Source organism: Emys orbicularis, chromosome 8 (assembly GCF_028017835.1).
Source record: "Emys orbicularis isolate rEmyOrb1 chromosome 8, rEmyOrb1.hap1, whole genome shotgun sequence".
NCBI lineage: Eukaryota > Metazoa > Chordata > Testudines > Emydidae > Emys > Emys orbicularis.
In genome coordinates, this window is record NC_088690.1 from 32,833,284 (window position 1) to 32,977,462 (window position 144,179).

The 144,179-nt window shown below is 44.0% G+C and overlaps 2 protein-coding genes across 2 annotated transcripts; both read left to right on the plus strand.

Annotated features, from left to right (window-relative positions):
- The first annotated feature begins 1,379 nt into the window (after positions 1 to 1,379).
- On the plus strand, positions 1,380 to 76,050 carry LRRC8D (leucine rich repeat containing 8 VRAC subunit D). Its single transcript, XM_065409558.1, has 2 exons — positions 1,380 to 1,417; positions 73,187 to 76,050. Exon 2 carries the CDS (start codon positions 73,189 to 73,191, stop codon positions 75,760 to 75,762), a length of 2,574 nt encoding a protein of 857 aa, XP_065265630.1. The 5' UTR covers positions 1,380 to 1,417; positions 73,187 to 73,188; the 3' UTR covers positions 75,763 to 76,050.
- Positions 76,051 to 107,370: 31,320 nt separating this feature from the next.
- On the plus strand, positions 107,371 to 136,361 carry ZNF326 (zinc finger protein 326). Its single transcript, XM_065409200.1, has 10 exons — positions 107,371 to 107,766; positions 114,158 to 114,290; positions 116,429 to 116,834; positions 120,081 to 120,276; positions 125,660 to 125,774; positions 127,319 to 127,466; positions 128,794 to 128,893; positions 131,492 to 131,622; positions 133,093 to 133,188; positions 135,629 to 136,361. The coding sequence occupies exons 1-10, from the start codon at positions 107,751 to 107,753 to the stop codon at positions 135,800 to 135,802; spliced, it is 1,515 nt and encodes a 504-aa protein (XP_065265272.1). The 5' UTR covers positions 107,371 to 107,750; the 3' UTR covers positions 135,803 to 136,361.
- Positions 136,362 to 144,179: the final 7,818 nt, after the last annotated feature.

The window sequence follows — 144,179 nt, forward strand, 5'->3', positions numbered from 1 at the left end:
AACTGTAGACAAATCCTTGGGGTGGGGGGGAAATGCTGCTAATGAAAGCACAAAGGTGGATTTATGCAGACGGGGAAGAGAGGCATTAGGGTACACACGCACTGAGGTTGTCTTTTTCACCACAGCTGCCATCTCACCGAGGTGGCAGAACACAGGATACACCTTATCTACCTCTGAACTGAGACTGCTTCCTGCATTGAGCAGTTGATGCAGCATAATAGGATAGAAAGGTTAATTATCAGAAAAGATTAAGGGGCCTTGTCACAGCATTCCCAAAGGATCTGGGCAGGTCATAAACATACATCTTCTTGCATCCGCAGGGACTCTTAGTTATTGATTTTTTTCATTCTTCAGATTTCGCTGATTTCTGAAAGGAGTTAACCTCAGGGTCGGTCTAGCTTGGCTATCCCTCTGGACATGCTGGATTCTGGCGTATCTACATGTACACACGCCTTAATCCTGGCCATTCGCTAGTGAAGGCACCATTAGGAGCTGCGATATGCCCCACTCCACCTGATGTCTTGCAAACGCCGCTACCGCGCATGCTTCGGCTAGCCCTGTCATGTTTTTTTTTAAGAGCAGTGGCGGTGGGTCTGGGCTTGTTATGTGTGAGTGAACATGATTGATGGGACGGGGAATGCCAGTGAGCAGGAGCCGTTATCAGCCAGCATGCAGTAAATATGCATTGCTGTCTACTGCAGCCTTCGGGCAGCAGCGAAAGTTCGCATTTTATAGCCTACCTTTGTTTCAGTAAAGCCATTAACTGCAGCCCCCCCAGCCCCACCCCCTTCCACTATCAGCGCCTCGAGGCCGTGACACCAACAGCCAGAGGCCACCGGGAGCGGTACGCTTTGAGCTCCCCCCTGCGCGGGGATCAGCCTGTCTCTCCAGCAGACGTAAACAATTGCCTACCCTCCCGCTCCGTCTGGGCAGCTTTGCAGACGAGGCGGCTGCAAACTTTACGGACGGCGCGCGTGAGGCGCAGCCTGCGGAGCGGGGCTGGTTTCCCAGCGGGGGGTGCGCGGGATCCCGGCTGCTCGTGGGCCGAGCACGCGCGGCGCTGCCGGCTGCGCGCGGAGGTTTGCGGGTTCCGCGCGAGCTGGCGGAGAGGCGCGCGAGCTCCCGCGGGGCGCGGGCGGGCTGCCAGCGGCTGGGGCGGGTCTGCGGGCAGCGGCTGACAATGGCAGGGGCGCTCGTGCCGCCGGCGGAACCTCCTCGCCGCACGCTGCCAGCCGCGGGCTTTCGCTCGCTCTCTTGTCGCGCAGGAAGTGCCCGGTGGTCTGCAAGGCTGGCCGACATGAGGGCGTGACTCTCCGCTGCTGGATTCCCGGTCCCCCGCGCCCGGAGCCCGCTGAAGCCCGAGCTGGGTCCAGCTGAAGCAGGACAGGAGAAGGAAGGAGGAGCGCAGCCGGATCAGGTACAGAGACGGGGTGGTTGGGGGAAGGGAGAAGCAGCCGCTGCCGGCCCCCCGGCAACCCCCTTTGCTGCTATTCATGTATTGCTCGGCAGCGGGGGGGGGTCTATAACCTGGACCATAGCGTCTGCCTTGTACACCTCCTGCGGTGCACGGGGGGCTGCGTTGGAAATGGGCACCTTGTTTTCCTGGCTCAGGACTTCGCACTGAGCATGCTTCTTCCCTGTGGCCGGCTTATTCCAGCCTGTGATCGCCGGCTGCTGCTGCAGCTTCAAACCCTTTGTTCCTGCAGCCTCCTAAATGATCTTATCACGGCCGGGGAAGCGGGTAGGGAGCCTTCAAGACAATGGTGGTGTCGGCGAGTTACCGGAGCGTGAGAGAGCCGCTGTGCTCCGGAGGGAAGAGATACTTAAATGTTACTTTGTTCAGTTTTCAGATGAATAAGCACGGAGTGAGCACGGGGCTGTCATTTTTCTCAGGCAGCGATCTGAGATAGGGGCGAGCTAGCTCACCTCAGCTGCCTGTGTGGAAGCAGTAAATTACCTTTAGTCTTACCCAGGCAGACCTGAGTGTATTTGCTTTTATCGGCTGACAATCGGAATTACCTGGGAGTCAAAACTGCTGATTCAGACTTCTCTAGATTAAGCCATTGGGTGATTGATGCTCCTTGAGCATGCCCTATTGTGAGCTGTTCTTGTGATGGGCAAGATGCATAGCAAGCAGCACAGGCCTTTAGGCTTTGCTGTCATCTCCCTTCCACCTGCAGACTCCCAAACAGACCTCCGATTCCTTCAGCTGTAAGAGGTGGGGCCCTGCTTCCCCATCTACATCTTGCCAAAGGCAAAAGTGAGCACCTTATCTCTAGAAATAAATGGGAAACAATGGTATTTGACAAGCTTGTTCTGCAGACCTTTGCTTTCCATTTTGAGGTTTAAAATTCAGCATCAGAATAATGGTGATAATGAGTGTGAATAATTTTTTTTTTTTTTTTGGAAGGGAGTTATTCTGAGTGGTGGGAATACATCAGTAGAATTGTACTTAATCTCGCTATATAACAAGCACTGCTTAGAGTATAAACAAGACTGTTATTGCACAGAATAGCCAATAAAAGAGAATGTCAAATGTATGGAATCATTCTTTCTTCTTTATGGAAAGCGCTATTTGGCGTTTGATTGTTATACAGCAATGTAAATATACATGGCAACATGCCATGTGTTTGTTGGAGGCTGTTGCAGTAAAGATGCTTGATTTATAATGAAATACATTTAATACATTTATACATTTAATAGATCAAACAAATATAAGTACAAGGGAAGTCACATAACTGTGTGTATGTATTCTTTTTGCTGACCCATCACTCTTCCATAATACTGCTTGCTCTGTCTCCTAAATGATACTGAAGGAAATGTAACTAGCCAGGGGCATGGCCAGTGGCAGCGCTAGGAAGTAGCTTTGATGGACATAGGCTTGGTGTACACTACCAATTTATGCTGGTATAACTACATTGCTCGGGAGTGTGGAAAATCCACACCTCTGAGCGATGTAGTTATACCAACCTAACTCCTGGTATAGGCAGCGCTATGGCGATGGGAGGGCTTCTCCCATCTACAAAGTTTACTGCCTCTTGGGGAGGTGAAATATCTATGCCGTAGCATCTTCACTAAGCACTACAGCATCCCTGTAAGTGTAGACAAGCCTGTAGTACCTTATTATCTTTTGTCATACCTTTGTTTGATAGGAGTTGTAGCCTTTTCGCTAAACTGACTCCTGGGTGTCCACGCGCTAAATGTTCTATCAGGGCACCTCATGAACATGTCAGCCATGAAAGTGTTGTGCAGTGATTTAGATATGATCTAAATACTTGTGGGGCATGTAAGTGAAATGAGAATGTGATTTGCATGAAGATGCAATTTGTTGCTGGTGTAACCATGCTCTACAGCTGAGATACAAGTGGAATGCTCTAGTGCAGGAAAAGAGGGGCACTTTTGGGGTAGGTGTGGATGAGTGAGTTGGCATATAAAAGGAGACAGGTAGTATGTATTGAGTATGTAGGGGATGTGTCTTAAAGATTACATCGCAGGCTTTTGGTAGTGACGTAAGGGCAATTCAGTAATATTGTAGGATCTCAAATGTTTGAATATAGGAGGAGCCTGGAGTATTAAAGAGCATTATTAAAATAAATAGAGGTGTGCCCTCCCTTCCTTGCCCCCACCTTAATTCTGCCATAAAGTTGCTTTCTGGATAATATGCACTCTTTGCAGCATCTTAGACGCCCAGGTGTGCCTGAGTTTATGTTGGAATTCTTGTCTCAGTAGCTTTTAAAACGAAAGAACGTGATACCAGCCTGACTTTTAGAACTACTGAAAACCTTCAGTTCCTGTTGACTTTAGGTGGAGTTGTAAGTGCTCAGCACTCTTGAAAATGAGCTCCATAGTATCTGATTTTTTTTTTTTTTTTTTTTTTAAAGCAAGATGGCTACATGCTTGAGATACCTACAGCAGACACAACTATGACTCCCTGGGTGTGTTTGCTGTTCATGGTAGTGACTAGTGACATGGTCATGTATCCTTTAGTTGCAGAAAGTCCTTTTTCCTGCTGTCATTGGTGTGTGTTATGTCAATAGGGCCCTTCCCCCAACTCACAGCATATACAAGTTCTGCACCTAGACGTAAACATCCGGGAATGGGACTTATACTTGGCACCTTCATGCATGTCTAATTGACACATGGATGATGGTAGTGCAGTTCAGTGGCAGTTTGGATGCCAAAATCTGAATCAAGGCTCTGTTGTCAAATTGTAAGTACAAGTTATAACTCTTAGTACACTTTCACTTGAAAGCTATTTAAATATTGAAGAGTGATTTTATGTTTGGTCAGAATTATTTTATTCTTTATGCTAACGGGAAATTTACAGCACAACCTTCCAGGAACATAATGTTACTGGGGGGGGGGGAGGGGGCTAAGGAAAATTGAATGTATTAGCTGAGTGGTGCCTGGCGGTTACAGATTTTCTAGTTTTAATTAAAATGATTTAGAACAGGAAAGAATTTGCTGTGACTGTTTTTGTAAACTGAGAATTTGTATTTGCAAACAAAAGTTCCACACTGCCAGAAAACTTTGTTAGGTTTATCTACGTAGCTGTGCAATAATGACAAACTGGCAGGAGGATCCAACTTCTGAAGGGAAAAAAATTACAAAATAGCTGGATGTTCTCCATTATTTTTGACAATTGTTGTCTCTTTAATTTTAAAAAGCAGTTAGAATGGTGGCAGGCTACAGTGCTTGGTTTTGTAGGGACTAGTATGCTTAGGTCCCAATCCTGCAAAGGCTGAGCCATGTACTTAATTTTATGCCCATGAAGAGTCCCAGGAGTGTCAATGGGGCTACTAACATATTTAAAGTTAAATATGTGCATAAGTCTTGGCAGGATCAGGGCTTTAGCTTACAGCTAGGAATGGTACTTTCCTGCAGATTTTTAAGGCAAAATGTTTACTGTGTATATACTGTGGGGCCTGTTCTCAATCACATTTTCTGGCCAGATGTCCCACAGCACTTTATCTGTTTACCAGATTTGAATTTATTTCAAACTAATTTGGATCCTACTTTATTCCAAAATTGGAATGACTTAATAACATTTGTTACCAGGCTAGTCTACACTAGAAGCGCTATAACAGTGCAGCTGCACCACTGTGGCATGTCTGGTGAAGGCGCTCTAGGCTGATGGGAAAGAGCTCTGCCACCTCCGCAAGAGGTGGTTGCTATGTTGGTGGGAGAAGCTCTCCTGATGACATAGTGCTGTCCACACCGGCGCTTAGGTCGGTGTAACTTATGTTACTCAGGGGGTGGCTTATTCACACCCCAGAGCGACACAAGTTTAACCAACATAAGTGATAGTGTGTACAAGCCTGTAGCCTTAGCCTTAATTGTAAATTTCACTGAAAATGCAATGTCTACACTACCCCTTACGTCAGCAAAACTTACGTTGCTCAGGGGTGGGAATAAGCCACCTCCCTAATGGACATAACTTTTGCCGGCACAGTGCTATGTTGACGGGAGAGAGCCCTCTCACTAGCATAGAACAGCTACACAAGAGATCTTACAGCACCGTAGCTGCATAGGTACAGCTGTGCTGCTGAAAGCTTGCTAGTGTAGACGTGGCCTAAGTCTAGGTACATAACTCCAGTATGGTTAAGGAAAGGCAAGCTCCTGACTGGTGTGCACTGAGAAGGCTTGATAGTTGAAGGAAATGGAGAATACTCTGTTAGTGTAATTGGGGGAATATAAACCAGTATTCTTTTGATTCAGTGACTGGCTTCCTGCCCCACAGGGAAGAGGTGGTGGCTTATTCACTTGGAAACATCTCTCCAAATGAAGTGATAAACTAGAGTGTCTTTGTCACAGAGTTTGAAGGAAGCTAGAAGCTACAAGTAAAATAGCTGCATAATAGGATGAGGGGATTATTGAATCGTTACTAGAAACTATATGTCTATATGCAAGGCCTCACGTATTCCACATGCAAGCTGACCTAAATCTTGCAATTAGGCTCCCTAGTTTCTGCATCAGTTTGATGTTGCAGACTGGAAATTCTGAAGCAGATCTGGATAAATATTGGAGGTTTTTATTTAAATAAGAAAATAATGGAGCTAGTGTGTTATACCTTGAATGAGTTTGTATTTTAATATGAAAGTTAATGTTATTCTGCCCTTACACAATCTATATTGAAAATTGACAAGTCAATTCTGTGTTATAGAAGTCGTGACTGGGGAAGTGGGAGATTTTTGCTGCTGGGTAGAACACGTTTTGGTCATCTTGCACCAGATAAGGCTTGAGGGGTGGTTTGAGGGATAACTACATAAGCATCTTTTGTTTGCTAAAAATGATCAGCAGTGAAATAAACACTGATATTTAAATCATCACTGTTGGGTTTCAGGATTAACACCACATTGAGATACATGGAGCAGTCATACTTGTGAGGGTTTTTCAGGCTATCTGCAGGCCTGGGAAGACTACACATGGACGGTCTATACTGGGAATTTACATCAGCATAGCGACATCTTTCAGGGTTGTGAAAAATCCACCCTCCTGAGAGACGTATCTATGCCGACCTAACCCCCAGTGTAGACAGTGCTAGGTTGACGGAAGAATTCTTCCATCAACCTAGCTACCATCTCTCAGTGAAGTGGATTACCTATGCTGACAGGAGAACCCCTCCTGTTGGCGTAAGTGGTGTCTACACTGAAGCACAACAAAGGCACAATTTAGCGCTACGGCAGCGCCGCTGTAGCATTTTAAATGTAGACGACTTAAGTGTGACCATAGCCACAGTGCCGAATGTGATAGAAGAATCCAAATAGAAACCAAAAACCGGTGTCAGTTTATACTCTGCTCACTGCTGGGTCTGGTCTGTATACCAATTTTGTACCACTATTACTATATCAGTTAGGGGTGTGACTCTTGTGCAACCCTAGTGTAGATGCAGTTATACCAGTATACCATATTTCCCTTCCTGTATCAAAATAAGCTGTACCAATATAAGCACTTCTGTGCTGGTACAAATGCGTCCACAATAGGAGGTTGTACTGGTTATGATTATACTGGTATATTTAAAGCAGTAGAACTTTTTTTTTTATGTAGATGAGGCTTTGGACGGGTTTCTTTGCAACTATATTATAGCTAGAAATGTATATTTTAAAAATTATAAAAATAGAAAGCTTCTGTGACTGCAGAATTGTGGAATATGTAGGCATTGGCAATTATCTTCAAACATAAATAAAAAAAATTAGTTACCTCATTTCACTGATCAACTCTTTTTTTGTAATGTAATTTGTGGTTGGGAGGGGGGGAGAAATCAAATCCACCTAAGGTATTATTTATATCTATTTCCTACCTTCTTCACTGTTCCTATTACAACTTCATGGGTCAGCTCCAGGTTTTTCTTTGCTGTGTAGACATACCCTATCTGTACATGGTGCTGAAAACTTGGTGGAGGTGGGTTGAGGAAGGCAAAAAACAAACAAACAAAAGGCCTGTGGATAAAAAGTAACTTGTTTGAGGATTTTGTGCGTCTCTCCAGTCACCATGCCTGATGCAAGTTACCTTGTGTAGCTGGAACTTCACATTACAGAATATCAGTATTCCAGCGAGAGAGAAAAATAAATCTAATGAATTGGTTGGTCAATGCATCAGTGACTTCCACAGTTATGAAAACTTATCAATAACAAACTCAAAGTAACTGTGGTGTCCTGAGTCAGCCTATTGTAATTTGTTTATGTAACACCAATTTTAGTCTGTACTGATGGGCTATTTTATTTCATGTGTCTAAGCCATGTGAGTCTTTGGCTGCAGGGGAGAGTGAGAATGGAAGGAGACTGTAGTCTGCTAAAACAACAGCTATAGTCATTAGTGCTGTTAACACCAGCTGCCAGGGGAAGGAAAAGTGGTGGAAGTGGTAAAGCTGTATGTATTTAATAGGGCTGTCAAACAATTAAAAAAATAATTGTGATTAATCGCAAAATAAAGATAATTGTCTCAATTAATTGCAGTTTTAATCACACTGTTAAACAATAATAGAATACAATTTAATTATTTTTGGATGCTTTTTTCATTTTCAAATATATTGATTTCAATTACAACACAATACAAAGTGTACAGTGCTCACTTTATATTATTTTTTATTACAAATATTTGCACTGTAAAAAAGATAAATAAAAGACAATGTTTTTCAATTCACTTCATACAAGTACAGTAGTGCAATATCTTTATTGTGAAAGTGCAATTTACAAATGTAGAATTATTATTTTTTTACATAACTTCACACACAAACAAAACAATGTAAAACTTAGATTCTGTAGGTCCACTCAGACATACTTCTTGTTCAGCAAATCACTCAGACAAACAAGTTTGTTTACATTTACTGGAGATAATGCTGCCCGTTTCTTATTTACAATATCACATGGGGGCTGCATCTTGCCAGAACCCTCAGCCATCCCTCAGGTCTCTGGCCACTCCTGGCTCACCAGGGGCACCATATCAGATTTTGGTTTGTGTGTGTGTGTATGTATTGGGGAGGAAGTATGCGTGTGTGTGCATGCGTGCGCGCACATGTGCGCATGTTGGGGGAGCGTTGTCTCTTTTCAGCCAGTAGCAGGTGTTATCAGCAGCACTCACTCCTGAGCCACCACCACCAGCAGCAGCAGACAGGCTCCCCCTGTTCCCTAACCCCAGCTCAGTGGTGACCGTGTACACAGACGAGGGGAGGGGGACACCCTGACATCAGACGCTCTGGCAGGCTCCCAGTCCAGAGCAGCGTGGCCAGGGTCAGCTCCATGGTGAGGGTGGGAGGGCTGTGGAAGTAGCAGTGAAGCCTGGCGGTGGGAGAAGGGGCACCCCTGCCCTGTAGGCAGGCAGCAGCGCCCTCCTGTGCATGGCACCCTGCGTGGTGGCCTCCCTCGCTCACCCCTAAGGCTGTCCGTATCCAGTGGGGTGGTGATGGTGCAGGCGGCGGGGAGCTGGGCTCCTCCCTCCCCCGTGAAAAGTGTTTAACCGTCTCTCCCAAATCGCTTCAGCCAGTGCCTCCCTCTTCGCCCGGCTGCCTCCAAGTCCGGTCTTCAGAGGTGGGCGATTAACACTTGTTTTTTTAAAAAAAAAAGTGTTGTTTTTTTGAGTTAATCACATGCGTTAACTGCTATTAATTGACAGCCCTAGTAGAAAGTACATGTTGCTTTAAACAACATGTGGCTTTGTTTTAATTGCCAAAAAGGTGCATATTTATATTGAGATAGCTGCTTCCATGTAAAATCTTAGTGGAGACAAGGCAGGCAGATTTAACCTCATTGTAGCTAGTAAAGGTCAACCCTATACCCCTCACCTGGAGTTTACTTCATGAAGCCATGTCAAGGTAAAAACTACCTGTGCCTTGTCTTCTCTCGGATTTTACATCAAGGTAGCTATAAGTATAAAAACACTCCATTTTTGCAGTGCAATCATAGCCACCTTTTAGGTAATAGTAAGAGATTTCATTGATCTGTGCTGGTTTTGTGTAATGAAGATGGAAAATGGCCTTATTTGCCTACTGTTCATTGTTTTTGTTTTGATTGTTCTCTGCATAGCCCAGAGTTCATCGGTTGTTAATAACAAAGATAGCCACACTCCCTCCTAGAGGAGCTAGATTTAACTGCCACCACTTCCTCTGATGATTTACCCAGGCTCTCAGCAGAACCAGTTTTATCCGGGTTGGGCTTCAGCCAGCCAGTTAGCTCTTCAAGTCAAGTTTTGGGTCAGTCACTGGGAAGTGTTTGGTATAACATCTGGGTGAGATCGATGAGACTGGTGCAAAACTAAGTATCAATAGCAAACTGGTGATGTCATGTCAAAATGTGCCTTGCATCAAAATGTGGCAGTTCACCATCTTAATTACTAACAGTGTAATGTATGGCTGCATATTTTGATGTGCATGGGGAGCCCATCAGAATTGGGCTACACCTCCTCAGTTTTCACCCTCGGCCCCTGAGGGGACACATTTTTATGGGTGTGGGGTGACTGTCAAAGTAGGGTCTTCCACCAGTTTTCCCCTGGTCCTAAGGAGGGCACACTTTATCACCCATCAAAATGTGTACTGCCAGAAATGAAAACTGGAGGGTGGGGCATGTTTTGATGGGCTACCACAGCTGCTTGTGTGTCTTCCTTAGGGTCAGATTCAGTGTACTTGGGAAAGTAAAACCCTTGCCAAGGACAGGGTCCTCGCCAAGGCTTCAGTTCTCTTATTTATTTGTGTGCATCCCCTATATGTGCTCTCTAGGAATGTTAAGTTTTCACATGCTCCTACCAAAAAGGTTACATATTGACACTACAGTAATACTGCACCCCAAACAATGAAGGGGTAGAAAAGGAAATTTTGGCAGGTGGCAGGCTGGCAGAGTTCTTTTTGAAGGATCATTTTAATGCTGCTGGGGTATTGTTGCAGTATTAATTATCTGTTAAGTCACCTGAGCCCAGATTTTAAAGGTATTTAAGCATTACTGCACTCAGCATTGCAGCACCTAATTGATTTAGGAGCCTAAATCTCATTTTGCAAAAGGCGTTTAGGTTTTAAGTGCCTATATATGAAGATAAATAAATTGGCCCTTCAGGCAGAATATATATTAAATCAGTAGGCCACTGTGTGAAATATAGTAAAAGTAAATTGGCCGTTTAGGTAGCTAAGGAGAATGCCCAACGCCAATGGTTATCTCTATGATTGCACTTAAATATTATCAAATAGTCAACAAACAACAATGCATATATTTGAACACAGTGAGCTTAAAACTAGCTCAGATACATATATGCACAGGTCATCTAGTCAGACGCCTTTTCATCAGCGAACAAGACAAGAGGCTGGTATGTTTTTTCTCCATCACATGATCAGTAACTTTATTTAAAGGGCATGTGTGATTCCTGAGGGTATGTCTACACTGGAAGTGCTGCAGCTGCACTGCTGTAGTGTAGGCGCTTACTACAGTGACGGAAGGGTTTCTTCCTTTGCTGTAGTAACTCCACCACTCTGAGAGATGTTAGCTAGGGGCTTGTCTTCACTTACAACGCAACAGTGACACAGAAGAAGTGAGGTTTTTACTCACGAAAGCTTATGCCCAAATAAATCTGTTAGTCTTTAAGGTGCCACCAGACTCCTTGTTGTAGCTGTGCTGCTGTCATTCTTCAGTGTAGATATTAGGTATGCTGGCTAGGAGGCACTTCTCCTGTTGACAAAGATAATCCACCTCCCCAAGAGATTGTGGCTAGCTCAATGGAAGAATTCTGCTGTTGACCTAGCAGTGTCTACACTGGGCATTAGGTCGGCTTAACTACTTCTCACAGGGTGTGAAATTTTTCACACTTAAGCTGACCTAACTTTGTAGCGTAGACCAGCCTGAGCTGCAGTGAGGGATTAATTCTGTTTGTTTTACGTGAATTAGGCAACCTCTAAAAGGTGTTGGCGGAAATCCTGACCCCATTCAAGTTAATGGCAAAACTCTAATAGACCTCACTGGGAGTTTTGCAGTTGACTTCAGTGGGGCCAGGATTTCGCCTCCAGATTTTGTGCAGAATCTGAATTATGCAGAGAATAGGGCAGTGATGGAAAGAATAACTAGAGTCAGTGTCCTCTTCAGCAATTGGTGGTAAATGCTGAAATGGATTTCCAGTGCCCTTGCCTAATGATAATAATATGATACATTTTATTTTAAAACAGAAATACTAGTTAGTGGAGAAAACTCAGAACTTTTGTTGCCCTTCTTTCAGGGGCAGGATTGTAATATTTTGTTTCATATGTATATTGCAATGTAAATGACAGCTATAATGATAAGGAGGATCAGATCCTTGGCGCTTTGTGTATGTGTGTAGGAATAAAGAGGGAAGAGAAGATGAATGGGAAATATTTTTTTTATAAAAGCATATAAATATTATTTTAAAGTATTGCTTGCTGCACTGAAACTGAAGGCTAATACTCTTCAGCGATTTCTATACAACCTGTTTCCTACACCCCCATAGAGATCTGTGCGGCTCTGTATGGGCACTGGGATATGCCCACTTGGAGCTCATTGCAGAACTGGGGGCTCAGTACCTCTTTACTGACTCCTCCCCCTACCCCATGATGTTGAGAATTTTATAACAAAAGTTTGCTTTCTGAAACGCTTTGCTAATGTAAGGGTTTTTAGACTCCTAGAAATCATTTACCTGTTTAAAGGGGGAGAATCCACTCTAGCTTTAGAATGATTGATTGTGCGTCTCTCAACAATAATTGAAATGCTTAGATGAGCACTGTGTCTTTTGATGGGCATCCTTCATTATTTATGTAGCATTCTGTCCTTTGTGCAGTCATAGCCTTTCACACTATTTTTCTGTGTGCTTCCCGCCTACAGCTCTGATGAGTACTTTGTTTCAGTTGGTCTCCTGTAGCTTAAACTGAAGTGAACTTTGTTAAAACAGGCATAATACATAGAGGTGGAAAGGCAGGGAAAGGAGAGCTGTTATTATTAAACATTTCAAAGCTGTCTTCAGCTGTTATTTCTGCTGTTTTCTATCAAAGGCACACTGTCATCTTAAAAAAAATCATACTTCTACCTGAAATTTTTTATCTAATCTTGTTGCAAGTAACACCTAAATCTTATACAACTGAAAGAGATGGGAGAAAGAATACTCCTGTTTCCCTGATGCATTTGGCAACACTTTGTGTATGTTTGAATTGTCTCTGCATGGTTGTTCAGTTTCTCTTGTTGTGTAGCTCTTCCACTCAGCAGCATGGGTAGGAGGAGAAAGAACCCATTCAAATAGGGAAATATGATGAGGCATGGACTGTCATTTATGATGTGTTTATTCTGTGCCTGGCACAATGGAGCCCTGACCTAGTTGAAGCCTCTAGGTACTCCTGCAATATGAATGTTTAATAATAATAAACCACTATAACTGGCTGAGGGACTCAAGTGTGCAGCTTCAACAATTTCATTCACTTTTGAAATTGACTAGATTTCAAGGTGATAGGGTCCCTTTGGGTTTGAGACAAGAGGTTCCCTATTCAAAATGTGCTTGTCTGCAAAATACCATTTTATGGTAATATATGTGTTGCTAAAGACCCAACAGCTGCTATTAATTATTTAGAGGAAATAAAAGAGGCATATTAGGGTTGGTTTGTCTCATCTGACCTACTTTTTTCTCTATAGTAACAATATTGAAGTAATTGTTTTGTCTGTTTTTCATATATGATGTCAATGTTATATTACAAAAATCAGCCACACTGCTTTTAGCAAACTTACAGCAATGATTGAAAACAAAACCACAAACCCCCAGGCTGTGGTGTGGTCAAGGAGAGAGAGCTGCTAGTAACCAAGGACTTGTTATAAATGGTCTAAGGGAAGAAAGGTTATGAAAACTAACTTGACAGTAACTTTAATCTTTAGACTGATATTATAAATGTGGATGGTGCTGTGTAACAAAACATCTCCCGTCTTTCCTTTTAATAGTAATCTTACTTATTTTTACTCAAAGCTTTTGAATAGTTGAATTTAACATGATTCTTCACAGGAAGATGCCTTGGGGCTTATTCTTTGCTTTTTGAGTTTTCTAATACGTTGATGGAACTTAGGTGGGGTTTGGGGTCATGGCATTTTTAAAAAGGAACCTATTAGATATAATCTAGATGACCCTCTTCAGTTGGAGGTGTCCTTCAGATAAGCCATTTTTAGTGATCTGCTGCCAAGAGGACCAGTTATTAGATGGGAGGAATGTAGCTGGATTGATGTACCTAGGGTTAAAATATTGTGTGCGTGCATATATTCTGGTTGAAAATGTTGCTCAAAATTGGAATGACTTAATAACATTTGTTACCAGTGTTTGTGTCTCTTTTGATCTGTTTATCTACTATATCAGAACATACGCAGTGGGTCTTACTTCATTTTTTAGCATTGTGTAAGGCACATAAGAAGTGTACATCTTGTTTTCAGAGCAGTCAAACAGTCTGCAGTAGCTGACTCACTGCTGTTTTGTAAGACTTGCCTTCTCTTCTGTTTTTCCTTTCTTTGGCCACGTTAACTTACATTTTCTTTGTGTTGTATAGTGCTTTGGTGTCAAAACAGACTTGTTTCGGTAGTACCTAATCTTTTGTGTATATTTTATACTCATATTCATTTGATATATCCTCAAGCATGTTAATTTTTGGTTGCTTTGTTCCTTTCTAATTGTGCCACTGTTTATAACGTGAACCAGGGTGCAAGGTACATGGACACTTTTATACAGCTATTTATTCTGAAATATATCATGTTGGGGTTTTATTTTGTTGGTATTGATGGTTTTCATATTTATTTATTTTTTTGAAAGTTTGACTCTTCTGGGCTTGTTTTCAGCCTCTTCTGTGCTTTGTCTTGCACAAATTGCAAAATATTTGATAATCACTTGAGTCACCGGTTAATTGACCTAATCAAGTTGCATATGTATGTCTGAGCTGCAGTGATTTAGGGGAGGCTGCAGGGTGGTGTTGAAGCTTGGACTGTTGGGAGAGAGCTTCAGGAGGAGGGCTGGGAAAGAAAAATAAGAGCAGGGCTGCGACTTTGTATGGCTTTGATCCTTTTGTACCCCCCTTGTGCCTATGTGCCCATTCTTAATATAGCACACCTTAAATTATGTAACTAGTATTCCAATTCTGGGTTTTAAAATCACTTAAATGTACTTTCACAGTTTGATAACACCTGATCCCCTGAGTGAAATGTAGATACCAGTGATTGGCAGTAACCTTTTGATATCAAAACCTATAATTTTAGTCTTTAAACTTCAATACAAAGCTTGAAAACTCCATTTCCTGTCTCTTTTTCTTGGGCCAAGTGGGAAGTTTGTCTTGGCAAGTGAGGGAGGGGACCTACGCAGTCACTTTTGGCGGAAGTTAAGCTTTTATTTAAATAAAAATCCTTGCATGTTTGGTTGTGAACATAACTTTCCAAATTTCCACCAAAGTGAAAGATAATGCAGTGATGGCTCCCTGATGAGTCTTCAGACAGTTCCAGTATTTCTGCTGCTTTCCATAGCTTTGCCAGGCAACAACAGAAGAAGAAATAGTAAGACTGATTAGTTTCACTGATGTTATTGAGAACCTTGTGCTTAGTTGCGAAACTGACAAGAATAGGGTGAATTTCCCACTGTGGCTACTACCTAGAAAGCAGAGGCAGGCACTAGAGTTGTTCACAGGGAACCCATAAACCAGGCCCTGGCAGAGAAGTAGCGTAGCAGAGACCTTTTTTCATCTTTCCACACCCTGTTCACTGCAACCAGGGGTTGAGGGTGAGGCGTGTGACACTGGCAAACCAGGTGTCATCTCATCCGAAGGCCCGAGGCATCACTGAACACTGACAAATGCAAGCTGGAAGCCAGTCTGGCTTACCTGTGGGTTAGTATAGTTAAATATTAGTGGTATAAGAATGTGTTTAGACTTTATGGAATGTTTGTAGGACGCTGCATATATTAATCCTACTTATATCTGTATTCCATACTATAAGGCAGTGGTTGTCAACCTTTTTATCATTGCGGGCCACATATGCGGGCCACAATGTGTTACCTGGGCCACAGGTTGAGAACCACAGTCTCTCCCCCCCCCCCCCCCCCGAACACCCCTTCCAGGCCCCTTATGTGCAGCACCTCCCTCCCAGAGATCCCTCCACAGAGTGGGGCCAGGAGCGGAGCCCTGGGTGGGGGGCTGGATGGCAGGAACCCTGGACCCCGCTGTGTGGGGCTGGGTGGCAGCCCCAACCCTGGACCTGGCTGTGTGGGGCAGCTGGCGACCCCTCACCCTGCCGTCTGGGCGGCCGGGAACCGGACCTCGCTGCGCGGGCCCGGCAGCCTTTAGCGCATACCTGGTCCGCAACTGTTTGCTAGTTGGGCCGTGGGTTGAGAACCGCTGCTATTAGGTAATACTTAAGTGTTTGCTGTGTAACTGTAAAATGAATGTTCTGAAACTCTAACTCCCCAAACAGGAAAAAAAAAACTTCATCTAATGCAAAATGCTGGATTCCTGCAAAATGTGTTATCTCCTGCCCATCAAGATGGACTATTGAATCCAAATGAGCCATTGGAACAAAGATTTTGTCAATAGCTCCGCCGACTCACCCATGAAGAGATTATGTGTCAGAGTGCTTGTCCCATCAGTTTGAACTCTAGGAATAGGGTGATAAAAAAAACTCCGACCAAAGGAATTAGGTTCTCTTTATGCTGTCTGGACTCTGAGGGGAAAAGGTGTCTAACCATAAGCAAGAGATCCCCATGCTGCTTATTATAGGTGCTTATATTACCTTTTTACATTTAAGATTGTACCTCATTTGTGTGTGTATGTTTCCTGTTTTAACCTTGTAAATAATTCTCATTTCTTTTCTTAGTTAATAAATCTGTAGTTAGTTTATTACAGGATTGGCTACAGGCGTTGTCTTTGGTTTGAGATCTGCATATAAATGACTTGGGGTAAGTGACTGGTCCTTTGGGACTGGGAGTAACCTGAATATTATTGTGATTTTTGGTGTAAAATTACCATCTATCACATAGTCCATCTTGCCTAGGTGGCAAGATAGACTGGAATGCCGAAGGGGGCTGACTGTGACTCCTTGGTAAGACAGTTTTGGTGCTTTAGGAGCACAGTTGTTACTGGGTTGGAGAAATCTAATTCTACAATGTACAATTAGTTTGGGGTGCTTGCCCGGCTTTTTGACAGTTTGCCATGAGGTTGGTGCTCACGGCTGTGAGCCACTCCAAACAGCGTGACAGCAGGAGAAACGGAGAGAACAGTAGCGATCATCCTCTTTGTGGGAGAGGCTATACGTTGGGTGGAGTAACATTACCTCTTCTCTTCCCTGCCGCAGAGCAGCAGGAGGCTGGAGGAAGGGAGAGAAGTCAAGAGTTTCCCTTCTTGGAGCAGACACGAGGCTATAGAGAGGGGAGATAGCTCTTCATTTCCAGGGTGCAGTTTCATATTTATGACACTTAAAAGCTTGAGGCTAGGAAAAATGACTGTGTCCTGGTAGAAATTGCAGCTCCCTCCTAGCAGCTGTTGGCAGCGGTAGGTGGACTTCAATCTGGGTGTTTCCTATGGAGCTTGTTGGTGAAGCCCTCCATCCTCCTCTTTTGTGTCTACCTCTGGCTTGTAGGTGTCTCGTATGGTTTTCTGTCACTGTTGACAAAATAAGAAAAGAGCGTGGGTGGGAGATATGCAAATGTGTTCCATCATTCTGAAATAATTTTAGTGCAGGAAAGGAGCAAACTGCTTTTGTAGGAATCCAAAATTAGGCTCCAATTCTGTAGCTTAATTCATGCAAATAGTCCTGTAGACTCTGAAAGCCCAGGTCATGTAAGTATGGGCTGCAGGATTAGACTGTTGGTTTTTCAGGCTCTATAAACCAACACCTACAAGGAGTGCATGCTTAAAGTTAAATCCTTTGAAGTTAATAGGAATTGTCTGTGTGAGGATAACAGAATCAGGCCTTTTAATTGCATGTAAACTGAGGCTGTAATTAAGAAGATCTGGTGACATGAACAAAAAATATTCTTTGCTTGAGGCCCGTAGCATCATCAGAACCGAGACAGAGGTGCATTTTGGCCAACTTTAACCTTTAATTTACCTTAGATCACAATTTTAGATGTAGCTGCAGTGCAGCATGAATTCTTTAGCTGTGGTGCTGAGCTGCAGTTATGGATGGTGTTAACAGAAAGGGGGAGAACATGCCGGATCATTGTAAACCTAAAGCAACAGTCAAAATCAGGATGGCTGTGTAAAAGCCATAATATTGCTCCTTTAATAAAATATAAAATTAATGGTCCTTTTTAATTTTGTGCCCTTTTTTTTTTTTTTTTTTTTGGCACTTGTATGAGATGAAACTGAGGACAGCAAATGTCTTCCCCACTTTTTGAATGAGCAAATTTTAGCTGTAGGGAAACGGAAGGCTCCTAGTTGAACCCAGCACTTATGGATCACGCATTTTAGCTCCGCTCCGTCACAGCTCCATCAGGGAAACACATGCTGGGTGCTCAATAAGTAGAGTCTGCAGGAAAAGGAATGAAACCTCTCTCAAAGCCCCTGTTGGGAGATGGAGAAAGAAAGAAACTCATTTGGTAGAAGAGATGGCCAGCCTGCCACCCCAAGAAACCAAACTTTCCTTGGTGGAAGATCAGACCATAGGATATTCACCTGTGGAAGTCAACTTGGGAGAGGCAGGTTGATGACGGGCAGAGTGATTTCCCCTGGTGGAAAAAGGGAATTGGATCTGCAGTGGGAGACTGGTGAATCAGAGTACATCACATAAGCCAAAGCAGGGTGCTGGGGTGAATCAGGTTGATGTGTGATGTCGATTTCCCCCCACTCCACTTTATCTGTCTCGGTGTGGGCAGAAGAAAGGGGCTGCATTGCACTAGTGGCGCCAGAACAGGAGGGGGCCAGGGCCTTCCCACTTCTTGAAAGTGGATGGACTTGGCCACTTTTTGCCAGGGTGGACCCTGCCCCCTTCCCCTCCTCTTCCCCATGAGGTCCCACCCCCCGGCCAGGCCAGCGGGGAGCCCGGGCAGTTGTGGGAGCCATGCAGACCCTCCACCTTCCCGCTGTGCTGGGGAGTTGAGAGCAGCCCCTGGCCTGTGTCCCTGTCCCCTGGGCTCCCTGTCCGGCCCAGGGCAGGTGGAGGGTCCATGACTCTGTGGAAGCTCCCCACAGCTGCCGATGTGACTCTCCCCAACCTGGCTCCGGCCGGGGGGGAAGGGGGGGGCGGGGGAGGAGAGGAGGGTCCATGAGCAAGTGGAGGGTCCACCAGGTTCCTTATCATGGCCAGGCTGTGGCTCTGAGGCCCCATCCCCTGGCCGGAGCTGCATGGGCAGCTGTGGGGAGCCTGGGTCCCTCCACCTGCCCTGGGTGGTGAGCCCGGGGGCGGGGACACAGGCAGGGGGCTGCTTTTGGGCCCACCCCCACCCTGAGTTGGGGAACAGGGCTCCCCGGCCCTCCTCCGGCTTCCAGCATGGCCGGGGTGGGGCCTTGGGGGGAAGAGGAGGGGCCTCGGGGGTGGGGGCTTCTGGCCTCTGGTCTCCCACTTTTGGGAAGGCTCCAATGCGCTTGCATTGCACCCCAGTTGTGAAAATCTGTGTGGGTGTGCTGTGCAGGTGGAAATGCCACCAGGAAGCCCTGTGCCTTGCTAGCTCTTGGCTGCTCGTGCCTGAGTGTGCCTTGACTGTAGTCGCTATTTCAGGGTTTCCCTTTTGCCTCCTTGTGCCCCTGGAACTGCCCTAAAAAGGGGCTCCATCGTGCAGAGGGCTCTGAGTAAAAGTAAGTGCATCTCAAGACTGTATTTATCTTCTGCCCTATGGGATCATCGTGGGATTCCTGGTGGGTACAGAGAGAGATGATTTATGTCTTCTCCTGTCCCCTGCCTCCCCACCAGCCCTTTATTGTCCCTATGCATAGATTCCTGGTCCTGTGGAGAGCTCTTTCTGGATTCCACAATGCTGCTGTGGAGGTGGCTGGATTCCCCCTTCCATGATAAAATGAGTGGATCTGACTGTCGAATATCCCTTCTGTGAGCAGATCTCAGTGGGATAATTTACTTGGCCCCTGGTGTGGTTGGTAGGAAGTAAAGGGGAAGTGAGTGTGTTTATATATAGACTTTCTGAGGAGTCTGGGCCACCATTCACATCTCTGAATAGGTGACAACTGCTTAGGTCTCACTTCTTAAAAATGTAATTGGAACTGAAAACAGTTCACATGGGGTTCCTGAAGTTGGCATGAGCATGTTGCTACCATGGTGGTGCTCCATGAACCAAGAAGTGCTGAGATTCCATTGAGCCTGACCTAATTTTCAAATACTTATTTCCCTTCCACTCCTGTAAAAACTAACGCAGTTGCACAGTGTTTCCATTATCATGGTGGTAAAGCCAAATGGAAAATTAGTTCAGAATATTATTTTTATAGCTGTTTCCCTTCAGCATTTCTGAGTTCACTTTTTGTAAAACTGCTTGCTTCTCTGTTAATATCAATTGACTTGCAGTTGATTAGTTAATATCCCTCTCAGAGGAATTATTAAGATAACTGGTGTATTAGTTTCTATAGTTCCCTTTGTGATGCAGCTTTCACTGATTAGCCTGGACTTGATTTGTGCTTACACTGGAGTTGTTTACGTGTTCAGAATATGCTTGAGGCAAGGGGAAGTGAAAGAGCATCTTCAATTTGGGGCAGCTAGTTGCTGTAGTGAAGGAGGCCTCAAACTTCTTCATAATACAGACCACATTTTAATTGTCTCATGGAATTCTTCCCCCCACCCCCATTCTCTGTCAGTCTGTGTTCCTGTGGATGCTACGGCAGTTGCATACATGGAAAAGTAAGAGGAAAGTCATGCATTTCCCAACTGTCTTTAAAGTCAGAAGTCTGTGATTCTCTCTGGAAAAACATTAATCACAGTGTCTCTTGTTGCATGGCAGTGGTCTACGTAGCAGAGGCAGAGACACAGGCTGCTCCTTGGTTCCAGCTGCTTTTACAAGCCTCAGGGCTTTTCTTTGCAATGAAACAGCAAGGAGGAGCCCGCACGGTATAAGTAGCCTGCTCACTTCTGCCCTCAGGGACGTGTTCTGTGGATCACTACTTTAGATTTCAAGGAGACATTAAATATTTAATTAAGTCCCATTGCTTTGTGGAATCCAATATAAAATTCTTGTTTCCATCTCGTCTTTTGTATCATTCCTGGTGTTGCTAAAAAATCTCAACTGTTCAAATATACCTCTACCCCAATATAACGCGACCTGATATAACACAAATTCTGATATAACGCAGTAAAGCAGTGCTCCGGGGGGGGAGCGGGGCTGCGCACTCCGGCGGATCAAAGCAAGTTCGATATAACGCGGTTTCACCTATAACGCGGTAAGATTTTTTGTCTCCCGAGGACAGCGTTATATTGGGGTAGAGGTGTAGTTTTTTTTGCTGCCGCTGTAAACTGGGATCAGTACACAATGTGAACTTGTGGTCACATAAATTGCCATCTAATTGTACATTATTAAGTTGCCCAATTACCAGAATTTAGGCTATCGCTTAGGTTTTAAATTTCTAACCTTTTATGGTTGTGAAGAAAAACTTTTGGAATAGTCCGTGTTTATGAACCAATGTGCTGATATCTGCCTACAGCATCAGACTGCCTTGAAACGATAGCTCTGAGAACGGTGTGAACTGATCTGTTTGTCCCAGTGAGTTGACTCTGAACTATAAATGTAAAGTTAGGCAAGGAGCACTGTATAGCTTGGACTAGACGTAGGCAAACAGATTCATAATTCTGGATCCCTGCCTCATATTTTAGGTGTAATGCGCTGTATAAAACAGGGACATGACTGTAAATTCACTCTTAATCTATTAAAAAAAGAACTAGCCTGTCCTCCCTGTTCCCCATCCCCAACAAATGTTTTTAAAAGTGAGAATTGAATGGCTAAAATATTGTATATTGATTTTCTTTGTTCATTTCCCTTAATCATCTAAGACTGTACTCCCCCACACCCCTCCAAAAAAAGTTGCAGAGTTCCTGATGAACAGCAAGTGCCAGACTCTGTTGACTTGAGCCAACACATTTTTTTTAGTTCACTGAAGTTCAACAAAAGGGACTAACTTGTACAACATACCTCTGGCCCTGATCCTGCAACTGGGTACCTTCTGAGGTGCCATTGACTTAAGGCTGTGCATAGGTGGAAGTGGAAGGGTCCACCTGTGTAGATTCAGTAGCAGGGTGTGTGCGTGTGTGTGTGTGTGTGTGTGTACACGTTTGTATCTCTAACTGAGTTCATTTAGATCACAGTTAATGGCTATTGCATATTAATACCTACCTTGTTTGCTTACACTTGACATTAAATTACTGACAGGGCTCCCCCACTTTTGCGAGGCTGTTACATTTTTTCTTAACTGTTGTGTAGAATTATGTTTAGTGAGTTTATTGCTCCTTGAAAGAGATACTCATAAACACTGAAGGCTGCTAACTCCATTTTTATGTACAGAACAGTTACAGCACAGGTACAATACATCTCATCTGATCAATTTTAAAGACTGGGATGGTTTAGTGTAAACCAGGACAGCTAAGACTAGATATGATAGAGGCATGTGTGACAAACTAAAAATATCCTGAACAAACCTCATGGAATTAAGATAAACTTTATTGAACTAAGTTAAAACCTTATTGAATTAGGGTATTAAATTGCATTTTTAATACAATGAACCGCAAATAATATATTTGCGGTTCATTGTATTAAAAATTGAATTGTGTATGTGTTACTGTGGCACTGTATGTATCTTCTTTAATAGGGAGGGGGGATGCAAATGTATTTCTTCCATTACCAACCCTTTGAAGCCACCCCACTGGACAGATACACATATACTAGGAAAAGAAAGGGTTTTAGGTTTTAAACTGGCTCAGGGCCTTTTCTGATTCAGCAAACAGACCAAACCCCTGGTCCATGGAGGGCCCTAGTCCTTAGGGTAGGGATCAAAGGACTGTGAGTGCTTGTTCTGAGCTGAAGCTGTGATGAAGTGGTAACCACAAGAATCCCCTTGGGTGGGGGTTTAAAGGACTACTCCTGCCAGAATCCATGTTAGGGCTGGGATTAATTTAGGAAAGTTTTAGTGTGTGTGTAGGTTCTTTTATTGCTTTGAGTAAATTTTCTCTGTAATGCTTTTGTACCTTAAGAATAAAGCAGGCTTGCCTTGGAAGTGGTGTGTGGTACCTCATAATTGTAGCAATTACTCCTGTTAACTGTTTCTGAAGAGAAAGCAAGCAGGTGTCCTGGGGCAACCTGTCAACAGGGATGGCACAACCCATTAGGCAACCTAGGCGGTCGCCTGGGGCACTACAATTTGGGGGGAGGCGACCAAGGCGGTATTTCGGCGGCGGGACCTTCCGCCGCCTCTGTGGGGGGCAGCATTTCGGGGCGGGACCTTCCGCCGCCTAGGGCAGCAGAAAAGCTGGCGGTGCTCCTGCCTGTCAGTGCTGGGAAATACACAGTGAAGGCAGGGTGCTGTGCAGCCTGGAAATACCCTGGTCAGAAGGGAGAGAGATGCGGGTCTCCACCCGAGAGAGGTGACAGGTGGGGAGCTGGAAGCCCTGCTCTGAACTGTGGTAAAGAGACGGTAAATCGGGTGTTCCCATTTACCACTTTTTTAAAAAAACAGGAATAAAGAGATGTTGATGAAACTGAGCATATGTCTACACTGCATAGTAAACCCAGGTCCACGTGAACTGCACTTTCAGATCTGTTCTTTTGAAGCTCATGCTTTTGAGCATCCACACTGCATTGCTATTCGAGTCTCATACCCATGCCAGCACATCCACTCTATGCATATCTGAGTCAGACTTTGTTGTTTCTGGAGCATGTCCCAGGATTCTTAATATCCTTGGTACTGTGGCCACTCTAGGACTTGATTCATTGTGTATTGTAGGAAACTTGTCCGTCCATCCATCCCGCGGGACTAGATCAGAAGTGGTTTGAGCCCGCCAGCGCATCCAGCTGAGCCATTTTTGAGTCTGCATGTCCCCAGCACTGGAGCTATCAATATGGATCCCAACCCAGTGGAAGAACTTCTCCAGCTCACGGTTTTGCTCCTATTTTGGGAATCAGGCAGAGCATCTGTGGGAGCCTGGTGGACATTTCGGTGGGACAGACTGGTGGGACCACATCTTCATGTGGACCGTGGGATGACCAGCAGTAGCTCCAGGACTTTTGCAAGAAGAAACAGATTTTCCCAGACACTTGTGATCAGCTTGTTCTGATGCTCCAGTATCGGGACATATGCCTGAGGGCAGTTATGCTGGCCCAGAAACTGGTTGCGTATAACCAGCTGGAAGCTACCCCAGATTGCTTCAGGTCCACAGCTAACCAGTTTGGAATTGGCAAGTCTGGGGGCTGGATCCACATGTGCAATGGAAAACAGGGATGCTTTGTTTGCCCACAAAATAGGTTTGCACAGTCCCAGGCATGGAGGGAATGAAATAGTACTTTTAGTTGTGCTGTTTCCAGCTATGAGGCAGCTCTGGGAGATCATTTTTATGAATTTGTATTTTGAATTTTGTGAACAATGCTAATGTGCCTCCATGCTCACTATGCATGAATGGAACTTTTTATGCATTTTATAAAAACTGGCCATGTACTTCAACCCATAGCAAATGGATTATTATGATGAAATGTGTTGAAATTTTTTATTATTTTTATTGAGACTGGCCATGTACTTCAACCCAAAGTTTACGGATTGCTGTGATGAAGTTCCAACTTCATTAAATGTAATAAAATTTGCTAATGATTCCTCTTGTGCAAATTCAGCACTTTTATTTTAAACATTTATTTAAATACAAAGTGGCAATGTAAAAACCAGAAAGGCAGACCAGCTGCCATCCACATGTACAACACAATAATCAAAATTAGTGCAAAACCAGTGAACAGTGCATGTTAAAACATGAAACGGAGAACAGTGCAAATCACTCCAACTATGTATATTGCCACTGAAGCAGTTTATCTATTTCTGGGTGTCCAGTTTCCCTTTGTTTGTAATGGCCTGTCTGGTGCATTTTGCAGCTGGACTGGAGTGGAGAAATGCATAGGGTACATTTGACCATTCCATGTACTAGTGTTCATTGCCTGTGACATGATCCAGCTTACCCCTGAATTGTCCAAAGGCTGTGTAGTATGCAGTCCATGATAGGGTGGTGGGTGGGAGGCCTAGGGAATGGGGATGGAGCAGGAGCTGAAGGGGTCTGTGGAAGTGGTGCTAGAGCCTGCAGTCTGATGACCATAAGCAAAAGCAACCGCTCAAACAGTTGCTTCTGTAGTAGCCTGTCTTTCTCTCTCGACTTGTGGTCATGCTCTGCAAGAACTGGGCTGCCAATCTCTGGGCACTTTTTCTCTTTCCAGCGCTGGCTTTAGGCACCGCGGGGCCCAATTCGAAGGAGCTGTCGCCAAAGTCCCGCTGCTGTCTTCGGCGGCAGCTCCATCGCTGCCGCGGAGGAAGGACCCTCCGCCGAAATGTCACTGAAGACAGCGGCAACGATTGAGCGGCCGCTGCCGACAGGGCCGGGACTTCGGCGGCAGCTCAGCTGGCTGCCGGTGCCTTCGGCGGCACTTCGGCGGCGGGACCTTCCTCTGCGGCAGTGATTGAGCTGCTGCCGAAGACAGTGGCAGGACTTTGGCGGCAGCTCCTTCGGGACGTTGCGGGGCCCTCTTAGGGGCTCGGGGCCCGATTCCGGGGAATCGGCTGAATCGCCCTAAAGCCGGCCCTGTCTCTTTCCACCTTTCTTGCATCCTGATCACTCTGGTACTTCATCTGCTCATTGGTTTTCTCAGAAGTATCCCCCATGGACTTATCTCTGACTTTTTTTCTTCTTCTTTTCCCTTGCCTGTAGTTGGAGAGTCTCTTTCCCCCAGGCTCCTGGACCCTTGTGTGTGCCATGTAGAGGTGGAAGAGCCTGGAAAGGAACATGAAAGAGCACGTTATTATCTGGCCATGATAAAAAATTACATTTCTACTCTTTCAAAGGGCCTGCGTCAATTCAAGGTCAAAAGATGATGCTTCTAATCACTGGGTCTTATTATATTCATACAAAAACCACTGGCCAGTTCAGACATCCTTTGGTGTAGTACTGAGAGCCATCACACATCATGGGAAGATACATCTACAAATTCAATTAAAATTATTTATATATCCCCACCATTTTTCTCAGAGTGGAGAGGGAAGGGGGGTTCAGATGAGGGGGCCTGTTACTAGCTATGGTTTTACAGTCCTTTCAGGAAGGGCAAACTCTGAAGGACATTTTTTTTTTTTTTCTGGAGCTCCCTGAATGGAGCATGAACTTCTGTTCCAGGCCAGCGGAGTACACCCATCTGGGTATGCAGAGGAGATTTTTAGGTTCTAGGGACCGTCCAGCACATCTACAAATGGATGAGGCTCATGAGCTACAGAGGCTGTTCTGTCCCAGAACGTAAACAACTATCTGGAGTTCCTGCTCTGTGAGGTCACTTTCATCATCAGCCAGGAATGGGTTGAAAGTTGTGGCACAGTCAACAAGAGACTGAGTTACCATGGAGATGTACTACAGCCTCCTTACAAGCACCTTGTGTTTGTGCACAGGCCTGACTGCCAGCCATTGGGACCCTTGTCACACACAGATAGCCACCCTCTGCTGTAATTTGGGCTCATACTACTGTGCTATGGACCAAATACAGCAACACTGGGACAGAGCAGTGTGTCTGACTTATCAGGTACACTGTATTAGCAAGGTTGGGCATGTGCGGCTCATAATTTTAGTGCCCCAACCCACCTTTCTAACAATCAAGGATAGCCTTTTCAGGGACTGGCATTAGCACCAGAGTCACTTTATTATCTTCATCCAGCAATTGCTGGCTCTTCTCCAGTGGAGCCTGTGACTGTGGGGTTAACAGGGTACCATCTCTGCTCTGCAGATTGTCCTATGCCATGGTGGGCTCAGTGCTTGCTGAAGTCCTTAGCACCATTGAATTCCTTGCAAAAGAGACAGATGGATGGGGAGCTCTCAGAAGTGCTGTTAACATCTTTGACTTTGTTGTAGTCAGTCTTGAGCCGTTTGATTCACTCTTTGCATTGATCTCCAGTGTGGTTGATTCTTGATGCCACCAGCTGCTCGATATAGATTTGTAGACGTGATCATTTCTTGTGCTCTTGCTGAAGTCAAATGTCTTGCTTGGCACGCACCAGAGATTAACCAGAATCTGTTCCTCTAGCCAGCCAGTAGCACTTTTGATGTAGGATTTCTTATTACTGCTGGCCATAGCTAACACACATGAGTATTAACTGTGTTGATCAGTCTGTGGAAATGAAAGGTTAAATGCTGAGCAGCTGTGTTTGAAACAGGTTGCTGGGAATTGAGTGGGAAGCTGTGTGATGGATGGGCTGGGAAACACAGGCTCAAAGGATTGTTGGCTTGCAATAGTGGACTGTTCGGACATGAGTCTGGTGACCCAGGCTTGAGCTTCATCCATACTGCAAATGCCTGGGCTTGAACCTGCAGCATAGCAGGACTTGGGCTTGGACCCACACTCCTGGGTGGGTGTGTGGGTCCAAATCAGATTTGTGTGTTGATGTAGAGGTACTTTGGCTTAAACCTGAGTCTGAGCCTGGGTTTGCTATGCAGTATAGACATACCCTGAAAAGCAACCAATGTAAAATTGAAAAAAAAATATATTTTATATAATGCAAAATTAACCTTGGGAGTTCACTGCCACGAGATAACATTGAGGTCAAGAGCTTAGTAGGATTCAGAAAAGGATTAGACATTTGAATGGATGAGAAATTCTACAGTTCTGTTAGCATAAAAAAGGATATTAAACCTTTGTGCTTCAGGGCTTAAAATCACTTGTAGGGGTAGGAAGAAACTGACCCTGTTTGGAAGGTTTTTCCATAATTGTCTACTACAGAGCTTCTTGCATATTCCTCTGAAACATCTGGTACAGGCTAATGTTAAAGAGATGATATAGGAACAGATGGTTTACTGGTCTGAGCCAGTATAAAATAACTTTAGAAATCTAATACTAAGGAAGCTCTGTTCCTGGTATTTACTTGTCATAATAAAACCACTCAATTTTCTCTTTGTAATTTTTCTCCTAATTTGAACACATTCCCACTATGACAAAACAAACAAGATCTTCAATATAATGTATTTCATTCTTAGGGTATGTCTACACAGCCGATATTAACAGAGCTCTCCCAGCGCTGTAATAAAACCTCCTCCACAAGGGGAATAGCTACCAGCGCTGGGAGTGCAGCTACCAGCGCTGTAGCACTATCTAAACGGCCATTTTAAAGAGCTGAAACTTGCATTGCATTGCATTGCATTGTGTTTTTTCACACCCCTGACGGAAGAAAGTTTCAGCACTGTAAGTGGCAGTGTAGACAAGGCCTTATTCTCCAGCGAGCAGGGGTGAAAGTAACTTACAGGACTTACCGGTATGGCCGGAGTCCTGAGCGGGGGCGTGGCCTCAACTGGAAGAGGCGGGGCCTCTCATGATTTAAAGGCCCTGGGGCACCGGCTGTGGCTGGGAGCCCAGGGCCTTTAAATCACCCCGGGGCTCCCAGCTGCAGAGGTGGCTGGGAGCCCCCGGGGCTCAGGGGCAAATTAAAGGGCTTGGGGCTCCCTGCAGCCGCGGGAGCTCCGGGCCCTTTGAATCCCCGCCCAAGCCCGGCTGCTGGAGCTGCGGCGGGGATTTAAAGGGCTCGGGGCTCCCCGCAGCAGCCGGAGCACTGGGCTCTTTAAATCCCCGCTGTGGAAGTCGGTGCAGTCCGGCACGGCGTACCGGCTCTTGCCGATACGCCGTACCGGCCCGTACTGGCTTACTTTCACCTCTGCCAGTGAGATAAGGAATCAAGTTAAATAGATGTGGTTAACTAGACAAAAGAATTGTTAAGGATCATATCTTTTTGGTGGTAGTTTTGTTGAAGCAACAAACAAGTGGTTTGGAAAACAAAGTTTAGTTCTAGTTTTGTGGCAGTAACTGAAAAATAACTATATGTTTCTTTGCATATATCAGCCTTCTGCTGCAGGGAGAGTTTATACTTTTATATAGTGTAAATTAACTTTTAGTATCTCGTTAGTAATGTCACAGAGAATATCTACTACTTATTACTTTTTGTTTTTGCTTGTGCAAGTCATAGTAACCTTTTGCACCATTTTAACAATATGAAAATGAATAATAAGAACTTGGTGATAGTTTGTCCTCTCCCTCCATTTGCAAGATCGTTTACCCCAGATGACAATACGATGTGTTTGGTGTAGGACAACACTTTGAAAGGCCCTGAATAAAGTTTTACACCAAGAATAACTTGCTGTGGCACTCTGTACCTCAAAACAGCATCCTGGAACCCCCGTATTCACCCCATCATATAATTAGGATATATTTCATACAAAGCATGCCATGTAAGATATCATATGAAAGGTCATGATCTATTGAAACCCATTGTTCTGTCAAAATATGTATATCGTTGGTGTGCATCAAATTATGAGATTTTGCTGTATGGTTGTTACTGAAATATGTTGTAAGTTTGCGAGTAACAACAAAGGAAGTGATCCACACCCAGGAGGGTTTTAACTGACCATTAATCAGCAGGGGAATTGTAAATAGGGGATTTACAATGCTGTAAGAGAGCTGGGCAAGCATCACACATCTGGGATTGCTCAACTCTGTGACTCAGCAAAGCCCACCAGGATATGTCTGGGCTAGTGTCTTGTGGGGTGAGAAAAACTGCTTGATCCAAACACTGCTGAGTCTAATATGGTTTCAGATTTAGCCTGTGCGCTTACCTTTTATTTTCTTAGGCATAAAAGGTCAGAGAGAGATTTTGAGTGATTGGTAACTATCTTTTTTTAGTTAATAAATCTGCTTTATATTTTACCTAAAACAGTGCGTTTTGCTTGAAGTGCTTGGGAAATCTCAGTTCACTTTACAAAGGCTAGCGTGGATCCTCTCCACATTGAGGGGGGGGCGAACTGGATAATAAGCTTACACTGGTCAGGCTTCTGACCAGGGCAAGATGGTACAGTTCTGGGGTCAAGGCTGGGGGTTTGGGAGATTTGCTGGTGCCTTTCTCTATATGATTTGTGAGTGGCTCTGGGAGCATTTATGCAACCTAACTGGGTGTGGGGCTCCACATGCTGTTGTACTAAGTGATAACAGCACCTGGAGAGGTTTGCTGCTTGTCACTAATAAAGCATTGTGAGAGACAGCCCAGACTGGAGAGTTAAGGGGGCACAGTGGTACCCCCAGTTGCAGCTTGTACCCCAGGAACCGCATCACACTTACAGGTTTTTCCCTTTGCGGTTTTATTTGGTGGCTTCATGATATATAAAAAAGGCTCTTTTGGGTGGGGGGATGGCAGGAAGAGGGAGATATGAGGGGGGGAAAGGTTCTTCTTGTTTTGTCTAATGTAGACGTTCTTATCTTCCTTCTTGCTGTAGGAATCTTTGGAGGACTGGAGAACTAGTGAGCTTATCCCATTACTACTTGGTCAGTACTAGAGGTACTATTATACCAGTTAAAGCCCCCTGTACATTTATAGATCACTTTGCATTAGCACATGCACAAACACTTCAAAAAGCTTATGCAGTGTTTTAATAATCAGAACAGCTATCTTGTCAGCGAGTGTAATAACTGGTTAAACTTACTGGTTCAGTCTGAGTTGGCTTAGGACCAGTGTGGCTGCAAACAAACTGAAATGGTTCAACTAGTCCTCTCACACCCACCTATTTTACTTAACTTTTCAGAAACATTTGGGAGAAAAGGTCCCTTTGTTAAGATTAAACTGCACCCTCCCTTAAACTGAGGGCTGAGGAAATCTCACACTTGACCTCTCCATTCATCCAAGGACAACTTACTTGTCTTACGCCTCTATTCCATGTGGAACGTATGGTGTTCACCACTGCCTTCCGTCTTTGATGGTCTCTTGCTGCAGTTTCCAAGTTGTCCTTGGTCTACCCCATTGCCTCTTGCCCTGGAGATTCCAGTCCAACACCTGTCTTATGTTATTTTATTTGTTCCATAAAGTCCTGTCCTGTCAGTTTCTGTTTCATCCTCTTCCAGAGTTCTTCATCTCTGGATTTTTTTTCTGTCCATCTGACATTGAGGATTTGTCTAAGGCAGCTGTTTATAAAAACTTGGAGCTTAAATGGTAAGGTCTTGATAAGTCTCCACATTTCCGTGCCATATAATAAGGTAAACTTTACAAGGGCATTAAATATTTGAAGTTTAGTTCAGAGGGCAAGGTTTCTGTTTCTCCATATTGGTGTTAGGGTTGCAAAGGCTTGTCTGGTTTTTTTCATCCTGGCTTTAATGCCTTTATCTGTTCCAGCTGTTTTGCTTATGATGCTGCCAAGATGTGAAGTGTTGGACCTCTTCAATGTCAATCCCAGAAAGTGTTATTCGGGTTTCTTGTTGTGTGGGTTTCGTTTTCTTGGTGTTGACTTTCAGCCCTACTAACTGTGCATAGATCTGGAGATGATTTGTTTTAGCTTGTATATCTCTGTGGGTATAGGACAGCAGGTTGGTGCCATCTGCAAAGTTGAGGTCTTGTAGCTTCTGTGTAAATGTTATTCCTAAGGCTATGTTTTTGTCATGGGTATTTTTAGTGAAAGTCATGGACAGGTCATGGGTGCTGGGGGAGGTGGCTCGGAACCCCACTGGTGCTGGGGAGGGCAGGTGGGCCACGGTGTGTGGCCCGGGACCGCTGCTGAGGGGGGCGGGACTGGCAGGGGCTCCCTACCTGGCTCCGTGTGTCCCTGCAGCTCCTAGGCATAGGGGTCAGGGGCTCTGTGCACTGCTCCTGCCACAATCCCCGGCTGCACAGCTCCCATTGGCCAGGAACCGCAGCCAATGGGAGCTGCGGGGGTGGGGCCTGCGGGCAGTGTGCGGAGCCCCCTGGTCCCTCCTCTGCCTAGGACGTGCAGGGCCATGCCAGTGGGAGCTGGGGAGCCCCCCACTCCAAGGTAAATGCCCCCCCGCAATCCCCTGCCCCTAGCCCTGAGCCCCCTCCCATGAACCCAAACTGCTGTTGCTGGCCCAGGAACCCCGAGCCAGCACCAGCCACTGCAGAAGAAGTCACGGAATCCGTGACCTCCATGACAGACTTGCAGCCTTAGTTATACGCCTTCGTTGTTCTGTGGTCTTTCTAATTACTCAGCCCATAGGAAGGTCATGGGCAATATAAGACATCCTTGTCTGATGAAGGTAGTTATGTTGAATGGCTTGGTCAATTTGTTGCTATGTATTAGTTGACATGTCATATTTTCATAGAAGTTCCAGATAATATTCACAAATTTCTGCAGCATTTCATAATGGCATAGCAAATTCCATAAGGCTATTCTATCTGCTGTATCAAAGGCTTTTGGAAATCTATGAAATTCATGTATATCAGGGACTGCCATTGGACTGACGGTACTATGATGATACATAGGGTTTATAATTTGATCTGTGCATGATTTCTCCTGCCTGAACCCTGCCTGTTTTTGCCATAGCCTTGAATCTACTGCCTTCCTTAGTCTGCCTAAGATAATGCATGTGAATATATTACAATTGGATGCCCCTCCATTTTTTTGCACTGACTGAGTTCTCCTTTCTTTGGTAGCTTCACTATATAAGCTTTTCCCACTCATCTGGTATTTTTTCTTCTTCCCATATCTTTTGTGAGAGGCCTGTCAAAATGTCTACTTTGTTCTTCAAGTCTTCATTAAGGCTCTCCATTGGGATGTTGTCTGAACCTGGTGCCTTTCCATTTTTTAATCAATTAACTGCCCTCTCTACTTCTATGTCTACTTCTACTGATCAGTCCTAGTTCGGCATCTAGAGCTTGTTCGACCTCTATGTCAAGGGGGTTGACTAAAGTACTGCCTCCGTATATTTAATTTTTTTGGTATTTTCATTGTTCCATTACCTTCACTGTCTTGGATGCTTGGTGTTTGTTCTCCCTCACAGCTGTCTAGTGATGTTTTACAGAGTCTTGATATCATTTTGTGCTGTGGTGACCTGTGCATCTGTTGCCATTTTGTCTATAAAATTTGTTTCTATTTCCTGGCACTGTTTTTGATCTCTTTGTGGCATATTCCTCCTGGAGTCACTGTTTGTATTCTTGTTCTTGCTTGAATTAATTTCAGTTTAATTTTACATCTATCTTCTGCCATGTATCCTCAGACAACCATTCACTGTGGTGTTTCTTCATGAAGCATCACACTTCTTTGCAGGTTTTGGTGAAAGACTCCTTTACATGTTTCCGTTTGCCTTCCGCTGTTCTATTGTCTTCATTTCAAGTGCCTGGTATCTATTTGCTAGTGCAATTCTAAACTCTAGTGGGGTCTGTTCTAGCCTGGCAATGTTATAATGTGGGAATGTCTCTGTCCAGTTCTCTCTTTACTTTGTTCTTATTTTTATTCTCAATTTAGCTATCACTAATGCATGGTCCATTCCCACATCAACCCCATTCCCTGCTACGTACTGTTGTATTAATGTAGATAGAATATATGAGCCTAACGAGTCAAAGGTGTTAACATGACCCAGACACTATCTGTCCAACCGTTTTAAACAAGGTTCAGGGTTTGGTTTACAGGTTTCTCAGCCTGCTTAGTACCATGGCATACAAATCATTAAACATTTCACCTTTTAGTAAAGATACACAAAAGGAGCAAAAACACTTAGAGCATTTGAAATATTAAAATCTTAAGTAAGACTTTCATTTTGGCAACATCCCCTGTTCTCTTTAGCGGCAAAGTTTTTAGAAGGAAAACAACTCCCTTGTTTGACAGTCTTTTAGGCATATCAGAGATGGCAATAACTGTCCTTTTTGGGGAAAAGAGAAGACGTTAGTTGAGATGGGCTGGAATTGTTATTGTTGCAGTTGTGAATGTCTAATCCCATTTTCTAAGAAGACAAAAACACACAAAAGAGGAGAGAAAAGAATAGTAAAGATAGAAAATGCAGCTTCTATCTCTGCAACGTCACTGATAGAAAAGAACAAGTATGGTGCATGGTCTTATCAGTCACTCTTGAGACCTGTCAAACTTGTATTAGCAACCAGCTGTTTAGGTCATTGCTTTTAGTTTCCTCTCTGGTCAGAGGCTCACAGCATTGTTACAAAATGTGTAGTTTTGGATGGCTAAGCCAGACTCATATTAAACAGAAGGCTAAAGGAAAGAGTTAGGAAAGAAAAGAAATAGGGTGGGGAAGGGAAAGGACACACAGTGGGAGGATCAGTAGCATAGCTAGGGGGGGAGCACGGGGAGCGCCCAGAATTCCCGAGCCCAGAATTCCCCAAGTGGCGCCTTTTCCAGCGCCGCTCCGTCTTTCGGCGGCATTTCAGCGCATGTGCAGGGCCGCCGAAATGCCGCCAAAGGACGGAGAGGCGCATGCGCAGGGCCGCCAAAATAAGAATAATTTCGGCGGCCCTGCGCATGCGCCGCTCTGTCTTTCGGCGGCATTTCAGCGCATGCGCAGGGCCACCGAAATGCTGCCGAAGGACATGCACCTTTTTTCTCCGCCGCTCCTCCTCAGCAGCAACCCTGGCTACGCCACTGAGCACGATGAAGTCTCACATCCTAGGTAGTGTTTGGGATTTAGACAAATCCGCTGGAGGTGGTGATGTCACCTGGCTCCATCTCCCTGGCCTGATCTGGTCAGGATGTCTTTCAAGATTAGGATGAAGAAGGTCTGGGGTTCCAGGACGGGGGGAGGGGGAAGTGGCAGCCCTGAGGGTGAAGCTTGCTCCTTCTCCTTCTTTCAGTCAGTCAGTGTAGCATAGCCAGCTTTCTCCTCCAACATCTTTATTTTTTTTAAAGAGTGGTGGGTAGAATAGTGCACCCCTTCATCATTTTGTCCACCAATGAGGCCAAATTTTCATCACACCAATTTTGTTTTATTGGCTTCCAGTTCCACAATTCTCTTATTTACCAAGCATGATCTTAAGACATAGAGCCCTGCAAATCCACAGATATCCACAGACCATTTTTGCAGATCGGATATGGATACAAATTTTGTAGCCGCAGAGGGCTCTATTAACATAGTCCTTGAGTTGTATCAGTAGGCGTTTTTGTTTGGACTAATTCCGTTTTTGTCTCTTTTTGCACCTTTTCCTGTTAACATTTATTGTTATAGGTTATTGTGACATTTTACAAACTTACACTTACTTCTTACAGTCCAGCTCACAATTGTGGTAAATTTGTAGGCCCAATTATCACAAGAGTGCATCCTCTAAAGTTGTTCTCCATTTGTGCCAAATTGTAATATGATTCATTTGGTGACCTCCAAGTTGCCTTGTGAATAGTCTGGTGATGGAAAATAGTACCTCTAATGAGCGGGTCATTCATTCCACAAAAATCAGCAATGATTTCACCATTTCCTTTCATTTCACTGAGGCCTTCCCCATAATTACTTCCCTGTCAGTATTGTTGCTTCCCACTTTAGTGTTCATGTGTCCAATTGCTAGGGGGACATGCTTATTCAGGACCTTGTTTACTGTGTTCTGGAGTCGTTTGTAGAAGTTTTTCTTTTTCCTCTTGGCTAGCTTGATTTGTTAGAGCATAACTTTAAATAATAGACACCTTCTGGAACTTCGATATAAACTGTGCTGTTATAATCCTTTCTGAAACTGGTGCCCATTTTCTCAGGCTTTTGGCTGCCCTCCTTGATAGTATCAGAGACACACCATGTTACTGGCATTTGGTAGCCCAGAATCCAGTAGGATGTGTCCAGCTGGCAAAGTTATTTGTCTTGATGTTACCCATCTCACTGCACTTAGGCCTAGTATGTTTATTTTATATCTGTCTATTTCTTTTGTTACTTGGGCCATTTTATGAGACTCATATAGTGTCCACAATGTTCCATGTACCAATTTCAGTTGTTGATTTAGGAGAGAGCAGTAGATCAGTGGAGTACTTTCCTTGCTGGTTTGGCCACTTTGCATCATCATCTCTGGTCTGAGTTGAGTTGAATTTGTTGAGCAGAGCAGTAGCATAGGTTTCTGTAATAGCTTTGTTTTTTACAGGAGCGGCTCATTAATCCACTCCCAACCCCCTATCAGGAGGATTGGTGGACTGCCTTTGGTCTGGCTCCTGTCCTTCGACCTGTCTGGCTTGGATGGTCCTACCATTTTTACACCCCCTCCCCCGCATAGCTCTCAGGGTCATGGGAGCACACAAGCCTTCCTGCCACATCAAGGCGCAATTCATGGGAAGGATTCTTCCAAGGATAGAACAGTATTTTTAGCTTAACTGAAGGGCCTGGGTTTAGCGGTTTGTTTGGTTTTTAAATTCTTTGACGATGTCACATTTTATATTTTACGTTGTCAACACTTTTGACTGGATGAGCAGAGACTAGAACTCATGCTTTCTTGGCTCCCAGGCCACTGCTCTAAATTTTAGCCCAAAGAGTATTGGGGTAATAAGAGCCATTTTGGTTTTGTCTCCTATGGAGACCAAGCACTGTGTGGTAGCATGGACACCATGCTGGAGATTCAGCAAGTGCTGGGTGCATGGGCAATGTATTGGGGCAAGTGTCTGAACCTCGATAGAGTGATTCATTGCTGCACAGACTCTACAGAGCATGTGCAGATGGTGTGTTTCAGTGGCTTACAGCTGGCCAAAACACAGGGAAAGTTAAAAGCCCTTTTGTGACTTCAGGACAACCCACTCCACCGGGGTCAAATTTTTGCTTATTTTCAACTCTTGAGCTGTTCGTAAAAAGGCTACATAAAATGCGGAACACTAACAAGACTGGCTTTGTTTTCCTTTTCTGACTCAGTTCTCCAAAATCGCTAAACTATATTTGATCAAACTTTCAAAAAAATCAACCTGAGGCAAGACCAAGCATGGAAAATTTCAGACCCAAAAGTTACTGTTTGACAACATTAGAACCTACTAAAAACAGAAGGTTGCTATGGAAGTTGTTAGATAACCTTAATAATAGACATTGCTATGTGTGCTGCCTATCATTAGATAACCCAGGTTACACATGGGTTTTTGTGTGTGTGTCTTTTCTACTCCACAACAGACAGATGTGGAGTGGGAGATAGTATCTTAGGGTATGTCTACACTACGAGAGTAGTTCGATTTTACTTAAATCGAATATGTGGAATCGATATTACAAAGTCGAAAGTGTGTATCCACACTAAGGGCAGTAATTCGACTTTGTGAGTCCACACTAACGGGGCAAGCGTCGACATTGGAAGCGGTGCACTGTGGGCAGCTATCCCACAGTTCCCGCAGTCCCCGCTACCCATTGGAATTCTGGGTCGAGCCCCCAATGCCTGCTGGGGAAAAAAATGTGTCGAGGGTGGTTTTGGGTAACTGTCGTCATCCAACCGTCACTCCCGCCCTCCCTCCCTGAAAGCGACGGTGGGCAATCATTTCATTTCGCGCGCTTTTCTGGTGAGTGACAGCGCGGACGCCACAGCACTGCGAGCATGGAGCCCGCTGCGACCATCGCTGCAGTTATGGCCGTTGTCAACACCTCGCACCTTATCGTCCATCTTTTCCAGAGGCAGATGCTGAGAAATCGGGCGAGGAGGTTACGGCATCACGGTGAGGACATGAAGTCTGAGAGTGGCACAGACCTCTCGCAAAGCATGGGACCCCGCGCCGTGAACATCATGGTGGCAATGGGTCATGTTGATGCTGTGGAACGGCAATTCTGGGCTCGGGAAACAAGCACGGACTGGTGGGACCGCATAGTGCTGCAGGTCTGGGATGAATCACAGTGGCTGCGAAACTTTCGGATGCGGAAGGGAACTTTCCTGGAACTTTGTGAGCTGCTGTCCCCTGCCCTGAAGCGCAAGGACACCCTGATGCGAGCAGCCCTGACTGTCCAGAAGCGAGTGGCCATAGCCCTCTGGAAGCTTGCAACGCCAGACAGCTACCGGTCAGTCGCGAACCACTTTGGCGTGGGCAAATCTACCGTGGGGGTTGCTGTGATGCAAGTAGCCAACGCAGTCGTTGAGCTACTGCTGTCAAAGGTAGTGACCCTTGGAAACGTGCAGGTCATCATAGATGGCTTCGCTGCGATGGGATTCCCAAACTGCGGTGGGGCTATAGATGGAACTCACATCCCTATCCTGGGACCGGACCACCAGGCCAGCCAGTACATTAACCGAAAGGGCTACTTTTCAATGGTGCTGCAAGCACTGGTGGACCATAGGGGATGTTTTACAAACATCAACGTCGGATGGCCGGGCAAGGTTCATGACGCTCGTGTTTTCAGGAACTCTGGTCTGTTTAGACGGCTGCAGGAAGGTATTTACTTCCCGGACCACAAAATAACTGTTGGGGATGTGGAGATGCCTATAGTGATCCTCGGGGACCCAGCCTACCCGCTAATGCCCTGGCTCATGAAGCCCTATACAGGCGCCCTGGACAGTGAAAAAGAACTCTTCAACTACCAGCTGAGCAAGTGCAGAATGGTGGTGGAGTGTGCTTTTGGACGTCTCAAGGGGAGATGGAGAAGCTTACTGACTCGCTCTGATCTCAGCGAAACCAATATCCCCATTGTTATTGCAGCTTGCTGTGTGCTCCACAATCTCTGTGAGAGCAAGGGGGAGACCTTTATGGCGGGGTGGGAGGTTGAGGCAAATAGCCTGGCTGCTGATTACGCCCAGCCAGACAGCCGTGTGATTAGAAGAGCCCAGCGGGACGCGCTGTGCATCCGGGAGGCTTTGAAAGCTAGGTTCCTCAGTGAGCAGGGTAACCTGTGACTATTAACTTTGTTTAAAGAGAAGCTGAACCTGCCCCCGTTTCTTTACCCAGTTTATGTTGACTATCCTCTGCAGCTACATACCCCGTTCACCCCGTCCCCCCCCTTCCAACACACGTTTAAAAATAAAATACATGGAACTTTGTTAATGAACACCGTTGTCTTTATTACGGGTTTCGTGGTAAAGGGTTGAAACTGGGACGCAGACTGTGGTGGGGAGCGGGCGTAGTGATGGAAAGAACGCTTATAAACTCGAGGAATGACAGGCTCCTGCTCCTAGAGCGGTCCGCAGTGCTGGACTGGTTGTTTCAACGGAGCCTGCCACCCCTCCTTTTCGGGACTCTGTGTGTGGGAGCTATGTGACTTTGTGGCGGGGGAGGACGGTTACAGATCCCCTGCTGCGTGGCTCTGTGATCCAGGAGTAAGGACCGCTGCATAAGATCTCTAACCGCCCTCCCCCGCCACAAAGTCACATAGCCCACCCTCACACAGAACATGAAAACCACCTCCCAGACTGACCAGGGTGCCTAGTGACTGCAATGTGTGTGTGACTTGCTGTTGAACCTGCCCCCGTGTCTGTACCCTGGTAAAGGTGACTGTCCTCTCCAATTACCAACCCCCTTCCACCCTTCAAACACACTCTCCTGTAAAAGAACATGATGGAAACAGTAATTAACAGAAACGTATTTTTTATTAGCAACTACACAGTTAGGGGATGAAACTGGGACGGGGGCTTGGGTGAGGCGGGAAGGAAAGGACTTATCAAATTTTGGGGAATGAGAGCCTTCTGGTACTCAAGCAGTCTGCAGGGGTGGAGTGACAGTTTTCACGGCCCCTGCCGCCCCTCCTTCTTGGGACTTTGGGTGAGGGGGGTATGGGACTTTGTGGCGGGGGAGGGCGGTTAGAGAGAGACTGCAGCGGGGCTCTGTCCTCCTGCCTCCGGTCCTGCAGAACATCCACAAGGCGCCGGAGCGTGTCCGTTTGCTCCCTCATTAGTCCAAGCAGCGTTTGAGTTGCCTGCTGGTCTTCCTGACGCCACCTCTCCTCCCGTTCAATGTGTGATCGATGGATTTGGGACACGTTCTCCCTCCCCTGGGTCTGCTGGGCCGCATCGGCTCGGGAGCAGCCCATAAATTCTGAGAACATGTCGTCCCGTGTCCTTTTCTTTCTACGCCTAATCTGCGCCAGCCTCTGGGAGGGGGATGCCAGGGTAGGTCGGGAGACAGTCGTAGCTGTGGGATGGGAAAAAGGGAGTGAATTCCTCACAAAGATAATTTTTTGTGAACAATGAACATAGTCTTTCTCTGTGAAGAAGACCATGCACAGCACCTATCACATGCGCACTCAGGACAAGGTCGAATTTTCGGCCTTCGCATTCAGTTTCTGGGGTCTTGCACTGGAGATCAGACAAGCGGGGCAGGACAGCGGAATTCGGGTAGCAGGCTGACATGGTAAGCCGTAGACTTTTGGCTGCTTAAAACTTAAATTATAGCAGTGCCCTCCTTTCACGTTCAAAGCAATGCTCCTAGCGTTGGCCAGTTCCTGCTGCCGGCAATCCGGCAAGCATGAACTCTGCCCCTGTCCCACCCCCTCGCGGCTGTCCCCGGGAAAGATCCCTGTATGCTGCCCCTCTCCCGCCTCCACCGCGTGGCTGTAAACCGCCGGTTACAGTTCTGTAAAGGAACAGGCAAGCAGTCCCAACAGTAACATTCCCCTAATTCAAAGCAGGTCACCATGAGCGACATCACTCTGCTGAGGATTTCTGAGACCGAGAAAGACCCCATGCTGCGTGAAAGCCAGCAAAAACCAGGGCCGTATGCTGCCATGCTCTGCAAGGCAATGATCCTGGAGTACTTGATGATAGCCTGGCGTGGAAAAGTTTCCTACCACGGAGGACCCAATAAGGCCGCTCTCCTCAGGAACCTCATGCAAAGGCTTTCCAATTACCTCCAGGAGAGCTTCGTGGAGATGTCCCAAGAGGATTTTAGCTCTATCCCCGGACATATAGACCTTCTTTTCCAGTAGCTGCACTGGCAAGGACTAAAAAGTAGAGCGCCTAGGGCAAACTAATCATCATAAACTGGACATTGTTTGATTCTTTTGCAGTAGTTGCACTGCCAAGGACTAAAACGTTAAGCGCCTAGGGCAAACTAATCATGAAAAACCCATTGTTAATATTGTTAATTTTCCTGTTCTGTTCAAAATAAATGTTTACATGTTTTAAACACTTACCGACTGATCCTTCCCCTGATTCTGGCTCCGGGTTAACGCCTGGGGACGGTTGGTAGGGGATCTCTGTGAGGGTGATGAACAGATCCTGGCTGTCGGGGAAATCAGCATTGTAAGCGCTGTCGACTGCCTCGTCCTCCTCATCTCCCTCCTCATCTTCCCCGTCCGCTAACATCTCCGAGGAACCGGCCGTCGACAATATCCCATCCTCAGAGTCCACGGTCAGTGGTGGGGTAGTGGTGGCGGCCGCACCTAAAATGGAATGCAGTGCCTCGTAGAAACGGCATGTCTGGGGCTGGGATCCGGAGCGTCCGTTTGCCTCTTTGGTCTTCTGGTAGCCTTGTCTCAGCTCCTTGATTTTCACGCGGCACTGCGTTGCATCCTGGCTGTATCCCCTCTCTGTCATGGCTTTAGAGATCTTCTCATAGATCTTTGCGTTCCGTCTTTTTGAGCGCAGCTCGGAAAGCACGGACTCATCGCCCCACACAGCGATCAGATCCAAGACTTCCCGATCAGTCCATGCTGGGGCCCTCTTTCTATTCTGGGATTGCATGGTCACCTCTGCTGGAGAGCTCTGCATCATTGCCAGTGCTGCTGAGCTCGCCACGATGTCCAAACAGGAAATGAGATTCAAACTGCCCAGACAGGAAAAGGAATTCAAATTTTCCCGGGGCTTTTCCTGTGTGGCTGGTCAGAGCATCCGAGCTCGGACTGCTGTCCAGAGCGTCAACAGAGTGGTGCACTGTGGGATAGCTCCCGGAGCTATTAGCGTCGATTTCCATCCACACCTACCCTAATTCGACATGGCCATGTCGAATTTAGCGCTACTCCCCTCGTTGGGGAGGAGTACAGAAATCCAATTTAAGAGACCTCTATGTCGAACTAAATAGCTTTGTTGTGTGGACGGGTGCAGGGTTAATTCGATTTAACGCTGCTAAATTCGACATAACCTCCTAGTGTAGACCAGTCCTTAATGTACACCTGATAGGGACTTTATGGCTCTCTGAACTGGATTAGAGAACATGGTGGTAAAAGTCCCTGCACCATGTTTATGCTACAGTTTACAACATTGGTAACCCTGGTGCAGAAACCATAATTTTCCTTTGTGGATGCACCCTGAAAGGCCCTGTCTACCCTAGAGCATTTTGGCATTACTAGCCCCATAGCAACATTGCATAACATTTGCTTGCAGTGGTATAAAAGCAATCATGCTGCCATTGCAATAAGCAAAGCTAAGCCCTTTTGCATCCCACACTGGGTCTTCCTGCACATTTGCATTTCCTGTATGGACAAGAAATGCAAGCTCAGTGGTAGCGCTGGGACTCATTGCAACTCTACAGTCCTTCTGCTTGCCCTTCAGTGGTATTTCAAAGTTGCATCACCTGTCAAGCCTATCCTGTGCTGGCCTGAGAGCAGCTGCGATGGTTCTTGGTAGATATATATGCTGGTTGATAGATATATATGCTACTTCTCCAACTCTTCCTTGACACCCCAATCTCCAGTGTGGCAAAAAAAAAAAAAATGCAGATAGTATTGTTGCTGGCACAGAGGTGCCCGAGGCAAAGCAACAGGGGTTCGTTGCCCGGCGTGCTTCGCGCCAATAAACACACCGGGGTGGAGAAACAATCAAAGGTTTATTTGAGATCTCAAAGTGGTGCAAGGAGACAGGCAAATCTCAAATCGAGCACACCAGAACAAAACAGCTTCTCTCTTCTTATACTTTACAATCAAGCCCCCCCTTCTCTCCCTCCGCATCACCCCCCCACACTCCCCCTCCCTTCTCTACCGAAGACATGTTCATACATTTAAGCCGTTAAGTCATTCTAGGGCTATAAATCTAGCTTGTTAGTAACATTCCTCTAAACAATCATTGGGTCCTATTTACTCTAGTTTACCACTCCTCCTCCAGCTAGAAACATGCAAACCTCATCATTATTGCTTAGGACCTGGTTATAAGCAAGGTCGTAATAGGTAACTGACTATTTACACATTCCAATTCCTGTCCTTGGCTTTTAAGGCCACTTAGAGTTAAATATGGAAGAACAGAGTTTAAACATGGAAGAACTCTGGTTCATATATAGGCCTAATGACGTCATCAGTTCCCTCCTTTGAGAATACTCAACAAACTTTTGGCTGAGTTTTCTCATATTCTGTAGACAAGATATGATTGAGTGCCATGGAGCTGGGGTTCTCAATGAGAGGGTATGCTGGGATTTCTGGGGAACGGGGGGCACAAAGCTTACGGAGGAGCAATTTAAAACAAGCAATCAGGAGGAGGGTGACCAGGCACAGTACCACACCTGTGAGGAGGAGACGCACAAGGCTATTTCCCAGTCCTCCTAGGTTGGGTAACCAACTCCAAAGGGAATCGAAACCTGTGGGTTCCCTTTCCTGAGCCTTCCACTGCTCAAAAGCCTGTTCGGCTGACAGGACGTGCTTGTTAATGTCCTGTGAGTTTTCCCGGGACATAAGTACAACATTCACTCCCAATAAGGGCACACACTCCGCCCTGGGAGGCTAAAACATAATCTAAGGCCTGTCTGTTTTGCAGGGACAGCAACCGGAGCTGGTAAAGCTCTGAATTAAGGCTTTTCTCTATGGCCAAGGTCTCATTGGCATACTTGGTGAGAAACACAGAGAGCCTACGATAAAATTGAGCCAGTCGTCCCACCCCATAGGATGGGAGAAAGATCATACCCAATCTGTCTCCTTCTGAAATGGGCTCTGGGGTGGCATACAAAGAACTATGCTGCCTAGGGCGGCCAGGGGGCAGCTTAGGGAAAACACGAAGGGGAGGGGCAAGATATCCTAGGTAGCAGCTTCCATACCACCGATGCGGCAGCCACTTATAGGCAGAGGTACCGCAAATATAAAAGGAGTGGCCATTCCCTACCAAGCCATTATAACTGCTACTCCACTTATTTGCCTGTCTGGCATTCAACGATCCGAGCCAGGCGGTAGAGTTGGATTTGCCTTTAACATAGACAGGGATGGAAGTGTCACTGTCAGGGGATAAATAATACTGACAGGTGCTATTCCCAGCAAACCAGGTGTGATTGCTGGACTTAAACTGTCGATAGCACACCAAACCAGGGGCCACTGGCCGCAACCTAATAGGGGAAGGGATATACGTTGAGTTGGCCTGCGGCTTCCAGGGGTCGTCCCTTAACGCATACTGGGACTCAATGGTACAGTTCTGTGACAAGGGGGTACCTGAGACATTTTTCCCCCTACTGAACCATCCCCAACAGATATCTGACCAATTCTGGGGAACTACCCTCCAGGGTAACCCTGCAGCGTGGTGCGGGATTTGGGAGCATACCCAGCAGTTGGAGAGGTTAAACTCTTGGGCAAAGCAAACCTTCAGGGACTCATATGTATTTGTCTCTAAGTTAGTAGGGATTCCTTTCCATCCCGCATGTTCCTGGGGGGGAAACGGGAGTTAACAAGAGGAGTGTCTCTATGGCAAAGAGCACCACTGTGGCAGACCCTAGACCTGAACCCATATTGGGCAGGTGACCCTAGGGCCTAACAATCACAATTCCCCAAATACCCACAAAATAACAATTACCAATAGCAGGCAGATTAAAAACAACAGGGATCAGGCCACCAGGTTAGGCCGGCCCTGTGAAAATAAACACAACCAACGCTCAGAGGTCTCGCGGGGAGTGCGCTGTGACTGTCCAAAGAGAGCACAGGGCATTCCCAGCAGACACTATTGTCGCCTGAATAACAGCTTAAGTCCCAGATCGTCGCTTGCAGTCTTCTCTGCAGGCTGGACGGTCCACCGTTCAGGAGCAGGCACCGCTTTCAGGCGAGAGTGATGAATCCAGTTCTTGTGTCCCTCAACCTTTGCCGCTGTATGGGAGACCAGCAGGACGGTGTGAGGTCCCTTCCACTTCTCTTGGAGAGGCTCGTCCTTCCAGGTCCGAACGAGTATGGAATCACCTGGCTGCAAGGAGTGGATCGGGGCATCCAGCGGGAGAGGCTGCAAATCTTTGGTATACCTGTGGAGAGAACAAAGAACAGCAGACAGAGAGCACATGTACTGAGATAAGAAGCCACACCCCATTTCCCACTCCCCTGCCAGAACCGGTGTACCATTCATAGGCCATGCCCTTCCAAACATAATCTCGAAGGGACTGAGCCCTAACCTGCCCTTAGGGAGAGCACGAATGCGGAGCAAAACAAGGGGCAAAGCATCAGGCCACTTAAGGGAAGCCTCTTGGCAAACCTTTGAGAGGTGCCGCTTAAGAGTCTGATTTGTACGCTCCACTACCCCACTGGCCTGTGGTTGCCATGGCGTGTGAAGCTTCCAGGGGATCTGTAGGGCATCCGATATCTTCTGAACGACTTGGGATGTGAAGTGTGTTCCGTTGCCAGATTCCATCCACTGGGAGAGCAATCTGAGCCTTACTCTGTGCTACTCGATATCCTCGGAGTCCAACAAAGTTCAGGAGACTCACAGTGGCTTTAAGGCAAGAGGTTAGACTCACAGCAGCAATTAACAAGTCATCCACATATTGCAGGAGGAGGACTTTGTCCTCGTTGTCCCACTCCTCCAAGTCTCTAGCCAGGGCCTGGCTGAAAAGGGTGTGGGAATTTTTAAATCCCTGGGCCAGCACTGTCCAGCAAAACTGCTTTCTAACCCTCCTTCTGTCCTCCCACTCAAAGGAGAAAATCTCCTGTGACTGGGGGTCAACCGGAATCGTGAAGAAAGCATCCTTTAAATCCAGGACTGAAAAATGGGTGTACTGCCCCCCTATAGAGGCCAACAATGTATACGGATTGGGAACAAGGGGGTGTAGAGTCTTAACCCGCTCATTAACTGCCCTCAGGTCCTGGACCAGCTGGTATGTACCATTGGGCTTTTGTACAGGCAAGATAGGAGTGTTCCAAGCTGACTGGCATTCTCGAAGTACCCCGCACTTTAGGAACTGGTCTATAGTTTCCTGCAGTCCCTCTCTGGCTTCCTTTTTGATTGGATACTGCTTGATTCGCACTGGACCTTTTCCTGGCAAGAGCTGAACAGTAATAGGAGTATGATGGGCTGCCTTTCCTGGGATCCCTGATGCCCATACCAGAGGAAAAACCCGCTTCTCCCACTGACTCCACTCTGGGGCTTGCATAGCTGAGGGCTCAATTGCAAGTGTCATTATCCAGGCATTCTCTGGGGGTAAGGTAAGGCTTATTTCATCTTGAGTGAAATGCAGGGTAGCACCTAAGCGACATAGCAGGTCCCGTCCCAATAGAGGCGTTGGACAATCGGGGAGGTAAACCAGTCTGTGAGATAGAGTTCTGTTCCCCAAAGCACATTCCGCTGGGGCATATACTGGGCACTTAGTTCCTTTCCCTGTGGCTCCCACCACAGTGAGGGAATCTGCCACAGGCAGCTGAAGGGGTTGGTTTACAGCAGTTCGTGCAGCTCCAGAGTCTATTAAAAAGTCTATGTCTGAATCTCCCACCCGCATTTTTACTCGGGGTTCCGGGGGCAGGATAGTCCGTCTCCCCTGACACCCCTATTCTTGATCCTCTGCTGCCATCATAGGGGTACCTTCCCTTTCAGGGCACTCATTTTTCCAATGTCCCTCCTTTCGGCATATGGCACACTGATTGCGACCCAGACGCCTTTCTTGTAAGCCAGGGCGCCCACGCCCACGTCCTCATTCCCCGGCCTCTTCCACCTTCCTGAAATCTTCCCCTGCCACCAGCCTGTACTACTGCAACCATCATTTTCACTTGCCTCTTTTCCTTTTCTCCTTCCCTAAGGCTGTAAGCCCTGTTTGCAGTTTCCAGAATCTGTGCCATTGTCATGCCCATCAAATCCTCCTTTTTCTGCAGTTTCCTTTTAATATCAGGGGCAGCACGGCTGGTAAAGATACCCTTTATAATTGCCTCAGTAATCAATGGATAGAATCCCACCGAGGGGGCAATCTCTGGGACCTGAGGCACCCTGTCTTTATATGGTGGGGGTGTTGGAGCCGAAGGGGACACCGACTCTGCCATCACAACCGGGGGAGGGTTCTGGGGACTAACAGTAGTTACTACCGAACCTGTCGGAGTCAAATTACACCTTTGCAAAAGATCTGACCTATTTCTTAACAACATAAACAACTGTACATACATATGTTCATTCCATTTACCCGTTCGCTGACAAAACAAAAGCAATTGAAGGATCGTATTATAATTAAGTGATCCCTCCGGTGGCCACCTTTCCTGGTCCTCTAGCTGATATTGAGGCCAGTCTACTGTACAGAATCTTTTCAGTTTACTTTTAATCAACGGATCTGATCCAAACACTTTCCAGTTCACCAGAATGCATTCTAAGGGTGTACACCTTGCCCTGCCTGCAGTACTCTGCCCCTGCCCCATATTAGGGAGACTCTGGGCGTCCCCAAGTCAAAACAGGTAGACACTGGGCGTCCCCAGGTCAAGACAGATAAAGTCCCCACTGGACTGTTCCTACCTTATCCACAGGACCGGTTCCCCACCGTCGCCCGCAGCTGCTTCTCCACTACTCAAGCGCGTTGCACCGTTGTACCCTCCGGGGTCGACCAAACCACGTCTCCGCCGAGGCCCCCGATGAAGTCACCGGTGCGCGCTGGGCGTCGGTCGTCGCCGTAGTCCGTCGGCCTCCGAGAGGGGTCCGGGCAAGGCTAAATTTCAGCCTCGAGCCCACCCAGGGACGCCAAGACTGTTGCTGGCACAGAGGTGCCCGAGGCAAAGCAACAGGGGTTCGTTGCCCGGCGTGCTTCGCGCCAATAAACACACCGGGGTGGAGAAACAATCAAAGGTTTATTTGAGATCTCAAAGTGGTGCAAGGAGACAGGCAAATCTCAAATCGAGCACACCAGAACAAAACAGCTTCTCTCTTCTTATACTTTACAATCAAGCCCCCCCTTCTCTCCCTCCGCATCACCCCCCCACACTCCCCCTCCCTTCTCTACCGAAGACATGTTCATACATTTAAGCCGTTAAGTCATTCTAGGGCTATAAATCTAGCTTGTTAGTAACATTCCTCTAAACAATCATTGGGTCCTATTTACTCTAGTTTACCACTCCTCCTCCAGCTAGAAACATGCAAACCTCATCATTATTGCTTAGGACCTGGTTATAAGCAAGGTCGTAATAGGTAACTGACTATTTACACATTCCAATTCCTGTCCTTGGCTTTTAAGGCCGCTTAGAGTTAAATATGGAAGAACAGAGTTTAAACATGGAAGAACTCTGGTTCATATATAGGCCTAATGACGTCATCAGTATGAAAAATGCCATGTTGTTGTTACTATTGACACATACGTGACATTTTTGTTTGCCCAGCAGGGATTCACCTGCAAAACACAAAGGACAAAAATTGGAGGTCAGTTAGCAGGCAGGCATGTGCATGCACATATACACTTCCCTCCCTTTCCCCAGATAGACTTCCTTCACTGAGGATTGGCCACTCCACTGTGTTGCCTCAGCAGCAACTCTCATGTTCCTGAGATGTATAAAACAGCAAAGAAAAGGGTCCTTAGTTAAAGGTTGCAGAGCGAGAGTACCTGCCTGCCTCTCCTCGTATGTCCAAGTAAATCCACTTAGCTCATCTGTGCTGCTGAAGCTCTCTCTTGTTACTTCCCCCTTTCCTCACCACAGATATATATCCAGGGCTCCTAGAGCATTAAGTTGAAGAGGATTGAAGGGAACCTCATTGGATCATGTTAGTCCAGATACAGAACAGAGAAAAATTTTACCCAAACAAGAACATAAAATAATGCAACAAAACTAAATTCATAAATATTGAATTAATGAACACTCAGCATAAATTCAAGCTCCTTAGTTTCTCAGGGCCACCACCCATAGGTGTCAGGGTTATCAGAGTCTGTGACTCCAGGCCCACAATTGATCCGGCGGAGGTTGAGGAGAGACTGGTGGCTCTCTGCCCTGACATCTGCAAGTCTGAGAGTGTAGCTGTAGCAGGGCATAGTATCTACCCTTCGTGACTCAGGTACCGATCTACATGCCTCAGAGAACCAGCCAAAGAATCCAATATGACATGCCAAAAACTCTGAACAGGTGCAAATGTTTCACTAAAACCATAGACCCTATGCATCTGCTCCAAGGAGCTGTGCTATGGATTGTGGGAGAGGTGCAACAACACACTGGCCAGAATTAGTGTGTGTGGAGGCAGGGCACCTGGAATAGGCTAGCTAGTGTGTGTATGGTGGATCTTTGTAACTTGCAGAGTGTTCAGTCACATGGTGCAAGTCACAGTTCTGAAAATGGAGGAGTAGACCAGGCTGCAAAGGGAGGTGTGTTGATTTTGAGACATGAAGAATATATGAGGCAAAAAGGCTCCTACAACACTTGGTACAAGAGAAATGTTATTTGTTAAATGAGTTTCTCAGTTCATCGATACATCCTAATATATAGCTGCTTGCATGATGGTTTGCAATGCATCTGACCTGTACTGTGAGGGTGCATGTGTACTTAATTAATTAGTTCACTTGTTAAACTGTGGTGATATGTTTTGTTTAGTAGAGGCTTTTAAAAAAATAATTAAAGAGTAAGTCACAAGTTAAGGGCATTTAGTTAATTGACCAATCCCAAATATAAACTGCATTCATAGTTCTTGGCATTCTTGTCTACCCACAGGAGTCCCAAGAACTGAAAGAGATCATAGAACAATACAGGAAAAAGTGTTGCTGCTTTCATTCTTCATTTGGGGAAAATACAATGAACTAAGTAATGACATGCATGCATTAGAAGACAGCATGACTGCTGAGATGTAGAAGTGGTCTGTGTGCTTCTACCAAGGAACACATTGGTGGGATTTGGATTTTGTGCTTTAAAGCAATCCATGCAATTAAAAACTAACCAAAAAAGAGAAACACAACATAGACCCATTGCAGTTTTTTGGTATACAAATTATTAAAGTCAGTTTGTTACCTTAAATTGGTATTATAGGGTTGCAATAATTTCACAATTTTCTATCCTATAATTTGTTCTATATAATCTTAATGTACTAAACTCCTATGTTCATTTCACTTGTAGCATATTGTGAGCTATAGTTACAGATTATGGAAATGTTAGCCCCCAGTTAGTTCTTGCTTGAGCTTTGTGTCTCAGTTAAGTTGAATGTTTCAATGATATTTTTTTAACAATGTTGATAGTCACTGCTCTATTGTGTCAGTATTTAGAAATGCTGAGTTCCTTGTTCCAAAGGGTTATTACCTGTCCTAATTCCTGTGGAATGGCAAAGCAGAGTGTATGTAAAGCCCTGTTTTACTGCTCTTGGAAAAGGAATTTGAACTGTGGGACCAATATCAATAGTGTCTGGGCAGTAGTGATGTTAATATGTCATTGGGGCCCTACAGACTGTTGTAATAATCTTTGTACAAAATATATCTTCTTGGTTGGCATTTGAAAACTAATAGCTCACTGATCATTAATATTCTTACGTGATGTATGTATGTGGTGGGTATTAATAGAGCCCTGCGTGGATACATTTGTATCCTCTTCTGATCTGTGATCCGCAAACATGGTCCACAGATATAAAGGGGATATCCGCAGATTTGCAGGGCTCTAGATATAAAATTTGGATCCGCATCCATCTGTAGACCTCAAACATGGTCCACGGATATCCGCATCTGCGGATATAAAGTGGGGATATCCTCAGATTTGCAAGAGACTAGGTATTAAGAGTTATGGATATATGCCAGAATTATGACTAAAGTATGTTTAAACCAGGCATGTCAGGGGAAGTTAGTAAACACAACTGCCTTAGACAAAGGAATGTGGGTTTGATTCTCTGACCAGCCTGATCTTCAGGCAAAGTCAATGAAGGTCCATACAGGGGTGTTGGAACAATTTGTATAGTGGAGGTGCTGAGATCTATTGAACCAAACTGTATATGATGGAAACCACTTCAAGCCAGGAGGTGCGGCAGCACCCCCAGTACCGTTAGTTCTGGCACCTATGGGTCCATATTTACATATAAGCAGCAAACAGCAGGACCATCAAGACAGCAGTGGGAGGAGAGGGCAGGAAACAACAATTTGTACGTAAGCTAACGTGAGGGAAGAAAGAGCATGGAGCTTCCTTCACCACCAGACTTTATGGCCTTCCTCACAGCTTGAATAAACTTTACTTTGAGGGGCAACCCTCAGAAGAACCCATATCAAGGGTTTACTGGTCTGTAAAGACAAGGGACTGAACATCAAGTGATACGCAACTGAATCAACTGATTGAATACAATAGTACTATATTATAAAAGTGTATATAGAGTGAGTGACTTGCATGCTTGTACCCTGGTTGTGAGCATCCCAGGTTGGGAAGTACAGCAGCAAAACATTGTGAGGGACCCAGAGCGACTGGGCAGATGGTGATTCAACCCCTCACTCATGTGGATTGCACTCCAACCTCCATCACAGTGGTCTATGCCAGAATAAAAGGGTGTTCAGGTTCTTATGACTGAACTTTTTCTGAAAGGGGATCAGATGCTGAGACCCTACAGATTTTTGCTTTGTTTTTTCCTGGTGATTCATCCTGGAAGCCAGTCCAGCTTGAACCTAGGAGTATAAACGTGTTTAAATGTCTGGAGTTGGACGGGACTCCCACCAGCTCACAGACACAAACTACATACTAGTTGTAGAGTCCAAAAGTTACCCTTCTTGTGGACTGATTTTATTAACAAAGAGGTAATTCTAAAGGTAATATTAGATAACTGCAACCTAAAGCCTTTTCCCCAGGCTTAGCTGCTTCTAGGGTTCCTACTCTGAGGACCAGCTTGTCCCAAAATCTAGTTCCCTTTCTGAAGGGTATTCCCACCTCTTTTCTATGCAGGGTGGAGTTTAAGGAGCCATGCCTGCCCCAGGGAATAAGCAGTAATTAATCTGCAGCATTCCAACACTTGCTAGCAGGGATGGGGCAGTAAGAGAATCCTGTCTCCTGTGAAGAAGAGGAAATAGGGTCAGGAACAGAGGGGCACTGTAGGAACAACCTTAAGCACTGCCAAGTTTGAGAGAAGGTTTAGGCTTGGGTTTATGTCCTGTTGTTGTGTAGGTTAACAGTAAACTCAAACCAAAGAACAGGAGTAAGTTTGGAAGGTATCCAGAGTGTTTGGAGCAGGGTGGGAACTCAACATAGCTGTTGCTGAACTGGATCAGACCAGTGATCCACTGTGGCCATTGTCCTATTTCAGAGGAAGGTTAAAGAAACACTGCAGTGTACATTTACTGAATAACCTGGCCAGAAAGGGACATTCCTAATTCACTGCTGTCAATTAGCGGTTGGCTTATGTCCTGAAGCATGTGGGAAGGAGAGGTTATATCCCTTGCTAGAATTAAAAAAAAAAAAAAAAAAAAAAAAGCAAACAGACATTTTTTTCTTAATCTGATTGTTACAGTTGAAGCTTCTTCCATTATCCATATGAGTTTGTTTACACTGTCCCCCTAATACACTACATTGCTTTAATTTTGATTTCTAATAAATTATAGTGAAAAAATATTTATCCTGGTTTTCTTTTCAAATCACAACCATGGTTGTAAACAGCTAATCATTAGGAAGGTGTAGTTTTATGTGACTGGAAACTGGCTTTCATCATGAGAGCCCGCTCATCAAGTGAGTTAGTTTATTCACTGGAGGCAGTAAAGAGTTTTTAATAGTTAAACCACAATTGCATTATTTGCTTTTATTTGTATGAATGTGATTCCACTGTCTAATCCTCCTGGACTTTACCTTCATTAAAGTGTTGCGATTTTTTTAAAGCCACTTGATTACTCATATTTGCTCTTTGTATGTAAACATTCCCATCTTCTCACTTTAGTGATCAAAATGAGTCTTTACTGTTGCTTCTGCAGAGCCAACACAATTAAGAGACAATGAGCTGGATTCTGTAGTTTTCTTGCATTGTCAGCAAATCTGTTTATTAAGTTCCAATCAGTTACACCTGTGCAAATCCCCAGCAAGATGTGATTTCACAGATGTTAGTTGAGGGTCTGATTTAGCCAATGAACCTTTATTACTTGCGAAGATGTATAAGGAAAGCACCCAGCTTGACTTTCAGATCCCAGGGAGAGTTTAAAGGATTAGCAGTTAGTAAACTGTGCATATATATGGAAATAATGAAACACAATAAAATGGGAAATTCCACTGTGTTACTTTTAACAAGTTATGTTGTGAGTAGAACTGCGCAGTAAGAAACACCATTTAAATCATAACCCAGATAAAGACTTGGATAAATAATCTCACTAGATCTTGAGCATACAAAACAGTTTGGTGACTTCATCTTAGATTAAATAAGATAGCGATGATGCAACTAGCCATTGGGTAGTGTAGAATTAGATCGGTGTTGCTGTCTTACTCTCCTGAGTCTAGAGATTATACCAGTTATTGCTTTCTGGGGTTTGATAAATCTGCTCCTATGAAAATTTATTTGAGTCATAATTTGGTGTGCAAGTTCTCAGCCACAGAGAGAGGAGCTGTTGCAAAATTATAGTTAATCAGACTATTTTGTCATTGTTTTGGTTTGTCTTGCTAGAGCAAGACAAACTTTTAAAATGAATGTCTATAGGAATTTAATCATGTATAAAAGTTTTGTGTACCCACATTTGCAAGCACTAGTTCATATTGTGCATCTGTGATAACAGTAACATAGGAAAGTAATTGATGCTTTGGCTAGCTGTCTTAATATGAATTCTAGATTAGATCCATACTAAAATTGTGACAGTCTATAATTTATAAGTAAATCTATGTATCCTAGTTTGAAATAGGATGTTATATTGTCACATAGGTTGATACTTTGTATCCACCCCTCCCCCCCTTTTTTTTGGCGGAGGGGGAGGTGTAAAAAGCTTGGCATAACTTTCAAATTAATTTTGCAATAGCCTCCAGGGTTGCCACTCTTTGAATCACAGTGTACCTTTGATATTCCGTCTTGTTCAAAGGGGGGGTGAGGGTGGGAAGGGAGGAAGAGTATCCTGTGTCAGGACTATACTTGGTATAGCTACACTAGCTGGTGCATTGGGGGGTTGGAGTAAGGCTCTTCCCAGTTGTAGAGGGGGAAACATAGCAGCCCAGGAGAGGTTTCTCTCCTCCCTACACTGTTACCTAGGATGTAGGTAGCTTGTGCAAGTGAGTTAAGGGGTTAGAGAAGAGCCACAAGAATGATTTAAGATTTGGGAAAACATGTCTTATAGCAGGGGTAGGGCAGTGCCCAGGTCCTGGCCACCGGTCCGGGGGGCTCTGCATTTTAATTTAATTTTAAATGAAACTTCTTCAACATTTTAAAAACCTTATTTACTTTACATACAACAATAGTTTAGTTATATATTATAGACTTATAGAAAGAGACCTTCTAAAAATGTTAAAATGTATTACTGGCATGTGAAACCTTAAATTAGAGTGAATAAATGAAGACTCGGTACACCACTTCTGAAAGGTTGCCGACCCCTGCCTTATAGTGATAATCTCCAGGAGCAAAATCTGTTTAGTTTAACAAAGAAAAAGTGAAGGGATGACTTGATCACAGTCTGTAATGATACCTACATGGGGAACAAGAGTTTGATAATAGAGGACTCTTCAGTCTTACACACAAAGGTATAAAAAGATCCAATGGCAGGAAATTGAAGCTAGACTAATTCTGACAAGAAATAAGGTGCAAGTCTTTAACAGTGAGGGTAATTAATAATTGGAACAATTTACCAAGGGTTGTAGTGAATTCTCCATCACTAGAAATTTTAAAATAAAGATGGGATGTTTTTCTAAAAGAGATGCTGTTGTTCAAACCGTAACTAATTCAATGAAGTCCTATGGTATGTGTTATGCAGTAGGTCAGCCTAGATGATCTGACCTTATAATCTATTAACTTTATGCCCCTTATTCACCTGCATTCATGTCTGAGACAGGCAACAATTTGGCCCAAAATAAACAGAGATACAGAAACATAATTAAAATAACATTAAAGAAAAAATGGAAAATTCAGGTGAAGGCTAAATCTCAGATCTTAACATTGTCCTGTTGTGTTAGCCCACAAATACATTTGAGCATAAGATCTCACCTCTTTCTGAAGCCCTTCTCAATACCTATAGTTGAGGGCAGAATAAGAGCTGTGGCAGTGAAATTTGTGGCATTTTATTGATGTACTTTTAAGTCAAGACTTCTACATTTATGTATCTTATTTCCCTTTAAAAATTTGAGCATGTTGGCAAAATGATGCTCCATGGGAGACAAAGCTAGAAAATAGGTTCTAAAGAAACTGATCTTTCTTGTCGCAGTCATTCAGATATGAGTTCAAATTCAAATGGAAAACGTATTACTGGAAGAGTGGGGCCTGGGGAAAAAGTAAATGTTCTGTCTCTGAGCTGATTCTTTGCCTGGCTAACTAAATAGATTCCATATTGGTTGTAAAAGCCAGACAATGAAATGGAGCAATAGTGGGAAATGTTTTTTTTAGTGCATCAAGTTAGGGCTCTGATAATCATGACTCTAGTTATAAGAATCTGGAACAAGTCTAGCAGTGCCCATGGGGAAATTCTATAGGCATGTGTTTCCTGCTTTTCAGTCACAGCTGAGTAGAGCATTAAACTCGGTTTAATGCTAGGGGGAATGAGAGTCTGTCTGGAAGTGAGATTAAATAAGATTTCTTCTTCCTGCATCCATATGTCTTATTTCTTCATGATCTGAACTAAAACAAATATTTAGAATGCTTCATTAACTGTTAAAACAAACCTGACTAGAAAAGGTAGTTTTAAAGAATGTAGAGTTTTGGTTTCTGTGTGACTTATTTTGGAGATAGGATCCTCCTAAAAGCAGTGGACAGAGTGTGGCTAAGCATATAGGAATGTTGTACTGTAAAGGGATTTACAAAGACACTTTGCTAACCCTCTTCAAAGATGACTGCCTAGAAGAAAGTTGAATTAGAGTGATTAAGCATATAATATGTTATCCTACAGCTTTTTTCTGTTGTAGTCTGTGATAAATCCTGTCTTTCTGTCTTGTACAGCAGCAAGCAGCAGCAATGCCTAACAAATGATCATTTTTAGATTGTAAACTCTCTAGAGCAGGGATTGTCTGGTTTGTGCCGCACCCATCATAATAAAGCCATAATCCCAATTAGGGCCTTTGGGCAAAACCATAATATAAAGATTTACTGCTGCCACTACTGACTTCAACTTTCCGATTCAGTGGGATCCCAAGTTAAACATAAGAATGGCCATACTGGGTCAGGCCAAAGGTCCATCCAGCCCAGTATCCTGTCTGCCGACAGTGGCCAATGCCAGGTGCCCCAGAGGGAGTGGACCAACAGGCAATGATCAAGTGATCTCTCTCCTGCCATCCATCTCCATCCTCTGACAGACACAGGCTAGGGACACCATTCCTTACTCATCCTGGCTAATAGCCATTAATGGACTTAACCTCCATGTATTTATCTAGTTCCCTTTTAAACCGTTTTAGTCCTAGCCTTCACAAACTCCTCAGGCAAGGAGTTCCACAGATTGTGCGCTGTGTGAAGAACTTCCTTTTATTAGTTTTAAACCTGCTGCCCATTAATTTCATTTGGTGGCCCCTAGTTCTTATATTATGGGAACAAGTAAATAACTTTTCCTTATTCACTTTCTCCACACCACTCATGATTTTATATACCTCTATCATATCCCCCCTTAGTCTCCTCTTTGCCAAGCTGAAAAGTTCTAGCCTCTTTAATCTCTCCTCATATGGGACCCATTCCAAACCCCTAATCATTTTAGTTGCCCTTCTCTGAACCTTTTCTAATACCAGTATATCTTTTTTGAGATGAGGAGACCACATCTGTACGCAGTATTCAAGATGTGGGCATACCATGGATTTATATAAGGTCAATAAGATATTCTCCGTCTTATTCTCTATCCCTTTTTAAATGATTCCTAACATCCTGTTTGCTTTTTTGAGTGCCGCTGCACACTGCGTGGATGTCTTCAGAGAACTATTCACGATGACTACAAGATCTCTTTCCTGATTAGTTATAGCTAAATTAGCCCCCATCATATTGTATGTATAGTTGGGGTTATTTTTTCCAATGTGCATTACTTTACATTTAGCCACATTAAATTTTATTTGCCATTTTGTTGCCCACGCACTTAGTTTCGTGAGATCTTTTTGAAGTTCTTCACAGTCTGCTTTGATCTTAACTATCTTGAGCAGTTTAGTATTGTCTGCAAACTTTGCCACTTCACTGTTTACCCCTTTGTCCAGATCATTTATAAATAAGTTGAATATGATTGGTCCTAGGACTGACCCTTGGGGAACACTACTAGTTACCCCTCTCTGTTCTGAAAATTTACCATTTATTCCTACCCTTTGTTCCCTGTCTTTTAACCAGTTCTCAGTCCATGAAAGGATTTTCCCTCTTATCCCATGATAACTTAATTTACGTAAAAGTCTTTGGTGAGGGACCTTGTCAAAGGCTTTCTGGAAATCGAAGTACACTATGTCCACTGGATCCCCCTTGTCCACGTGTTTGACCCCTTCAAAGAACTCTAATAGATTAGTAAGACACGATTTCCCTTTACAGAAACCATGTTGACTTTTGCCCAACAATTTATATTCTATGTGTCTGACAATTTTATTCTTTACTATTGTTTCAACTAATTTGCCCGGTACTGACGTTAGACTTACCGGTCTGTAATTGCCGGGATCACCTCTAGAGCCCTTTTTAAATATTGGCGTTACATTAGCTATCTTCCAGTCATTGGGTTCAGAAGCTAATTTAAAGGACAGGTTACAAACCATAGTTAATAGTTCCACAATTTCACATTTGAGTTCTTTCAGAACTCTTGGGTGAATGCCATTTGGTCCCGGTGACTTGTTACTGTGAAGTTTATCAGTTAATTCCAAAACCTCCTCTAATGACACTTCAATCTGTGACAATTCCTCAGATTTGTCACCTACAAAGGACGGCTCAGGTTTGGGAATCTCCCTAACATTCTCAGCCGTAAAGACTGAAGCAAAGAATTCATTTAGTTTCTCCGCAATGACTTTATCGTCTTTAAGTGCTCCTTTTATATCTCTATCGGCCTGGGGTTCCCCTGGTTGGTTAGCAGGCTTCCTGCTTCTGATGTACTTAAAAAACATTTTGTTATTACCTTTTGAGTTTTTGGCTAGCCGTTCTTCAAACTCCTTTTTGGCTTTTCTTATTACATTTTTACACTTAATTTGGCAATGGTTATGCTCCTTTCTATTTACCTCACTTGACTTCCACTTTTTAAAAGATGCCTTTTTATCTCTCACTGCTTCCTTTACATGGTTGTTAAGCCACCGTGGCTCTTTTTTTAGTTCTTTTACTGTGTTTTTTAATTTGGGGCATACATTTAAGTTGGGCCTCTATTATGGTGTCTTTGAAAAGTGTCCATGCAGCTTGCAGGGATTTCCCTCTAGTTACTGTACCTTTTAATTTCTGTTTAACTAACCTCCTCATTTTTGCATAGTTCCCCTTTCTGAAATTAAATGCCACAGTGTCGGGCTGTTGAGGTGTTCTTCCCACCACAGGAATGTTAAATGTTATATTATGGTCACTATTTCCAAGTGGTGCTGTTATAGTTACCTCTTGGACCAGATTCTGCACTCCACTCAGGACTAAATCGAGAATTGCCTCTCCCCTTGTGGGTTCCTGTACCAGCTGCTCCAAGAAGCAGTCATTTAAAGTATTGAGAAATTTTGCCTCTGCATTTCGTCCTGAGGTGACGTATCCAGTCAATATGGGGATAATTGAAATCCCCTACTATTATTGAATTCTTTATTTTGATAGCCTCTCAAATCTCCCTTAGCATTTCATAGTCACTATCACTGTCCTGGTCAGGTGGTTGATAATAGATCCCTACTGTTATATTCTTATTAGAGCATGGAATTACTATCCATAGAGATTCTATGGAACATGTGGATTCATTTAAGATTTTTACTTCATTTGATTCTACATTTTCTTTCACATATAGTGCCATTCCTCCCTCCCCCCCCCCGACCTGTTTTGTCTTTCCGATATATTTTGTACCCCCGAATGATTGTGTCCCATTGATTGTCCTCACTCCACCAGGTTTCTGTGATATCAATTATATCAATATCCTCCTTTAACAGAAGGCACTCTAGTTCACCCATCTTATTATTTAGACTTCTAGCATTTGTGTACAAGCTCTTTAAAAACTTGTCACTGTTTATTTGTCTGCCCTTTTCTGATGTGTCAGATTCTTTTTTATGTGAATGTTTCTCGTCTGATCTGGCCCATACTTTATCCTCTTCCACCCTCTCCTCCTGACTAAAACCTAGAGAATCTCTATCAATAGACTCTCCTCTAAGAGAAGACTCTGTCCGATCCACACGTTCCTCTGCAGCAATCGTCTTTCCCCCATCTCTTAGTTTAAAAACTGCTCTGCAACCTTTTTAATGTTAAGTGCCAGCAGTCTGGATCCACTCTGGTTTAGGTGGAGCCCATCCTTCCTGTATAGGCTCCCCCTATCCCAAAAGTTTCCCCAGTTCCTAATAAATCTAAACCTCTCCTCCCCACACCATCGTCTCATCCACGCATTGAGACTCTTAAGCTCTGTCTGCCTACCTGGCCCTGCATGTGGAACTGGAAGCATTTATGAGAATGCCACCAAAGAGGTCCTGGATGTCAGGCTCTTTCCTAGCAGCCTAAATTTGGCTTCCAGGACATCTCTCCTACCGTTCCCCACGACCACCGGCTCCTCCCCAGCACTACACATAAGTCTATCTAGTTGCCTCCAGAGATCCTCAACCTTCGCACCAGGCAGGCAAGTTACCATACAGTTCTCCCGGTCATCGCAAACCCAGCTATATATGTTTCTAATGATCAAATCTCCCATTACTAACACCTGCCTTTTCCTAATTACTGGAGTTCCCTACCCCGGAGAGGTAACCTCAGTGGGAGAGGATACCCCAACATCATCTGGAAGGAGGGTCCCAACTATGGGAAGGTTTCCCTCTGCTTCCATTGACTGCTCTCCTTCCCTGAGCCTTTCATCCTCCTTAACAGTGCAGGAGCTGTCTGACTGGAGGTGGGATAAATCTACAGTGTCCCGGAAAGCCACATCAACATACCTCTCTGCCTCCCTTAGCTCCTCCAGTTCCGCCACTCTGGCCTCCAAAGCCCACATGCGGTCTCTGAGGGCCAGGAGGTCCTTGCACCGAATGCACACATATGATTACCTGCCCTGTGGGCGGGTGGCATACATGCTACACTTAGCGCAATAAACAGGGTAGCCCCCACTCTGCTGCTGAGCTTCTGCCTGCATTCTCTCCTACAGCTGCCTAGGTTAATGAGAGGGGTTTTGTTTAAATCAAGAAGTTTTGATTATAGTTTAGTTTAAAGGTTTTAAAGAATGGCAAGTGTACCTTGCCCCCCTTCCCACTCCCTCTCAAAACTCCCTGTTAGCGGCCCCTGGTCGCAAAGCTCCCTGGTCGCTGACTCACTGCTTTATAAAGCCCTGGCCTTCCTGATAGCCCTGCCCCCTGACTACGGCTCAGCCAATGAACAGAGGCTTCTAGATTTCAAACCTTGTTTAGAAGCTCACAGCTTCCAACTGCTGGCCACAGCACATGGTCCTTCAAATAAACAAACGAACAGACAGACAAACACAAGCTCAGCACACAGCAAGTAACCCCCAAACACACAGAGTTTGAAAATCACTGAGGAAAATACTCAGAATGCTAATGTTACTTCTGTAGTATAAGATCACCATTACCTGTGTTCTGAATGGCTTATTTGCCAGCACCAATTGTGGTGTGATGGGCCCTTGTGAAACATATTGGCAGGGATAAGGGTTTTTTTTAAAGCAGGGTTTAGTGAGCAAGGAGACTGCAGACCTAGAAGAGAGCAAGTCTGTCAGAGCAGTTTTCTTCTTGTTGTTTTACTTCATCATTTTGTGCAGGTTTTTGAGGAAGTAGATCATAAAACACAGTTAGTGGTCTGTGCATGTCAGCAGAATCCCAAGATAAAAATACAGTCTCTAGGCATATGTATAGTGTAGGGTTACCATATTTTGAGTGTCCAAAAGGAGGACACTCCACGGGGCCCCGCCCCCACCCCCAGCCCCGCCCCCGCCCCAACTCCGCCCCCTCCCCCAAAGTCCCCGCCCCAACTCCGCCCCCTCCCCTGCTTCCCGCTAACATTTGATTCGCGGGAAGCAGGCAGCAGGCAGCAGGTAAGGGGGGGAGGAGGCGCGGCCCAGTCTGGCCCCCTCCGGCGGCCGGCCCCGGCGTCTCCAGCCTGGCTCGGCTCGGGCCCTGGGGTGCCGGCCCCAGGCCGAGCGCCCGCGGCCCCGGCCCCAGTCCGCGGCCCCGGCCTGGCCCCGGCCCCCGGCCCAGCGCACCCCCCGGCCGCCCAGCACCGCCGGCCCGGCGCACCCCCCGGCTCCCGGTGCACACCCCCCCCCCTGGCCACCCAGCACCGGCGGCCCGGCGCACCCCCCCTCCCGCCGCCCAGCACCGCCGGCGGCCCAGCGCACCGCCCAGCACCGCCAGCGGCCCGGCGCACCCCCACCCCCCCCCCGCCGCCGCCCAGCGGCGCCGGATTTTCCCGGACATGTTCGGCTTCTTGGGATTTCCCCCCGGACGGGGATTTGAATCCCAAAAAGCCGGACATGTCCGGGAAAATCCGGACGTATGGTAACCCTAGTATAGTGTGGGTGTATTTTATTTATTCATGAGTATTGAGAATAAAGCACACCTAGTGCACCCAACAGTTATTGTGCTTGGTCAATGTAGGTACAACACATTCTCTGCTAGAGAGAACATGTTGTTATATTTGTAAGAGAAAATATCTAGTAAGTTTAAAAACAAAAACACTTCCCTTCCGTTCCCCTCTCCCACTCCCCACCCCCCCAACAAAATAGTCCGGATTCAGAGGGTCCTCTGGCAATAAAACCAATGGTATTCAGCAGTGTGGGGGGGAAGGGGCAACAGGGATCTGCACCCTCTATTTGACATAGGCCATGCTCTGGATGGCTTCCTTGTATGATAAGGGCAGGCAGGGATGAGGTCAGAGGACTGGATCCTCCAGTCTCTGCATGTGTACACACACACACGTTTTGAATAGAGTAGAGAGGTCAAAAAGACTTTTCCTGCTATTGGGCTGTCATGACCACATGGGCTGGAAATAAAAGTAAATTCAGCAAACACATCAGGGATTAGGGCCCTAAAGATCCTTGGGGCTTCAGTGTTTTTTACATGTCTAAAGTGATTACAATAAATATAACTTTACTCTCACCTTCTACCCTCCCCCCCCTTATCCTACTGTTTCTTTAAATGAACCTCTGTTTTAATGGTGGAGAAGCAAACGAAGGAAAATGGTGCTTATGCAGAACCACATGTACTTCACTAGAAACCAAAGAGACATCGGTTCATGGTGAGGCAGCAGGCTGCATGTATGATGTTTAAAATCTGTCGCTCTGCTCACCAAAGTGGGGACAGACGGACGGGGACACACACCCTGCACAAATTTCACTGTGAAAAAGAGAGAGAGAAATAGCACATTTTGGAACCTGACTCTCAACCCACATACAGTATATGGATTATAGACTCTCATAACCTTATGTGATCATATAATATGCCCAATCAGTCCAAGTTAAATGAAGAGCAATCATATTTAGTGGTGCCTTTACTGCGGCAATTAAACAACAAGTTGTTTTGCCAAATTCTCTTGTGTACACAAATCCATTCTGTATCTTTATCAGTATTACTGGTTGTGTGCATCTTAAAAATTCTCTGGAATGGGATGTGAACTTTGGGTATATCTGTACTGCACACTCCTTATGGTGGCCTGTCGCATACATACCCTAGCACAGGTATAAATAGTAACGTAGATGGTCTTACCAGAGGTGAAGATACACCTGACTCTTTATGGACTCTTCATGGCTCTCTACACACCCAAGCAGGTCCTATTCTGTCTACACTGCTATTTTTAGCAATGTGGTGTCACGCTGACTCCCCCACTAGAGCTTTTCAGTGCCGCATGTAGCTACACACCGTAGTGTGGACGCAGCCTGCTTTTCACTGTGGGTATGCATACCCTACATGCCATTGTCAGTGCTGTGCAGTGTAGACGTACTCTGTCGATCCACAATCTCAATATAGTCTAATTATAGATAGTGTCAAGCAACTAATGACTGCGTAAGTAACACACTTCACTTGTGAATCTGTCATTTAACCTGAAATAAATGCTACTTCTATTGTCTCTACTCAGATCCTTTTCTCTTGTAAAATGTGAGTTAATCTGGTACTCATTTTAGCACTAGTCTGAAGCTGTTTGTGCATAGCTCTGGTGCACTGTCAGTCTTGACCTGCAGCACCAAGTATTGTTCTTGTCTAGGTTGGGCGCTGGTCTCTGAGATCTCCCTGATACAGTTTAGGAAGGTAGCAAGCTGGTCCCTGGTATCAAAAAGGTTGAGAAACACTAGTCTAGGATACTTATTTGGTAGACACTAAAAACTGTGCCAGTTTGAGCATTGTAAATGTACATGTTGTACATAAGCAGGAATTAGAATCAACCCATCAAATTTGTTTCCTGGTGACTGAAGCTAGCATTTGATTCCAGATATGCGGAGGTGAAAGGTCAGTACACAAGCTCATTGTGTGGCTTAGTTCCATTGCTTCTCGGCTCTATGAGCTAAGATCAAGTGTAGTTGAAAACCTTGCCTTTGTTTCTGGGACCTTGAAGTGAAAAAATTCTCTTAGTTTTGTGTGTCCTCCTTTCCTAGGTGGTGTGGCTCATATTGATTTAAAGCATGTATAGCTTTTAAAACACTGACTCTAAGCTCCTATTTAGATTGTAAGCTTTTTGGGGCAAGGACCAGCTTTTGTTCTGTGCTTGTACAGCACAATAGGGGCCTGTGACTGGAGCTCCTAGGTGCTATCATAATTAATAGCATTTAGCAAAGCTATGGGAATCTGCAGTAAAGACAGTGTTAATGCTGTGGGTATATACCTCATGAGTTATAACAACTGCAACAGGAAATGCTTTCTGCTCCCTCCCCTCTCTACTCTTTATTACCCTCTCTTGATTAGCTGTTGTGTTTGTGCATGAATGGGAATAGTGAACACTGACTAGTATGAAACTACTATTGAGAGTCATGTTAATGAACCTGAATCTCTACCTTTTTCTTTGTTCTTCATGACCTCTTTATTGGCTTCCTGCAGCTCTACCGTTGTGACCTCTGCTTAGGCTTTCAGCTCACTTATACTCCTGTTATTCAAAGCTTCTGCTTTCTTCCTACTCTGAGATTCCTATTCTCCACCCCCTACTGCCTTGGCACCTTTTATGACCCAACTGGGGATGGGAGAGGGCCAAAGATACAGAGGCATGCGTGCACAGGGCAATTGCAATTGGAATACTATTTGAAACCCTGCCTCATGTACCTCTGGTTGTACAGCTCTCCCCATGTGAAGGGGTCACTCTTTCAGATGTATGCTGCCCATCTGGCCTAACATTCCCTTGATTTGCTGCTGTGACTGGGGAGAAGGCAGAGATAGTGACAGTTAGACCAGCATAAAGGGACCTTAGTGTAACTGAGAATCAGGCTCATAGGCTCTCTGAATTGTTGTTCATAAATCAAAAGAACACTGTCAAATAGTTTAACCCTAATGGACCAAAACCTGGGAGGTGCTGAGCACCTGCAGCTCCCGTTGAAGCCTGTTTTGGACTAGGATGAACAGAAATGTTAGGAAACGTTTTTTGAAGGGGGAAGGGGGCCTGTAACATTCCCCTCTGGTGTGAGAAATAATTTTGCTGCTCTAAGCATAAGCAACACTGATTAGACCACACATCTGTGTATGGTTGATCTATATATCAATACTTTCAAGCAATTATTAATTAAATGGGTGGTATGCAGGGTGGATAAAAATCAATGATTTTTTTAAAAAAATCAAAAAACGGATTTTTTTATTTAAATCGGATTTTTTTTATAAAATAGGTTTTTTCCTTAAAAAGCATCTAAAGGTAGTTTTAATTAAGATCATTATAGCTCAAAGATACCTCATCATGGAATAGGGATTATAAATTCTAATTTTATAGTATAAGACAATATATTCATGTAATGTTTAAGAAGTTTTGTAAATGAGTTCCAACAGTTCATGGATTAGGGACCCAATCTTGTGGGGTTCCACAGGCTTCTGTATAGATTATTTAGGTTAATCTTTCTATCTACCCACTGGGACTCAGCACTCAGTCTAGAACAGTGCTTCTCGAAGCCGGTCCGCCGCTTGTTCAGGGAAAGCCTCTGGTGGTCCAGGCTGGTTTGTTTACCTGCCGCGTCCGCAGATTTGGCCGATCGCGGCTCCTACTGGCCGCGGTTCGCCGTTCCAGGCCAGTGGGGCCTGTGGGAAGGGCAGCCAGCACATCCCTTGGCCCGCACCGCTTCCTGCAGCCCCCATTGGCCTGGAGCGGCGAACTGCGGCCAGTGGGAGCCGCGATCGGCCAAATCTGCGGACACGGCAGGTAAACAAACCGGCCCGGATTGCCAGGGGCTTTCCCTGAACAAGCGGCGGACCGGCTTTGAGAAGCACTGGTCTAGAAGATACCATCAGAGATGCTTAGTTTGAAAACTGCAAAACTGTGGATTTGTGTCTCCAAATGTTTTAAATAAATAAATAATAGAGGTGAGAAATAACAGACAACTCTATTGTCCCTCTGCAAATTTGTGTACACAAAATCAATCCCTTACCTCTCTCTAAAAGTGCAGAGTTTAAAAAAGTTCAATGAATAGAAGATTGTTGGGGGTGGAATAGATCTGGACAAGGAGAAGAAGTCTGGAGATAAATGTGAGAAGCGAGGGACATATGCTTATTTTGTTAAAATATTATATGTTTGCTGTTGAAGAAAAAATCCAGAATACTTAACGTTGTTGTTTTAGTTAACTAAAACAATTTAAATGTCTGTCTGGTGATGTTCTCCTCCTAATACAGCATGGCAAGAAAATCCTCCGAATAATGATTAACCTGTTGAGTTGGAGATAGTTCACCTCCCTATGACTTCATAAATATCTGCTTTAATTACCTTTGGTAAATGAAATAACCAAACAATAATTCATTTTCTGATATAGCTGTAAAACTAATCTGAAAAGTTTTCAAAATAAATCACTGTTTAAAAATGTATTGTGTGTACCTTCTAAAAATGAAACCTACATCTATCTCTGAGTTGTGAAGAATATGTATTAAGGTTATAACAACCAACAAGAATGCACTTTTATGTAGAAAACCATGACTAAATCGAGTCTTCCTGACTAGTGATTAAATCATTATTTAAATCAATTAGATTTAAATCAAATCCACCCTGGTGGTATGCAGGGAATATAGAAGGTAAACAGTAAAATAGCAGGATTGAAAGTTAAGTTACAAGGTGTTTCATAACCAGAAAAAGTCTAGCTTTGAAGGACAGAAAACTTTTGAGGAGTAGAAGAGAGGGGTTTTATAGAATTTTTTAACAAAAATATTGAGCAGTAGTCTGACATTGTTTATAAAACAGGAATCCCATTTATGACACAAAGCTAATGAAGCACAAAGTTTACATACCCAGCATATATAAGGAATAGTAGAAGAGGGTGGGTTAGTTGATGATAGACATTTATTGCACCCTGTCAGCATGCTCGGTGCTGTATGGAAAGAGGAAGATAATGGCTTTGAGGCATGTATGAACAATCTAATCTAGACAGAGGATACTTTTCAGACCCAGTGATATGCTGGTTAGAAGATCCAGCCCTTTAGCTGTTATCTTTTGATTCACTTAATGTACTGATTAATTAGCATGATTCTTTTTCTCTTTTTTAATCTTCAGGTACAAGCTACAAATTATGGTATAGGGCAATGGTGTAACTTCTTACTTTTTTAACGCTAGAGTTAAACTGTTATTCCTAATTTTTTAATTGCTCTTTGTTTGGAATTCCTCCTTCAACTTTCCTGAACCAATATTTTCCTTGTCCATTTGGCCCCAATTGTTTTTCTAAATTAATATCTCATGCTTTATAGTATAGCAGGTCTCACAGAAGTGCCTACCTGCTGTACAGTAATTTTAGTACTGTAGAAAAAATTACTTTAAAATATACTGAAATCAAATGAATAAGAAAATTCCATCCTTCCTAAGATTGCCTAGCCTAAAATATCTAATAAATGAAAATAACATATGCTAAGTTAAAAGACTGACTAAATTAAAAAAACAATCAAATTGTGAAATGTAAGTTCTAATGGTTCTTAAGGATGATGGCTTCAAAGGCAGGAAGTGTGAGTTACATCACAAGTAGCAGAAATCTCATTGCAGCTCTCTTACTCACGGCTTTGGTGTGAGATGATGTTGTATTCTGTGATACCTTCAGTCACACAAGAAGTATCAAAAAGCAGAACTGAGAAACATTTAAAATAGTTATTGAAAATCTATATATATATTTCTGTGCTGAATTCTCTCCAAGACCTGATGAATAGGAGCACTCAGCATAGAAATCTGCACTTTGCTGAATTCTCAGTTTTGATTTGTACGTCACTTACAAAGATAATCGTCACCAGCACTTTGAATTGTACCTGGAATGGAATAGGTAGCAAAACACAATTGTCATGTGCTTATAACTATTATTCCATCCTATTTCTCTTGAAATGGGAGACGATATTGGTAGGTTGCCATCATTTCTGTGAGTAACTAGAAGCAGCGAGTGATCCAATGGGACAGGAGACTTTAAACCATGCTAGGAAAGGGTGATGCTACACACCCAAGTAAAGTTTGAGGCACAGTCTCCTCTGAAATTAATCTGTCTTCTGGCATTGATTATGCCTTGTCTAGGTTAAACTTCAGGAAGTTTGCTCCCATCCAGATTTGAACTTCCACTAGGTTCAGTAACCCTATAATCCAGGTTTGGTGAAAATGAGGCATAGAGGTCAATGTCATCTGTATGATGGTGCCACTGGGTCCCATAATGCCTGATAATCTCTCCCAGGTTCTCTGTATACACATTATCCAGGAGGGACGAAAAGCTCAAATCCTCTGGCCCCTTGCATTAGGTTCCTTGGGAAGAAGAGAAGGTGTTCTCAATACCATTCTCTGAGATCTCTCTGAGGAAGTGTGGAACAACTGTAATCCCTCATACACCAGCAAGACACTGCAAGTATCAATCTCATCATCCACTATATTAAGTTCACTTCTAGTCACCCCATCTTCTATAGGGTATAGCACAAACAGAAAAGCCCTAGAGAACAGCAGTGTCAATGATCAGAGAGGCATGGAAAGACTTCTATATGAGCTAAGAATAAATATATTGGGACTATTTTACCTTTCTGAAGGTGATGATTAATAGCTAGGGCTGGTCCAAAAAAAAGAGGAGGGGGAGGGGGGAATAATGTGTGAATGAGAGTGAGAGAGAGTGTGTGAGTGAGCTGAGTGAACTTCCTGTGGGGGGCGAAATTCATCTAGTTCAAACAGGCATTTTTTTTGTTGGAAAAGTTTTGGCAGAAATATTTGATCAACTCCAGTGAATGATGTTGATGAAATCATCTTTCCATTTTCAGAGGGGTACAAAGACAGGTGCCCCCCCCACCCCCCGCTCTCTGTGAAATTAATGAAAACATGAAATGGTTTATCAAATAGGGCCTGTAACTCAAAGATACTCCTGTTTTTACAGGAGCAGGCAGATTAATTTTGATCAGTGAGTACAGGAAGCAATGGGATGTAAATAAACATAAAGAATGCAAACCAAGATGCTGCTTCCTATTCCAATGATTCCTTTAGATTTTACACTGATCTTATTTACAAATAGAATAGTTTAATTTGTGACCCAGTAAGAAATATCCCAACATGTCCACTCACTGTTTGTTTGAGTAGTTGCTTTCTGAGGTCTGCCAATGAAACTCCTGAGCTGTTAATCACATCTCTCAGGGGCTGTGCTAATACTTACTTTTCAAAAACTAATTAAAGGGAATTTAATTGGGCAGGCAACACAATTTATGTAATAATGGTTACAGTTGTTGATTTATCTGAAGCCTGTAATTTAGATCAGTAGTAGTATTATCTTTCTGTCTGTGCATACGTAATTGCCAACGGTTCTCATTCTGCTCTGATTGTTTTAACTGCAAGTAATTTCTTTGGTTTTTTACAATCACATCTAAGAGAAAGTGAGACTTTATGGAGAATATTTTCTTTTTCAATAAAAGTACAGGTACATTATACTCAGATTAGGTTGGAGCTTTTAGGAATCATTAAACTGCCCTGATATCTACCTATATAATAGAATAAATTAAAATACTTTTAATTCTAGACCTCCCAAGTCACCTTCACAATGAAAGGGGAGTTGGTGCACTCATGCTGCCAGGACTTTGAAGGTCCTTTCTAAGATTTTAGGAGGAGATGAGAGCAAAACTGAGGTTCCTAACCTAGCTAACCATAATTTATCTGAAGAAGAGAGAATTCTCACAGAAAATTGCTTTCTGAATTGGGACTTGGCATTGCTGATAAATAATGATCCAAAGAGAGACTAAGATAAAATTCTATCATCTTGACTACTTCGATTGGCTAAATCAATGATTATTTTGTTGGAAGGTTTAGGTAAGGAGAGGAGGTTATTCATCAAAATACAAGGATTTCCTGTAGATAGCTTTCTTGTGTATTCCAGTTATTTATGTAGCGTTAAGCTGTCATGTTGTAATAGCGATAATTGAAATGACTAGTTTTACATCAAAACTGAACTTAACCACACTGTCTTAAAGTAAGTGTCTGCCCTCTAAACTCTGTGCTAGGGAATGGAAATCACTGAAAAACATCTTCAGGAACCAGGACTTTCTAGTTTCAGTCCTGGACTATGGTGTCAAAAAAGCAGTGCTTCGACTGGGAGACTGGAGGCCTATTTACCATTTAGTGCCTGATGAACCACAAGGGCTAGAAGTAGATGGGTTTTTTACCACAGGAAATCTGGTTCTTGGCTTTCCAATGAAATGGTATGTGTTCTCCAGTGTTCTAAGATGTCAACCTACAGAATAGGCTGCCCTGGATCTTTGCACAGAACTCCCATTGACTTCAACAGGAAGCCTGCTATAGTCAAAGTGTTGTTTATGGCCCTGGTTTTCTAATTCCAGGCCACAGATCCAAATTTAAACTATAGTTTGTCCCCCAATGCCGAATGAGTCTGATATTCCTACATTAGACTTACAGGAGTAATTCAGTTTCTGCCTTCCCTTCAAACCTGATCCCTATCCCCAAAATGAAGATGAAAAATGGTTGTGAAAGAAATTGTTTTCCAGCTTATGAAAGGGTATTGCACAGTTTGAACATGGTTTTTGTTCTATAGTTTGTAAGTACTTAGAGCTGGCCTTTTTAGTAAAATAATCATAAAAACAGTGGCAAACTTGTTGTCCTGAGTTCAATTTAAGTCTCAAGTCCTCCAAATCTGCAGTAGATGGAATGTGAAAAATTAGCATTGAAGTATGAATTCAACTTTTATGGTTATTAGTTCAGTGAAATTGAGGAGATTGAAGACTTGTTGTGGAGTATATCGAACTCACTTGCAGCTTCTCAGAATGTGACTTATGAACTGTGTGGGCTTTTGAGGTTTTTTGTTTTTGTTTTTAACTCAGAGTGCCTAAATATTTTACAGGTGGGGAAAGGAGAGCTGGTTTTCAGTTCATAAACCCAACGATACTAGCTAGAAACTGTCTACCTCTCTTTTTATGCCATGCTGAATTTTAGATTTTAATACATCATCATTTTCCATGTTTTATAACTGCTAATCTCTGTTGAAACAGCAGTTCTTCTGTGGGCTTCAGTAACTTGAAAGAAAAGACCTGTTCAGAGAGCTGAATGCTATTCTTGTGTAAAGCTCTTGTTACATCAAACTGGCTGCAGCCTACAGTAAGAGGATTACAGCAACTATCAAGTTTACTGAAACTTTTGAAATAATTTTGTGCATAGGACAAAGTCTGCAATAGATTATTAAAAAAAAAAAAAATCAACAACCACTTGAACTCTTGAGCTCTGTCTCTATTTCGCGCATTTCTCCCCCAGCCCGCTGGATGACTCTTAACTTGCTGATGGTGGCCAGTTTTCAGTGTTATATAAATGTTCTCATGGCATCCTTTCTACACTGTGAAATTAAGCCCTTGGTGGCAGTGGTTTTAGGAATAGGTTCCCCTGAACTGAAAATGGCTTCTGCTAGCGTAGACTGAATGAAACCATTTTCTGCATAGTTAGCCTGTGTCTACATAAGGAAGTTTTTGAGAAAAATGCTGCTATTGTACTACCACCAGTAGCAGTAGTACAATGGTGGGAATGGTAGAATAGACTGGCAGCTAGTTCTCTGGCTGCTGCATCGACTGACCATGCTCAGCGTAGGTCTAGCTGACAATGGGCAAAGAACCAGTAGCTGTTGGTGGGCTGTCTTTGCTAGCTGTCTCACCACTGTTACCGTTCATTGGTGGAGAAATTTTATTAAAATTCTAGTGTAGACCAGACCTTGCAGAAAGTATCTGAGACCATCAGAAGCCTTATTTCAAAGCCCCTTTGAAAGATCTGTACAGGAAAAAACATTATTATTATTATTATTATTTTCCTTTCCTACGCTGGGTGGGATAGCCATTTTGCCACCTATGACCCCAGCCCTGAGGGGTGGAGAGGATCATTATATGTTTATCTATCTACATAAATTACAAATGACTAACATACGGTGTCTGGTTCTGGTGCCATTGAAGTCAATAGGAGTTTTGTCATTGACTTCAGCTGAAGCAGTAGTGGGCCTTTCCATCCTGGGGATGAATTCTCTTTACTGTGGAGGCTGTTCGCTTTGGGATTCCCCCAGAGTAATCATGGGCGCAGGAATCCCTGGTAAAATGGCTCCAGTGGAGCCACATTGAGTGGATGGCGTCAGTGAAGGCCAGCATCAGTCTGGAGGTACTGGGTCTCTAAGCAAATGACCAGATCCACCAGGTTTGTGGGTGACCCCCACACCTTGTTTTGACAGAGGGAGGGAGGGAGGGAGAAAGGAACATGCTGTCCTCATCCCCTCCTACAGATCCTCATGGAAGACTGCCTCCCTCAAAGCTGTTTCCTGTGAGTTTCCCCACAGGAGGTGATGATGTGGGCCATGGCTTTTGTGTTGTAGCTACAGTGCAGGTAGTTGTAGCAGCATGATGGCACTGACTCTTCCATTCTGGGCCCCTATTTTCAGGTGCCTATAACTTTCTGTCTAAAATTTGGCTTTGGCTGAAATGTCTCCTGCTCATTCTCAGCCTAAAGGTGAACTCTATTTATATAAGAAGTTGGCCAAATGGAATGTGGCCAGTTTTTGAGTTCTGCACACAGATGTGAGCAAGAGGCAACTATTAATTGCACTATTTGGCCTGTAAATATTCAGTGTCTTAAAATACAGTCCTGCTATAGACTCTGTCCAAGCTTACTTGACAAGTATGAAGAAATATGGATTAGAAATAACCAAGTGATCACATTCTGTGCATGTACACTTGTGACTGTACCCTCTAAGTAACGAACAGCAAACTGAGGTGTACTTCTACATAGATCTGAACTGCCACACAGTTAAAATAATTAACCCAGCTGGTCCATCTTAGGCCTGTCTGCTTTGGATTCTCCTAGTATCCTGATTGGCCATTCTCACCATTAGCTACTCCTACTATGTTAAACTGACTGTATGTGATACAGATTTCCCTTCCCCTCCTCCTCCCTGCCGCTTGTGTGGGTATAGGTGATGCACGTGACACATGCACTACATAATTACAGTTGAAATTACAAATTTTAGTCATGAATATAACAGTTAAACTGGTGTTTTTACCACATCCTGGTTGCAAGGGAAGTTTATTCTTTGAACAGATGGGTTCAACCCTCCAGACTGCATAATAATAAAAGGAAACATCTATTTGATGGGCAGTAAACTATGCTGCAACAAGGATTGGGTGGGAATCCAAATCAGATTTACAGTTCAAGGTAGCAATGGATAAAATTTAATTGGAAAACTAGTTTGCTATATAAATTGATTTCCAGATAATTGTCTTTTTTTTTATTTTCATTAACTGAGAAATGAGAGATTCTATCCATTTTCCAGACTATTTTAAATAGTTTGAATATCTTACTATAAAATAAATAAAAATATTGAAAGCAGCTCTTTTAGTATAGAATTTTTATATAATAGCTGAAACATTAACATTGCTAAGATGTGAATTGGTGGTACCTAAGGAAAAGGATCTGATAACAAAGGAGTGAAATGTATTGGGGTTTTTTTTGTTGTTTTGTTTTTTTAGCTTATTTGAATGAATCGGAAATGAGAGGATTTGTCATATTGTTATAAGAGAGTGCAGAATGTTTTGCAAAATGTTTTATATTTTTTCTGTTTTAAAATATACTTTTAATTAACACTAATATAGTGCTTCACATATTCAAAGTGCACAGTGCAATCACTTTTACAGAAACTGATTTTCGCAAGGTATATTCTATTTGCTATTCATGTTTTTAAAATATATCAACTACAGCTCTTAACAGTCCAGATATTTATATCATACAGTGCAAACCTTTAGCTCTTGTAATGTTAAGTGATGGCTCTCTAAATATAATTTGACAGTAAAGAGAGAGATTTTGTTGTTTTTGTTATTCTAGAGACACCGTACACCCTTGAAAGGATCCTGTCTGGCTTGCTTCCATTTTATGGGGTGGTGGACAATAGCATACAATTCAACAAAATACAAAGAGCAGTGGAAAACTTTTTCAGATTCTATATGTCTTGTGATGTTACATTGTTCAATAGAAAATAAAATTATAGCCAGTCTGTCAGCAACAAATTATAGTAACTTATGTTTTGTTTTGTTTCAGGAATGTTTACCCTGGCAGAAGTTGCATCACTTAATGACATTCAGCCAACTTATCGCATCCTGAAACCATGGTGGGATGTATTTATGGATTATCTTGCTGTTGTTATGCTAATGGTTGCCATCTTTGCTGGAACCATGCAGCTGACCAAAGATCAGGTGGTCTGCTTGCCAGTATTGCAGTCTGCTGTAAATTCAAAAGCACAACCCAGCATATCAGGGAATGCTGATGTTACACCAGGATTTGAAGCAACCACTGATCAGGATAAAGAAATGGCAATGAGAACAGTTTCCTTTGAAAGTGCGCCTACCATAACACCAGACATACCACTGAGCAGAACTACCTATTCTCAGTTGCAATCTACTGTATCAAATCAGGAGCCGAAGAATGAGAAACAGGATTCTTCAGGCCGAAAAACCAATTTGGATTATCAGCAATATGTATTTATTAACCAGATGTGCTATCATTTGGCTCTTCCTTGGTATTCAAAGTATTTTCCCTATCTTGCTCTCATACATACTCTTATTTTAATGGTCAGTAGCAATTTTTGGTTTAAATATCCCAAAACATGCTCAAAAATTGAACATTTTGTGTCTATATTAGGAAAGTGTTTTGAATCCCCGTGGACTACAAAAGCATTATCTGAAACAGCATGTGAGGACTCTGAGGAGAACAAACAGAGACTAACGGGTGCCCAGTCCCTGCCAAAGCACGTTTCCACTAGCAGTGATGAAGGAAGCCCAAGTGCTAGTACTCCCATGATAACCAAGACTGGCTTCAAGTTTTCAGCTGAAAAGCCAGTTATTGAGGTTCCCAGCATGACTATTTTAGATAAAAAAGACGGAGAACAAGCCAAAGCCCTGTTTGAAAAAGTTCGAAAATTCCGGGCCCATGTGGAGGACAGTGACTTGATTTATAAACTCTATGTTGTCCAGACAGTCATCAAGACAGTCAAGTTCATATTTATTCTTTGCTATACAGCTAACTTTGTAAATGAGATTAGTTTTGAGCACAACTGCAAGCCAAAAGTGGAGCATTTGACTGGCTATAAGGAATTTGAGTGCACACACAATATGGCTTATATGTTGAAAAAGCTGCTTATCAGCTACATTTCTCTCATTTGTGTGTATGGTTTTGTCTGTCTGTACACACTCTTCTGGTTGTTTAGAATACCCTTAAAAGAATATTCCTTTGAGAAGGTCAGAGAAGAGAGCAGCTTCAGTGATATTCCTGATGTTAAAAACGATTTTGCATTTCTTTTGCACATGGTAGATCAATACGACCAGTTGTACTCCAAGAGATTTGGTGTCTTCTTGTCAGAGGTAAGTGAAAACAAGCTACGTGAAATTAGTTTAAACCACGAGTGGACATTTGAAAAACTTCGGCAGCATGTCTCCCGCAATGCACAGGACAAGCAAGAGCTGCATCTCTTCATGCTATCAGGGGTCCCTGATGCAGTGTTTGATCTGACAGACCTGGATGTGCTGAAACTTGAGCTGATTCCTGAAGCAAAAATCCCAGCTAAAATCTCCCAGATGACTAACCTTCAAGAGCTTCATCTCTATCACTGCCCTGCAAAGGTTGAGCAGACTGCTTTCAGCTTCCTCCGTGACAACTTGAGATGCCTTCACGTGAAATTCACAGATGTTGCAGAAATTCCTGCTTGGGTGTATTTGCTCAAAAATCTCCGTGAGTTATACTTGATAGGCAACTTGAATTCTGAAAACAATAAGATGATAGGGCTTGAATCTCTCAGAGAGTTAAGACACCTTAAAATTCTCCATGTGAAGAGTAATTTGACCAAAGTCCCCACCAATATCACAGATGTGGCACCGCATCTAACAAAACTAATAATTCACAATGATGGCACCAAGCTTGTGGTACTGAATAGCCTTAAGAAAATGATGAATGTAGCTGAGTTAGAACTACAGAACTGTGAACTGGAGAGAATTCCACATGCCATTTTCAGTCTGTCTAATTTACAGGATCTGGATTTAAAATCAAATAGCATACGCACAATTGAAGAAGTCATCAGCTTCCAGCACTTAAAAAGACTTACTTGCTTAAAGTTGTGGCACAATAAAATAGTCAACATTCCTTCCTCCATTACCCATGTAAAGAACTTGGAGTCACTTTATCTCTCCAATAACAAACTCGAATCCTTGCCAGGCGCAGTGTTCAGTTTACAGAAACTCAGATGCTTAGATGTAAGCTATAACTCAATTGCAGCAATTCCACTGGAAATCGGATTGCTTCAAAATCTGCAGCATTTGCATATCACAGGAAACAAAGTGGATATTTTGCCAAAACAGTTGTTTAAATGTGTGAAATTAAGGACTTTGAGTCTGGGGCAAAACTGTATTACCTCGATCCCAGATAAAATTGGTCAGCTCGTGCAGCTAACTCACCTGGAACTGAAGGGAAACTGCTTAGATCGGCTACCAGCTATGCTAGGACAATGTCGGCTTCTCAGGAAAAGCGGGCTTGTTGTGGAAGATCACCTCTTTGACACTTTGCCTTCAGAAGTTAAAGAAGTATTGAATCAAGACACAAGCATTACCTTTGCTAATGGGATTTAAATACAGGTGTAACTCCCAAGCAACTGACTTCCAAGCAGCAAATGCTAATGTACAAGTTATTACAAGATCATGAATTTTAGAAATACTGGAATCTTTATAAGAAAGAACTATTAGCAGGATGATGGGGGATGTAACTGAGTGTTCAGTGTTTGTAGCATTTTAAATGATCCTTTCCAATTTTTTTGAAAGAAAAAAACCCTTAATCTCAATTCTTTTTCTTCTAAATTGTTTGTAACTTGGATGCTGCCGCTTTTGAATGTTTACAAATTGCTTGCCTGCTTAAAGTAAATGATTGATTAAACTGATGACCTTTTTCTTACTATATAAGTTATTCTTTAATGTCTGGACTTTAATTCCCCCTCCCCCCCCAAATGCGCAAAAGTAAGTGGTTTCTACTACAGTATTATCCTAAAAGCACTTGAAATGCACATTGGTGTGTAATGTAGTATTAATCCTCATACATTGCTGCCTCACTTACTGAGGATGTATGTCTGCCTTTGATATTGTGAATTGCTGCAAAACTTCCAATTGTTTTACAAAGGGGTATGTGATTTGTTTGTGGGAGCAGGGCTCTCCACATCCCTCACCAACAAGGCCTGATTTTTTGGATGGGATTCCCATCATAATCCACCAGTACTAGAGCACTAGTCCTTTGTACACAGTGCTATTTCTGCTAAGCAGTAAAGGCCTTTCCCCATTTCAGAACAGATTTGTGTTGCCCCACTGTGCTCCCAGATACTGCTAACTGGAGTGGTGATAGATGGTCAAATGTAGATCTCTACCACTAAGCTGTTGGACTGGCCCTAGGACAAGTACTGAACTTTGTCATTTTGAATTGTTTGCAAAGTGATGTTGGAAGGTCTTTAGATAAAGATACAGAGGTTTTACTACTGCTGCTTTACTCCTCTACAGAGCCTTCCATCCAGAAATCTCACGGTGCTCTATAAGTACTGATGAATGTTTTGTCTTACAACACCTGCGTGAAGGAGGCGGGAATCAGCCCTATTTCGCAGATGTGGAATGTGAGGCTATCACCTGCCCAGTTTCACACAGGAGGCCTGACAGTCTGTGCTTTTAACCACAAGATAATCCTTCCTCCAAACAAATCCAATTTTTGGGTCATTTAAGCACTGAAAATGTTAGCACAGGAATCTATAAACACTTGCCAGATGAGGCAAGAAATAAATTGAGAAAAAGCAGCCAGCATAGTGTATTATTTTTCAATTGACTTAGTATTGCCTGAATCACTACAGAAGTATAAACTGTTAATCTGCAAAATCACCTGCTGGGAGATCTGATTACAAGTTAGACTCCTGTAATAGTTAAAACAGTTCTCTACTGGAGAGTGGTTGGGTACTGAACTGTGCTACAGCCCTGCTAAAATCCAAGGGCCTGATTCTCCTCATGCACCAGTGCTACCGTGGTGGAACTCCACTGACTTCAGTAGAGCTACTCCCGATTCATGTCACTGTAAGTAAGGGTATGTCTGCATTTGCAACTTGCTGCCAGTTTTGCGTATCTGTGTTAAGTGATCTGCAACAAGTGTTGCATGAGCGGTTCAGACGCATGACAACATTACCTTGTGATTAAGGTAGGTTTTGCCTTATATCATTGCTGGCACACAGCAGAGCAATATTTTGAAACAAGCATTCTGCATGCTGGTCAGGCATCCCATAGTGCATTGCTCTGCTCCTGTGCTCAGTGCTTTCTGGGAGTCTTTCCATTGTGGGATTGTGACATTTTGAGGATCTCCCAAGAGTAAGGTGCTCTGTCAGCGCCTGTCTTGGAACTTTGGGTGCTGTAATGCTGTGCTGCTATGACACCAGTAGCCAGCCCCCAGGCATAAAGGTCTCAGCCTGGCTTGTACCAGCCTAGTTGTTACTTGCGGGGTGACCCTGCCGGCCCTTCCAGTCCTAAGAGTTCCCAAATCCGTCTACCCCGAGTTCTTGTCTGCCAGACACTCAGACTTTCCCCCTCTGGTTCATCACGCCAAAGGTATGAAACCTGCCCCCAACACCAGCTTATTTTGGTGCACACACTCCACACAGTTTGCACACCAGAGACTGCCTTGGGGTAAAAATAAACAAGTTTATTTAATAGAAAAATCACCGATTCAGAAATGAAATAATAAGGAAAAGCAAACACCAGTTACAGAGAAAATAAACATAGAGACACAACTTCAAGCTTTGCACTTCTATATTATATACATTTCCTTTTCTAACACAAGTGCCTTTGAACAGTTTCCCAGTGTGCCCCACTCCATAGAGGGGATCCGGCATTGACAGGTAGCCACTCCCTCCTCCCCACCTTCAAGACTGTTCCTCCAGTTCTGGATCAAGAGCTCGGTTTCAAGCCTCCTTTTCAAAAAGGCTATTTTCCTTTTTTTCCCTCCTGCCATGGTTACCATGGTTACGTGGGTGGGGAAATTCTAGCTGGGGTGTCTGTGTTTTCCCATTAACTTTACTGGCCCATCATTTGTCTTTTTCTGGGTTGTACAATGCTAAGTGTTTGGGGCTAATCTCATTAGGTTGGGGAGGCATCCCCTTCTTGCCTGGCCAACCACTGCCCTGCTGTGAGATGGAGGTAAAGCTTTAAACACCCAGTTCTCTATATACATAAATTCATAACCACCATCTCTATACATATCTTGTGATGACCATCGAGCTCAGAACATTACAAGCTTCCATAAAAGACCTTACTCAACATATTTTTACACAACATTATATACAACCAGTTGATTCAATTGTTTATTCTTTGGGGTCATATCCCTTGGGGTTTCTGGACACTGATCGTCATGGGGATACCTACTGAAAGGCACTAGAATTCTGAGGCTTCGTTCAAACTGTGTAATTGCCATGATTCCCCTCCTTTCACGTCATCGTACATTGGGCATTGCAAGCCAATGCCTTTTCTTTAAAGCTCTGTCAGGCAGCATGAAGCACTGGTGAGCTCTGCAATCCTCATGGTGATGACTATAAACAGGCCACCACAGACCTGTGTACAGTTGTGCAGTGACCTCACAACCAGGCAGTAGTCTGCAGCCCTAGTAAGGCACCTAGGGATGAGGCTGACATTGAGCAGACACTTCTCCTAGACCTTTACATGGAATGCTTCATTCAGTGGACTGCTGCTTTTTTGGACTTGGCCAACATGCACGGACCGATGGGACAGGATAGTGCTACAGACTTGGGATGACCAGTAGTGGCAGCAGAACTTCAGGAGGACAAATGTCACTTTCCTAAAAACCTGAGCAGAGCTCACCCTGGAGCAGCAGACCCCCTACATGAGAGCTTCCCTCAGCATAGCAAAGCACGTGGCCATCAATCACCTTCTGGAAGTTCACCACTGCCAGTTGCAAGCAGTCCACATTCCCACTGCTCCAGCTCACAGTTAAAAACCCACATAACTTGGTTCTATAGAACTAGACCATTGTCTTGACCTGAGGGCTAATTCTTTCAGCCAACTGAGCCTTGGCACTCAGCTTCTTCTGAAACACTCAGATTTTTTCTTTAGGAGGGAGGTGATTTAAATCCTGACCTTTACTTAGCATAGCAGCAGTTCTTAATTTAAGAAGAACCTTTTCAGAGGGGGAGGAAAAAACAGCCTTCCTCATCATACACGAAGTGGTTAGTTTTCCACATTATTTTCCCATTTCTAATCCGACTTTGTCCTGCTTAAAGCCTTGACGTTCAGCTCTCTTCCAAAGTAAGACTTCAAAAGGCACATACTTTTTTTTTTAGAAGAAGAAAATATTACAAAACCTCTCCCGGTCTGTTCTATTATGCATGAAGATGTGTGTTCATGCAGTCAAATTCCGTTTCAGGTATTTCAAACCTAGAGAATGTTTTGGTGTTTCTAAATATAAACAGGTGTGGAGAGTTCTTTACTAAGGTAGACCTGAATATGGCCTCTTGCTATACAACAGTAACTGAGGCTGTGTATTCCTCAAAGGATTTGGTGGGGGGGAGGGGAGAAATAGTATATAGAGGAATACTTTTTGATGGTAACTTTCCCATTGCCATGTACAAATTTAAGTGACTGGGAGCCCTTTCATTTGTCTAGAGAAATTATTTTCTTCCTCAAATCCTGTGCATTCCAAAGGGAGATTATCTAGAACAAGTTTGCCTTTTATAGAGTTTGGCAGTCAATTCACCAGGTCTTCTAAAATGAGCATCTTAATGCTATAAAATTAAGACTGATTGCTCATCACCTAAAGGACTTACAAAATGATTTAAAGATCTATAAATGTAACTTCTCTGGAATTTTTACTCTGTTTCCAAGTTCATTGCTGGACATGCAAACGTCCCATTGCAAATGATCAGGTTGCATAGAGAGAGGCCGGTTCAAGCAGAGGTCATGCTTTTTACAAACTAATTGATTGTCTCCCTTGCAGTAAAGCCAGAGGTTCAAAATGTATACTTCCAAACCACTACTCCACCTAACTTTCCCCCTGCCCAAATTACTCTGCCACTCCATTGGAGGGGTGGGCTCTTCAGGGGGAGAAGGGACAATATGCAGAGCTAGTGTAGGTCTTTGCAAGGGGTTTCGGGAGCAGGCCAGATAGACATTTGTTGTTGGGGAAGGAAGGAAATAAGAGGAAGTGGGGAACTGTAATGTACCCTGGCCAGTGCCATGAAAAAGCAGGAAACATCTTGATGATCAAATTATCATCACAGGGTAATCGGCACAAAGCAGGTCATATTCTACATAATGTGGCACCACATATTTCACTGAAGTTTCAACTGCCCTTGGGTACGGTGCCTCCTGGTGATCCAGTACCCCCCATGTCTGCAAGTTCTGGCCCTGGTCTAGAAAGGATATCGAGTATTTTGTTAAAGGTATATGACTGTGTCAGACGAGATCAGATCATATTCTACTTCTTGAATTATCTTCATCATCAGTCATGTGTATCTTTGTTTGAAGGGGAAAATATTAACCACTGTGTTCACTATGTCACTATAATATGTTCATGTTGAAACAATTTTATTTTTCAAGTGGAATACCCTGCCAGAAATACATCACAAGATTTAATCTAATTAACCTTTTCCTCTTTTCATTTAGTAATCATGTCAAAAATTGAGCATTTCAAAATTTAAAATAGTATCCCAGTAATCATGAAAATGGTGTTTGGCTGGTGTATTAATCACAACCAGCTGGTTTTCCAGTCTCATGCGATCTGCTCCTGTGTTGAGGGGGAGGCTCTGATCCATGCAACAATGTCGAGTGTTGTTTTTTTTTGTTCAGTTGGTCACAAAAACCTCAGGGAACCCTAGAGCCCTAGACTGGGCTACACCTAGCAATGGTCAGTCACTGTCTAGATAGGTTTTCGTAGGGCCTCCATCACTGGTAGCTGAGCACCTTCCAAAATTATGTACCGTACATATACATAGAGCAACTGGGCTTTGTTTACTTGGTGTTGGGGGTTTTGTTAGTTTTCTCATTTTCAGATTTTTATTTTTAATGTGGTATTACTGTCAGAATACTGGGTCAAAGCAATGGCATTTGTATTTACTTCTGAAAACTCTGGGGTTAGTAGTCATCCGAATCTCTTGTAGGAGTGAGTTCCAGATTTCAATCTTCAATCACCAGGAAAACAGCACTCATGTGCCAGAGTTTAATAGTTGAGGATAGCTATTCTATGGGTCTGGTGGAATGTAGGTGGTGCGGGAAGCCAGGATCGTGCGGAATGCAACAGTCCCTCAGGTCACTTGGGACAATCCCATGGAGGGTTTTGAAGATGAGGCATGAAATCTTGAATTTGACGTGGTAATCCAGTGCAAAATGTAGAGCACTGGGGTGACGTAGCACCCCATGGCCACCCCTGTGTTGCTGAACTTTGGGCTGCTGTTCTGAACCAACTGTATCTTTATAAGGTTGCCTAGGTACAAAGAAATACAATAATTAAGCTGGGGCGGACGGTCATGCATGTGTGGATCATTATGGTGAAGTCTAGAACCAGGTAAGAAGGATGGCCTAGTGGATAGAGCACTGGATTTGGCACTTAGGAGACCTGGGTTCATTTCCTAGTTTAGCCACAGACTTTGTCTGACCTTGAGAAAATCATGTATGTTTTCCTCTGCCTGAGTTCCCCATCTATAAAATGGAGATGGTACTTCCCTAACACACCAGTCTGCCATAAAGATAAAATCTGTTAATGAATGTGACAGGTTCAGATACTATGGCAGTGAGTATTTATACTGTATAAATAGAAATCCAAGAGTTTTCTTGCTAGCTGCAGATAGACAATAGAGTCCATTGACATGGTTGTATTTGCAGTGTAGGCGAGGCCAAGTCCTATTCTTGTGCATAAGTAAAGAAACTATTTGATTTAGATAATAAAGTAGCATAGTCACAGATCATAATAGATTGCTGTCTTCCTAACATTTGGCTTGGGCCATCCCATTCCAAGCAATTAGAGTCTTGGTGCAATAGAAGGACAGAAGATTTCCCAGTTGATAGTGCATGAAAGCAGTTACACAGTTCTGTTCTGAGTACTTCAATCCAAGGGAACAGAATGTTTACAGATCTTGCTCAAACGGTGCACAAATTAATACAGCCTACAGGCAGGTTTAGACTGCAGAACTGGCACTTGCCCAACAAAAAGTCAGTCTAGGTCCTTTTAGTTAAATAGATGCTGTCTAATTAAAAATGTTGTACAAACTTTTGTTACGAGTAATCCTTAAGATTACCAGAATTGAAAGATTAGGGGGCGGGGGGCGCACACTCAATTTTTTCCTACTTTGTTTTTTTTAGTCCACAATGGTAGCCAATGTAAACTGCACATTTAACATTCAGCTTAGGAAATTCTTTGTAACCCATTAGGTATTTTAATGCTACAGAAGAATGACCAGTTGATACCGGATAAATGTGGTTATACAAATCTCTCTTGAGTTCTTAAACCAAGGGAACAAAACATTTCTGAATTCTGCTGAAACTGAGTGTGTACATTAATGTGACATATGAGCAGGCTGGAATTGCAAACTGGCATTTGCATAGCTACTCAGCCTCCCTTTAACCATACTGAGGGATGCCTATGGTTTAACGACATTCCCTCTAATGGCTGTATTTGTAGCATAGGTGGGGCTTTAGAACTAAACTCACAAATAGATTTGCAAAAAGACAATTTACAGCCACGTTTATATTCCAGGATAAAAGGTGAGTATACAACACATCTAAAGGAATACCCCTTGCCTTCTTGCTAATGAAATGCAACCAACTCTGGGATGTAATTTTGGCAATTGACTATGTACAGTACACCATCACTACACAATTCTTTAGGACAGGAGTTGAAAAGCCAATACCTGTTTAAAACCATGGGTGGCATTTTAGGCAGTGAGAATATTATTAAGAAACCTGGAATTCAGCCAGGCTCCATCCACCCCCCCTTAGGGCTGAAGATCTTTAATAACTACAAGGGGTCAGGACCCCGGTTTTCTGACTTAATCTAAAGTGGACATCTACAACATCACATTGCCCCTTGATGCCTCGGGTAATGCTGGGTGATTGGTTTAGTAATGACTGATTGGGAAGAATGCCAGCTGCTAAATCACCTCCACAGTGTCCTGCGGCAGGTCTGTTCTGGTTCTGCTTAACTTGAAATTGATGAGACAAGTTGCGCGCGCGCACACACACACACACACACACACACACACACTTTAGTTGAGATTTTTTCTACCTGAATCACCATTTGTGTTGCAAATAAATGTGCATAGGTGAGTCATCTGTCAACAACCAATTCTGTGTGTTTGTGTGTTATCTGCTCGTGCTAAACTATCTGTTCCATCTTATATTTAGCTGTGACACTCTGTTTCCCAGACTTGAAGAAGAGCTCTATGCAAGCTCGAAAGCTTGTCTCTCTCACCAACAGAAGTTGGTCCAATAAAAGATATTACCTAACCTATCTTGTCTCTGCTCTTACGGTCAATTAAAAATTGTACACTTTTCTACAAGCATCTCTCCCCCCACCTTAATGCAATGTCTGTTCAGTGAACATCTCTATGGTGCAACTTGAAATGATAAGAACACCCAGGATCACCCTCAGGGTAGTTTCCCCAGCAGATCTTAGAATGGGAGAAGAGTTTTGCTGTGCTTTAGCTCTTATTTCAATCACACTCTGCTGATCGCCCCTCTAGTAGTGGTTGACAGATTTGTCTAATGCCCTGAGTGTACTGTATCTGAGAAGCTGCACCCATACATATAATTTCATTTATACTTGTTGCCACTCTAGTACATTTGCAAAGTAGAAATCCCCATAATGCACACAAAATATACAATAGAAAAGGGATTAGACAGTTGCTACTTTACTGTTTCCTACCTAAAAGGATGTTCATGCTGTTGGCAAGTTTTGAAGTTTCATGAAGAACATAAAGTTGCATGTAAATTATAAAACCCCATTTCTAGAGGCCTGAGCCTGACCTCAGTCCCAGGCACACTGGATTCTATGGAAACAACTTACTACTCCAGTCTCATCTTTCTCTCAGTTGGAGATCTGAAAGTATCTATCTACCTAGGCATTTATATAGCTCCCTACCAGAATCCCATCTGAGCACCATATTCAGTAAAGATGTTTGTGCTTTTAAATGGTCACCCCAATAGGTGCAGTTAAAACTATTGACACCATGAGACTATACAAATAAGCACATGTATCGTTACCACCCCTGCCATGTGCTTAGGCAACTTAAGTCAAGGGGAAACTTCCCACATTGGAGCCAAAAAGTCCAAAGCTTGGGAGGCTCCATTTTGTAACGATTGTCATCCTTTGATTGGCAGGCTACACACAAAGTGATGCACAACATTTTAATACCAGGATAAGTACATTCCTCTTAAAACCCAGCTTCCTGTGTCAAAACCATTGTGGAAGATGGCTGAGAGTCCTTGGCACTTGAGCCATGTGTCCCTGCAGAACCCTATGTCTTTGTCCACCTCATCCCCCGGTTAGCAGAATCCAAAATTTCTTTTATGATTATAGAGTGAATGAAAAGGGAATGGCAAAAGGATGTTACCTACTATCGGGGCTTTATTTTAAGTAGGATGTTTACTCAGAAAAAAGTGACTATGCTACTAATGTATCCTTTGCCTTCCTGACTCACTCCTTGCCAACTCTTCGCTCCAGCTGCCTGGAGCCTTCCGCCTCCTGATCTGTGAATCTCCAGGGCAGCAGATTCATCACACTACTCTGCTAGTCAATTAATGTTCAGCTGATTCATCACAAACACATTCTTGACTTGTGTTGCAGCTCCACACAAGCCCAAAGGCCGAACTCAAAGTCCTCCCCTGTTTCTGCTCAGCCCTCACTCTGGCAAACTTGCTTAAAGGTCGATTGGAGTTTTCCAGGGTAAGGCATGAGGAAAAGCCAGGGAGTCTGATTCCACACTGCCTTTCACCTTGTGTAGTAACTTACACCTGTAAATATTGACCTGGTGACCAGATAGCAAGTGTGAAAAATCAGGACACTTTTTTTTTTCAGGGAGGGCGGGGTATAGTTGTGTATATAAGACAAAGCCCCTAATATTGAGATATCTGGTCACCCTATGTAAGGGGGTGCTACTGGGTGTAAAATACAAGCACCAGCGTGAAGGGGACTTCTGGTTTGGTGCTTATGTCCACTTTGGACTAGTGTAGATGACTACCCCAGGTGCAAGTCAGAAAGGAGCCAGGCTGAATATGGGGACCTCAGGATTTAACCATAGCAGGATTGGAAGCATGTCTTCAATAATGTCCAGGCAGGAGCAAACTGTGTTGTAAATGAGTCCTTGAAACCAGAGACATTTATGATGTAGATGAGACCTATGAAAATATAAACGTTAATCGAGTACATAAAAACATTGGTATTTCCTTAGGCTTTGTCTATACTAGAAAAATGCACCAGTTTAACTATATTAGTTAAAAAATTAAACTGGTGCAAATCATTAATGTAGCTACACTCAAAGCAGTTCGATACCAGCTTATGTCAGTTTAGCTTAAATGAGGGTATGTCTACACTTTAAATTCTACAGTAGCACAGCTGCAGCACCCCAGTGTAGACACCATCTATGTCGATGAGAGGGTTTCTCTTGTTGATGTAGGTAATACACCTCCCCCGAGAGTTGGTAGCTAGGTTGATGGAAGAATTCTTCCATTGATCTAGCACTGTTTACACCAGGGGTTAGGTGGGTATAGCTGCATCTCTTAGGAGTATGGATTTTTCATACCGGAGAGACATAGCTGTACCAAAGTAAATTCCTAGTGTAGACCAGGCCGGAGTAATTTACACCTTGCCTATGTGACACAGTTTTATCAAACCAAGCTGTTTAGTTAAATTGGTGCAATCTTTTTGTGTGGATACTCTTGATTCAGTTTCAAGGCTTGTCTACACTTAAAATGTTACAGCAACAGCTGCACCACTGCAGTTGTGCTGCTGCAGCTCTTCAGTGTAGATCCTGCTGATGGGAGGGTTTTTCCTGTAATTCACCTTCCTGAGAGACCGTAGCCAGGTTAATGGAAGAATTCTTCAGTTGACCTAGCACTGTCTAGGGCTTGTCTACGCCACGCAGCTTTTAGCGCCAAGGCTGTGTTGAGACAGCCTTGGCGCTAAAAGTCAGCGTATGTAAATGCTCTTTTTCGGTAATTTGTCGGCACTTTTGCCAACAAAATACTTCCAGCCCCGTGAGCGGCATTAACTTTGTCGGCATGAGAGCGCTCCTGCCGATGAAGCCGTGTTCACACTGCCACTTACGTCGGCAAAACTTTTGTCTTTTGCAGGCGGGCTTTTTTTAAGTACCCATGAAAGACAAAAGTTTTGTCAACAACTTCACAGTGTAGACAAGCCCTATGTGGAGACTTAGGTTGGCTTAACAATGCTGCTCCGGAGTATGGATTTTTCACAGCCCGAGTGATAATTAAACCGACCCAATTTTCTAGTGTGGACCAGACATAAGTGCCCATGAAAGGGGATTGCAGATATAATTAGATCAGTTTCTGAGGCCTGGACTACACAAGGAATTTACACCAGTATAGCTAGTCTGTCAGAGGTGTGAAATATCCACACCTCTCAAAGGTGTAGCTGTACTGACCTAACCCCCGGTGTAGACAGCGCTAAGTCGAAGGAAAATTCTTCCATCAACCTATCAGAGGGGTAGCCGTGTTAGTCTGGATCTGTAAAAGCAGCAAAGAGTCCTGTGGCACCTTATAGACTAACAGATGTATTGGAGCATGAGCTTTCGTGGGTGAATACATCTGACGAAGTGTGTATTCACCCACGAAAGCTCATGCTCCAATACGTCTGTTAGTCTATAAGGTGCCACAGGACTCTCTGCTGCTTCCATCAACCTAGCTGCCTACCACTCTCAGGGAGGTGGATTTACTATAACAATGGGAGAAGCCCTCCTGTAGGCATAGGTAGTATCTATCCTGAAGTGCTATAGCGGTGCCGCTGCAGTGTTTAAAGTGTAGACCTACCTTAAACCGATTTAGTTAAATTGGTACCATTTTCTCATGTAGCCAGGACCATACCAATGCAATGCACTCTTCTAACATATATAAGCAAGGCCTCAGTGTTGTGGTGGCTTTGTTTATCTTCCTATTCATGATGGCTTGCTTTAGCCGTTTGTTTACCTCCGAATAATTTGTTTAATTGAATGTTTTTAACATCCACTGTCATTCCAAAGGGCTACTAATTGCTGATTCATTCAGTGGGATACAATAGCAGGAGGTGTAAAGCACGGAACAATTGTGAATGTATTGGACAGTCCATGCTGGAGAATCCATATGATTGAAAGCTAGTGTAAGGATAAACCTGCTATTTTATTTTTTGCAAAATTCAGCATTAAGAGATTCAGAAATTGCAGTTTTCTCAGCTTGCAGAGTAGTTATTCTAAGACCCTAAGATGCTGCTATCACGTTGACAGTGTGATTAGCACTGTATGAGACTCAAGTCCCTGTTGCAACTTAAAGTCTGAATACATAGAGAAGGATCAGCTCAGATGCACTGGAGAACCTGGAGCAGGTCTAGATGGCCCTGCGGGTGGTGCTAACTTGTGGCCTAATTCTCCAACCTTTACTTGCATTGAGTAGCACTTACTCATGTAAGCAGTTAATGGAATTCCTTGTGAGAGTTCGTGGTACTCAGTGCAAGGGCTGGAGAATTAGACCCATAAGATGCCAACACTGTCATTGCTGTGGAAATTTCCTATCATAGCATGATGCTGGAAGCACTAGTGTAGTCAGGTCTTAGACTTTTTTTTGGCCATCATGCTGTCTAGAACTGCTCTGAGCAGGTGTATAGGGGAGAGGGATAGCTCAGTGGTTTGAGTATTGGCCTGCTAAACCCAGGGTTTTGAGTTCAATCCTTAAGGGGGCCATTTAGGGATTTGGGGAAAGAAAAAAAAATAGGGGATTGGTCCTGCTTTGAGCAGGGGGTTGGACTAGATGACCTCCTGAGGTCCCTTCCAACCTTGATATTCTATGTGACATGCTAGTAAAAATGCCTTGAACCCTAAATACAATGGTGCTCTCTGCATCACTGCCACCCAGGGAAGCTGGCTTGATTACTGAGGAGGGCAGTGAAGTACATGCACCCTATTGTCTCGGAAGCTATTCTTGTGTTATCTGGCTACACAAAGTGTACACACAAAATATGGTGGATAAATACGCATCATAAGAAGTTACTGTTTCTAATAAAAATGTTTACTTTTTAAGGCTGTTTACATGGATGCCAACCTTTCAATGAACTTGAAACCAGTCCTAACACATCATGAAAAACAAAGGAATGTAAATGTCCTGCAATAAATGAGCATTCAAAGTGCTAACTGTTCTCTCTGACACAGTGTGTTGCAACTCTAGCCTATGAGGCATATAGTTAAATGAGCACCATTGTCTGAGTCTTCCAAGAAACCTGGGCTGTTTCTTAGAACTTGATCAGTAGCTGAGATACAGCCATGAAGTATTACAGCCCTTCGCCTTTTGATCTTTTTTTTTTTTTTTTTTTTTTCCCCTGTTTCCAAGGCTAGCTCCTGTGGCTTTACAGTCCCTAAGAAATGGTTCCAGTCTTTTTCCAGATACCTCTTTAGAAATTTGCACACTTGAACCATTGTGCAGAGCAGCTCCTATTTCAACCTGCTAAAAGTTTGACAGCACTTGAAAAACTCCCTTTGATGTCTCTTTATTTTTCCCCTCTGTGATTTTGTTTTTTCTTGCAAAAGTTTTTGTCACATCAGGTTAACTCCAGCTTCTGAGACCTTTGTTAGACGAAAGAAGAGAAAGCATTTGGAGTGGCCCTTTATATACTTCTGAATTCCAGTGATCTCCCCTGTGAGAAACAACATGCTATCTTGGGGTTGCACAAATAAATCACTTGGGAAAACACTTTTCCTCCTTTGCTGCTGGTTTGGAGCTGTACAAGGAGGAAATATTTGGTCTGATCCTGCTCCCACTACAATTTCCATTGACTTCAATGGGATCATTCCAATTCTCTCTGTCAATATTGATTCTAGGAAAAATGTCAGTTTTCTTCCTAAATTAGTTTGCCACACATCTAAGATGACTACATCAGAAGCTTCAGGAATCTCATAGCTTTAGAATTTGAGGTAAAGTGGCAAAATTCCCATGATTTAATTTGCTAGGGAATAGGAAGCCACCACATTTGCTTCAATGGAATTATTTGCCCAAGTAGGTGTTCACCATTGTGAGTAAGAGTTGCACAATCTACCACATAGCTTCTGTAAAAACAAATTTTACAAAGCTTAAAATCAATAGAAATGTTTCCATCATCTTTTTATTTCAATGGAGACTGTTGTTTGTGAAACAAATAAACATTTGCCTGTAGTTTTTTCCTGGTCAAGCACTGCATCTTTCTAAATGAAACTGACTTAACTAATTCTTATTGTCCAAGAAACTCAAAAAGCAAATAAAAAAGCCCAGTGTTGATTGTAATTTGGATTTTAAATTATTCTGTTCTAAAAAGCCAAAGGTGCAATTAGTAACATAGGCTAAGAAATGAGTTTACAACGTATGAATTTAACATTGTCACGTTTATTCACAAATCAAGTGCAGCTGGTGGGACCCTATTTATGCTGTGCCATCATCTCTGAACTGGAGAGAGACCATACATAGAACACCTCGTTCCTTCTACCCATGGACTCCTCTTTGCTGCAGCTGCCAAGAAGGGTGCCAGCTAGTGCCATCTGTGACAAAGGTTTGTGAGGTGGACCCCAGCCTGTTGGGAACTGCTCTGAGACCGTCAATTTATTTCACATCCAGCAGGCCATTGCACAGCTTCTAGAGCAGGGGTGGGCAAACTTTTTGGCCGAGTGCCAAATCGGGTTTTGAAAATTGTATGGAGGAACAGTTAGGCGAGGCTGTGCCTCCCCAAACAGCCAAGCATGGCCCGGCCCCTGCCCCCTATCTTTCCCCCCCCCTTGCTTCTCGCTCCCTGACGGCCGCCCCCCGGGACTCCTGCCCCATCCAACCCCCCCCCCCCATTCCCTGATGGCCCACCCAGGCCCCCTACCCCATCTACCCTCCCTGTCCCCTGACCGCCCCTGGAACCGCCACCCCTGACTGCCCCCTGCCGCCCCATCCAACCTCTCCTCTCATTCCTGACTGCCCCCCCACCCCAGGACCCCTGCCCCATCCAGCCACCCCTTCTTCCTGACTGCCCCTGGAACCCCTGCCCCTGATTGCCCCCCACTGCCCCATCCAACCCCCCCCTCCTTCCTAATTGCCCCCCGGGACCCCTGCACCCATTCAACCCCCCTGTTCCCCGCCCTCTGACCACCCTGACCCCTATCCACATGCCCACATTCCCCTGCCCGCTATCCAACCCCACCTGCTCCCTGCCCCCTTACCGCGCTGCCTGAAGCGCCGGTGACTGATGGCGCTACAGCCGTGCCGCCCGGCTGGAGCCAGCCACGCCACCGCGCAGCACAGAGCACCCGGTCAGGCTGCGGCTCTGCAGCTGCACTGCCTGGCTGCCCAGAGCATTTGCACCGGCGGTGTGGCATGCTGGGGCTGCGGGGGAAGGGGAACAGCAGGGGAGGGGCCGGGGGGTAGCCTCCCGGGCCAGGAGCTCAGGGGCCAGGCAGGAGAGTCCCACGGGCCGGATGTGGCCCGTGGGCCGTAATTTGCCCACCTCTGTTCTAGATGGTAAGAGTATGTGGTAGCTGGTGGTATGATCTGCATTACTGACTTAGATGTGAAAGGCCATTTTTTACTACCCTTAAGACACAGCATCTTAGAAAACTGCCTTAAATGGGTAGCTAGTGGTGATTCCACTTATGTAGGGAAATTTCAAGTTGATGTAGAGATGTTTATTCTGTGTTTGTACAGCACCTGGTACAATGGAGTTCTGGTCCCTGACTGTGACTCCTAGGTGTCCGAGGTGCTACAGTAATACCACTAATTAATAATAATAAATATGCTGCCTCTATGCCACTCCTGTCCAGCCCTCTGATGTACAAGTGTGCCAAGGATGACCCTGGGCATGTGGAATGGTTCTGGAGGCACTGTTACAGCAAGTTTAGGATAGAACAGCCTTGAAGTTTCTCTAATAAGTGCTGGAAGCCAAACCAGTCTCCAGCCTCCCCAGGATCAGGGGATCTCAAAGATGGCTTTGTCACTTTTTCCCTATCCCCCCTCAAATTCTGTGTCAAATATAGTTTGACCAAACCTGAAGATCTGGTCCAAAAACTCCAAGTCCTACTTACTACTAACCCTTTGAGCCAGCCATGACCACATTTCAGAGCATTTAGTTTTCTATTGTTTATAATGATTGGCTATAGAGACACCAGGGCCGGCTCTGGCTTTTTTGCCGCCCCAGGCAAAAAAGCCGCCGCCCCCCCCCCCCACGGGGGGGGGGGGGGGGCGGGCGGGGCCCGGGGGGGGGGGCGGCGAGCCCCGGCGGGGGCTCCGCTCTCCCCCCGGCAGCCAGAGCGCCGGGGGCAGGGCGGCGAGAGGGCGGCGAGCCCCGGCTGGGGCTCGGCTCTCCCCCCGGCAGCCAGAGCGCCGCGCCGCCCCTCTCCAGGTGCCGCCCCAAGCACCAGCTTGGTTGCCTGGTGCCTGGAGCCGGCCCTGAGAGACACACTGGGATTTCAGCTCTTGACAGTTGGATACCCCAGACTTTTGCAAAGGTGAATTTTGCAAATCTTCTGTGCAACTTGGATGACAATCTTATTTTGCTCTTCCATGGGTACGTTTTTCTTTGTGTATCTTGGAGAGTTCATACATTTTAACAGACTTTTGCAAAGGGCGGAGGAGGGAAGGCATTGCCCAGAAAAGAGAAGGGAATGAAGCACAAAGAGGTGGGAATCTCCAAAACTAACAACTGAGACCAATTTCCCTGAAGATCCAGCTCCAGGTATGTAAATTACAGCAGCGTCTAGTTATGTCCTGAAATGGCAACACAATCATATTGAGCACATCACTGGGAAATCCTAAGCTTCACTGTGGCCTCACCGTGGCTTTCTTCAGAGAGTTTTCTACAAGCTTGCATTCCAAAAGGAAGGCAATATTAGAGAGATATTCCAGGGGACAGGCTATGGAATGTCATCTTAGGAACTACAGATTTTTGATAAAATTATTGAGCAACCTTTGGTTCAGAAGTCTGAATTTTGATTTTAGGAGTACTGCACAAGAAAAGTTCCTTCTTCTGTTTTATAGGTATGTCAATTAGTTTTCTGTTTATTATAGTATGTAGTAATTCATTTGTGTAATAACTACCCAAGGATCTCTGTGATAGTTACACAGGAATTGTGTATGCATGGGGCATGACTTTATACAATCAAAGGTCTCTGTTCTAATCTTAGATGATATGCATCACAACATACCCCTTTCAGATAAACCACTGTTGTCCTGTTTGCACACATGCAGTAGAAGACTGTCCAAATTGCATAGTGGTCCCATATACCTGAAATGTAGAATCTGGTCCTTAATATTTGTGCCTAACACTTTACCAGATGTTGGTTGTTTGCCATAGGAATGACGTGCATACCAGTACTGCACAAGTACTTTCAAAGTATGGGTCAACCCATTCTATTGCTCACTCACATTTGTGTCATTTCTGAAGGCACCCCTAGATACCCATAGTTTGGAAGAGAAGGACTGGGGCAGGCATGCTGATATATCCCAATTCCAAGGGCTGTAATTATGCATGTATATTAATGACAGTGGGCTCAATCTAATTCCCATTGAAATCAATGGAAAGACCCCAGACAGATTTCAATGAAATGGGCTCAATATGTATATTTTCAAAAATTGTTTCATTTCAGCTTGGTTAGGATAATGATCATCTGACCAGGAAAGAAGCCAAGAACAACACCCGTTCCTATATAAGGAATAGTTTTATTTGAGACAGAAGGGTTTGCAAAGGAATAAGAACAGCATATGGCAACGAAGAAGTGTGTATATGCTAATATAATAATAAGTCATACATAGTCTCATAGAATATTAGGGTTGGAAGAGACCTCAGGAGGTCATCTAGTCCAATCCCCTGCTCAAAGCAGGACCAACACCAACTAAATCATCCCAGCCAGGTCTTTGTCAAGCCGGGCCTTAAAAACCTCTAAGGATGGAGATTCCACCACCTCCCTAGGTAACCCATTCCAGTGCTTTGCCTCTCTCATAGAGAAATAGTGTTTCCTAATATCCAACCTAGACCTCCCCCACTGCAACTTGAGACCATTGCTTCTTGTTCCATCATCTGCCACCAATGAGAACAGCCGAGCTCCACCCTCTTTGGAACCCCCCTTCAGGTAGTACCCCCCCCCTTCTCTTCTGCAGACTAAATAACCCCAGTTCCCTCAGCCTCATTCTCATGTGCCCCAGCTCTATTTTCCACTAAACTATTCTCTACTAAACTTCTTGAGGGAAATGGGAGAAAAGAGCAACAGTTAAGTCTGGGCTGGTAAAATGCCTCTTGCCATGCACTTGCTTATCTCTTAGACAGAGGCACCAAGATATGGTAGGTCCCTCATCTTCACTGTCTAATTATGCCCTGCTTCTAAGCAGGTCGGGTGGTCAAATCAGAAGGATAGAATTCAATTTTTTACAGCTAGTTCACATTTAGACCTTGTCCATGCATTGCAGAGGAACTAGGTGAGCTACACAAGCTTTTAAATATGGCTGTTGCTAGTAGGCCTCTGGCACAGCTTTCCCACAGCAGTGTGGGCAGGGATCTTCTTTTCGTATGAGAACCATATTGTTGTGAAGCTAATCTAACGGCTTACTTAGTGGTCTAGTCGATAGTGTGGTGTAGCTAGCATCTGGGACACAAATACCCTCTCAGGGAAACTGTGCTAGAACCATACCAGCTGCAACTGGATAGCTGTACCTGGCGTGGCAGTGCTGTGGACAAGGAGGGCACTATTGCCAAAGGGAAACTGGTGATTATGGTGTTCATTTCAAGGTAGTTCTCCATTCACTTATTGTGTTTAGTTTCCTTCTTACATATGGGGTTTGGTTCAAATTTTAATTTGCCATTAGTCTTTTTGGCTTTTTTGAGAAAGCCAGATGTGTTTGGTTTGTTGGCTTGTCTTTTTTCTTTTGGTGGGGGAAAGGAAATATTATTGTCTGGAATGATTTGTCCCTACCACCACCATGCTGTTTTCTTCTGGGCTTTTGAGTTGGGTGGTGCTCTTTTAAATCTTTGTTATGTTGGTGTCTGTGCATACTGAGGTTGCTTTTTAGCACAAATTTCCACAAGTGTTGCACCACACAGTGGCTGTTTTTATAATTCTGAGATTTCCCTATCGTTCCCAGAGCCCTTGGTACAACACACGGAAGTTCACATCACCTCCCTACTCCCACTTTTTTGCACGCACGCATGCTAGTCTCTGACTTGAGAGGTGACAGACTGGAAAAGTGGGAGTGCAGCACTTAAGGACAGACCTGCTGTGGCAGGACTGTGAGGTTAAGCTTGCAGAGTCCATGCTTGAACTAGTCTGATTCATGCAAATACACTTCTCTCTTTCTTCCTTTCAACAGCATTAAATTTACACAAACACACCCCAACTGGAAAAAACAATTCAGAAACAGGTATTGTATATGCAGGTTTTACTCCTCTTGAATAGTAAATTGTCTGCTGCAACGTGTGTCTTCCTCATTGCAAAAGAAAAATTGTATGTGTGTGTGTGTGGTGTGAGAAAATGTAGCCATTTTCTTATATGGTAAGTTACAAAGAATTCTGCCTACATTTGTAGTAATACGTCTGTAAAATGTAGATGATTTGCCAATAAATTGCAACCTAAAATCTTAAACATGTGCACTGTGTAACTACAGTACATAACAAACCTGGTAAAGTCAGCCGGCAGTTTCTCCAAGATCCATGAAAAGTCCCTCCTGCAGCCCCTCTCCCTCAGCAGTATCTAGCAGGGGTGTAATATAATGTTGTTCCTCTGAATGTTCCAGTTGGGAGTAGAAATTGGTGATAGTCAGGTATTTCTTAGATGCAATTTTGTTTATTTACAAAGAATGTACAAAACCCTGTGTCTCTGAACACAGAAGAAATCAGTTTATTTTGCTCACAACACCCAGAGCACTCTTTTCAGCCTGCAGTCCTGACACAGAAACCTCTTCTGTTTTTGTTTTTTTTTGAGGGTCAGCCACTGTACTTCCAGCTGCTCCTTTTGGCTCTTTCTCTCTTTCCCAGACTTCTTTCCTGTCTCTTCTGAGTTTCTTTGTGTTATGCCTTCCTGCACACATGCCCCTATCCATAACAATACTCAGCAAAAGCTCTTGGGTGGGTTCACACACATCTTTTTTCTTAGGTGGGGCACATGCTCACAGTTATGATAGTCAAAGGGTGAGTTCACACCTATCCACCTCAATCACTAACAAGGTTTCACCCATCTCATAACACTAAATTAAATGAAGGAGAAACTGTGCATTCTCTTGGCTGGAGGCAAGGTACCAGACTGAAATTACTCCAGCGAAGGGAGAATTGGAAATAAAAAGCAAAAATATTGAAGATATTGGCACCTTCCTATGTTGCCAACTCTTATAATTTTATCATGAGTCTTGCAGTAGTTAGTGCTTTTCTTAAAGCCCCAGCTGGTAGAATCAAGAAGCTCAGGCTTTGTCTACACTACCAACTTTTGTTGACTACACTTATTGACACCCAAAAGTCGACTTAATAAAAATCTGAAAAGCTTGTTCACACTAGCCCCCTCTGGTGTAAGATCATGTCCACATTGGGGGCACTGTCATCGACAGTATGAGCAATGCACTGTGGGTATGTATCCCACAGTGTAGGGTGACACCTTCTGTCGCTAGGAGTTGTGGGAAGGCGGAGCCGATCGCAATGCATCTTGGGACTGTGCTAAATGTCCCATCGTGCATTGCTTTATGTCCCAGTCCTCCACTGGCTTCCAGTTTTCTTTCACGCCATTTTTTCAATGGCCATTCTTTGCTGTGCACTCCAGCATCTGTAGTGAGAAGGGATGGATCCCGCACTTCTGTCCTATATTCTGTTAAGTGTCATGAGGACATCGCACTTGGCAGTGCAGTTAATTGTGAAATTATTGACAGAGGAAGAGTCACAGGCACCCGAGATTCTGCGTGATATGAATAGCAGCAACTTGATATTGCTTTTGGCATTCACAGAGCAGCTGCGTAGGGTAGACCATCACTTTTGGGCTAGGGAAACCAGCACTGAATGGTGGGATTGCATCGTCATGCAGGTGTGGGATGAAGAGCAGTGGCTACAGAACTTTTGGATGTGTAAAGCCACCTTCCTGGAACTGTGTGCTGAGCTGGCCCCAGACCTGCGGCACAAGGACACCAGAATGAGAGCTGCCCTCTCGGTAGAGAAGTGTGTGGCAATTGCTGCCTGGAAGCTGGCGACTGTAGACTGCAGACTGCTCCAGGTCGCAAATCAGTTTGGAGTGGGGAAGTCTACCATTGGGGCTGCATTAATGCAAGTGTGCAGGGCAATAAATTGCATCCTGCTACGAAGGACCATGACTCTGGGAAATGTGCGTGAAATAGTAGACGGCTTTGCAGAGATGGGTTTCCCTAACTGTGGAGGGGCGCTAGATGGCACACAGATTCCAATTTTAGCACCAGACCACCTTGCAACAGAATACATCAATGGGAAGGCGAACTTCTCCATGGTGTTGCAGGTGCTTATGGATCACTATGGGCATTTCACAGACATCAAGGTGGGGGTGGTCTGGAAAGGTGCATGACGCATGCATTTTCAGGAACACCGGCCTGTACAGAAAGCTGCAAGTGGGGACTTTCTTTTCAGACCACAAGATTACAGTGGGGGATGTGGAAATGCCTATAGTGATCCTAGGAGACCCGGCTTACCCCTTACAGCCCTGGCTCATGAAACCTTACATGGGACACCTGGACAGCAGTAAGGAGCGTTTCAACAACAGGCTGAGTATGTGCCGGATGACAGTTGAATGTGCCTTTGGCAGATTAAAGGTGCGCTGGCGTTGCCTTTATGGCAGGTTAGACCTTAATGAGGAGAATATTCCCATGGTCATAGCCGCATGCTGCACTTTGCATAATCTCTGTGAATCTTAGGGTAAAATGTTTGCTTAGGGGTGGAGTGCTGAGGCAGAGCGTTTGGCTGCTGAGTTTGAGCAACCAGATACCAGGGCTGTCAGAGGAGCCCAGAGGGTGGCAATTGAAATCAGGGAGGCTTTGAGGAAGCACTTTGACAATGAACAGCAGCAACGTATATCTTTAGAGTAGCTTCCATGGTGCATTCTATGTTTTTTTTCTAAGAGGCTATGTTGACATTTGGAGCCGCATATCCCAGTAAGAAAATGATTAAAATGCCTGTACATGTACTCGTCGTGATTGCAATGTGAATTTGTAGAAAACAAAATAAAGATGATTTACCATTATAAAATGTTGCCTTTATTGATCAAGAAAAAACACAGTGACACTCACCAAAACATACATGCTTGCTGAGAAAGGAGGAACTGGGAAAGGGCAGACCCTCACAACTGTGTGTAGCTCCAGCTGTCATCGTGAAAGTATGGTAAAGAGGCTGATAAAGAATTGTGCATGTGCTGCAGCGGAGGTCGAGCCCGGACCTGCTCACTCTGCAGCATTATTAAAGACTTGAACATTTCTATTTGCTCCTCCATTACTTTTATCATCTGCTCAGTTGCATCCCTAGTAAATGCTTGATTCTCTTTTCTGTCCTGCCTTTCGGCTTCCCGGCACTCCTTTCGTTCCCTTTTCTCTGTACTGGAGCACTGCAGTACCTCCCGGAACACGTCGTCTTTGCTGCGTCTTGGCCTCTTTCTTATCTGGCGGAGATGGTTGGCAGGGGTGTGTGGGGTGTTCCTGATGGTCACATCTGGTGAAGTATGGGACAGTGCACAGAAGCAGGATTGTTAAATTCAAGCACGGCATTGAAACATTTCACTTATATGCACCTTTTGCAACATACCAATCACTTTCTCACTGACCCTTGCCAGGCACACATCTCTGCAAGCAACCAAAACATGGTGAGTTTTGGGCTGGGGCGGGAGGGGGGTGCTGCACCTGGACAGAAGAACATACAGTCTTTGCAGGGGTTGCGATGCAGCTTTACAAGGAAATAATTCTAAAATTATCTCACACTTTTCCACAGGCAGAGATCATTCTAGCAGACCAGGGTACAGGGTACATCTACTGCATGCTCACGGCTTCCGCCCTGCTATATATGCAGCTCACCTATGTGCTGCTTTGGTTCCTGCACAAGTGATTGCCGAATGGTGTGGGACAGTGTCCTACAATGGGGGAAGGAACAAAGCTGCACTGCCATGCAACCTACGGCAGAGTATTACTGAGTAGTACTCCAGGAAACTTTTCTGAAGATCTCTCTAAAGGATTCCTGTGAGATCTCGGCGTGCATCAACACCCTGTTCTGCCGTACCAATTAGCTACACGGGGACATGTCCAGCTCACAGAAACACAGCCAGCCTCCCACATTTCTATGCCCTGAACCCACCTCCACACTACACAAGCCACAGCCACTTACCAGCAGGGGTGGCAGGTTTGTGTAATTTTTGGTGGTGCCCAGAACAGGTCCAAGTCCCGCCCCCGCCCCCACACCTGCCTAAGGCTCTGGAAGGGAGTTTGGGTGCAGGAGGGGTGCAGGCTCTGGGAGGGAGTTTGGGTGCTGGGTGCAGGCTCTGGGCTGGGGCAGGGGTTGGGGTGCAGGAGAGGGTGCGGGCTCTGGGAGGGAGTTTGGGTGCGGGGTGCAGGCTCTGGGCTGGGGCAGGGGGTTGGGGTGTGGGAGGGAGTGAGGGGTGTGGCGCTTATCTTGGGTGGCTCCCGAAAGTGACCCGCACATCCCTCTGGCAGTGGCTTCTAGGCGGAGGGGCCGGGGGTCTCCGCACACCACTGCTTGCAGGCACCATCCTCACAGCTTTGAGGGCAGGCAGGAAGCCACTTAGCCCTGCTGCGCTGCCGGTGGTGGCGGTGCGGGCTCCCGGATCCTTTTAAATCGCCCAGGGGCAGCAGGCATGGCCGGGAGATGCTCCGGGGGAGGCGCATGGGGGCAGCAGGTGGGGCTGGGGAAGAGACCTGGCCCCAAACATTGGTGGAGCCGGGCCCCCATTCTCTTGAATATTCCTGGAGCAGGGGCACCAGGGGTCCATACAGCTCACCACCCCTGCTTACCAGGCATCTCATCTCCTGCTACTTGCTCACCGGAGAGCAACTGCTGAGACTGGCTGGGTACCTCAGGAGTACTGGCTGGGTACCCTGGCTGCCTGCCCCACCGGGAGTTTCACATCCTTGTCTAGCTCACTTCTTCATCAATAACTTCATCCTCCGGGTTAGGTCTTCTTTCCGCTGCCTCCATTCCCTCTGAAGTATCCCCGGGGCTCTTGGCGGTGGAGGTGGGGTCACCACCGAGGATACTGTCCAGCTCCTTCTAGAAATGGCAGGTCTTAGGTGCAGCACTGGAGTGACGGTTTGCCTCCCTCACCTTATGGTACACCTACCTCAGCTCCTTTATCTTCGATCTGCAGTGCAGCGTGTCCCAATCATAGCCCTTTTCACCCAAGCCTTGAGAAATGTGCCCATAGGTATCCCAATTCCTACAAGTCAAGCGCAGCTGGCACTGCACAGACTCCTCTCCCCATGTACTGATCAGATCCAACAGTTCTGCTGTGGTCCAGGCGGGACAGTGTTTGGTGCAATAGCCAGCCATGGTCACCTGGGAAGACGTGATGAGACCCTCCCTGAGCCAACAAGCAGAAACTGGAATTTAAAATTCCCGGAGCTTGCAAGTGGGAGGGGCGGATTGTTGTTTACCTGGCTGCAGGGCAGCGGAGTTCAAACTGCTGCCCAGAGCGGTCAGGATGGGCATTGTGGGACACTTCCAGGAGCCCAAATAAAGCGATTAAAGCATGCATGGTGTCTACACTGGCTCTTTGTCGATAATAAAGGGAAGGGAAAAGAAAAAAGTCTCTTGTAGGGGTGGAAGTATTTTGTCGCCAAAACCGGGCATTTTTCCTGACAAAAGTCGCATCGCAGTGTGTACGCACTCACTGTTTTGTTGCCAAAAGGCAGTTTTTGACGACAAAACTTGGTAGTGCAGACAAAGCCTGAATGAGAATTTCAGCTTAAAAAAGTTTATAGCCCTCATGGCTGCAGAGAAAAGCTTGAAAATTTCACTCAAGTGCATCCTAACAGCTTAGAAATTAGAATGCAAATAAAAATAACATATTTTTAAAAATCTCATGGCTTTTAAGCCAATTTCATAATTGTCAGGACCCTGACTCATAACTCTTGAATGCTTTGTGTTGGCAATACTGCATCCCAATTAATTTTGAACCTAGGTCAATATGGAGAAAAGTCTGAAATGGAGAAGTGATTAACAGAGAGCAGAGTAAGGAAGCATGCCTCTGCTCCCCTCCTCCCCCCAAAACACAGATTGAGAGGGCAACAGGGACACTGCCATACACTGTTGAATAGGTGGAGAACCAAGGCAGAACAATAGATTGAGCAAAGCTGCCTGTGATAGATTGCTTCTGCTCCACCCAGCCCAACTGGTATGGAAAGAGACTTTTGTTTTTGGAGTAGCACGTCCCCTGAGAGACAGCCCCATTTCCTCATGAAGGCTGCATTCTTCCCTTTCTGTCCTCCTGTAACAAACACAAGGTTTTTTATATACACAGACACCATGTTCAGCGGCAGGGTGGAAGCCCAGGCTCTTCAGCACCAAAAGCAGAAGCCTCTACTACTTGAGCTAAACAAATAACTTCATTAGTAAGGCTATGATATAATCACGGGTATTTTTAGCAAAAGTCATGGACAGGTCACAGGCAAGAAACAAAAAATCACGGCCCATGACCTGTCCATGACTCAGGGCTGGCTCCAGGCACCAGCAAAAGAAGCAGGTGCTTGGGGCGGCCAATGGAAAGGGGCGGCACATCCGGGTCTTCGGCGGCAATTCGGCGGCGGGTCCCTCTGTCCCTCTCTTCCTCTTTGAACAGCCGCCGAACTGCCGCCGAAGAGGAAGAGAAGGAGCGAAGGACCCGCCGCCGAAGAATGAAGCGGCGCGATTGAGCTGCCGCCAAAGTGCCGCCGATCGGCTTTATCTTTTTTTTTTCTCCCCCTTTTGCTTCGCTGCTTGGGGCGGCAAAAAAGCTGGAGCCCGCCCTGCCATGACTTATACCATAAACAACCCTGATTTAATCTTCGGGCAGGGAAGCCCGTGGCACCAGCTGGCGGGGTGGGGAGGAAGCCCCAGAGGACCCGCTGCCACTCCGGCCACCACTGGGCAGGGGGAAGCCCCGGGGGGCCAGCCACTGCTCCGGCTGCCCCAGTACTGCTGCCGGGAGCCACTGAGCTGCGGTTGCTCCCACCGCCCCTGGGACCATTGCTTAGGCAGTCTCTGGGGCCAGCCACATGGCCGCTGCTTGGGCAGTTCCTGGTGCCAGCTGCCCAGAACCACCAGAGCAGCGGCCAGTATGGCTGGCCCCGGGCTGCAGCAGGTGGGGCTGGCTGCGGGGTCGCCTGAGCGACTGGCTGCAGAACGCCTCCAGCAGCGGCCGGTGTGGCTGTCCCCAGGGCCGCCTGAGCTTGGGCGGCTCTGGGGTCAGCCACACTGGCCACTGCAGAAGTCATAGAGGTTGCAGGAAGTCACGGAATCCATGGCTTGCACGACCTCCAGGACAAACACGGAGTCCTAGTTATGAGTATGTAGGAGACTTGTATCCTTGGTGCTAGCCACTAAAGGGAGACATGTTCCCTCAGGTCTTATTCTGGCCTGTGTATTGGTCTCTACTGTCACCACTCCCAGTTGTATCCCAGCCAGTACCACTGTTTTAAAGAGTTTTTTTTTAAAAGGGACAAGTCTATTAAACAAACCACAAAAAATCCCATGTGAAAATATATATATATAAATGCATTTTATTTATTAGTTCACCACTTGCATTTTTCTTAGGAAGGAAGTGAGGCTCCCCCTGCATATGACTCAGCAGAAATTGTAACATCAAGCTGAAAGAAGAAATGATACAAGGCACTGGTGGGTGGCTGGTAGGAAGAGAATAAGGAGCAATGGCAGGATTCCAAATCCTATATTTGCTTAGGACAGCAATGCAGCTATGATCCCTTTCTCTCTCCCTTGCCCACCATGGAGGGAAGAGGGGTAGCCAAGGCATACAATCCAGCCAGAATCCTGTACATCTGAAATGGCACTTTGATGTACAGATCAGATAACTGCAGTTGACATCCAAATTGTGGAAAATGAAGGCCAGTTGTAAATCTAAAAAGCAGTAAGCATAATTGTTAATGAGTAGGGATCCATGTCTGTCACGGATATTGTGGCAGTCATGGATTCTGCTACTTTCTGTGACCTCCATGACTTCTGTAGGGGACCAGTGTGGCTGATCCCAAGGCCACCCAAGTAGGCTCCGGGGCCAGCCACATCAGCCACTGCTGGAGTGGCTCCAGGGATAGCCACACCAGCAGCGGTCCTCGAGCAGCCAAGGTCCACGGCCCCGGGCAGCAGTCCTCAGGTGGCCAGCCAGAGCAACTGCAGTATGTGGCCCATGGCATCGGTCCCTGGGCAACTGGCCGGAGCAGCTGTGGTCCGCAGCCCCCAGGAGCTGGTGCCACTGGCCCTGGGCGTCCCTCGCTCCAGTCTCTCCTCAGCAGTAGCCCCCTGGATGCTGCCCTCCAGCACCCTCTCCCAAGATTTAATCACAGGTATTTTTAGTGAAAGTCATGGATAGGTCACAGTCCGTGAATTTTTGTTTATTGCCCGTGACCTGTCCATGACCTTTACTAAAAATACCTGTGACTAAATTGTAGCCTTATTAATGAGGTATTTGCATGTAAGAAAAGTAGAGTACTTCATTGGTAATTTGCTGGTTACTAATATGCTGCTGTGCAGAGATCTTCATGCTCTAGCGAGGTGAGATTATTAAGTCTTCATTCTGTATATATATATATTCCCAACCACATACTGCAAAACATATCAAAACTGAACTGGTGAATAAAATGACTCTTACTGCCACCCTAGTATATTTCACTATTGTCAAATGAAGTGTTCTTTCAAATTCTTCTTCTGATTTCTGAAAGCTATTTATTTATTTCTGAGGAACTATGTTGTCAGGGAAGAAGCAGAGCAAAAGTTTCAGGAACTGTGGTGCTGTGTGCAATAGTTCCCAGAAGATCCCTGGGTTCTGTGGGTCTTATGCTCCCAACCCTCTTCCTCAAGAGGGGAGCATGTGAAGGAAAAGCTCATGGAATTTACTGAGCTCTCTGTCTACCTCCTGTGGGTTTGACTGTGGGAATGTACCATGTGGCCATCCCATCACAGAAGAGTTTGACCCTTCCCTCCCACTCTAGTGTCTGATTTAGTCTTTTGAATGCAGTGCAAAGGCAGTAATGTAGCAGTCTAGGAAATGCCAGACTATGGTTCTGATCAATCTTGAAATTAGGTCCACATGTGCATCTGGGCCCACTGAAGTCAGTGGGCTCTGGATGGTTGTATTGGTCTGCCTGCTTGAAGTATCAGGGTCTGCTTATATCTAATTGAAATGGAGGAATTAGATTTCAAATTCTAGAAATAAGAATGATTCAAGTTCCCCCCCCCCCCCCATGGAATATTGTATTGAAATGTGAGAGAAGAAATCAAAGTGGTTAGTCTCCTAAAAGTGTCAAATGAAAGAGCCCTGTGTTAATGTTGCTCAAATCCACTGGTGTTAGCAGCACTGGGCCCTTGGAATAGAGAGAGGCTCCTGGAAATCTTTTTGTCAATTAAACCTGCTCTAAATAGGGTTAGAAGACTGACACAGGGCCAGTGGTGAACTGGAGCCGGTTCGCAGGAACTGGTTGTTAAATTTAGAAGGCGGTTTAGAACCGGCTGTTAGGGTTAGGATACGTCCGTATTTTCCCGGACATGTCCGGCTTTTTGGTTCTCAAATCCCTGTCCGGGAGGAATTTCCAAAAAGCCGAACATGTGACAGGGCCTTGAACCAAAGTCCATGAAAGACTTTCGTTGTCTTCATTGGGCTTTGGATCAAGCCCACAATGCTTAAAACACTGATGACTTGTCCAGAGGAGGGCTCCCAACATTGCTAATACCAGTGGAGCTGACCCATTGTTAGCAACAGTGGAAACTTTTTGCAAATTTTTCTCAGTTTTTAGACAATATTCTGAATGTACAAAAAGTAACAGAAAACATGGCATCCAAAACATGGACTGCTCAAAATAATTGACAAAAACACCAGTAAAATAAAGGATGCAATAGAACATGAATTCAAGAGCAGGATGAGAATTCTGAGGGGGATTCTGTGTTTAGCCAAAACATTCACATTTTGGATCATAAAGCACAGTACTATTCTCACTCCCCTTTTGCTCTCCATTTGTTTTTCTTTGCTTTGTTTTTCACTTTTGGGAATCCTGCAGGGAGTTAAAAAAGGAGCCTTTGTTTTAAAAAGGGTCAAACCAACAGCAGCCAATTGATCATAATTAAGGCTAAAATAATACACTTTTATTGGCCTGTTTATCTTGAATCGAAAGACTTATGTGCTACGCCTGCTGCACCTTCAATCTGCTTGCAGGTCCAGTTTCTTAGCACTCTCTATCATTTTCTAAGTCCCAAGCTTATTGGGGGCAATGCTTAGTGCCCAAAGCACCTCTGTTGTTATTGTTCTGTGTTCACTTTTTTGGGGTCATACATCCCTTTTATACCAGTGTGTTACTAATGAGACATATCACTGTCCCCAAGACAGTCTCTTCATCTGTCAGTAATCGCTTTATAATGTAAAATGACCCCAATGTATATAGCAGTAATTCTAGTCAGAACTTTGTGTTTTATATTTAAATTATGCTGGACTTTTAATCTTTTTTTGAATGGGCCTCATTCAAAGCTCACTGAAGTCAATGGGAATCTTTCTACTGACTTCAGTGGCCTTTGGATCAGGCTCTATAGGCATATTTTGTATGATGTTGATTGTCTCTGTGGGTTACTTCTATCCTTTTGGAATTAAATTTTCATATGCTGGATAGAGATCTCATGAATCTCAATAGCAAACAGCAGAGAACTATGTGCTCTTGTCAATGGAGACTAGACTTGAGTGAAGAGGTGCTAGAAGATAGCAGGGAAATTGACAGAATAGAACTAGGTGGACATTACAAATTTATTTCTATGAATGTTAAGTAGAATTTGCATTTACTGTTTGTGTCCATTTTGTGCTCATTTTCTAGTGTATTCTAGTGCATAAGTTTGTCGATGGAATGTTCAGAGACAGTGCCTTTTAAGACAACAATGGAGAATATTTGCAGAAAGTCTATTCTGTCTTGTACCAAGGCCACTTTACTTCAGGATTGATGAGCCACAGAGGTGCCTTAGTCCCATTCCTGTTCCCTCCAGACTTGTGCAGAACACAACTCAGCCAGTCCAGAGGACCTGGGCCATTGTCTGGTGTTAAATGGAATACTCCAACCTATAGGATTAAGTGGTAAAGGAATGATTGTAATAGGCTGTTGTGTAGTCTGCTTCCACTTCATCAGGTGTCTATGGAGTCCATTTTATGTCCTTCCATGTGGAAGCTACAAACTTTATTTTAGTTGAATTAGTCCTCAAATACTTTATTCATAGGAAAATGATTTCTGCACCTATTGGTTGACAGGAGCTATGCAACCTTTCTGGATTAAGCAACCATAAAGCTACCTATACTGAGCAGTTACTTTCCCCTCTTGCTGTCTTTTTTGACATTACATAAGCATCTCCGATTGCCCAGTCAGGCTCATTGGAAAAGTGGTGGGGATTCACTGTGTGTGCTCAGTGAATTCTTTAGCATCCTGAAGTGTATGTTGAGTTTCAGGTAGTGATGTTTTAGGGACAAATTTTCAGTGGGGTCTTCACATGTGTGTATGATTCTACACATGAAAATCACTGTGCGCACAAAAAAAATATAATGGGTGTGCACAATGTATTTGTGCTTAATTTATCAAAAAGGTTTAATCCTACATATTATTTCTATCCTTTACATACATAATAGTAATAGTAATAATACAAACAGGGCTTTGGAGTGGAGCCCGCAGCTGGAGCACGGACCAGTAGGTTTTATGCCTGGAGCTGGAGTGGAGCAATTGAAAAATTTGATTGCTCCAAATCCCCGAATCCAAAAAAACATTTTGCTTGCATAGGGCTGCATGTGCAGAGATGTGTGCACAGACTGCATGCTGAATACTTGTCTCTCCCCGAGCATAATGTATCTTTGGCTGAGAACTCTGTGATAGAGCCAAGGTGAAGGCTCCATTTGGAAGAAAATTTTCATCCTCTCTGCCCACACCTCTGCAGGGGTGAGAAAGGAGGTTAGCTTTTTAGAACAGGATTGCTCTACAAGAAAAGCTATAGTGCATGACCCCCTCAGTCCACCATTTCCAAAGATCAAGAGCAGGAGTATTCTCAATTGCCTCCATGTAGAGATCGAGGGTAGAATACATACTTACGGTTGCTTTAAAACTTAGTTTTTGGTTTAGTACAAAAAAAGGAGCCTGGTTCTGGGTTAGTCTCATCTTCCTCTCTCCTGTAATAGGGCTATAGTAACTTGCCTTGGGTTCATAGAGAAGTCGGTGTTGAAAAACATTGGGTTCAGTATATGATGTGGAGATATTAGGTCAATAAGCACTCCACTGTCCAAACAGCTCTGCAGTTCTTCAACAGGGGACTGATTTTCTCCCTCAGTTTGAGGGAGTGAGCAAGAGAATCAGTGTATATTGATTTAAATCAGCAAGCGGGAATTTTATTTAAATCAATTTAAATCTTGTTTTGCATTTGTACTGGTTAGTCATTTTCTAAAATGGTTGATCACTGGTTAGCAACTAAATCTAGCCAGTACACTACATTTGGTACTTCTTTTTGTTAACCAAGAGGATACACTATATATGTATTTATTTAAGGAATTATATAACTTAACAAATGTAAACATTAAGGATCTGAGTAAATGTAAGTTATGTTAGAAAATGGTGACCGATGCACTTCTTGTTTATTAAATGATTATTTATGTGTGACTAATGTCAAGCTTTACATGGATGGAAATTAAAAGGCACGCACAACCGTATTTTTTTTTATTATTAAATACAGCTACCTTCTACGGGCTGGATACCTTAAAAAAAACCAAAGTGAACCACGCCATTGTTTTGCATTTAAAAGTGATTTAATAAACAAAGTCCTGCTCTTAGGCTATATGCCACACTCAAAAATGGCCGCCCCCAGAAACCAAGACGGCCGCCGACTAGTCAGCCAGTGACCTACATGGCCCTAAAAAACGATGCCCGGAGCAGACATGGCGGCGCCCACTGCTCTTCCCCTCTGCGTTGTCTTTCATTTCTATGCCTCTCGATGGTCTTCACGCCCACAGATCGTCACGTGACGCCACTAACGTGACCAATCGAGGACCGACGTCTCTGTGCGGTCGCTCCCGTGCCCCGCCCAGCCTCGTTGTGGTTGAAGGCGCCATTGAGAGACGCTAGAGTCGCCGCTGTCGTGGTCCCAAGGAGGCTTCCACCGATCCCGGACACAGGGCACCACCGCCGTTGCCATGGATTACGGGGAAGGTGAGGGCGCTCCCCGGAGCGAGGGGAGAGTCCGGCCGCTGCCGCCTCCTCGGGACCCGCCTCTGTCTCAAAATGGCAGCGTCCGCTTTGTGTCGTACAACGGGAGCGGGCGCCTCCGGCTCCACCTCCCGGCCCTGGGGCAGCGGGGCGGTCTGTGCCCGGGAAGCGGGCCCCGAGGAGCAGCCTCGGCGCAGTGGGGTGCGGGGTACGCGCCCGGCGTAGGGAGAGGTCGCGCCGGAGGGGAGTGAGGGGCCCTTGGTGCGAGTTTGTGACAGGAGCAATAGCTGCCTCGTGGCAGCCCAGCACCAGGGCATTCACGCTGGTCCACCCGTCCCAGCTCCCAGCTGCGGCTCCCCAGACGCTCCCTTGCGATATGGTGTCAGTTTCAGGTGTGAGCAGCAAATCCAGTCCAAAGCGATCTGCCTGAGAAGCCACTGGTGATAATAACAAGGTTATTCGCTGGAATGGGTATAACGTGCACTAGCTGCACACATGATCTGGATCTAGATTAATTGTAATCAGCCAGGAAAAGGAGTTGCGTGTCTGCAACCTCTGCTCGTTCAAAAAAAAAAAAAAGGGGGGGGGATAAAATGTTGAGCTATTCAAAGAATGGGATGGAAAATAATGAAACAAATAGAATGACATTACTTGTACTACTGTGCTCGCTTCTTGTTACTCACAGTGACATAGTAGAAATAGAACAGGGTTTGTTGTCATCCCACTTTTACAGGCATGGAAAAACTTCCATATGCGTAAAGATTGGGATTGTTTAGTTTAGAGATGACTTGAAAGGGATCTGAAATAATAAATGATTCAGAGAAGGCAAACTTCTTGTTTTATGAAAAAGGGTTTTTAAAAATGAGGCTACAGATTTAAGTGATTAAAGTAATAAATGTTAATATGATGCATAATTAAGGCTACGTTTAGTCAGAGGTATTTTTAGTACAAGTCATGGACACGTCAGGGGCAATAAACAAAATTCACGGCCTGTACCTGTCCATGACTTGTATAAACACCCCTGACTTAGGCCTTGGCTACACTCGCGGATTCACAGCGCTGCCGCGGCAGCGCTGTGAAGCGCGAGTGTAGTCGCGCCCCCAGCGCTGCGAGAGCTCTCTCGCAGCGCTGCAAGTACTCCACCTCTCCGAGGGGAATAGCTTGCAGCGCTGCGAGGGAGCGTGCAGCGCTGCAGGCGCTGATTACACTGGCGCTTTACAGCGCTGCACTCGCTGCGCTCAGGGGGGGTGTTTTTTCACACCCCTGAGCGCAGCAAGTGCAGCGCTGTGAATTGCCAGTGTAGCCAAGGCCTTACACTTGCAAGTTACAGCGCTGTAAAGCCTCCCCCAGTGCTGTAACTCACTCCCGGTCCACACTGGCAGGGCACTTACAGCGCTGTATCTCCCTGGGTACACCGCTGCAGGTACTCCACATCTCCGAGCGGAGTGGCTAGGACTCACGGGTGTGAGTGTAAACGCTTGCAGCCCTGTACTAATCACCTTGTCAAGTGGCCAATCCTCTCCATTGTTGTGACCAAGTGCCGGTTTCAAAGCTCCTACCACTGAGAAAAGCAAACAGATTGCAGCTTGCTTTGAGTGAGTGAATGAATGAGCAGGGGGCCGGGAGTTCAGAACTTGCAAAATAGAGAGCTGACATGCTCCAAAAAGCACTCTCTCTCCCCCCACACTCCCTGTTACAGTCCACCCCACCCCGTTTTGAAAAGCACGTTGCAGCCACGTGAATGCTGGGATAGCTGCCCATAATGCACCGCTCCCAACACAGCTGCAAATGTTACAAGTGTGGCCACACCACTGTGCTGGCAGCTGACAGTGTGGGCAGACTACAGCGCTTTTCCCTACTCAGCTGCACGAAGACAGGTTTACCTCACAGCGCTGTATAGCTGCAAGTGTAGCCAAGGCCTAACTCTTAGGTGCTTCTAGGGGGCTCCAGGGTGCCACGCCTGTTCCGGGGAAAGGGAGGGGGTGGCCCGGGGCATCATGGCTGCTAGGGGGCGGGGCGGCCCAGGGCACTGTCGCTGCTCCCGGACCACTGTTGCTCTGGCATCCCCTGGGGAAAGCTGCTTGGGGCAGCGGCTGGTGCGGCTGGCCCCCATGCTGTCCCAGCTGCTCAAGCAGCTCGGATCAGCCACACCGCAGATGCAGAAGTCATGGAATCCCTGACCGCTGTGACAGACTTGCAGCTTTATGCATAATTAATGTGTGGAATTCATTTCTACAAGAAGTACAAGGACGAGATATGGATTCAAAAAAGGATTAGACATCAATATTCTCATTAACTATATCCACCCTTACATTAGAATGGCTTTTAAAAAAAAATTAGGTCTTCTAAATCCTTATGCTTCAGTACATAAACAATCCACTAAAAGACTGGGATTTTGAAGATGTTCCCTCAATAGGCAGATTATTTCATAATTGTTCCTTACAGGATTTCTTGTAAGCACTTCTAAATAGCCACTATCCGAAACAGTACTAGACCCCAGTGTCGCAGTTCCTATGGTATGGTCTTTCAGCCTTTGGCTGAATGTATTCCCAATAAATCCAAAGTTTGATTATATTTTATAGAAGCCAAAATAACCTGTTTAAAATCTTTTATCTTGATATTAAGTTAAAATGCCCATCTTTAGTAATTTTCAGCTTTTTAGTAGAAAGTGCATTGTCAGTGGAAGAGACTGGAATGAAAAATGCAATTTTTATATGGGCATTTAAAATATTGAAACATTCAGTAAAATCATTAACCAAATGGGATGACTCTAAAACCTATCTGCTGAAAAACGCTGTAAAAGATCTGGATGGTATTATTTATCATTATTAAAATGAATCCAAAATCAGTTTTCTCTCTGAATGAGGGGTAGTGGTCAGTTGTATATATCATATCATTAGAATGTAACTTTAAGATGCTTCTAAAATGGCTTCGCTTTGCACTAGTTAAAATAAAAGAGAACACTTTTTAAAAGTACTAGAAGAAATCAGTTGTGGTGCCACAGACTGTGTATAGGATCAGACTTAATCCTTGCCATGTGTGCTGTAGAAGGGGATGCCTGACCCATTGTTGCATCCAGATTGGGTCAATTCACCCTACAGAGCAGTGTGGATTGAAAGTTAAATTGTAAATGTCCAGTAGGTGGCAATAGAGGACACAAACTGCATATTAGTACAGTATATGGACTTTTTCCTTTTCCTCAATTAAGTCTGGTTTGAGTTTTTGGCAAGTTTCTTTCTGATGGAATTTTTTTAGCCAGTTCTAAGCACTTTTTAAAGGGTGACTGATGACTGCTGTAATTCTTCTAGGACCTATAGCTTGGTCTGAAATTATGAAGGGACAGTAAAAACTTGGAGCGGCTTGTGGAATAAATTACCTAAAACTATAGTAAATTAATGTAAATACATAGACTGCTGTAATCAATTTCATTTTAATCTGGAAAGAAAATGGATCTAGGTGCATACATGTTCTAGAACATACCTGAATGTTGCCTGTTACACATTTTAAATATGCTCATGTCTGTACATATAACTCAGTTCCTAAATGTTTTATGTGCACATAAACCCTCATTCCACAAATTCATCCATATGGATGGATGAGGCATTGACTTGAGTGGGGCTCTGTATGCACAGAGGTGTGACTTTCTGGATCTAATTGCGGGACAGGGGTCTTAAAAGGGACATAGTCAACTTTAACACAATTTTTGCCAGAAAACATTTGACTTATTATTGCACAACCAAGATTTAAGACTACTATAGGCAATTCTGGTTGTAAAATGGCAAGATATCGAATTTTGCCATCTGAAATGGACAGAAGTTGGTCCAGTAAAAGATATTACCTCACCCACCTTGCCTCTCTAATATTCTGGGACCAATACAGCTACAACAACACTGCATATAGGAATTGTCAGTCAAGAGGAGTCCCTTAGCTCAGATTTTTAAACTTTCCTTCTAAAGATAGTTTCTTTAAGGTTGGCATTGAAATTATTCACAAAAACGTTTTTCTTTTCCATTAGCTGTTTCAAATCAGTGTTAGCAAGAACTTTCTTTTTCTGTCCCTGCTTCTTCTTTCTTTTGACTTCACAGTTATCTGTGCTTGAAAATGATGCTGGTCCTTTTGCTTCTAAATATATTCATAGTACTTCCTAATTTTATGTTGAATGCCTTGAAAGGGCAGGCCCCTGTTAGGGATGACGTTAGTTGGGCATTCGCGAACTCTTGAGCTTTTTATTAGCTCAGCAGATTTGTGGGTGTTTTTGTGGGTGGTTCAAAAAAAAAAAAAAAGCCCCAGAAAATAATGCAATAGCAATTTCAAGCTAAAACTTATTTTTAGGTGTTTTTTTTAGGTGTTATGTCAAAAAGGCTAACTTTTCTAAGGAGCTTTATAATAAATTAATAATCTGAAAGAGTAACATCAGCTCAATCTTCAGTGATATTCTGGAATCACATCACCTCCATTTTGGTGCACATAACAAAATTCAGGTGGCGAGGTGGGTTCGAGGGGTTCAGTGTGTGGGAGGGGGCTCAGGGCTGGCAGAGGGTTGGAGTGCGGGGGCAGGTGAGGGCTCTGGCTGGGGGTGCGGGCTCTGGGGTGGAGCTGGGGATGAGGGGTTTGGGGTGTAGTGGGGTTCCCCAGGGCGACAGTGTGGAGAAAGGACCTGTTCTCTCTCCCCATGGAAGCATCTGGGCTTGGGGGGAGAGGCGCCTCTCCCCTGGCCGCAGCTGGGTTGGGGCTGGGGGAGGGGCACCTGTCCCCTTGCTGTGGCAGGTTTGGGGCCGGCGGAGGGGCGCCTGTCCCCCAGCCACAGCAAGTTTGGGGCTGGGTTGGGCCCGGGGGTCTCTCCCTCCGTATTAGTGCACATAACAAAATCCGTTCTGCACATGGGTGGGAAAAATTAGAGGGAACACTGATGCACATGTGTGTTAGGGGACAAAGGAGGGAGGGCCAAGCTGAGGCAAAAATCAATGCTCCTAGGACAGCACAAGTTATATGTAAACTTTTTTTAAAAGTTAATGAAAACCCTGCAATAAAGCAATATTCCAGTATACCACTGAAGATTGAGCTGATGTTATTGACACACAGCTTTCCTTCCAACACCTGTTGTACTTGTGTGTTATCTTACCTATCCCACCATTATGGGCACGGTATCCTGCGGCAATATAATAAATATGTCATCACCCAATCAGTGTTAGTGCTTCGATTAGTGAACCTGTACTAGTGCTAAACCGCTGGTGGGAGAATTGCTGAAATATCTGTGTAAACACTGCCTTTGTTTAAATGAACCTTAAAACAGGAAGGAGGGCCTCTCCTGGGTAGCACAGGCAGGGAGTGATGGTCAGTCTGTGGGTGATTTGTCAGCTAGCCAGCTGATTATGTTGAAACTGGGACATAACTTGCATTTCATATCATCAGTTTGGGCACTATGGTAAACATTTTTGTCATCCTACATTTTGTCACCCTACAAATTTAATTTTTGAAACCTTATTTGTATTGAATATCCATTTAAAATAATAGAGTATTTGACTACACCCAATAAGCACCTTAACTTGGATGTTTCTGAAGTTGAAATTGACATCGAATCAGGCAGCAAAATGGGGGAAGTCCACACCACTTTTAGTGCTAATGTTCCAGTCTGTCTGAAGACTCTTCACTGCATCTCTCCATGCTTGGAAGATTATTTATGTGACCAAAGGATTAGACACTCCTTAAAGTAAATTTATGTTTTGTGGACAGCATTGTGGACATAAGGAAAACATATATATATTTGAGGGAGAGTGCAAATGCATGTATACCCAGGCTGATTAACAATGCCCAGTCATCAGAACAAAACTGTCTGTTCACTTCTGTTTGCAGAATCTTTTTAATGATTATGATGAGAGAACATAGATCACAGAAGTTTTTGGTGGTAGCAAGAATTAATTTTGATTTGCAAACAATATGATATGGAGGTCACTCTAACAATCCACATAGAACTTGATCACTTAAAAATCACTCTTATGACAACAGGTTCTTAATCCCAGAGCTGGATAAATTTGTGGTCCACAGGGTTAACATCTTTTTGATTTTTGTAAAATGTTTTCCTTAGAATTTTTCAAAGTGGAGGGTGGACCAACCTTTATTGGGTTGTCATTGCCATATTCCAGGTATTTTCTACAGCCAGTAATAATTCCATTTTACCCAGAGTGAACCTAGCTGACTGTCATCCAAGCATTAGTCTTTGACAGGCTGTATACAAGCAAGGACACTACACAGTACAATCTTGATCAAAAAGATGAAGAGCTGCATGTCAACTGCATGCTCTACCAAATCTTCTTTGGATACCATCATGCAGCTCTACCTGTTTCTCAAAATAAAAGAGAACTTCTATTAAATGTTTCTTTCTTGTTCTTTTAAGAAATGGACCGTGACTATGGACATGGAGCTTATGGTGGCCCAAGATCCATGGACTCTTATCTAAATCAATCTTACGGGATGGAGAGTCATGGAGGAGGAGGTGGTGGTGGAGGAGGAGGAGGTGGTGGTAACAGGTAAAATAATCATTCAGTTGTCTCAGGAACTTAACAAATCCAGTTAACATTTTGAAGAATATCTTTTTCCAACTTAAGTGTTCCTTAGGCATGTTGTGTGATATATATGGAGTTCCATTCTCTGTAAGTCATGTTCAGTAAAGACTGGAAAAGTTATGCTATGACATCTTGATAGTCCAAATCAATACCTTTGTGGATAATTCTTGCAGTCATAATGACATACTTACTTTTTTTAACTAAAACTTACGATGCTCTTTTTGTAATTAGTGACTTTCATCAGTCTGTGGCTGATCAGTAAATTTAGACTGGTTTAATTTAGTGTCTCTTAATTTAGCAGTCTATAGGTAAAACGTTTTAATTGGTTCAGTGCTTTAGATTGAATCTAAGAATAGAATCAACATTCCATTTCCAAGGAACATTTAGGATCTATGTTTACCCCTTCAATTCTAATGTAAATTGTGAGAATGTTCACTGGTATTATGACTTAAAGTCATGTCCAGATTATTTTATTGGCAGGTACTAATTACACCAAAATTGCGTATTCTGGGCTATTTTGTAAGATGCATTGGTCTAAAAGTAAAATTTCTAGTGCAGTGTTGCATATTTAATGCTCAAGTGTTCCTGATACTCTTTCAGGCTAAATTTACACATACAGTATATACCAACTGGTTTATTTTAGGTTTTAAAATCCTGTGCAGATTAGTTTCAACTGGGACAAAATAAAGCTAGAAGAAAGTGTAATAACTTGTTGGTATCCTCATTTGCACAGTTGAATCCTCGACTGGAGGTAGCAGGACTACTGTATGGTAACTGTATGTAGCCATTGCAGTGCCATTGGGCAAGGACAGGAGGGAAGATAGAGAAAATGCCATTGCAGTGTCATTGGGCAAGTAGGGAGAATAGAGAAAATATACTTTGCAGTTTTGTTAGACTACTAGTTGATAAATATTAGGATTTGCAAATGATAAATGTTATGATCAATTAAAATCTGTGCAAAGGTCCAGGAATAAGATGTACCTACCATTTAGTAATCTGTATATGATTGAGGTTGACTGGAGACTTGAACACATTAAAATGTCTGTTGCCATAAAACCTTGCAATTGTGCATGGACTGTTTCTGTAAATAGTGTCATTTTGTGTGTAGTTTTGGGTCTTCTGAGACTAACATCTTTAAAATGAAGGCGTACATGTTAACATAGACATGGGAAGCAATTGAGTCCGTTTTATTAGTTTGTATTTCTGTTAGTAAAGGGCTTGCCTTTCCCTATTTCTGTGGAATTGCCCTATTTTAATTCTCTGGGGAGACTAATGAGCTCCCCTTCCCAACATGGTTAGAGATGATAATGATTCCTTGCCCCGCCTCCTCCCTACCTCCAAAAAATAAAAACAAAACAAATCCCAGTGAATAACTAAAGAGTTCTGCTACTTATCACTCTACCGTGAGATTCCCATGGACCATCTCCATGTGTAATATGTACATATTTGTACAGATTTTCCAAATGCTGAAGTTGCTAGACTTAATGGTCTACAAGTAAAAGATGGAGGGGTATTGGTGATCATGATCTTTGTGACTGGAAAATTTTAAATTTTACAAGAAGAATGTCCAAAAATACAAATGAGTACTATAGATCACTAATTTTCTGTTTTTTAAAGTAAAACTATGGGGGTGTAAAAATCACCTCTGTTGTATTATAAATACTAAATATATTTTGGCCTATTTTCCCAATTGAAAATTAAGCTATTTTAAATGCTGTTTAATTGTTAAAATGTTAGGCATGACTTTGAAAAAGAAACAGTTTGACTACCCTGTGAGCTTCTGCAGGTGATTATTTTCCTGAGACTAGGGCTGGGCTCAAATAATGTTTAGTAAATACTGCTGAGAAATTAATTTGAAGAAAGTTCAGACATACTGAACTTTAGAATTGTTTGTACAGAAAATGACTCAGATAGCGTTCTATCTGGTCCCAGCTTGAATTGCCCAGCCCTAATCAAGATAAAAACAGTAACACAACCGTACAAACCAGTCTAGTATACATTGATTTTAGTTGATAAATGTCAACTGATAACTTGTCTTTTGAAATGTATAACACTAGTAAGCTTACTTTTTTTTTTTTTTCCCCACTGTGCAACTTTTCCAGGTTTGGACCTTATGAGTCTTACGACTCCGGGTCTTCTCTGGGTGGGCGAGATCTGTACAGATCTGGCTATGGTTATAATGAACCCGAACAAAGCCGCTTCGGAGGTAGTTATGGTGGTCGATTTGACAGCTCCTACCGGAATAGCCTTGACTCTTTCGGAGGTAGAAACCAGGGCGGGTCTAGCTGGGAAGCACCTTACTCACGTTCAAAATTGAGGCCTGGGTTTATGGAGGACAGAGGAAGAGAGAGTTACTCTTCCTACAGCAGTTTTTCTTCACCCCATATGAAGCCTGCACCTGTAGGCTCTCGGGGGAGAGGAACGCCTGCTTATCCTGAAAGTGGATTTGGAAGCAGAAGCTATGATGCTTTTGGAGGACCATCAACAGGCAGAGGCCGAGGCCGAGGAGTAAGTACAGAATCTTTTCAGATTCTTTTCACTAGTCACTCTTTTAAACCCTTTCAAGACCACAGCTTTAAAACTAATACACTGTTCATCACAGTGTACTTCTGATCAAGCAAACTGTCGTGGTTGATCAGCCTGGTAATCCCTTTGAAGTTGATTTATGAAGAAGTACGGAGACCCTCTGTTTTGGAAGTAAAGAGCAATATAAGCTAAGGTTTTGTTAAATCTCTCCTTTTGTTTGAAAGGTGAAGATAAAAGTACTAGGTTTGGTCTAAAAGGGGTTAAAAGGAGTTGCCTTTTTCCTTGTAAACACTAGCATATTTGCTGGTGGGAAAGTTCTTGGATAATTATAAAAGGTTAACTTGAACCTTTTTGAAGTTTTGAGTAGGTTAAAGGTGCAATGTATATGTAAAAATAAAAGGTTAGGCTGTGTATGCCATAAAACAGTTTTTTTTCTTCTTCATATGGGCAGGTGAAATTTTAGCTAATTCTTCATTAAACACATGCTTGACCAAACAGGAGGTCTCATTTTTAACTTAGTTCTTACTCTAACTTGTATCTGGGGAAAGGGGCAGAAATGTCAAAGGTAGGTGGCAAGCAGTTATAGTGGTTTTTCTTAAATTTAAAGTATTGTTTGAAAGGATGTCATCAACTTGAAATCTAGTAATCTAAAACGGAATTAAAATGAGTTTCATATACTACATCTACTTATCCCACTACCTCTGCCAATTTTGTTTTACTTACACATTTCCCATGTTGCTATGTACAAGAGCCAGGCAAATAGGATACAGTGAAACTGACTGCACAAAGTAGAAAAGCTGAAAGATTGGAGAAACATGCTCTACATTTTTCAGTTCGTTTAATCTTAGATATTATAACAGGGAAAAATATCCAGACAGAATTGATATTTAAGTTGATGGTGTCTCTTTAACTTAATTTTATAATTCCATCTTTGATTTTTTTTCCGTGCAAATAGTTCACCTACTGAACATTTTTTGCCTAGATCTTAGGGTACGTCTACACTTACTTCCTGGTTCGGCGGCAGGCAATCGATCTTCTGGGATCGATTTATCGCGTCTTGTCTAGACGCAATAAATCGATCCCGGATCGATCCCGGAAGTGCTCGCCGTCGACGCCGGTACTCCAGCTCGGCGAGAGGAGTACGCGGCATCGACGGGGGAGCCTGCCTGCCGCGTCTGGACCCGCGGTAAGTTCGGACTAAGGTACTTCGAATTCAGCTACGTTATTAACGTAGCTGAATTTGCGTACCTTAGTCCGAAGTGGGGGGTTAGTGTGGACCAGGCCTTAGAGATAACTTACTATCTTATACAATTTGTAAACATACCATGTTTCTTTATGAAGCAGTTTTGTTATAGTAAACTATATAGCTTGTTTGTAGCTTAAAATGTAGATGAGAATAATTTGTATTGGGTCTTCTAAATGCCTCTGTGTTTTGGTTTTTTGTTAAAAAGGTTTACTTATCCAATATTCTTAAGTAATATAGCTGCCATAATCAATTTAGCCCAGAAAACCTACAGATAGCTGCTAGCTAACGTCCAGCTTAGTAATTGAAAGAGATTCTAATTTTTATATTCCTCTGTTTGTCAAACTGAAAGTGGTGGGGTTTTAAATTCAGATGCCCTCCTTTTAGAACTGTTTCAGACCTAAAAGTTCTGTCTAAAAATATAGTATAGTACTTTTATCTAAACTTTTTTTCTTAAAAATTAATGTTATCAGTTTTACCCTTCATAAAGGAATTCTTTGAGGACAATATAAAACAACTTACCATATTTAAAATGCATTGCACCTTTAATAGATGATGGAAATATTTGCTTGTAAAAATGTGAATCACCTGGAAAGACTGTTTATTCAAGTATGTACTTCACATCAAATTTAAATACATGCAGTATAAACACACGTGCTAGATACCTTTGTAGTAGTACCATGATAATTAAATAGATACATTGGAATTACTTGAGAAATTGTGCATGGACTTTTATTTTTTTTAAAACTGTAAATATATCTATTTTAAATATGTACTATATTCCAGCCATGTGTGTTTAAAATGTATTCACCGTTTATGAATATATATTTTTTCATATAGTACGTTACACTAAATGATTCTGAGGTACTCTTAATTTGAGTAATAAAACATTAGTTTTGTTTTCGTGACAGTATAGGTATTTCTGCTTATCTGATTCATCCATCCAGTCATGTGGGCTTTCCTGTCTACCCTCTGTTAATCAAGTAAATGAGCCAATAGGAGATCAGTTTTGTGCTGTTACGCCTTGGTTCCTCCTCTTCAGATTACTGCATTGCAGGGCCGCCCGGGGGGGGGGGGGAAGACAAGTGGGGCAATTTGCCCCGGGCCCCACAGGGGCCTCCACGAGACTATAGTATTCTATAGTATTGCAACTTTTTTTTATGGAAGGGGCCCCTGAAATTGCTTTGCCCCAGGCCCCCTGAATCCTCTGGGTGGCCCTGCTCCATTGCCTCTGAAGAGTTGACTGTCACAGATACAATTCTCCAGACTTCTGCACCATTATACAGTCTCTTTCAGAGACAAGACAGAAAGGAATTAGAGGACTTGTCATCTAGCCCAATTTCTTGTCCCTGTTGCTGACCTGTTCAGCTCCTTTTTGCATGGATGTTTTTGCCTCCAAAAGCAATTTTGTAAAGAAGTCCTAAATTCACTGAGTTCACTGTCTTAAATCCTCCTGACAGGGTAAAATTACTAGAGTATGTTGGATGTTCTCCAGTAGTCAGTGGTCTACACCGGACAACTTCTGTGCTTTTAGGTTGCCATCAAAATAGAAAAATCTTGATGGTCATCTCTATTTCCTTGTCCCAAATCCACAAAGAAAACTTCTTTTTGGCTGTCAGCTGAGTTCTAAAGAACTTGGATGGCTTTCTCGCCAGAAAAGAGAACAGACGTATCAACTAGAGACTCTAAAGAGAAGGAGCTGAGGTGTACTGAGCTATGAATTCTGATAGGCATACTCCTAGCCTGGACTAATGGTTCTGAATAAGCAGAAACCCAGTTCATTAGGTGCACATTTAATCTATTAGTGAAGCATCAACAAAGTCATTAAGCACCCAGTTTTGATGTGTTTTAATTTAGCAGTGTTTTGTTCCAGAGAACAGATTTTTATCTGCTTAAATGTATTTATAAATATTTACATGTAGCAATTGTGTTGTTTCTGTTGATTTCATATACTAATACTTTTTCTTGATTTCACAAATTTCCAGCATATGGGAGACTTTGGAGGGATGCATAGACCTGGAATTGTTGTTGACTATCATAACAAACCCAGTTCTGCAGCAGTTGCTGCAAGAGGAATAAAGAGAAAAATTATACAGCAGCCATATAACAAACCTGGTGGGACATTTATCAAGAAACCCAAACTGACAAAACCTATTATGATGAACCAGAATAAACTACCTAGTAAGTAATTAAATGAAAAATCATACGAATAGCATTGTTTAATTTCCTCTTTTTAGACACAGGCATTTGTAATGTTTTGCAATTCTTCATTCTTCAGCACTGAAGTTCTCTACTAGGGCTTGGTGTTGGCACAAGTCAAAACTTTATTAACTAGGGGCTTGAAAAACTATAGATCATATTGCCACCTTGGTGTGTAGATATTATGGTCATGGGCATGTTAGAAATACATATAGGTAGAAGGTAAATCCATTCAGGTGTATCTTTTTTTTTTTCTCCAACAAATTGTTTATTTAAATAAACTTTCTCGTTCTTTTGTTGTGAAGATAGCTTATCAAATGAGAGTAGGCGTCGTGTTGGTGTGTTAAATGAGTATTGCAGAAGACTGTCTCTAAGCAAACAGTGTCACAGCAAATTTGTTATTAAATAATCCCCCTTCATTATTTAAAGTAATTTCAGATCTTGGGATCACTTAAATGCAAATATTAAACCTGGGAGTCTGACATTCATAGGGTTTCCATCCGTCCGTATTTCCCCAGACATGTCCGGCTTTTGTGTCTCTAAATAGCCGTCCGGGAGGAAATGGTAACAAGGTTAAAATGTCCGGGGGGGGGGGGGGGTTTCTCCCTCGCCTCTCTCCCTCCCTTCCATGCAGAGTGCGGCTGCTGATTGGGCGGCTGGGCCAATTGAGCCGCTCCCATTGGCCTCCAGCAGCCAGAGCCCTCCCCTGCTCCCCCCTCCCTCTGTCTGCAGTCCTGTGTAACACACAAACCGACCCACCGGGCAGCGTGTTTTGCCTACACGTGGAGCCAGAATGGTAAGGGGAGTCCGGGGGGGGGGGGGCAGTCAGGGAGCGGGGGAGTGTTGGATGGGTCCCCAGCCTCCACCTGCCACCACCCCTCTGCGCGTTCCCCCCCCCCCCGTGGGGTCCCCCCTCCCTGCCTGCCTCTCCCTTGCCAGCTTGTACTGCCAGAGCCAGCATCAACTGCTGTCTGCTGCCCCTGGGTCCTAGCGTCCCCCATCCACTAATGGGAAGACAGGCTGCCCTTACCCTGCCCTTCCACCCTAGCCCTGAGCCTCTCCAACGCCCCAAACCCCTCAGCCCCAGCCCTCATCCCCCCGCACCCTAATCCTCTGCCCCAGCCCTGAGCCTCCTCCTGCATCATGAACCCCTCATCCTCAGACCCACAGCCCTCACCCCTGCATCCCCTCCTATCCCCAAACTCCCTCCCAAACCCCCTCCCCCCTTCCCACACACCCCCTCCTGTCCACAAACTCCCTCCCAAAGCCTGCACCCCCTCCCTTTGCACCGCCTCCCACCCCCAAACTCCATCCCAGAGCGTGCACCCCTCACCCCCTCCTGCACACCCACCCCCTGCCCCAGCCCGGAGCCTGCACCCAGCACCCAAACTCTATCCCAGAACCTGTACCCTGCACCCCTCCTGCACCCTAATCCCCAGCCCAGGACCTGCACCCCAGACCTGCTCCCCCCACCCAACCCCCCTCCCAGAGCCTTAGGCAGGTGGGGGGGGGGGCGGTTCTGGGCACTACCAAAATTTCTACAACCCTGCCACCCATGCGAGTGGATAAGGGTCGGGGCAGTCAGGGGACAGGTAGGGTCCTAGGGGGGCAGTTAGGGTGGGGGGTTCTCAGCAGGGGGCAGTCAGGGGACAAGAAGCAGGAGGGGTTGGGGTTCTGAGGGGGGCAGTCGGGGTGGGAAGTGGGAGGGAGTGGATGGGGCGGGGCTAGGGCGGGGCTCCCCCCCATGTCCTCTTTTTTGATTGTGGAAATATGGTAACCCTAGACATTCAGCTTGAACTTGGGCATTCTTTTTAAGTATTGAACCTTACTTTGGGTTTCTTTTCCATGCCTGGCTCTGATGCTGTAAGAATGGGATTGTGCATACCTTTATCCTTGTTGTTTTAAAACATATTCCCAGTATACCAATCCTCTGTGGAAAAACTGCAGTGTGATGCATCAGTGCCTGCTCAGGATGCTATGAGTTCAGTAAAGATGCATGATAAATGCTTGCTATTCCATAGTATTTTGTATTGTAGCTGTTGAGACTTGCCAAGTCTTAAAAAGTGCATTGTTGTATAAACCAGAGGAATGGAAACTTGACTCCAGTTATGAATCTTTCTACTGTGTTTTAGTTCTTGTCAGTTGCCATAACTAGTAGAGGGTGCTCTAAGCTGGAATTGTGAAGTTTTGAAATTAAAAGGTGTGTAACAACTTAATTGAAAATAAATTACACAGTATGGAGGTTTACTTCAAAATGGTACTTTGCAATTTTCATGACTTTCTTTCCAGTATTGTGGAAACTGTCTCTTTGGGGTAAAGATAGAAAAATATTGATGCCTATAAAATGCTGCTTAAATTCAGGGAAATGAATTTTATGTAATACTTTTATATCTACATTATAGAGTCTAAGTTGGATGTTAATCTTTCCTTTTTTCTGATCACACTTCCTACTTCTCTAATGTTCAAGACTTTAGACAAAACACTAATAAATGACAGAGTAGTTTTAGTCAGTGGTTTCATTTTCTTTAAATTTCTTCCTAATTTCATGCTTATAGAGCTGAAGACACTTATCAAGGATTCTGCTGCGAAGGTAAATATCCTTAGAATTGGAAAATAGTTTTGGGACACTCTGGGATGGAGTTTATGAAGTGCACCTTTTAAGAAGAAGAATTTCTTAAATGCTTTTGACCGAAAGACTTTTAGGCAGTTAAACTGGCTTTATAAAATATTTAAAGTAAAAAAAAAGTATCTGTTTTATGTAAAAATTAAAGCTTACATTTTAGCATATTGAAAACTTGTGATTTTGGGCAGTTTGTCTATTCCATTCCAGTTGTAGTGCATAGTGTCTGCATATATCCTGTTAAAAAAACGAGTGTTAATACTAGCTGGCAACTGTACATCTAGTTGGATAGGCACAGGCATGCATTTTAAAATTGTTAACCGGTGGCACTTCACAGCAAAAATGAGTATACAGTTAAATGAGAACACAGTCTGGGTGACCTTGAGGACGTGGAATTGTTTGTGCAACATAACTAGCTGTTTAACTGACCCTCCAATGTGAGGATGAAAGTCTGAAGAATTTACTTGGCTTACTGCCTTGAATAGTCTAATTGAAAAGCCAAGTCTGCTGACCCTCAGTCTTGTGACCAGAACATGTTCACTGGAACATGCTAGCTATTTAGTAAGCACTAAGTTCTCTGTATGTTGGCAGGTTGAAAAGGTTCCCCTTTGAAACGTGAGCACCGCTGATGTGGAAGCCAGCGACTAAAACTTAGAACAACAAAACACAAAACGTGGGGTGTTTATATGAACACCCCACGTTGTTTTGTTCCAAGTTTCAGTCACTGGCTTCCATATCAGATGTGCTCAGTTTACAGGAAGCTTGTTCTGCCTACCAGGCCTTTAAATGGATCTGAGGCCTGTTCTACATTAGAAATCCCCTTTTCTGATATGCCTTGCTATTGTATATATGGTTTGTCAGATAACAAGGAATGCTTTAAAATTGCTGCAAATTGTACAAAGTTTGTTTTCTTGGAATGCTGTGGGCATACTTTTCATACTGTGTAATGGACTTTCCATTAAACTATAACACACCTTTTTGTTTGTGTGGTTACTCTGCTTACAAGACCAACTGAAATCTGCAGAACAGTTTCTGAGACTTTCACTCAATAAATGCATAATACTGCAAATCATTAACTTTAAATAGTAAATTGTAAAGAATGGACTGCTAGTTAACCTACTTTGCAGGTGTGCTTTTCCAATGAGGTCCTGTATGAAACATTGCAAATCTCTGGATCCATCAATAATGCCACTTTAGTAAATGCATGTGAAAATTTATGCAGCTTTTTAAATGGATGCAATGTCATGCAGGAAAGTGGGAGACTCAAGTTCATATCTGGACTAAGGCTTCCATTCCCTGGCCTCGAGAGGCTGGGCATTTTAAAGGTATCTGCTGATCTTGAGGGTAAGATGCTCAGGCCATTTCACTCCACAAAACTCCATACCAGATGATTTATGCAGCAGTTAAACAAGGAATCCTTTGCCCATCTTCTGGGTTGAAGGTAAGGTGCCACATTGAAAATTTTAACCCTGGAGCGCTTTATTGGGAAATGTAAAAAGAATGATACGGGTGGGGGATATTCTCTTTTCTGCTGGAGCAGAGTAGTGTTCAGTTCCTACATGGAGGGTGAAGAGCCTATTCCACAAAATAAAATACAAAATGTCTTTGGAGGCCAATAGGGAAGCACAGCTCTTCTAAAGTAATTATGAATGTTTTGAACACTTAATACTACTTCTGGTTCCAGCTAGCTTTTTGAAATTCTCTTCACTGAGATGAGTTTGTCATGGGGGTGTGTACACATTTTCTGTTATTGTTTGGCTGGACACACATTTCAGGGGAAATGACCTTTCTTTAAAGTTGACTTGCAAAAAGAAAAACAAATTATACCTTCTTACTTCTTGTGAACGGTGGCCTGAATGTTTTTTTTTTTTTAACACATGTTGTTCATTAGAATCCTAGAGCAGAAATACAGAACTATTGTGATTGGTAAAAGACTGAAAACTGAGCAGTTAAGAAAGGAAGGGATTTTTAGTCAGACATTTTAAAACTTAGTTTCTTGGCAACATATTCTTACTCAAATGCCTGAGAAACACTTGACAGAATTTCTTTGCTTAAGATTCTACTATCCCTGCTAAGAAAATTCATCCTCCACTACTCTAGTACTCTAGCAAAAACCAGGAAGATTTATTATTTATCTTTAAACTATAAGCCAAAAGTGTGTGTGGGAGGATTTAAAAATTGATATTCAATGCCTATACATCATAAATAATCAAAAAGAAACATTAACAATTGTGTTTTTTCCTTGTAGATCATCTTTGTAATTATTTTCATTGTATAAGCTATCTTCACAACAAAAAGGGTGGCGAGAGACTGATTTCTTTTTAATGATAAATTATGTTTTATGCAACAGCAAATATTGCAATGAAACACTAAAATTGTGGGGTGTTTGAATGATTGCGATTTTCCAGTGTCCCTCCTGGTCACTTACTTGGAAATGCCTTTAGTATCTAGGCAAAATGGGGTTGGGTTGGCTTTAACTCTGAATTTCCTCACTTTGTGAGTTTAATTCAGGCCCTTAACCTCTAAACTTGCATTGAAATATTAATGTTTACTGATTTTTTTTTCTTTTTTTTAATTAAAAATACCCAAAACTTATGCCATTGAGTCACTATGACTTGAATTTATTTCACATTTTGGGACTAGAAAAGATGGTTGTTAAAGAGGTAGGGGAAGTCAAGCATTACACTTTCTACTCTCTGGATTTTGGAGATATAAAGTGTTAAACCCAATTCACTATGTGTTAAGGTACCAAACCAGAGGTCAAAAGTGAAGAGGAGGAAAAACGTCGAATTGAGGCAAGAAGAGAGAAACAGAGGCGTAGAAGGGAGAAAAACAGTGAAAAATATGGTGATGGATACAGGTTTGTGCTGTTGGTGTTGTTTTCTATTTAATATCATTATTTCCAGTACAGGGATCGGCAGCCGTTGGCACACGGCCGGGATGGTTTGCTAACCTTCAGCATCTGCAGGTTCGGCTGATTGCGGCTCCCACTGGCCGCGGTTCACCGTCCCAGGCCAATGGGGGCTGCAGAAAGCGGCGCGGGCCGAGGGATGTGCTGGCCTTTGCTTCCTGTAGCCCCCATTGGCCTGGAGCGGGAGCTGCGATTGGCCGAACCTGTGGATGCTGCAGGTAAACCGTCCCGGCCAGCCAGGAGTTTACCCTGATGGGCCATGTGCCAAAGGTTACCCGTCCCTGCCCTTGTAGCACCTTTTGCTGGGTGCTCTCTATAGAGGAATACATCAAAGGGTGCTAGGTATACAACAGTGTTTTTAAAAAAACAATTTGTCTTGGAGGAGAGGAGATTGCTCAACTAGAGTACTTGAAACATTTTGAGATATAGTAGCATTAATATTTCTGAAAGTATATTAGTGCACACCACTATGCTTATGAGATGTTAAAATAATCATCTTTTACAGTGGTACCATCTTTCAGTACTACGCCATATGTTTCTAGTACAATTAGATGAATCTACATGCTGAAAGGGTATTTCTGCTATCCTCTTAAGCTCCTCAGGATAGGAATTGATCTTATTCTGTGTTTCATTTGTCTCCATTTTAAGCATTACAAAAGTGCCAAATTATCTGGGAGGCCTGGTTTTCACACAAAAATGGAATACTTTAGTAAATAAGAGGAGTATTCAGTTTCAAGTATATTCCACTAAACTGTGCCCCAGGTAAATGGATTCATTAAGATTATACCGGGATCTCAAACTCTCCAGAGTGCAAGGGGAATTTTGATGTAAGATTTCAGCTTTGTAGTAAAAATAAATTGAGATCTCCCTGATGTGATCTTATTCTGACTGAAGTGGGGTTTTTTTTTTTTTGGTAGTCTTGTGATTATATAGGATTACGTATTATATGGGTGGAGGGAAAGAAAAGCTCTCTGACTACATCTGTTCCTCAGACTGTCTCCATTTTTTTTGGTCCTCTTTCCTGTCCCTGCTGTTTGTACCTTTCCCCACCAATATGAGATTGACACACCTGATAGTTTCGCTGTTGCTAAACACTGACAGAGTTTTTGAATATCAGCAATAAAATTAACCAACCTATTTCATTCTACAGTTAACAAAATGTTGAGTAACAGTTCAGTACATGCCTATTTAAAAATTCAAATAGACATCACTGGCTGGGTTTGCATTCAGCTCACTTTTGGCCCTTACCTTCAGAACCATAGCACTGCAAATTTAGCTTTCTCTTATGTAAATGTCATTAATAAAAATTATAGAAAAAGTTGGCTTAATTTTCTACACTTACTAGGGAAAACTTTCCTACTTGTCATAGGTGGCTGGATTGAACATGTCCCCACATAAGCCACCTAGGTAATTCTTGAAAAACACTGACTTAGAAAAACAAACAAAAACTTATTGAACAGTAACACCTTTAACATATATTTTTCTCTTGCTAGAATGGCATTCACTTGCTCATTTTGTAAATTTCGAACCTTTGAAGAGAAAGACATTGAAGCTCATTTGGAAAGTGCTGCTCACCAGGAAACATTGGATCATATTCAGAAGCAAACCAAATTTGACAAAGTAGTGATGGAGTTTCTGCACGTAAGTCATTATGTTCATAGCATCATAGAAATGTAGGGCTGGAAGGGACCCCAAGAGATCATCTAGTACAGCCTCCTGTGCTGAGGCATGACCAAGTAAACCCAGTCCAACCTGTTCTTGAAAGCCTCCAGTGAGTCTTCTACAACCTAAGGCTATTCCAGAATGTAACTACCCTTACAGTTAGAACATTTTTCCTAACATCTAACCTAAACCTCTCTGCTTGCTCTAGAGTAAGCCCATTACTTCTTGTCCTACCTTCAGTGGACATGGAGAACAATTAATTATGTTCGCATCCGAAGAAGTGGGTATTCACCCACGAAAGCTCATGCTCCTATACGTTTGTTAGTCTGTAAGGTGCCACAGGACTCTTCGCTGCTTTTACAGATCCAAACTAACACGGCTACCCCTTTGATAATTAATTATGGTCCTCTTTATATGTGCACTGACAGTGGCGTGTAGAATTCAGTCACGGCATGCAAAGCTAGCACCAGTAAAAATACAATGTATACAGTGAGGCCTGGCTTACGTAGAATAGAGTAAGTGCCCTGAACCCCTAGGGTATATACCCTACATGGCTCTCTACATGCCCATGCCGTGCCTCCCATGTCTACACTTCAAGTTTTAGTAGTGTAGTGTCCAGCTGCCTCCCCACTGCCAAAGCCTTTTCCCATGGTGGAGGGGGGGGGGGGGAGGAGGGGGGGAAGGAAAGGTTCTGATGGTGGGGGGGGGGAAGGGAGCAGGGGAAGCAGTGGTGGTGGGATGGGGAGGGAGCAGGGGAGATAGTGGGGAAGGGCTCTGTCCGCTGTGATTTCTTGAAGATAATTGTTAATGGTTCTGAGATTGCTTCAGCTAGTTCCTTAAATACCCTTGGATGAATTTTGTCAGACCTTGCCAACTTGAATACATCTAAATTATCTTGATTTGTAGGTCACTTGCATATTGGAGTTTAAATTAAATTGTACCATTTATCATCTTCAAAACAAGTACTTAATTTTTCATTAGATCATTTCACTTAGGAAAAGGGTTGTCCACAGTAAACACTACTGAACAGAAAGGCAAGTTCAGAATTTTTGAAAAGTAGCATTGCTTCACAGCTAGTTAACAAAATAAGCCATTATTGAAGTTAATAGTTTTGAATGTCTTTGTTAGCCACTATGCCAGAACATTCCCTTGGAACTAATAATAGTTGAGATGTACACATCTAATAATCAAGAGTAGAAACAGCTGGGTAACTTTCAAAATTTAGTATGTTTCTGATTTGGAGTGTTGTGTAGGTGGAGAAATACGTCAGTCATTTAAAATTGATGTTCTGTTTCCTGCATTCTAGGAGTGTATGGTGAATAAATTCAAGAAGACAGCTATGCGCAAACAGCAGACCAACAACCAAACTGAAAATGTCCAAGTTGTTGAAAAAGATGTAATGGAAGGCAAGTAACAGACTCCATATGAAAGTGCATGTTTTGGGAATACCCAGGTCTTTTTCTTTTCTTTTAATTTAATTTTATTCTCATTTGAACATGCTGATCTGATGTTTGGATTAAAATCTGCTGGACTCTTTAGACTCTCTTTAAAAGCTGTTTACTCCAAAGGCAAGTCTCCTCATTTTAGTTCTAGAATTCTGGTCACCAGTGCATCTGTAGTGTTAAAGGTCTCAAAACCTTCCGAAACTAGGTACTATTACTAAGGCTTTGAGTCAGATTACATGTCACTTATTCCACACCCTTCCTCTTTTGGGGTGAGATTCTGTTCTGGGCCTTTAAGAAGTGCAGCACTAAACTCGCAACTCGGGGAGGTGGTGGGGCTAAAATGACTTTTAAGCCACTGTTGTAGCCATTCTGGGGCTGTCCTAGGGGCTAGAGAAGCCCTTGGTGTAACTTAGCCCTATAGACTTTTCTGAATTACCGTGACCTCCCTGCCTTATGAGCTGCGGTACTGTGTAAGCAGCCCTGCCCCAACACCCCTCTCTGTCCAGGTGGAGTTTCTATGCTGGGTCTTACAAGGGGTCTTCAGGAGGCAGCATTGTGGCTGTTTTCCGGAGTGTGTGCACTAAGAAGAATCCTCCCTCATGCTACTCTGGCCCTTTTGTAGAGCATATAGTGGCCAGGATCTTACCCTTGATCTTTGTCTTGTCTTAATTAGCACAGAACTTATCAGATAAGACATCCACTGGATCAAAGATCCACACGCTTCATGTGTAGGCAAGCCCCTTAGACCTTTGGTCCAGTGGATGTCATATCTGCTAAATGTGGTGTAAATTACAGTGTACTATAAAACATTTAAAATAGTTTAAAATAAACTATTTACAGTAGTTCTAAAAAGTCATCCCCTTTTTTTCCGGTGTATAGGAAAACCTCTTCATGTTAGCTTGTTAACAGAAAACCTTGAATGCAAATATTGTAAGTTTTTAAGTAGAATTTGAGTCTTGCAACTTTTCCTGTCTGGGGGGGAAAAAAAATTCATATATCCTTAAGTAGGGCAGAGTGGCAATTCATACAGCTACTACAATAGGATCAATCCTATAGAAATTTTTTTTTTTTTTTTTTACTTTAAAAATATCTAAGTACCTTAAATAAAATTAGGTTCTTCTTTGAGTGCTGGTCCCTATGTGTATTCCACACATGGGTACCTATGCATGCCGTGTACCCGAGTCCAGAAATTCTTAGTAAGCAGTGTCTGGTGGCCTTCACATGCACAGTTGCTATCCTCGTGCTGCAGACCGAAAGCATAAGAGTCAGTGCAGGGTGACACCTCTCCTGTTCCATCTTACTGCTACGTGGCCTGACTCAGCCCTGGTCTACACTGAGGTTGACCTAAGATACACAATTTCAGCTACGCGAATAGCATAGCTGAAGTTGGCGTATCTTAGGTCGATTTACCTGGCTGTGAGGACAGCAGCGAGTTGACCGCTGCCGCTCCCCCGTCGACTCTGCTTCCGCCTCTCGCGAGCTGGAGTTCCGAAGTCGATGGGGAATGCGTTTGGGGATCGATTTATCCACGTCTAGATGAGACGCGGATAGATCGATCCCTACCTGCCAATCCGACGGGTAGTGAAGACCTGCCCTCAGAATCCTCTGGGTCCACAGTTTTCCCCAGCTTGTTTCATAGCAGTCTGTAAATATATATTGTAAATAGTTTTAATATTTAGCATAGTTAAAGTTTTGCGATAATTTAGTTAGTTTGGCTTAGCTTTTCCCATTTTGGGGAGTCCCTCTCTGTGGATTGGGACTAGGCCTGGTGCCCCAGGGTTCAAGAATTGCATATCTTGCCCTCGCTCCTTCTCCATGAGCAGTTAGCACCAGTGCTGCCACTACTGTCTGGGTAAGATGCATATCTCAGCAAAGTGCAGTATTTGAAATTTATTTCCCCCATGAATATATGAAGCTCATGATGTTCAGCTTGGGAAGCACCTTATGGAGAAGGCCATGAGATCTCACTTGGATTCAGGCAAGGGAGACTCCCCTGTACATTGATCTTAACTGATGAGCTGCAATCCTCTGAGGATGAGCTTGAGAGTGGAGCCTAGAGCTGCTAAGCCCAAGGGCTTTGCACAAGAGGGGTACTCTCATAGATACAAGGACAGATCCCCATCCAGGTATACTCCTAAAAGAAGAGACCCCTCCCTGACTCTGTCTAGGTCAGGTGAGCCTTCGTTCACAATTCTGAAGGGCTCAGGACCACTTAAGACCCCCGGGCGGGTGGTTAAAATGCATAAGAAAAAGGATCTGTCAGGACTGCCTTTGGTTCCGATTTCTAAACATAAAGACTGTCGTCCACTAGCTCCATTTAAGAGTGCTAGACCTGAGTCTTTGGTGTTTTTGTTTTTTAAATAAATCAGATCTTTGAAATATTAAAGTGAGTTTGATTTATTTGCCCAGGAGCATCTGTATGACTTCTGTCAGTTAAGCAACTGTGTCTTACTTTGGCAAATTTAATTAGCATGAACTGAGCTTTGTAAATGTTTGCTTGTGCATGATTGATATAGACAGTAGAGCCTCATAATTGTAATGTCTTGTTTTCTTTGCTAGGCGTTACTGCTGATGACCACATGATGAAAGTTGAGACTGTTCACTGCAGTGCTTGCAGTGTGTATGTTCCTGCACTACACAGTTCTGTTCAACAGCACTTAAAATCTCCTGATCACACAAAGGGAAAACAAGTAAGATTTAGTATTTTATAAATGTGTAATGCTCAGTTCGTAATTACTTGTTCTGTGAACTGCTGAAGGTACAGTCTAATCTGAAGAGAAAATAGAATGCAGGTTTCCTTTTTAACTTTAGAATCTTATGTTTTGATACTGGGCATCTAATGAAGAGCAATAACGTAAGCTATTTGACAAGAGGGCTGAGTTTGTGATCTGTAGCTATGGGGTTTTTTAGTTTTCTTGTGATTCAGTGTAAGCTTTAGATTTATATTCTGACTAATAAGTATACACTCTGATATGCTCGTTTTCTAGTAAGTAATGATTTACGAAGGTTCAACTTTCCAGTAACAGTGTATACATTAATAATAAGGTGCTTTATGGCTGCCAATAAGGATCAAAAGAAAATCAGTGGTGACATACTTCTCTAGTAAATTCCTCGATCTATTAGAAATTGAAACTAATAAGAAAACTTACTGCACTAAATATTCAGGAGTACTAAATACTGTTCTTGGTTGAATGCATGAGATAACTGAAAGGAATTGTTGGAACAATAGTTATTTAAATTTATAAACAGGAGTTTAGAGCATTGATTTAGGTAATTATTTATAGTGATATTGCACTAGTATTTCATTGTCCTTTCCCGTCTATAGCAGACTTTAATGTATACCTAGTGCAAGGACTACATTCATGTATTTTGGGTGGTGCTGCTGCCATCATTTCCTCTGCAGGTTTCATATAGGCATATGCATGCCACCTCACTGTTGTTTAAAGCCAAGGTGTTTCTTCTGATTAAGCACTTTTTTAATCAGAAGGAAAAGTCTTATATAGAAAGAATTAGAACAGTTGAGAAGTAGTAGTGCTACACAGAAACAAAATTTCCATTGCAACTTAAAATGCTTCATTTTTAATTTAACTAATCTCGTAAGGTGAATGGTTGAAAGAGGAACATGACTGGAAAAATGGTGGTAGCTGGTGAGTGGGGCTTGGAGAATAATATAAATCTGCAGTAGTTTGGACATTCCTTGTCCATTATACAGTTACTGAGATTTTGTGTATTTTTAATAATTATTATAATAAATTATAGAAAATGATATGCAAGGCAATCTGCTCTGATACGTTGGAGAACTTTTTTGCATTAGCGGCCAATGTAAGTTTAAATGTGCATTAAATACATTCAGAGAAACCAGTTACATGGTTGCAGTTTGTAATGTAGATGAGGGCTTAACTGTCCCTAGACAAGGCTAAAGCCATGGGCCAGTCCACTCACCCACATACAAATACAGCTGTGTTGTACCCAGTTCCTCTAATTTCATTTATTGTGTAGGTTGGACTGTTGATGCCAAGAGTTAGTGTTTCCTGCTTTGACAAGAAATGTGTAAAAGCTCTAAAGCAGCCCCTAACCAATATAGCATGAATTAAATTTGTATCACATGACTATTTAAATAGATCAGGTTTGTAATAGTTACAATTAAATCCATTTCATAGGCCTACAGAGAACAAATAAAAAGGGAGAGTGTACTGACTGCTACCAGCATCTTGAATAACCCAATAGTGAAGGCACGATATGAGCTGTATGTCAAGGTAAGATATGAATGGAAAAAATGATACTGTCATCTCTGATCTTGTTTATGGTGTCACCCTGTTCTCTCTACATCCCCCATTGATGCTAATTGATTTTTTCCCATCACCCTATGTTACGTAGGTTTTTAAAAGGCCTAATACATATATTTCCACCAATATTAAGGAACCATTTGCTACCTGGGACTTGAGCATGATTCTTATGTCTGATGGACCCTCTATTTGAACTTGTGTCATCTTCTTTGTATCACCTCTCTGTTTAAAGTGATGTTTTTGGTAGCCATCACCTCAGCACACAAGGTGAGCGAAATTCAAGTTTTGATGGCTGGCCCTCCATATGCTGTTTCATAAGGACAGAGTTACACTCAGGCTACATCCAAGATTTTTACCAAAAATAGTTTTGGACTTTCATATAAATCAGTTTCTTCCCTTACTGGTATTTTTTCTTAAGCCTCTTGACTCTCTTCTGTGGAGATTAAACTCCACACATTTAGACATTCTTAGGGATATGCCCTTTTATCTTTTCACAACGAAGTCTTTTTGTAAATCATCTAGACTTTTTTTTGTAGCTTTTGGTAATAAGTCTGAGGGGCAGGCTGTATCCTCTCAGACTCTGTAAATAGGTTAGACTGCATTAAAATTTTCTATTCTTTTGAATAATCTACCTGTTCCCCCTCAAGTTAGGATACGCTCTTCTAGGATCCAGTTGATATCTGTGGCTTCTTTCAGAGGGGTTCCTATTTCTGAAATTTGTAGAACAGCTACTTGGAATTCTGTTCAGACATTTACCAATCACTGCTTCATTGTTACAGTTTTTAGATCAGATGCCAAGTTAGGTAGGGCTGTTCTACAGTCGTCATTTAGATAGGACTTTATCACCCATCTCCTTGAAGGATAACTGCTAGTTCTACAGTCAGATCCATGTGGATAAATGCCTGAAGAGAGGTTACTTATGTTACAGTAACCAGAGTTCTTCAAGATGTTTTTGTCCACATGGATCCCAGGACCCACCCTCCTTCCCCACTGAAACAGAGTTCTTACCTGGATTTATGTATTAGTGAAAAAACTGACTGGAAGTTTGGGCTGCTTTATACCTTTCCTGTAAGAACCATCCATGAAGGTACACAGGGTGCGTTCACAACCCTAGTTGACACTTGCATGTCTTAGGTGCACTTGTCTGCATTGGGATCCATGTGGACAAAAGCATCTTGAACTCCAGTTACTGTAAGGTAAGTAACCTCTGTTTTCAGGCTCTGTGTGTGTGTGTATCTCAAAAGAGGGCATAAATCCAGATTCAAGTGTTGCTTTTTTAACCGTAGAAATATTGATGTTATCAAGTTCCAGTCATGTCTGGTGTTGTAGTCCTCCTAAGTAGATCTTGAATAACACTGTGGTGCTTGAAAAACATCTTAAAAAATAAACTCCAGACTTATATGGCTTTCTTTACACATCATAAGCGAAAAACGCAGAAGCCCAATATTTTTTTCCTTTTCAGATCACCTTTAAGTAATACTCTTGGAAAACTAGTTGTGCTTTAATTAGTAGCTTGTGCAAAACAGCTGTCTACATTTCATGTAATTCCATTGTTTTTATTGCTTACTGTTAATACATAGTTCTTAAAGGTGTACAGCAAAACAAAAATGTTCTGTATTGAATGTCACTACTAAACAGGGAGAGCATTCAGGAGAAAATTAAGTTTTGACTAATCTATTTAAAATACACTTCTGTCTTTGAAATCTGCTTGCTACTTCGCTAAGGTTAACCAAGAATATGAATTTCAGATCAGACAATTTCAGTGACCATTAAAAGGTTCATAATTCTGGGTTTAACTTGGTTATAATTTTGCCTTACAGTTCACCTTTTTGACATAGAATTGTCTTCTTGAGAATGAATAGACTGACTTAGTGTGAATAAGAGAAGGTAGAAGGAAACCAGTTTTTTCAAATTCACCCTTCAATCCAGGAAGCAAAGCTGCTGGAGCTATATGAAGAATTGCTTCTTTGTGAAGTTTAAGCATGCTGTTTTATCTATTGAGTTGTTAATGCTGAGGTGATACTGAGGTTTTAGCTGCATATCTAACACTTGGGTGCTTTCAGTCTGCAGCAGCTCAAACTGTTAAGTGCCAGTTCTGATTTCATTAGAGCCAAATATTGAGATCATGATTTCTAACATCTAGAGATTTGTACTTCTGTTTCTCACTTTATACTCATGTGGTGTCTGTTTTAAATATAAAAATTAGATGTAGCCCATCATGAACCTCGAAAATCCATTTTTTGATCTCCATGTGTTGCCCCAGAAATAGTGTAACAAATTTGGGCATTATTTCAACAGTTTTTTCTTTTACATGACTTGACAGTGCATGTTTCTGCTAAATAAAATTAAGATTTCATTTTTAATGTCTTAGATATCAAAATATTTGAACAGTTTAATTTCTCTATTTTAGGGTGAAAATCCTTTTGAAATTACTGATCAATCTCAGGATCAGCAGGCGGGGGAAGAAGAAGAAGAAGACAAGGCTGATGAGCCTGCTGAAGAGGAAGAGGAAGAGGAGGAGGAGGAGGAGGAAGAAACAGAAGAACAAACTGACTTCACCCTTGACCAAACTGAAGATAACTAAATGCATGAAAATGAAAAAATTCAAATTGAAAAACAGCTTTTTATTTCTATTGTAAAGTGGCTAAATGTAAGACCTTGTAATAGTTTCACGGATGAGACTTGTGTAACATCCCCACCCTATGCATGCATTCCATTATGCGGAGAACTTGTTTATATAATTTCTGTGTTTCCCATTTGTTTAAAATGACATTAAGATGATTTTAGTTGAGCTTTTATAGCAACCAGACTGTTAGAGCTGATTAAAACATTTTGTGTTGTATATTTTTTTAAGCTTTCGTTTTCTTTTTTTGGTGTTGAAAATTGACTATATTATTAGTGTTTGTTCTAATCACTTGAGAAAGGTAGTTTGAGGGTAAATATTCCAAGTGCTGTGTGACACAATACATTATGCAGCTCATAATATTTACCCCTTAGGGCTACGATGCATAAACTTAAAAATTGTGCTGTGAGTGTGGCTATTGTTTGGACTGTATTGCACACCGTATAGTAGTGTACATGTTATAAACATGCCTCGTAGCTTTTTGTGATAAAATGTACCAGTTTGTAGCAATAAAATGTTTTAGAAACATGTGTTCTTCTTTTTTGTAGTTAAATACTAGCAAAAATATTTTTTTTTCTGTAGTTGTGGGGAAATGTCTGTAAGTAAAAATTAAAGTATAAATCCCACTAACCCAATTTGCAAACCTACTATTCCATTTGCGGTTCAATGATTGACATGGCACCCTTTATTTGATGCTTCACAGTTTCAGTCCCCACCTATCAATATGCATTCCATGCTTCCACCTGGTTTGTATGTATACATGGGGAGCGTGTGTGTGTTTGTGCACACTCTTCATACAGTTCTATCCAGTTGGGGTGAAAGCCCCGTGCTAGCCTGCTGTGGAATATCTGTCCTTGTGGACCCTTGACACATGCATTAACATTTAATGTGCTTTGATCTAGTCTTCTTTTGAACTGGATTAATCAAAACACAAACTTAATTTGTAGCTATTTCACTGCCATTTTTATATTACAGACAGGGTTGAGAATAAAGGAGCTGGGGGAGGAGGGAGGAAACTAGTGGTGGTGGAAACTAAGAGATAATTTGTGATATAGACCAGGTTGGAGTTTCTAGACCACTGATATAATCTGGAGTGAAAAGGTGAGCAGGGGTTGGCTGAAAGAGAATGTTACTTCTTGCGAAATATAAGGTAGGTAGTCTGTGAGACTAAAACATATTCAAGACATGATCGACACTGTTTTGCTGTGCTTCATATTCTTTGAAAATATGCTTATATAGATATGACGTAGCAGATATACTTTATGCAAGATGGGTCTTGTAACGTATCACTGGAAAGGTTATGATTTACTGAATGTGATTATCCAATTTGTATGCATGTATCATTTCTGTATCTAAAGTTAGGAATATGGACTGTAACAATTACAACTGGGTGTGTATTGGGAAGACACCAGGAGACGACAGGCCATTAGATTTGATGGGCCATCAGGAAGGAACAACAAAACCATGAAGATACTAATGCCCCTCCCTTCTGGGAGGGGTCCGGGGATGTAACTGTGACACTATTAGGTCAGGTGGTCTTGTCACCTGGTACTAAACATCTGGGACTTCTTGTAACTTTCCACTGGAAAGGGAAGGGGAGTCAAGTTTGGGGAAACAAAGGATTCCCGCCTTATGTAAATCTTATTTAAGGGTGGGGAGGAAGGCAAACGGGACTCCTCTCCATGGCCTGTCCGCCCAAGAAGAAAGACTGCTAAAGACACCTGAAGGGAAGGCAAGAGGGAAGTCCAGACTGAGACGGGTCCAGTCTGAAAAGAAATAACTGGAACTCTAAACCACAGAAACTTTGCAACCGGCCTAAGAACATTTAGGGCAAGAAATTATATTTTGTAATCTGCTTCTTAAAGTATATTGAATTTAGCTTGCATATTTGGTTTTATTTGCTCAGTAATCTACTTTGTCTGTTATCTCATATTCACTTAAAATGCACTTTTTGTAGTTAATAAACTTATTTCTTGTTTATAATATAACCCCATTAGTACAATTCACACGGGGGGGGGGGGAGATGCTGTGAATACTTTCCTTCACATTGAGGGAGGAGGCAGATTTTATAATATATCTTTGGGTCTGCACTCCAAGGGAGGTCGACACCTGAGTGCTGGGGCAAGTCCCTTAAGCTGAGCTTTCCCAGAACTGATCTCAGTGTCTGTTTCGTTCTGCAGTTGGGAGTGGCCCTGCTTGTGTGTGTGCTGGAGGAGGCTTAAGAGCTTGGCTCCGCAAGACAGGTAAAAAGGGTACCCAGGCTGGCATAACAGGCGAGCTCAGCGGTATCTGAGCACATCAGATGACATCCTAAAGGGGGCAACCCATCACAGATACGGTCCCTGAATGTATGTATTACTGAGATATGTCTGAGCTGCTATTGGCCCAAATATATCAGGTACAGGGGGTAGTTTGAATTGAGGGAAAATAAAGGCAGGTGGGCATGGCCATAATTGTTGCACCAATCTGAAGTGCAAGCCTCCTTTTCCAAAGCTGGACTTGGTTGAGTGTGTCCATTTTGTGAAAGTCTTGTAATGGAGTTAAGATGGAATGTGGTATTGGGAAATTGTTCATCCCATTGCACTTCATAGCCCTGGATGATCTGGCAGAGTTCCTTTCTGGGGTGATTGTTCTGGCCAACTTGAATGTCTGAATGAACAGCCCATCAGGGTTAGCGTGGGATCTCTTGGCTTTCATGGCAATCATAAGACAGGTGTTTAATAGGGAAGGGTGGTTTCTGGTTATCTAGGTACATAAGTGGTCCCCATTACTGTAGTTTGAGTATTTCAAACATTAATTACTTTATCCTCTGTACCTCTGTGAGGTAGGGAAGTATTCCCATTTAAACAGATGAGGAAATTGAGACACAGAGACTTGCCAGGAATTCTGTGGTGTGGTTTAGCCAAGAATTAAACCCAGGTCACCTGTATCCCAGTCCAGTACCTTGGTTACAGAACCATGCTTTTTCTCCCATTCTCAATAAATATAGGTGGCCACATTCTGGATTTGGGTTGGGGCTGGAATTGGATTGATATGGAAGTAAAAACCTTTTGTAATGGAACAACCATTCACGTACCTCTATTTTGATGCCAAGGTACATCTTTTACTTTAGTGTGCAAGTTTTCATTCCCACACCTCATACTTTGTTCTTCGAGTGATTGCTCTTGTCGATTCCAAGTAGGTATGTGCGCACTGTGTGCAGTTGCCAGAAGGTTTTTCCACTAACGGTACCCGTCGGGTCGGCTCTGGAGCTCCCTGGAGTCGCGCCTTCGTGGCTGTGTATATAGTGTGATAGACCCAGACCAGTTGGGAACAGCAGAGTAGCAGAAGGGAGATATACTGGCCACTGGATAAGCAGTTTTCTGTTCCCTGAGTGACCAAAGCAGGGGCTGCTCCAGGCTAATAGACCACCTGACTCCAATTAACCTGCTAAGAGTCAGGTGAGGCAGTTAAGCACCTGACTCTAATTAAGGCCCCTCTGATGCTATAAAAGGGCTCACTCCAGTCAAGCCAGGGAGCCAGAGGAGAGGAAGTGTGTGTGAGGAACTAGGAGCAAGAGGTGTGCAAGAAGCTGAGCGTGAGTAGGCGTACTGCTGGAGGACTGAGAAGTACCAGCATTATCAGACATCAGGAGGAAGGTCCGGTGCTGAGGATAAAGATGTTGGGAGGAGGCCACGGGGAAGTAGCCCAGGGAGTTGTAGCTGTCGTGCAACTGTACCAGGAGGCACTCTAGACAGCTGCAGTACACAGGGCCCTGGGCTGGAACCTGGAGTAGAGGGCGGGCCCGGGTTCCCCCCAAACCTCCTAACTCCTGATCAAACACAGGAGGAATTTACCTGGACTGTAGCTTCTACCAGAGGGGAAGGTCTCTGGACTGTTTCCTGACCCACAGGGTGAATCTGTGAAGCGAGCAAATCCGCCAATAAGTGCAGGACCCACCAAGGTAGAGGAGGAACTTTGTCACAATAGGTACCTGCCGACCCGCCACCTCTTCAGTTCCTTCTTACCGCCAGTGACGGTCGTTGGAGCACCCTCTCTTTTGCAGACAGCAAGCAATCCCCTAGTGGACTGTAAATAGTTAAAATCTTATAGTTAGTATAAATAGTATAGTGAATTTAGATAGGTTTCAGTTGGGGATTCCCCCCTCCCCATCATGTTTCCCCTCCCGGGGTCCGGGGCATGCCTCGGTCTCAGGGTTTCAAATTGTGCAGGTCCTGTCTGAAGCCCATGCCAAAGGGAGATCCACATGACTCCTGTCTGAAGTGCCTGGGAGAGGCACACCAAACAGATGAAGGCAAGATCTGCAGAGGCTTCAGATCGAGGACCAGAACAGAGAGGGACTTTAGGCTGAAACTGCTCCTCATGGAGTCAGCTCTTCATCCCCAGCTGGTCCAGGTGTTGTCTGACCCCAAGCCCAGCACTTTGGTGTGAGGCACGCCAGCATCGGTAAGGGAGGTCATGGTGCCGAAAAAGGACTTGGGCTCCAGGGACCCTCAGCACTGCCATTTCCCGGTGCTGAAGACCCCTTCCAGTGCGAGTGCCCGGCATCGCTCCCATTTGCTGGTGCCGCACCAGAAGAAGAGAATGGACAAAGGTCACTCTCCCACTAAAGTAGTGGAGTGAGCAGGCACCAGCAGGGTGTGTCCCATGTCGGGATACCCTGCTCCGGCTGTGACTGCCGGCACCGTTGACTCCAGCCTCACAGGGAGGTCTGTCGAGTCTAGTTCTTGTGGACTCCCCATTGCGGGAGAGTCTGGAGGAGGACATAGACCTCCCTTCCACGCCGGACACCTTTGAGGTGGCTAGGGGCCTTATTGTGATGACGGCGCAGTCCCCTTTGCGGTGCAGTGCCGCAAAGAGGCACCGTGCCCTCAAGAGGCAAGCCGACGATGCAGCACCACTTGTCCTTGCCGCAGCACTGCTTCCCGGCACCATCTCGGTCTGCACCGCCCTGGTCGCCGAGATGGGACTATTCATCAGACTCTGAGGCGGAGTCATATGCCTCTAGGCGCAGCCGGCACTGCTCCCAGCACCACTGGAGGCAGGAAGAAGGGCAGCCGCTTCCCATGATGTCCTGGCCTCCGCAGTGTCAGGCGCCGGCTCAATGGCCCTTCTGGACACCGTGGGCTATCACCAAGCCCAAGAACCGGGATCCACATCCCTGTGGGTGGCTTCGGAGGCATGGGTCCCTCCATCAGCTACTTTGGTAGCCCAGGAACTTCTGTGAGGGCAAGAGATGAGCATGCAGGTTGATACTGAGGCGGGCGCAGGCCTGGGAACCAGCACCGCACAAGGTATCTTGATGGGTTGGGGGGATGAAGCATTGATGGGCACTTCCACCACCACCTCTGCCTGCTATGGACACCAGGGCACACCAGGAGCTGCTCAGGAGGATGGCTCAAAATCTCAACATGCAGGTGGAGACAGACCCTATGGTGGACATTCTGGTCCCTGAGGGGACCTTCAAGGGTGGCTTTGCCCCTCATTAAAACCATTCAGAACACCACTAAGGTGCTATGGCAAACACCTGCCTCTTTTCCCTGCACGGCAAAAGGGATAGAGTGGAAATATTTCATGCCATCCAGAAGGTACCCACCCTCAACCGGGTACTCCGGTGGTGGAGGCGGCCAGCCAGAAAGAGAGACGGGGACAGCTGGGGCTGACTCCTAAGTCTAAAGAGGCGAAGAGGCTGGATCTCTTCGGTAGAAAGGTGTATTCTACCGGGGTGGGGGATCCAGCTTCGCATTGCCAACCAGCAGGCGGTCCTGAGCCGCTATAGCTACAATTCCTGTAACACATTGTCCAAGTTCCAGGAACTGCTACTGGCAGAATCCCGCTCTGAATTTGCAGTGGTCCTGGAGGAAGGCAAGGTAGTTGTGAGGACCTCCTTACAGGCCTCCCTGGACTCAGTGACTCAGACTATGGTAACCACAATAGCCATGAGGTGCAGCTCGTGGCTTCAAGTCTTGGGACTCCTGCATGAAGTCCAGAACACCATTCAGGACTTGCCTTTTGGCTGCTCAGGACTCTGCAGAGCAAACAGACACTAGGCTCCACAGCCTGAAGGACTCACAGGCAACCCTTAAGTCCCTGGAGCTGCATACACCAGCCCCCCAGAAAAAGCCATTCAAACCGCAACCTGCCCCTTGCTTCTACTCAGCTCTTCCCAGGCAGGACTGTAACAGTAAGTGGGGCAGGTAGTAACAGGAGGAGGTCCTCAGTCCTCCTCTGGTCAGGGCCAGGATGCAGCAAAGCAGCCCTCTGTCTCTAAGGCAAACTTTTGTAGGTGCGCCTGAGGGCGACACGCCAGTTCAAATCCCGGATCCTTCCCCTCCCTTTGTGAATCGTCTATCCCATTTCTACTGTGCCTGGGCTCAAATAACCTCAGATCAATGGGTCTTGAGCACGGTAGAATTGGGATATTCTCTCTCCAATTCTGTTCCCTCCTGCCTTCCCACCCGCCCTCCCCATCCCTCTTCAGGGACCCTTCTCATGAGTAACTTCTCGTGCAGGAGGTGCAAATGCTCCTACAACTCAGGGCGGTAGAGGAGGTCCCTCTGGAGTTCAGGGGCAGGAGGTTCTACTCCCCAAGGCCAAAGGTGGGCTCAGGCCTATTTTAAACCTGCGAAACCTAAACAGATTCACGAAGAAGTTAAAGGTCTACATGGTCTCCCTGACTTCCAGGGGACTGGTACGCCGCCTTCGACTTGAAGGATGTGTACTTTCACGTGTCCATAATTCCATGCCACACCCACTGTCAGTTCATGGCCCTCCCCTTTGGCCTCTCGGTGGCCCCTCGGGTGTTCACCAAGTGCATGGCCGTTGTGGCAGCCTTCCTGTGGAAGCGGCAGGTGCAAGTATTCCCATACCTAGACAACTAGCTAATCAAGGGCCGCTCCCAGGCCCAAGTGGAGGACAACGTTCCACAGGCTCGGCCTCATTCTGAATGTAGCAAAGTCAACCATAACCCCCACTCAAAGAATAGAGTTCATTGGAGCCCTCCTGGATTCCAGTCAGGCCAGAGCATTCCTCCCAGAATCTCGCTTCCTCGCCATGAGCGCCATCATAGAGGATCTCAGAAGATTCCTTACCCCTACAGCTCGGAACTCGGGCATATGGCTGCTTGCACGTATGTGGTACAGCATGCCAGGCTGTACACCTGCAGGCTTGGCTAGCCCAGGTGTACAAGCCGAACCAGGACCACCTAGACTGGTCACACTCACCCTTCAGGTCCTCGAGTCCCTCCGGTGGTGGCTTGACCTGCAAACAGTATGTGCGGGAATACCCTTTTCCAGACCTCAGCCATTGCTGTCCCTAGTCACAGATGCATTGTTAATGGGATGGGGGGCGCACATCTAGGAAAACTCAGGACTCAAGTTCTTTGGTCCCAGGCAGAACTTCTGCTGCACATCAACGTCCGGGAGCTGTGTGCGGTGCGCATCGCTTGCCAAACGCTCCAAACCCATCTACAGGGCAGATGTGTATTGGTATTGACAGACAATACCACAGCAATGTTCTATATAAACAGACATGGTAGTGCTCGCTCCTCTCCCCTGGGTCAGGAAGCCCTCAAGCTGTGGGACTTCTGCCTCACCCACTCAATATATTTGAACGTATTGTACCTTCCGGGCTCACAGAACAAACTGGCTGATCACCTCAGCAGGTCTTTTCATGGCCACGAGTGGTCTCTCTGCCCTGATGTCGCGATCAACATTTTCCAAAGATGGGGATTTCCCCAGATAGACTTGTTCGCGACATGGTGCAACAGGAAGTGTCAGCAATTCTGCTCCTTCATGAATCATAGCCCGGGCTTGCTCGCGGATGCCTTTCTCCTGTGCATTTCTGCCTGTGTGCATTTCTGCCTTTCCCGCTCATCCACAAGGTCCTCCTCAACGTCCGACGAGGGGACGCATCAATAATCTTGATAGCACCAGCGTGGCCATGTCAGCTGCTAGACCTGTTAGTCTGCTAGACGCCTATAACTCTGCCCATGGTCCCAGGCTTGATCACACAGGACCACGGTCGCTTCCAGCATCCCAATCTAGAGTCTCTTCACCTCATGGCACGGAAACTCCATGGCTAAACCCATTAGAGCTTGCATGCTCAGACTGGGTTAGGGAGGTTCTCCTTGGCAGCAGAAAGCCATCCACTTGGGCCACTTATCTGGCTAAGTGGAAGAGGTTTTCAATTTGGTCTCTGCTGAAGGACACTCCTCCATTGCAGTCATTGATTCCCTTCACCCTGAACTATTTACTTCACCTAAAACAGCAGGGCCTGGTGGTATCGTCGATAAAGGTACACCTGGCCGCTATTTTGGCTTTCCATCCTAGCTCAGCTG

What these genes read in the sequence shown, in the direction of transcription:
- ZNF326 (XM_065409200.1), top strand. An exon ending in GAACCAGAATAAACTACCTA is followed by an intron (nt 120,277 to 125,659) that starts GTAAGTAATTAA and finishes CTATGTGTTAAG; the next exon opens with GTACCAAACCAGAGGTCAAA. An exon ending in GATATGAGCTGTATGTCAAG is followed by an intron (nt 133,189 to 135,628) that starts GTAAGATATGAA and finishes TCTCTATTTTAG; the next exon opens with GGTGAAAATCCTTTTGAAAT.
- LRRC8D (XM_065409558.1), top strand. Translation starts at nt 73,189, where the DNA reads ATGTTTACCCTGGCAGAAGTTGCATCACTTAATGACATTCAGCCAACT.